The following is a 140,553-nucleotide window of genomic DNA, read 5'->3' as shown; positions in this document are numbered from 1 at the left end:
TCAGTTAAGTGAAATAAACATAGCATCATCCTGTCAAACCCTCATCTATCGCTTGTTGTGTTTTACAAATCAACCCCAGCCTCCAAACAACCAACTTTGGCTTTAAATGTATATCTTTACGCTTTGTTTACACTTATCATTGACATGTTTTTCTCTTTTAATGTTATCGCTGTTTATTGCACCGTTTGGGTTTAGATACCCATGTCCTACGCCATAACGGTTGTCTTTGAGGTTGCTGACATGTTAACGCAAAAAAAAAAAAAAAAAGGGCCAGCTTTTAAAGGGAGAACATAAAACTTGGTCAGACATGGTTTCTTTTCTCTATGTGATTATGCTCCGTATCAGACTGTTTAAGAGGAGCGTTTTAAAGGGAGCTTTAGGGACTTATGTTGTGTGTGTGTGTGTGTGTGTGGGGGGGGGGGGGTCTGAAGTGGTGGTTCTCCATTATTCTCTTTCACTGGGGGCTGCCATTTTCATTGAAATGAAGGCAATCAGGGGCCCGTATAGCTCTTTTCACAGCAGAATAAAGGGTCCGCTTTAGACAGACCTGTCCATGGGCTGCACAGACATGGGACACAACAGATGTGTTAAACACAGTGAACCCTCTGACAAGAGTTCAGAAGGGGGACTTCTGCGTCCTTTAAGAGGGGCAGCTTTATGCTAATTGCTGAATAGAGTTGCTCAAAGCTGGTTCATCTCTGATGCCTTTGGTCAGCACGTCCGAGGACTCCCATGACACAAAGCAAAAAGAGTAGCTGTCTCTTCCCTCCATTTTCAGGTTGTGAGGGTAAGTGAGGTTGTTCGAGAAAAGGCTTAGCATGAGCTTCTTCCACTCAGTGAAATGCAATGATGCCGTAGATTTTTTGGTATACATTTCATTCAGTAAAAGTAGTGCACACCATACTGTCCTGTTTTTCCATCTATTAAATCTATAAACCTAGTATAGAATCTTAAAATCAATAGATTGTTATCCTCATTTTAACACGTAGCATTATATTGAGCTGTTGTAGTCTGGGGACAGACACATTGTGTAGTCAGGATCACATGTTTTACTATGGTGCTACGTACAGCCTGAAGCCATGTTAGTGCTGGAGCCTAGCCTGGCTCCTACTGTGTCAGAGACTCCCGTGGGAATAAAGGTTTAGCACTATCCATGTGAGAATGCTGCCTACTCCACAATGTAAATCCAACCACACAAAGCAACACTCCCTGTGTTGTTTCAATCTTTAACTTTCTTTACATTTCTCATCTTAAAAAGCAAGTCATATCCCTAAACATTCAACGGGGTGTTCGAGAAAAACCAAACTCATACATTTCATCTTCTACATTTAAATGTCCCTTCTTTGGCGCTGAAGTGGGAGGAGTGAAGGTCCCGGCAAGCAGCCGGGACATTAAACCCAGGGGTTAACAATGGGAGCTTGGCGTGGACAGCCCAAGGCAAGCCATCTGCCATGGAAAGAGTGGAGTCTCATTGTCAGTCATTGTGGAATGTGTGGCCAGATTGATGAGGGTGATTCCTTCAGGGTCCTCCGAGGCAGCAGACAGCACAGAGAGAACACCATGCACAGGGCACACCACAGAGCACACCACAGGGCACACCACAGAGCACACCACAGGGCACACCACAGGGTGCAAACCCTGGCTCCCTCCCTCTCCCTGTCCCTCTCCCTGTCCCTGTCCACAGACACATCCACCAATCACAGGAGGATTCAGCAGCAGGGCTTTCTGTGCTCTGTAAATATAGAGGGAATGTATTTAATGTGAAGTTAGCCTACATAAAACCAAGGTTATCAGTGCTCTCAACGGTCATTTTCCACTTCAGTGGAACATTGTGGACATACCACAAGAGATTAAGCAGGTGCTTTGTGGTTTGTAAATGTAGTTCGTAATACCCATTGAAATTGAGCAATTTCTCAAAGTTGATAGATGAAAGTAGTTTAAGAGAATTAATCCTCTTACATGTAGAATGGTTGAACCCATCATAAGTTTCAAAGTGAATTCCTTGTTATAAACCCTGTTAATGCCCGAAAGCAGATCTTTCCAGCAGTGCACGGTCATTCTCTGTGAAACATGTTTTTGATCGGTGTGTTTTTTTTGTTTTGTGAGTGACCTTTCGGGAACCTTAGTCGATAACAAAGAGCCTGGTTCCTCTCTAGGTTTCTTCCTAGGTTCCTGAATTTCTAGGGAGTTTTTCCTAGCCACCGTGCTTCTACATCTGCATTTCTTACTGTTTGGGGTTTTAGGCTGGGTTTCTGTACAGCACTTTGTGATGTCGGCTGATGTAAGAAGGGCTTTATAAATACATTTGATTGATTGATTGAACAATTTGACATATGACTTTATTGGTTGATAATCGTCCAAAATATGTTTTAGTGACTGTAAAAGACACAGTCAGGAACTAGAGAGAGTGTATGACTTTCTCCTGAACATTGGGAGAGAGGGAAACCCCAGGCCCGCCATTGGTTGACAGGAGGCTGGAGTCCTGCTGTGTTGTGGGTAATGTGCGCATGCCTTGGTCGGCGACCCCTGACCCTCTCAGCAGGTGTGTGTGGCCAGGCTTTATTGAGAGAGATGCCCCCTCTGGCCTTTCCTAGAGGGGGCGGGTCAGTGGTGGGGGAGGAGGGGCCTGCACAGGACAGATGTTGTATGTGAAAACCTCCAGGGAAAGTGTGCCGTCACTAAAGAGGGGAGGGCAGAACAATAAGGCAGATCTCTGACACAAGCAGCCACACAACACACAAGCCCCAGGTTTCCATGGCAGCTTGTTGCTCTGGCAGCAGTACTAAGACCCGTGTGTTCACTGTGACATTAATGCCCTGGGATCCGGGATCCCCAAAAACAAAATATGCCTTTATTCCACTACTGCAATCATACAACCATGTCTGTTCTAGTTAGAATCGCACAAAATGTATCTGCTTAGCTTCTCACTCAACGCCCTTGATACGGTCAAAACCCACAATGTTTTTGTAAATTGTGAAGTCAGTATGATGAACCAGATAACACTTCACACAGAGCAATGTTGCAGCCATATGGTTTCATCATCTCTCTCACCATCTGTTTGCATGTGACTTCATGAATAGATCATGCCTGCACTACTCATTTGTATAAAACCAAAATGGAGGTTGCACAATATGGTTAACTGTGCCACAATTGTAGAGTAATTTCCATTATGTGGGATGATGAAAGAAGATCGGTTGCATTTGAACCGTCTCTGACAAACAAACAGTTTTGTGTCCACTGGGCAGTCAGAGAGTCAGTGTTCTGCAGGGTCCTGGGCCCCTGTTCATAAAGCATCTAAGAGTGGAGTGCTGATATAGGATCAGTTTAGCCTTTTAGATAGAGGTCGACCGTTTAATCGGAATGGCCGATTAATTAGGGCCGATTTCAAGTTTTCATAACAATCGGAAATCGGTATTTGGGGATTATTTTTTTTTTACAACTTTATTTAACGAGGCAAGTCAGTTAAGAACACATTCTTATTTTCAATGACGGCCTAGGAACAGTGGGTTAACTGCCTCGTTCAGGGGCAGAACGACAGATTTTTACCTTGTCAGCTTGAGGATTCAATCTTGCAACCTTACTTTTAACTAGTCCAACGCTCTAACCACCTGCTTTACATTGCACTCCACGAGGAGCCTGCCTGTTATGCGAATGCAGTAAGAAGCCAAGGTAAGTTTCTAGCTAGCATTAAACTTATCTTATAAAAAACAATAAATCAATCATAATCACTAGTTAACTACACATGGTTGATATTACTAGTTTATCTAGCGTGTCCTGCGTTGCATATAATCGATGCGGTGCGCATTCGCGAAAAAGGACTGTCGTTGCTCCAACGTGTACTTAACCATAAACATCAATGCCTTTCTTAAAATCAATACACAGGTATATATTTTTAAACCTGCATATTTAGTTAATATTTCCTGCTAACATGAATTTATTTTAACTAGGGAAAATGTGTCACTTCTCTTGCAACAGAGTCAGGGTATATGCAGTAGTTTGGCTCGTTGCGAACTCTGTGAAGACTATTTCTTCCTAACAAAGACAGCAAACTTCGCCAAACGGGGGGGTGATTTAACAAAAGCGAATTTGCGAAAAAAGCACAATCGTTGCACTGTACCTAACTATAAACATCAATGCCTTTCTTAAAATCAATACACAGAAGTATATATTTTTAAACCTGCATATTTAGCTAAAACAAATCCAGGTTAGCAGGCAATATTAACCAGGTGAAATTGTGTCACATCTCTTGCATTCATTGCACGCAGAGTCAGGGTATATGCAACAGTTTGAGCCGCTTGGCTTGTTGCGAACTAATTTGCCAGAATTTTACGTAATTATGAGACATAACATTGAAGGTTGTACAATGTAACAGGAATATTTAGACTTATGGATGCCACCCGTTAGATAAAATACCAAACAGTTCCGTATTTCACTGAAATAATAAACGTTTTGTTTTCGAGATGATAGTTTCCGGATTCGACCATATTAATGACCTAAGGCTCGCAATTTCTGTGTTATTATGTAATAATTAAGTCTATGATTTGATAGAGCAGTCTGACTGAGCGATGGTAGGCACCAGCAGGCTTGTAAGCATTCATTCAAACAGCACTTTAGTGCGTTTTGCCAGCAGCTCTTCGCAATGCTTCAAGCATTGCGCTGTTTATGATTTCAAGCCAATCAACTCCCGAGATTAGGCTGGTGTAACCGATGAGAAATGGCTAGCCAGTTAGCGGGGTGCGCGCTAATAGCATTTCAAACGTCACTCGCTCTGAGACTTGGAGTAGTTGTTCCCCTTGCTCAGCAAGGGCCGCGGCTTTTGTGGTGCGATGGGTAACGCTGCTTCGAGGGTGGCTGTTATCGATGTGTTCCTGGTTCGAGCCCAGGTAGGAGCGAGGAGAGGGACGGAAGCTATACTGTTACACTGGCAATACTAAAGTGCCTATAAGAACATCCAATAGTCAAAGGTATATGAAATACAAATGGTTTAGAGAGAAATAGTCCTATAATTCCTAAAATAACTACAACCTAAAACTTCTTACCTGGGAATATTGAAGTCTCATGTTAAAAGGAACCACCAGCTTTCATATGTTCTCATGTTCTGAGCAAGGAACTTAAACGTTAGCTTTCTTACATGGCACATATTGCACTTTTACTTTCTTCTCCAAAACTTTGTTTTTGCATTATTTAAACCAAATTGAACATGTTTCATTATTTAGTTGAGGCTAAATTGATTTTATTGATGTAATATATTAAGTTAAAATAAGTGTTCATTCAGTATTGTTGTAATTGTCATTATTACAAATTAAAAATAAAAATAAAATCGTCCCATTAATCAATATATTTTTTTTGGTCCTCCAATAATCGGTATCGGTATCGGCGTTGAAAAATCATAATCAGTCGACCTCTACTTTTAGATCATATGCTTATATGGACAAGGGGGGACCTGTTCCTAGATCAGCCAAATTATGAAAACAGGCCCAGGTCCTATAGTTGCAATAGACTCCATCTTGAATCCTGGCCAACGCACATGGACAGAGTGTCTGAGGAATGCACTGTGTCTGGGGACAATTCCAACATGGAATTGCTAAAGCTTCAAAGCGGTGGGGTGTAGCAGACAGCACAGCTTGTTGTCCTGTCTGTTTACTGCGCTTGGGTCGTTTCCTTTGAGGAGATGGCTGCTGCAGAGGAATGTGAGAGTCTGCCACTGTCTTTGATCAATCCACGGCCTAATCAGGTCATAGTACACAACAAATGGGCAGTAAACCAGTCACTTCAATAGCTGACAGCTCTTTTCAATTGAGTAGTAATGCACACAAGCACATTGCATCATTACTGTTGTAAAGCTTCATGGACAGGAGAGAGTCTCTGCAGCCAGTCTAGATCTAGTTTCTCCAGCCTGGCCACCATAAAATGATCTTGGAAGTGACATGTTTTTTTGTACCTATATTTAACTAGGCAAGTCAGTTAAGAACAAATTCTTACAATGACGGCCTACCCCGGACGACACTGGGCCAATTGCGCACCGCCCTATGGAACTCCCAATCATGGCCGGTTGTGATTCAGCCTAGAATCAAACCGGGGTCTGTAGTGACACCTCTAGCACTGAGATGCAGTGCCTTAGACCTCTGCGCCCCTCGGGAGCCCAAGATTGATGAGGGTGATTGGAATGGAAGGTGCGTGGAAGGTTATGAAACCAAAACAATACAATGATGAAAGATATATGAAAGACATGGGGGATAATACATGGAGAAACTGATGCTGTTCAGCACTCCCCAGTGAGTGATACAGGATGACTTTTCACTCAGACAAATCTGTGGGCAGACCTTGCATTGACTTTTCTCCGTGCTGACCTGTTTTTGTTGCGTTGAATTTACATTCAGAGAGCATTTGAACTTAGTTTCTGGGAGTTTTTCACATGAATTGCTCAAGGGGAAATGGAGGGAGAACAGGCAACCTCTAAGAATAAATGGTAATCAGGCAGGAACCGAGGAGAAAAGTCTTAGGAAGCAGTTCTAAAAGGAAGCTGCTGTGAGTAGAAAACATTGCCTCACTGTGCTAGTGTGTTTTTTCCTTTTTCAACATGACCTTGTCTATAAAATATCTTTGTTCATTTTGCCAGGGGTCTCTGCTCCTCTCTGCCTCCAGGACAATGTTCGGAGGGTAAACGCTGGTGCCTTGTATGGGAGATGTCAGTCCAATGACGCATGACATTTGTATAACATTACTGGGTTCACAGCCTGGGGTCAAAGTGACCCAGGGAAAAGAAAGAGCCAAGGCCAGGCCTGAGGATAAATCGTGAACTTCAGCCATCAGAAAGAAAGCACAGGTCAAACAACCCTTAGATACGCATCTTGGCTTTAGCTCGGCGATCAAGTCTTTGAAACGATCTAAAGATTATTGCTTTAAACGTTTTGCCGCAAAAGCCATGGTCATCATCTCCCATGGAGAGAGATCGGGCTGCAGCTGCTGCTAAAGGTCTGCAGAAGGACACCAAAGAAAGCCCCTTCCAAACAGGTGTAGCATATCAAGAAGCTGATTAAACAGCATGATCATTACACAGACGCACCTTGTGCTGGGGACAGTAAAAGGCCATTCTAAAATGTGCAGTTTTGTCGCACAACGCAATGCCACAAAAGTCTCAAGTTGAGGGAGCTTGCAACTGGCATGCCAACTGCAGGAATGTCCATCAGAGCTGTTGCCAGAGAACTGAATGTTAATCTCTCTGCCATAAGCCACCTCCAATGTCGTTTTAGAGAATTTGGCAGTACGTCCAACAGGCCTTACACCCGCAGCGTGTTACCATGCCAGCCCAGGACCTCCACATCCTGCTTCTTCACCTGCAGGATCTTCTGAGACCAGCCACCCCAATAGCTGATGAAACTGTGGGTTTGCACAACCTAATAATTTCTGCACCAACTGTCAGAAACCATCTCAGGGAAGCTCATCTGCGTGCTCGTCGTCCTCACCAGGGTCTTGACCTGACTGCAGTTTTGCGTCGTACCCGTCTTCAGTGGGCAAATGCTCACCTTCGATGGCCACTGGCATGCTGGAGAAGTGTGCTCTTCACGGAAGAATCCCAGTTTCAACTGTACTGAACTGATGGCAGACGGCGTGTAGAGGTGACAAGATACCGTGACGAGGTCCTAAGGCCCATTCATCCCCCGCCATCACCTCATGTTTCAGAATGATAATGCACAGCCCCATGTCGCAAGGATCTGTACACAATTCCTGGAAACTGAACATTTCCCAGTTCCTCCATGGCCTGCGTACTCACCAGACATGTCACACATTTAGCCCGTTTGGGATGCTCTGGATAGACTAGTGTTCCAGTTCCCGCCAATATCCAGCAACTTCGCACAGCCATTGAAGAGGAGTGGGACAATATCCAACAGGCCACAATCAACAGCCTGGTCAACTCTATGCAAAGGAGATGTTTCAGGCTGCATGAGGGAAATGGTGGTCACACCAGATACTGACTGGTTTTCTGATCCACGCCCCTAGCTTTTGTTTAAGATATATGTGACCAGCAGACACATATCTGTATTCCCAGTCATGTAAAATCCATAAATTAGGGCTGAAGGAATTTATTTCAATTCACAGATTTCCTTATATGAACTGTAACTCAGTAAAATCTTTGAAATTATTGCATGTTGCGTTTATATTTTTGTTCAGTGTAATTTCCAGTAGTTCAGAGTGACCAGCACCCTGGCTATGTTGAGGGATTTAAAACAAATTGAATGAGATTACATTGGAATAAATCATTGGTTGAGCACATGAGCTAGGGTGCTCAGTAGCAAGCCAGGAGCATTACGATCAATCCTCGTGTCTGTGTTTTTCAGTTTGAGCCAAGTCAAACATGGAAACCTATTCATAGTGTGAGCAGAAGTTAGGCCCAGGGAGGACCCCTTCCTGTCAGCCAATCTCCTCCTGATTAGTGGGAATAAAGGGTCATCCTCTCCCTGACATCCCTTTGTGTCTGTATCGACGGGGGAAAAAATCCTATCCACTGTTTCCCCTCGGGGATATGATGATCTCTACTGTTGGCGGAACCATCGCTGGTCCAAGCCAAGGAATGTCTGATGTAGACCTGGCTCATCTTGGCAGGCCTGAGACCTGCTGTGAGACCATATGGACACGGTCACATCTGCAGGAAGACTCCTGATTAGGATTAGACCTTTGTGGTCAGCATGGGTTCCTCTCGGGTTCTTCTCCCATTTCCTCCTTACCGTGGGCACAGGCTTGCTTCATGTGTATCTCTGATATGTCTCCACTATGTATGCAGCGTGTGCATTTTACAAAGAGTGACTGAGGCTAGGGCGTTCAAGTTGAGGCGGTGTCGCCTTTGAGAGTCCTTGTCCTTTCATGCGTTCAGTGGTGTTCATGTTTTCAATCTGTTATTTCCCACCATTGTCTGCTGTGAAGGCGTTTTCTGGGAAGCATCAAGATATTTGTTTATCATCTACTTTAACTCTTGCCTCGTCCAAAGAAGCCACTGCTAAATATGTTTGTTTAAAGGGTCAGGCTATCTGTTTAGAAATATATATCTGGAGATATATTTAGCAGCTGGGGGTGACCCTTTGCTATTGTAGACAGGATGAAAATAACTTCCCAGAGTGTCATTATTCAGGAACATGGTTGTGTACATAGCCTACATCTTGAAGATACTGTATGCACAGTGAATATAGAGAAACAGAAACTGAGAAATACACCACTGTCTGTGTAACAGAAATAGTCCAAACACTAACAAATTCAAATCACATGAGGATAAGGGATAGTACACAAAATAGTCCAGAAAACGTTTGTTTACAACTTCAGTAAATCGGAAGTGAGCAAACATGAAATTTGGCTGATCTGGGATTTAATCCATTTAGCCTGTTGGTTTAAAATCTTCAAAGTGTTAAAGGGTTTGCTACTGGCACCGCCATGTTGTCTTCTGGATCTATGGTCTATTGTACACTGTTAATACCAGCTTAGCAGGAGAGCCTTGGCTAATTATCCTGGTTAACCATCTCTATGTAACATTATATGACAAGTAGCTCTGATGACCAGAAAAATCCGTACAGTTATGTGACCAAAAACAATCATGGGTGGACTCAGGCCATGACCCATTACAACCAAACCTTACTCGTATTTTTGCATCCTCATAGAGAGAAATGAAGTGTATTTGTGAACAAAACGTTGTTTTAGATGAGTTTCTCACCATTTAGGACAGTCCTGTCTGTGTGAGCGGGGACGAGGGAGTGGAATAACTAAATTGTGAGTAGGATGTGAGCACCCAACTCTGACCTCCCTCCCCACTGCTTCCTCTCCCAACTCCCTGGGTGGGTCTCCCCCCAGGCTGCTAGAAATCACACATATCTACTGTTCTCATGACCATTGTCTTCAATTATGCTAGCCATGCGTTCTCTCGCTCTCTGCCTGGCTAGTGTTTCTCTAGTTAGTCGTCTTAGGAACTGGGACTGAGAGATAACATTTATTGCCTGGCTGGAGTTGCAGGGAGGGAAATCTGTCAGTTTGTTTCAGTTGGGTTTCTGCCATGGGAGATATTAATCTGCTGTTTTTAAGCAGGAAATGAAAGGTAATCCTTAAAATATGCAAAAAGGGTGAAACAGTTCATGAATCCTCTGCCATAGCAATAACACTGTGGTATGTCCCTGTTTTCTTTTATAACCTTCCCTTATTATGATCAGAGTGACTGCGGATTCGAGAGAGACCAGGCCTTGGTAAGAATGAAATGGTGCATTCGGAAAAATAAAAAAAATCATGAATGAATGTATAATAAATGACAAAAAAAAGTATGTCGGTATAGTCCAAGAACCTTGTGACATTTCCTGCCTCATACGTGTCACTGAATTTGACATAGCTCACGTTGTCATATCACACCGTAACGCGGTCCGCATCGCACACAATGTGTTGACAATAGGTTTGGACGAGTACCCGTTTCCGTGCACAAGAGCGGCATTGAAAAGGACACATGGCTTGAATTTGTATCAGTGAATTGTTTGCCTGTGGAGAGGCCTAAGCTTTAGGAAGAAGAGGAGGCTTCTATCTGACGGAGCTCTATCTCTGTAGTCTCAACCCCCCCAGGAAGCGTGTGCACCAGTTTAACCATGGAGAGTTTACACTGCTGCTGAACAGATCAGTGTTTACGTTGAGGCCACCTCAGTCGGAAGCAGTGTAGCAGTAGTAGAAGCAGTGGTGGTGGGCTTCGACTCCCTGTGTCATCAAATGAGTCACTGTTTCCACTTAACACAAAGTACAAACCAAACAGATTGATTCCGCTGTTATTGGCAGATCACAGGATGTGACTCTGCTCTAGAAGACATCAGAGAGTTGTTGAAATTCCAAAGGAATGTTATAATGGTTAATTGACTGGCTATGATGTGGGTTAGTAGTGTGTATGTATGTGTGTGTGTGTGTGTGTGTGTGTGTGTGTGTGTGTGTGTGTGTGTGTGTGTGTGTGTGTGTGTGTGTGTGTGTGTGTGTGTGTGTGTGTGTGTGTGTGTGTGTGTGTGTGTGTGTGTTTGTGTGTGTGTATGTATGTACGTATGGAAAAGATACGCTGGTTCTGTAAAAGGTGTGTTGGACCTCAGCTGCTAGTTGAGGATACATGAGGCCAGAGTGCTGATAACAGGATGGAGGTTTGGTTTCAAGCAGGTTTCCTCCCACAAAACACACACTCATCACTTTTACTGTTGAGAATAACTGAATGCTGGATCAGGTCCAATATAGATGTTTTTATCTCAATATCATAATCATTTTGGGGTAACAGTTAAGCACCTTACTGGAATTGTTTCCAATTCAAATGGTCAAAAGGAAACAAAATAGCAATTCCTCAAGCAAAAATGTTGCTAGGACTGTCTGGGACTGGTCTGAGTGTAGAGGGGAAAACTGAAAACTAGCTGTTATTGGCAGAGAGGGTTGGAACTCTCTTTCTTATTGGTCTATTAACTAATTTGCCGCCTGGGGATGTCACAGGCAGGTCAAAAATCCATCCCACCAAAACAGGCTGACATTTCAGGCAGTCTTTTCAAACAGCTCTTACACTAAAAGGGCATTATCATAATTTTCACAATTTCACAGTATAATTTCAACATCATAGTGTGGAAATATATATAAAACACAGGCAAATCACATTTTTAACAGCACTGGGACTTTAAAGCTATTCGGGAAACGTTTCCGCATAGTGTGCAATGAATCTCCGTAACTCTATCATGATTGCCTCAAATCAGTTTATTTGGTGCCATACTCTAATATACTCTTCTTTGTATACAAGAAAGAGATGGAAATGTGTTAGCTCCCTGTCCCCTAGGGCATTAAAATACCCAGAAACCCCTCATTATACGTACCTTGAATTGCTGTGGGTCCAGAGATGCTATCTGTCTCCAGATAACAGGAGATACTGTGTGTTTTAACATAGCACAGAATGGGTGACTTGTTTGCACGTTTGAGATTTTCAGTCATCTATTTCAAGCCTGTCACACCACCATGGGCTGATGTGAGAAATGTTCTTCTGGCAACAAATACCGTAATATTTCACAGAGCCACAAGGGCTATTTGTTGCTGTCACTTTACTGCCTCCCCTGAGAATGACTTAACAGACAAACGCTCATGAACCCCCCCCCCCCCCTCCCCTCAGTTAGTGACCGATCACAGCTCTCATTCCCAGCATGCAGGGGATGTCACGGACTGCTGCCTCACTGCCACTGCAAATATCAGAGCTGACATGGTGGTCAGCTGCAAACTCTTACACTTTTTGTACCACGTTACCATGGGAACCGCAAATCAACCACAGTCCCCACTCATTGTGCTAGTATACATATCTGTAGAGTCATGTAAAACCTTGGATGTGTTGTTAAATGCTGAGCTGCAGCAGATTCCTGACCCTACCCCAGTGGAGCCATGATACAGTGTTCTCATTGAGCCTGGTCTGAAACAAGGTTAAGTCGAAAGCCCTTTCCCCCCCCCCTTTTTCTCGGTCACATTATTCTTTTGTCACTATGATGGGATCACAACCTGAAGGTTCTCAGAGAACACTTGGGTGTTGCTGTCAGCATTTGATCTCTATTGTTCACTCTTTCCCTCTACAATTTGCTGAAGGAACAAGACACAGTTTCTCTCTCCTCTCCATAGAAAGTACCTCGTTTGTGGAACTCCATTGAAATGTGACTTTTTGCCTTTTTTGTCCACTTCAATTTCATCAATTGAGTTGGTTGAAAGACTCTCATGGATAGATTCCACTGGGCACACACTGGTTGAATCAACAATGTGGAATAGACTCTGAATCGTGGGATTGCTCATGAAGAACCAAAATGGAATCAGCTATTTTATTTCTGCTCCTAAAGGTGGATGGTTAAAACAGTAACTTCAGTGATTTTATTTGTTGGGGGTCTTGTTTGAAGGATTATAGTTTTTTGTTGTAAACGAGAACAGTGTAATTGATGGACTAATGATCATAGGAGAGCGGTGGGAATGGGGACACTGGGACAGTCACTATCTGATCGAGATATGCTGGGGCATGACGTTGTATCTGGCCTACATATGACCATTTGTTTTGGCATCTTGGGGAAAATGTCCTGGGTACTGGCATATCTTATTGTCATGGTAATGACACTGTATGCATTGTGCGCATTTTATTCAAAAGGCATCAGTCAGCTGTTTCCTTCTAATTTATAGTTTGGTAAGAATACACAGAGATCCTCTTGGGGCTAGCCCGTTTTCTTCTTGGGGAAACACTATTGTTATGTGGTTAGTCTCTGCTACTCTTTCTTTCTCTCCATTGTTTGGCTTGCACTGTATTTACACTATATTTGTCTTGTGTAACACATCAGGAACAAAAGACAGAACAAACTACAATATCCACCTACTCTTATCTAGGATCACATAGACATAGACTAGACTGGGAGACTCAAATTAGTATGATACGTTTGGTATGGTTACATAAGACAGATGGTTACTTAAAGCAAAAACAAAAGTAAGGTGGTTGTGGGTATAACACGAATGTCAACTTTTGCATTTTAGCTAATTACCAACTGTTCAACGACTTACAACTTTTTAGCTACTTTGCAACTACTTAGCATGATAGCTAACCCTTCCCCTAACCCTAGCCTTAACCCTTTAACCACAATCCTAAACTTAACCCTAATATTAACCATAACCCCTAGCCTAGCTAGAATTCATAACGTATCATACACTTAGCAAATTCGAAACACATTGTATGTTTTGCAGATTGGTAAATGTTTACATATGTTTACGTATAATATGAATTGTGGCTCGTAACATATCATACAAAATGGGTGATGGACATCCACAAATGATTACATACCATACGAAATGTAACGTATCATAAGAGCGTTGGGCCAGTAAGCAAAAGGTTGCTGGATTGAATCCCAGAGCTGACAAGGTAAAAATCTGTCATTCTGCCCCTAAGCAAGGCAGTTAACCCACTGTTCCCCAGGCGCCGAAGATGTGGATGTCGATTATGGCAGCCCCCTGCACCTCTCTGATTCAGAGGGGTTGGGTTAAATGTAGAAGACACATTTCAATTGAAGGCATTCAGTTGAACAACTGACTAGGTATCCTCCTTTCCCCTAAATGGAGTGTCTCTGATTTACGTAAAGAATAATACCAAATGCTCTGAGACCAGGTTGAGCCTCAGCAAAAACCTCATTACAAACAATCCCAAGTATCTACACTGACACCCAAAGTTGTAAATCAACAGATTCCACTAAAAGCATAGTCTTTGGTAGCTGACCTCAAATAACAGCAGCAGCAGGAGCAGCAGTATCTAGACTAACCGTGTGCTGTGATAGGAAACGAGATACGCCACAGAGGCAAGATGGAGAGATTGGGCCTGTGTGCTGATTACCCACCAGGTTCCCAGGGTCTTGTCTCTCTCTGGGGAGAGACCTGAGCACAGCTTGGGTCTCCCCACTGTCATTACTGCCAGTGAGTGCCACAATAGGTCAGGGAGATGAGATAACATTGTGGGTGAGGAGCAGCAGGTGAGAAGCTCAACAGGGCATTATTAGGTATCCGGATCCCAGGGTGTAGCATTGCTGCTGACCTCAGGGGTTATGACTCACCATCTGCCACAGAGAATTCCTCCTGCTCAGAGCTCAAGCCCAAGGGCCAATTCAACAGGGAAACTAAATGTTTGTGTTGTTTTGGCTTTGGTTTCTCTAGTTTCTTTGTCTCTTTTTGTAAACAGATGAATGATAACGAACATGCTTTCAAAAGGTTTGATCTATAGTAGTGTCTGTTTATCAAAGCCTTAGTGGCTGTGAAAAAGGAAAAACAGATTTGTAGCATTTCAGATGTATTCTATCTATATAGTCATAGGAGCTGACCTGTAGAACACAGTGCATGAACTGTGGAACCTGTCCTTCTGCCAGTCAGATATGTGGCCCACATTATATGGGTTTTCAGATTCTCAAATTCCAGTCGGTTTACAGGACCATCAGTCACTGAGAGCACACCCCAGGGATGCTCTGATGAAAGCCATGTTGGATGGTTCACACACATGACCCCAGTGTGCTGACGCTGGGTACACCCTGTACCTTGACCTCTGACCCCAGCGCCTGTTTGATCTGAGAACCTGGTGTAAAATCAGAGGTGCCCATCACAGCCACACATGCCAGCCATCCGTCCGGTCTGAGAGGCAGACACGGCAGAACCTGGGAATATTGAATTAGGACGTGCTGCTTTGACCGAAAAGCAGGAGCCAGTTGTTAAGAGGATGAGGCTGGCCCCATGCCCGTCTCTGACCAGCCAGCTTCAAAAGCAGCTGGTAACAGCTATCAGCTTTCACGGACAGGCCAGGTAAAGTAGAGTTGAAGTCGGAAGTTTACATACACCTTAGCCAAATACATTTAAACTCAGTTTTTCACAATTCCTGACATTTAATCAGAGTAAAAATGCCATGTCTTAGGTCAGTTAGGATCACCACTATATTTTAAGAATGTGAAATGTCAGAATAATAGTACAGAGAATGATTTATTTCAGCTTTTATTTTTTTCATCACATTCCCAGTGGGTCAGACGTTTACATACACTCAATTAGTATTTGGTAGCATTGCCTTTAAATTGTTTGACTTGGGTCAAACGTTTTGGGTAGCCTTCCACAAGCTTCCCACAATAAGTTAGGTTTGAATGCCTCCTTGCTCGCACACGCTTTTTCAGTTCTGCCCAAAAATCTTCTATAGGATTGAGGTCAGGGCTGTGTGATGGCCACTCCAATACCTTGACTTTGTTGTCCTTAAGCCATTTTGTCACAACTTTGGAAGTATGCTTGGTGTCATTGTCCATTTGGAAGACCCATTTGCGACCAAGTTTTAACTGATGTCTTGAGATGTTGCTTCAACACATCCACATCATTTTCCTGCCTCATGATGCCATCTATTTTGGGAAGTGAACCAGTCCCTCCTGCAGCAAAGCACCCCCCAAACATGATGCTGCCACCCCTGTACTTCACGGTTGGGATGGTGTTCTTCGGTTTGCAAGCCTCCCCCTTTTTCCTCCAAACATAACGATGGTCATTATGGCCAAACAGTTCTATTTTTGTTTCATCAGACCAGAGGACATTTCTCCAAAAATAATCTTTGTCCCCAAGTGCAGTTGCAAACCATAGTCTGGCTTTTTTTATGGCGGTTTTTGAGCAGTGGCTTCTTCCTTTGAGCGGCTTTTCAGGTTCTGTCGATTTGGGACTCGTTTTTCTGAGGATATAGATACTTTTGTACCTGTTTCCTCCAGCATCTTCACAAGGTCCTTTGCTGTTGTTCTGCGATTGATTTGCACTTTTCGCACCAAAGAACGTTCATCTCTAGGAAACAGAACGCGTCTCCTTCCTGAGCGGTATGACGGCTGTGTGGTCCCATGGTGTTTATACTTGCGTACTATTGTTTGTACAAATGAATGTGGTACCTTCCGGCGTTTGAAATTGCTCCCAAGGATGAACCAGACTTGTGGAGGTCTACAATTTGTTTTCTGAAGTCTTGGCTGATTTCTTTTGATTTTCCCATGATGTCAAGCAAAGAGGCACTTGAGTTTGAAGGTAGACCTTGAAATACATCCACAGGTACACCTCCAATTGACTCAAATTATGTCAATTAGCCTACCAGAAGCTTCTAAAGCCATGGCATCATTTTCTGGAATTTTCCAAGCTGTTTAAAGGCACAGTCAAGTTAGTGTATGTAAACTCCTGACCCACTGGAATTGTGATACAGTGAATTATAAGTGAAAGAATCTGTCTGTAAACAATTGTTGAAAAAAATACTTTGTCATGCACAAAGTAGATGTCCTAACCAACTTGCCAAAACTATAGTTTGTTAACAAGACATTTGTGGAGTGGTTGAAAAACTAGTTTTAATGACTCCAACCTAAGTGTATGTAAACTTCCGACTCCAACTGTATAATTATTGTGCTTTTCTATTAAATATCTCACTGTTCAAAACAAACTTGTAACTTTGTTTTGAGAGTAAATGCACCAAATTTGAAGTACCTGCATTTTCATTTGCATTGATTTATAAATAAATCTTTACCATTGAATACGGAAATGAAAACTTTGATAAGATTATGCTCACTTAATGGATGCAACTCAAGCCATTTCATAACCCAAATTCAGAGATTTATTTATGGGGTGGATATCACGTTTTGATGAAATGAGAGAAGGGTAAGCCCCATCTGCAAAATATTTTTCAAATCAGTTAAAGAGTCGACCTCACACTTCTAAATGCACTGCTGTTGTTGGTACCAGACACCTCAAGTCATGACCAGCACCTCTGACCTTGGCCTCATATATTCTGACATGCTAATGATCAGCACATCAACTACTTTCACTGGCACCAAACAACTTATATCAGCTCACCCTATATCATCTGCTTTTAAGGGGCGGCAGGTTGGTAGATTGAATCCCTGAGATAAAAAGTTGTCGTTCTGCCCCTAATAAGGCAGTTAAGGCACTGTTCCTAGGCCACCATTGTAAATAAGAATTTGTTCTTATTTAAATAAGGGTGTAAGATATGGGTGCCTGATTGTCTGTTATTCTATTGACATCCTTGTCTTTCAACAGGAAGTTGTTAGACACAAATATAGTTGATTTGATCCAGGGACAGTGGATATCTTTGTGCACATCTGAAGGCCTGATGCGTTGTCCAGATGTGGTGTGTGACCCGGCGCTGACCCACAGTGCCCCAGAAGACCGCCCGAGCCCGGAAAATGTACTCCCCTTTGTGAAACAGAAAAGCGTGCAGCTAGACATCAGCAAAGCAAATACTTGCTAATGATTTGTAACATCTCAAGAGAATGACAAACATCAACAAAGATAAGAATAAAAACTGTACAAAAAAGCACAAATGTTCCTGCATGATTACATTCTCATGTTGAGAGTCCTCTACAACAACCCTTAACATTCACATAATCAAACATAAGCCACCAGGGCATCATAGTAAGACAATATCCTCCTCCTACGTGCAACCTCAGAGCTCAGTACTTTGACAGCTCTGTGTTGGTAACCCCAGTAGAGCAGAGGACTCAGCCCCTGCCCCACCCCCGCCTCTGGCTCTATGCTGACTGCTGACAGAGGGCAGGGGGCCATCTGAGGGGCTGCTGATGCCAGGGTCCATGTTCCACTACGTTACAGTATACAACCCTGCTCTGCTCCCATCTGCTCAAGTCATCAGGCCTCCTGCACTGCTGCTGGAAAAGAGTTTGTGTGCTGCTTGCTGACATGTCAAAACAAACCAAGATGAGGGTCCAGTGCAACACTGTGACCCCCCCTGCCACCTGCCCAGACCCCTGCTGGGACACCATAAGGCCCATGTTTTACTTTCAGACATGACCCTTACAGAGGTGACCCTCTGGACTAACATCCCTGCTGCTGAATAGACAAGTAAGAAAACCTGTGTGCATGCTCAGGGACACTAGGTAAACATGTAAACCTGCAAGGCACTGGACTGTTAAGTGGTGGACAGTAAATGTTGTGGAGAGGAAAGGAAGCCTGGCAATGCAGGGCAGTGATCTGCTGTGGGCTGTAGTGCCATCCCACTGGGACCAAACTGGTTGAATCAACAATGTTTCCACATTATTTCAACAACAGAAATAAATGTGATGACTTTGACTCAATGGGGAAAACTGATTGGTTTTGCAAAAAGTCATCAATGTAAAGGAATTTTGGATGTTGTTATGATGTCTGTGCCACTGTTTAGAGCAGCTCTCTATTGCCCCCCTGGCAGTCTAATCTGAACCTGCTACATGCCTGTGATGGATGGTCCATTCACTTCTAACCCTCTCAGTAGTGCTTAGCTGCACCTATTGGGACTTTTTCCAACTGGAAAGTGTTGAGCTCTTTAGCAGAGAAATTCAATGGACAGGGACAGGTGTGCCCTGGGCCCTCTTTCAACAGTATCCTCACCTGGAGAAATAGCTAGATTTTCCATCAGGATGTTACATAGAAATGATCCCCACTCCATCAGTATGTTACATAGAAATTATCTCCTCTCCACCAGGATGTTACATAGAAATGATCTCCACTCCACCAGGATGTTACATAGAAATGATCCCCACTCCATCAGTATGTTACATAGAAATGATCCACACTCCATCAGTATGTTACATAGAAATGATCCCCACTACATCAGTATGTTACATAGAAATGATCTCCACTCCATCAGGATGTTACATAGAAATGATCTCCACTCCATCAGGATGTTACATAGAAATGATCCCCACTCCATCAGTATGTTACATAGAAATGATCTCCACTCCATCAGGATGTTACATAGAAATGATCCCCACTCCACCAGGATGTTACATAGAAATGATCCCCCACTCCACCAGGATGTTACATGGAAATGATCCCCACTCCATCAGGATGTTACATGGAAATGATCCCCACTCCATCAGGATGTTACATAGAAATGATTCCCACTCCATCAGGATGTTACATAGAAATGATCCCCACTCCATCAGGATGTTACATAGAAATGATCCCCACTCCATCAGGATGTTACATAGAAATGATCCCCACTCCACCAGGATGTTACATAGAAATGATCCCCACTCCATCAGTATGTTACTTAGAAATGATCCCCACTCCATCAGTATGTTACATGGAAATGATCTCCACTCCATCAGGATGTTACATAGAAATTATCCCCACTCCATCAGGATGTTACATGGAAATGATCTCCACTCCATCAGGATGTTACATGGAAATTATCTCCACTCCATCAGTATGTTACATGGAAATGATCCCCACTCCACCAGGATGTTACATGGAAATGATCTCCACTCCATCAGGATGTTACATGGAAATTATCTCCACTCCATCAGTATGTTACATGGAAATGATCTCCACTCCATCAGTATGTTACATGGAAATGATCTCCACTCCATCAGTATGTTACATGGAAATGATCTCCACTTCATCAGTGTGTTACATGGAAATGATCCCCACTCCACCAGGATGTTACATGGAAATGATCTCCACTCCATCAGGATGTTACATGGAAATTATCTCCACTCCATCAGGATGTTACATAGAAATGATCCCCCACTCCACCAGGATGTTACATGGAAATGATCCCCACTCCATCAGGATGTTACATGGAAATGATCCCCACTCCATCAGGATGTTACGTAGAAATGATTCCCACTCCATCAGGATGTTACATAGAAATGATCCCCACTCCATCAGGATGTTACATAGAAATGATCCCCACTCCATCAGGATGTTACATAGAAATGATCCCCACTCCACCAGGATGTTACATAGAAATGATCCCCACTCCATCAGTATGTTACTTAGAAATGATCCCCACTCCATCAGTATGTTACATGGAAATGATCTCCACTCCATCAGGATGTTACATAGAAATTATCCCCACTCCATCAGGATGTTACATGGAAATGATCTCCACTCCATCAGGATGTTACATGGAAATTATCTCCACTCCATCAGTATGTTACATGGAAATGATCCCCACTCCACCAGGATGTTACATGGAAATGATCTCCACTCCATCAGGATGTTACATGGAAATTATCTCCACTCCATCAGTATGTTACATGGAAATGATCTCCACTCCATCAGTATGTTACATGGAAATGATCTCCACTCCATCAGTATGTTACATGGAAATGATCTCCACTTCATCAGTGTGTTACATGGAAATGATCCCCACTCCACCAGGATGTTACATGGAAATGATCTCCACTCCATCAGGATGTTACATGGAAATTATCTCCACTCCATCAGTATGTTACATGGAAATGATCTCCACTCCACCAGGATGTTACATGGAAATGATCTCCACTCCATCAGTATGTTACATGGAAATGATTCCCACTCCACCAGGATGTTACATAGAAATGATCCCCACTCCATCAGGATGTTACATAGAAATGATCCCCACTCCACCAGGATGTTACATAGAAATTATCCCCACTCCATCAGTATGTTACTTAGAAATGATCCCCACTCCATCAGTATGTTACATAGAAATGATCCCCACTCCACCAGGATGTTACATGGAAATGATCTCCACTCCATCAGTATGTTACATGGAAATGATCTCCACTCCATCAGTATGTTACATGGAAATGATCTCCACTCCATCAGTATGTTACATGGAAATGATCCCCACTCCATCAGGATGTTACATGGAAATGATCCCCACTCCATCAGGATGTTACATAGAAATTATTCCCACTCCATCAGGATGTTACATAGAAATGATCCCCACTCCATCAGGATGTTACATGGAAATGATCTCCACTCCATCAGTATGTTACATGGAAATTATCTCTACTCCATCAGCATGTTACATGGAAATGATCCCCACTCCACCAGGATGTTACATGGAAATGATCTCCACTCCATCAGGATGTTACATGGAAATTATCTCCACTCCATCAGTATGTTACATGGAAATGATCTCCACTCCATCAGTATGTTACATGGAAATGATCTCCACTCCATCAGTATGTTACATGGAAATGATCTCCACTCCATCAGTATGTTACATGGAAATGATCTCCACTCCATCAGTATGTTACATGGAAATGATCTCCACTCCACCAGGATGTTACATGGAAATGATCTCCACTCCACCAGGATGTTACATGGAAATGATCTCCACTCCATCAGTATGTTACATGGAAATGATCTCCACTCCATCAGTATGTTACATGGAAATGATCTCCACTCCATCAGTATGTTACATGGAAATGATCTCCACTCCACCAGGATGTTACATGGAAATGATCTCCACTCCATCAGGATGTTACATGGAAATTATCTCCACTACATCAGGATGTTACATGGAAATGATCCCCACTGGAATGGGCTGTACTGTACAGTACCAGTTGACATACCAGTTGACAGTTGATGTTTGTTTAGTGGAGACTTACAGCCACATTACTCACAGCTCAAAAAGTAGCAAATCTCATGAGTCAGGTTACCTAACTAATGACACAGTGAAGATTGAGACATGGAAGTAAATACAAATGAGATGATATTGTAGCGAGAGCAAATCATCTAGAGGGTATGGCATCTTAATTGAACCTATACAAAACATTGAAAACTTACAAGAAGAATCATTCAGTCCCATTCTACCCACCGAAAACAGTTTCTGACTGAGAAGGAACCAGAAGATGAGAACGATATAGAATATCTGCATCTTCTTCCTGTCTTTTTGCATTGTTAACATTTATTTTAGAGTTACATTTAAACTGAACTAACAGCTGCGGCAGGTGTGAGCGCAAGATGCACGTATCAACATGGACTAACAATGAGGCGTGCTCCATAACAGACAGCTTTAACTGCCATGTAATAAATGAAACTGATATGCTTTGAACTGCTGCAAGCGGTTGCTTCTCAAGTTGTTACATAAGTTAATATTTCCTTGCCTGATTGCATTGTTGTGTGCACCTTGGATAATGAAATCAGGCACTGGAGTTCCCCCTGTTTGCCAACGGTTTGGTCAGAAAACCTGCAGTACAAAGTTAATGTACACAAAATCAGAAATGGGTAACTTCCAACTGGGCACAAACTGGTTGAATCACCATTGTGTCCACGTCATTTCAATGAAATTACGTTGAACTAACAGGGAATAGACTTTGAATTGACATCTGTGCACAGTGGGTTACTGTACCATGGTTATATGTATTTTTTATCCACTACAGAAACTAAATCAAGCTGGATTTATGAAAGAGATTTTCATTTAAGGCCTTATACAGATGATATCATAAAATGTTCAAATATTCTTTTGCAAAACGCATTGCAAAGGTCAACGGCTATATCTATTTTATGAGGATAGAACAGTGGTGACACTGTCTTCCCCACCTTAAAAACCTCCACATCCTTTGATCTCCTGTAATTTATGGACCTGTCCTCATCAAACTGAGACCTGTGTTTATGATTCATAATAAAACCAATCTCTATAAAGTGTCTTTAGTTCCAGAATCCTCCATCCCCCACGGGAAACTACTTGCAATTGATTGCCTTAGCAAATCACCAACTAACACCAAAACAATGGTGCGTAGTGACCATTTTAAAAATGAGGCTAAAAACTATTTGTCCGTGATATAGTGAGCTCCAATTTGAGGGTATTGTCATCCATATCGGGTGAACCGTTTAGAAATTACAGCAGTTTATGGAGTCCCTTTTCTTAAAAATATTAGAGAATATGTTTCTTAACACTTCTACATTAATGTGGATGCCACCACGACTACAGATAATACTGAAATAAGGTTCACAGTAGCATTAAAGAGAACAAAACCAGATGGACACTATGACTGCTCACTAAACAAACTCACTAAATGATGATTCATCGCTCTTGCCTCCCCTCAGTATGGATTCATGAGCAGCTTGACCATTGAGGGGTCATGGTCAGGTCTCTCCTTCCTCTCAACTGGGGTGTCTGTGCGTGAGAGGAGCTATGGTCCACAGATCACCCCTGGGGCCTGTCCTAACCCCATTACACAGTCCCCTGTCTATGGAGGCCTACGGAGTGGCGACCCCAGCGTTGGAGACAAGCCTTGCTGATGAAGTAATGCAGTTGGCCCTGTAGTTATTTTTTTTATCCCAGTGTTTAGAAGGATTTCCATTGAACTGATGTGTCATAATCTTGGGAGTTGACAAAAACTCTACCCTGTTGTTTCATTTATTTATTTCTGTTCCTACCTTTCTTGAGAAGCTGTATTGTGTGCCAGGATTCTGCAGTGATTAGGAGTCAGACAACAGTCTGGTAGAAGGTTTAGGGCTGGATTCAATCTGTATATCTGAAGTATCGCGGAAGATCCGCGTTTACCGTGAATGCAGTCTCTGCGAACACTGGAACAATTGCCTTTACATTTCTATAATGTGGATCTTCCTCGATACGGATTGAATCCAGCCCTTCGTCCGTGACTAGGTCAAATGGGAGGTGGGCATTAGCAGAGTGGCCCAGGCTCAGGGATTCTATGGGACTGCAAGTTTCCTATGAATGCTGTCTAGCAAGGTCACTTATGGGTCTGGCTTCATCAGTATGTCTACAATGTGAGAACATGCCCCACTCAGCCCCCTACCATGGCTGGACTCACTCACATCAGCAACATGGGCCTTCCACGTCACCACCATATGGTCCACATTCACATAGGCACTGGGAAAGCAGCACCCTCAGCATCATTATGTAAATGTAGACGCCAAGGCCTTGGTAGACCCAGGCAGAAAAGTAGACAGAAGCCCAGCCTGAAGGAGGGGCTGAGGGGCTCTCTCTCTCATTCCCATGCAGAGACACTGAGGGGTAGGCTGTCAAAGCCACATGATAATGCCTCAGCTGATGCACGAGGGCCATTTAGCATGTATTGCATATGTTTGGGTATGTTTTCTTCTGGATCTCAGAAGCCATTGTGCGTGCAGGCCTACAGCAAAACACCTAGGAAACAATGGAACAAGCTGAAAAACAGGACAATACTAGAATGAGTCCAACCAAGGACTTGTGTACGTGATTTTATGTTTGGGTTCAAATGTATATGGTCTCGTGGGAGAAATACTATCTTGTGCATTATTCAGACCAACCGAATTTAGGGCACAATAAAAAAAAGAATAAAATCTCACACTGCCAGTTCGAAAGGGAAAGCCCCACTGGCAGTTGAAACATTTGAAAGTTTGATTTCTAAAAGCATTTCTTTGGTATTCCACATTGCAATGTTTCTTTGTATTCACATTTGGGAGTTTCAGGAGCATGTCTCAACTCACAGCACATCTCTCCCATGAATACTTTGAATCTTTACTGTTACCCTGTACCCTGTCCCAGGGTGTAAATCTCATCAGTACATTTTGTTTGGATTTAAAAATAGGTGTTAGTCGCCCTCTGTTGGTTAACCATAGAACAAGTGTTGTTTTTTGCATCATTGTAAACCTGCCACACACAAACTATACGATACATTTATTAAACATAAGACTGAGTGGGAGTTTTTGTCACAACCCGGCTCGTGGGAAGTGACAAAGAGCTCTTATAGGACCAGGGCACAAATAATAATAATAATAATAATCAATAATTTTGCTCTTTATTTAGTCATCTTACATATAAAACCTTATTTGATCATCGAAAATGGTGAATAACTCACCACAGGTTAATGAGAAGGGTGGCACAACTCTGCAATGTTGGGTTGTATTGGAGAGAGTCTCAGTCTTAAATCATTTTCCACACACAGTCTGTGCCTGAATTTAGTTTTCATGCTAGTGAGGGCCGAGAATCCATTCTCACATAGGTACGTGGTTGCAAAGGGCATCAGTGTCTTAACAGCACAATTTTCCAATACTCTGAGCGCAGCCCAATCCAGAAATCTGTCAGTGGCTTCTGAATAAATTCAGTTTTCACAAAACTGCTTGTTGCAATTTCGATGAGGCTCTCTTGTTCCGATATCGGTAAGTGGACTGGAGGCAGGGCATGAAAGGGATAACGAATCCAGTTGTTTGTGTCATCCGTTTCGGGAAAGTACCTGCGTAATCGATGCTTCACTATATCACATTTGACATTGTCCGTAAGCTTGAGTTCATTTGCACACAAAAAAATCAGACAATGATGGAAAGACCTGTGTGTTGTCCTTGTTAATGCAGACAGAGAAGAGCTCCAACTTCTTAATCATAGCCTCAATTTTATCCCGCACACTGAATACAGTTGTGGAGAGTCCCTGTAATCTTAGATTCAGATCATGCAGGTGAGAAAAAACATCACCCAGATAGGCCAGTCGTGTGAAAAACTTGTCATCAAGCAAGTGAAAATTATGGTCAGTAAAGAAAACTTTAAGCTTGTTACAATTTTTAAAAAATGTGTCAATACATTGCCCCTTGATAACCAACGCACTTCTGTATGTTGTAAAAGCGTTACATGGTCGCTGCCCATATCATTGCATAGTGCAGAAAATACACGAGAGTTCAGGGGCCTTGCTTTAACAAAGTTAACCATTTTCACTGTAGTGTTCAAAACCTCTTTCAAGCTGTCAGACATTCCCTTGGCAGCAATCAAATCTCTTATTATTGGTGTCCTTTAGTAGTGGTTTTTGATCAAGAAATTCAACCATGAAGGCCTGATTCACAGTCTCCTCAGAACAGTTAATGATGAGATGTGTCTGTTACTTGAACTCTGTGAAGCATTTATTTGGTTTGCAATCTGAGGTGCAGTTAACTCTAATGAATTTATCCTCTGCAGCAGAGGTGACTCTGGGTCTTCCATTCTTGTGGCGATCCCCATGAGAGCCAGTGTCATCATAGCACTTGATGGTTTTTGCAACTGTTCTTGAATAAACTTTCAAAGTTCTTGACATTTTCCGGATTGACTGACCTTCATGTCGTAACGTAATGATGTAGTGTTGTTTCTCTTTGCTTATTTGAGATGTTCTTGCCATAATATGGACTTGGTCTTTTACCAAATTGGGCTATCTTCTGTATACCACCCCTACCATGTCACAACACAACTGATTGTCTCAAACTCCTTAAGAAGGAAAGAAATTCCGCAAATCAACTTTTAACAAGGCACACCTGCTAATTGAAATGCATTCCAGGTGTCTACCTCATGAATCTGGATGTTAGAAGGCCAAAAGTGAGCAAAGCTCTCATCAAGGCAAAGGGTGGCTACTTTAAAGAAACTCAAATACAAATATATTTTGATTTGTTTAACACTTTTTTGGTTACTACATGATTCCATACAGTGGCAAGAAAAAGTATGTGAACCCTTTGGAATTACCTGGATTACTGCATAAATTGGTAATAAAATTAGATCTGATCTTCATCTAAGTCACAACAACAGACAAACACAGTCTGCTTAAACTAATAACACAAAGTATTGTATTTTTCTTGTCTATATTGAATACATAATTTAAACATTCACAGTGTAGGTTGGAAAAAGTATGTGAACCCCTAGGCTAATTCCTTATCCAAAAGCTAATTGGAGTCAGGAGTCAGCTAAACTGGAGTACAATCATTGAGACGAGATTAGATATGTTAGTTAGAGCTGCTCTGCCCTATAAAAAACACTCACAACATTTGAGTTTGCTATTCACAAGAAGCATTGCCTGATGTGAACCATGCCTCGAACAAAAGAGATCTCAGAAGACCCAAGATTAAGAATTGTTTACTTGCATTAAACTGGAAAGGATTACAAAAATATATCTCTAAAAGTCTTGATGTTCATCAGTCCACAGTAAGACAAAATGTCTATACATGGAGAAAGTTCAGCACTGTTGCTACTCTCCCTTGGAGTGGCCGTCCTGCAAAGATGACTGCAAGAGCACAGCGCAGAATGCTCAATGAGGTTAAGAAGAATCCTAGAGTGTCAGCTAAAGACATACAGAAATCTCTGGAACATGCTAACATCTCTGTTGACAAGACTATGATACTTAAAACACTAAATAAGATTGGTGTTCATGGGAGGACACCACGGAAGAAGCCACTGCTGTCCAAAAAAAACATTGCTGCAAGTCTGAAGTTTGGAAAAGAGCATCTGGACGTTCCACAATGCAACTGGCAAAACATATTCTGTGGACAGATTAAACTAAAGTTGAGTTGTTTGGAAGGAACACAACACTATGTGTGGAGAAAAAAAGGCACAGCACACCAACATCAAAACCTCATCCCAACTGTAAAGTATGGTGGAGGGAGCATCATGGTTTGGAGCTGCTTTGCTGCCTCAGGGCCTGGAAAGATTGCTATCATCGACGAAAAAATGAATTCCCAAGTTTATCAAGACATTTTGCAGGAGAATGTTAGGCTCTCTGTCTGCCAATTGAAGCTCAACAGAAGTTAGGTGATGCAACAGGACAACGATCCAAAACACAGAAGTAAATCAACAACAGAATGGCTTCAACAGAAGAAGATACGCCTTCTGGGGTGGCCCAGTCAGAGTCCTGACCTCAACCTGATTGAGATGCTGTGGCATGACCTCAAGAGAGCGGTTCACACCAGACGTTCCAAGAATATTTCTGAAATGAAACAGTTTTGTAAAGAGGACTGGTCCAAAATTCCTCCTGGCCGTTGTGCAGGTCTGATCCGCAACTACAGAAAACGTTTGGTTGAGGTTATGGCTGCCAAAGAAGGTTCAACCAGTTATTAAATCCAAGGGTTAACATACTTTTCCCACCCTGCATGTTTACAAGGTGTGTTCAAGAAAGACATGAAAACGTATAATTGTTTGTGTGTTATTAGTTTAAGCAGACTGTGTTTGTCTATTGTTGTGACTTAGATGAAGATCAGATCACATTTTATGACCAATTTATGCAGAAGTCCAAATAATTCCAAAGGGTTCACATACTTTTTCTTGCCACTGTATGTGCTATTTCATAGTTTTGATGTCTTCACTATTATTCTACAATGTAGAAAATAGTAAATATGAAGAAAAGCCCAAGAATGAGTAGGTGTGTCCAAACTTTTGACTGGTGCTGTATATATGTGCGCCATTCGGAGGGTGAATAGGCAAGACAAAAGATTTTAGTGCCTTTGAACGGGGTACGGTAGTAGGTGCCAGACGCACCGGTTTGTGTCAAGAACTGCCACGCTGCTGGGTTTTTCATGCTCAACAGTTTCCCGTGTGTATCAAGAATGGTCCACCGCCTAAAGGTCATCCAGTCAACTTGACACAACTTTGGAAAGCATTGGAGCCAACATGGGTCAGCATCCTTGTGGAACGCTTTTGAAACCTTGTAGGGTCCATGCCCAGGCAAATTGAGACTGTTCTGAGGGTGTAACTCAATATTAGGAAGGTGTTCTTAATGTTTAGTACAGTCAGTGTGGGCTATATAATATATATACCCTGAACAAAAATTTAAATGCAACATGCAACAATTTCAACAATTTTACTGAGTTACAGTTCAAATAAGGAAATCAGTCAATTGAAATGAATTCATTAGGACCTAATCTCTGGATTTCACATGACTGGACAGGGGCACAGCCATGGGTGGGTCCTGGGAGGGCATATGCCCACCCACTTGGGAGCCAGGCCAACCCACTGGGGAGCCAGGCCCAGCCAATCAGAATGAGGGCTTTATTTCAGACAGAAATACTCCTCAGTTTCATCACCTGTCCGGGTGGCTGCTCTCAGATGATCCCTCAGGTGAAGAATTCGGATGTGGATGTCCTGGGTTGGCGTGGTTACAAGTGGTCAGCTCATAAAGCAACACTTGCGTTGCGTTTGTTGCGTTTATATTTTTGTTCAGTATACATGGGTTTAATCTCTACTCAGCGACCATTTGGAGTTGTTTTAATTTTATTTGGAATTTTAGGACCCCTTTAAGTATATATATATAAAAAAATGATAAAATATGTAATTTGTCCTTTAATATAGCCCATAGAAATGCATTGAATAACACATTCATAAATGGCAAAAAAGACAAGTCAGAAAATAAATAATAAGGAATGAAGTGTCTGTGGGGTATCGCCAGTCTCCCATTTCTACAGTGGGTTCATATTAGTTTAGCCCAGAATGGGTCTGAAGCTTGACAGAAGTTGGCACATCAGCTTTACCGACTTCAGACGAGTCCGGTGGGAGTCGTAGAGCAAAACCATTGTGTTCGTGAGAGTCTCGTCTTTCCATAGAGTAGTGATAGTGGTTTGTAGGAGAAAATCAATTGTCGGGATGTCTCGTGGTCTGACAAACACCGCTGTAGCTCGGCCACCTTCCACTGCAGATAAGGAAGGCTGACATCTGCGGATGCAGTGGATTTGAGACGCATCCAATGTAAAAAGAAAAAAAGCATATCTCTCGTCTAAATTGACAGATTTTTTTTATTTGTGTTACTTAGATTGACAAGACTATTAAATTGCTGAGACGTTCACATTATATTATTGGCTGAGCCAAAAACGCAAAATACTCAATGCAGAATACTGTTCCAAAGAAAATAGTAAATATAGAGACATTGTGTATAATGTATTTTTTTTCTTCGCCTAATACAGGCGAATTCAAATCTGGACCTTGAAGCCAGTTCCACTGCTGATGTTCATGCTTCCCATCAAATCAAGGACTGATTTACAAAGATGGTGGATAAATGAAGATCGTTCACCCAGAACATTTATCATTGAGAAAAATGATACGTTCCAGTCTACTTAACTGGGTGTCTCCCTCATAGACACCAACGCAATAGCAGCTGGTTCTGGTCTAGTTAGTTAATTGACTTTAATTGAACCAAACAAAACTATATTCAAATAACAGCGTGTGGGGTGTCTCACTTCCAATTCAGTCTCTGTGATTTAGACCTGGGACACCAGCTGGACACAATGTATCAGGTAATACAGAAAACCAGCAGTACTCTGCACCTATAAACAGATTTGAATACAACCAGCCTAGATTATCAGATCATTGCAGATCCCATTACAATAAAACTAAAGTATGCCTAAGTATAACTTGATCTGCAACAGAGACCGTTTACTCCAAACAGAAAACGTTTTGCAACAAAAGCTAGTTTATTGAACAGATTCAGGTGGGGGACATACCCGAAATAGTCCAATAGAAACTAGTTTGCTGCAAAACGATTGTTGGGCATAAATGTTTCCATTGCAACACTAACAAATATACCGAACTTAAAAAGAAACTCCATCACACTTGTCTTGACGGCCCACAATTTAATGGACCTTTAAAGGAATGAAAAGATTTGGCATGGGTCCTCAGAACCTCAAGGTTCCACAGCTGCACCAGAGAGGATACTGACTGGTTGCATCACCGCCCGGTATGGCAACTGCTCGGCCTCCGACCGCAGGCACTACAGAGGGTAGTGCGTACGGCCCAGTACATCACCGGGGCCGAGCTTCCTGCCATCCAGGACCTCTATACCAGGTGATGTCAAGAGTAAAGCCCTAAAAATGGGCCAGAACTCCAGTCGCCCTAGTTAGACTTCCTTCTGCTACCTTCGACTAGGTCCGAAAGGCTTTTCAACAGTTTCTACCACCAAGACTCCTGAGCAGTTAACCAAATGGTTATTTGGACAATTTGTATTGCACTTCCTTTACACCGATGCTAGTTTCACTTCACCAGCATGTACATATTACCTGAATTACCTCAACCAGTACCCCTTCGGGGTAGCCCCCGTATAGCCTAGTTACTGTGTTGCTGTTATTTCTATTTTCTTTGTTTACTTCAGTCTATTTAGTAAATACATTTCTTAAATCTGCATTGTTGGTTAACGGCTGGTAAGCAAGCATTTCACTGTAAGGTGAAATCTGTTGTATCCAGCGCATGTGACATTAAATTTGATATGGGTTACAATTACATTTATGTAAGAACCTATACATTTGTGGAGCAGCTAGCTCACTGAACTGGAGTATCATTACTTCCAAGAAAAACTCAGGCTTTAAAAAAGACGGACAAATGGCCCTGTGGTTGGAGACACCAACGGAAAGAACTGTCCAGCAGAACGCACAGTAAGTCAGCCTCAGCCACTACAATTATTTTACAAAAGACAGGCTAGAAGACCAAGATACAGAACATTCTTTATTTAAGATACAACAGAACAGGTCAGCCTAGAAAGAAAGCCTTCCTGTCAATTGGTCTCATCTCCTGCACATCCTAGATTAGAACTTCTGGAACTGCTTCTTCGCTCCAGCGGCCTTTGTGACCTTGAGGACGTTGAACCTCACAGTCTTGCTGAGGGGTCGGCACTCTCCGACGGTAACAATGTCTCCGACGGAGACGTCTCTGCAGAGAAAAGGAGGGAATTATTGGAGCATAATCCTGAAGTGACCGAGGCACTGCTTTTGGAGGTATGACAACATCAACCAATGTGCCATCTCATGTGATAGGTAGGCCAAACTGCATCAGTGTTGCCATTAGGCAGTGTCGTCAGAGCCACATGGGCTTGGAAGACCATCGTGAGAAAAACATCATTTGCAGCCAACATCAAATCTGATTTAATAGAACTTCTACCCTTGCAGTAGGAAAGGCACAATGAGCCAATTATTGGATACAGCCTGGTCAGAAAGAACACATGCAAGGAAGAGAGGTTGGAAAGGCTCAACAGTATGACAGAGATCCTCTTACCTGAAGGCAGGTGAGAGATGGACCGACATGTTCTTGTGCCTCTTCTCAAAGCGGTTGTATTTGCGGATGTAATGCAGGTAGTCACGCCTGATGACGATGGTCCTCTGCATCTTCATCTTGGTCACCACGCCTGAAAAGGCAGAATCGGGTCAATGTGAGGTCAATCTTAGAATACATCTAAGCACTGATCTAGGGATAGGAGTAGACCGTTGAATAGGGTGAGCAGGGGGCTTGGGTCGTTGCATCAGTAATGCCATAAGGCATTGTCGTCATAACCAGAAGGCTTGGAAGACCATCGTGAGAAAAACATCATTTGCAGTAAAGTGAGAAAACAAAAGCTGACTGTTTTACATCCAAACCAAAAACAATAAACAGCAAGGAACGTAAAGACTAACCGGAGAGGATACGACCACGGATGGAGACATTTCCAGTGAAGGGGCATTTCTTGTCAATGTAAGTGCCATCAATAGCCTGTAGAAACAAAATATGTTAGGTTCTCTGCAAATCCTTCCAAAACCCAGGTAAATAATACAAAAATAAATCCAACATTCAACAATTAATGATTTTACTGAGGTTGAGTACATAAGTCGATTGAAAAAAAATTAGGCCCCAGTCTTTGGATTTCACATGAATGGGCAGGGGCGGGCACAGCCATGGGTGGGCAAGGACCCACCCACTGGGGAGCCAGACCCAGAAAGTTTCCCCCACAAAAGGGCTTTGGACAGAAATACCCGTTTCAGCTGTCAGGGTGGCTGGTCTCAGACAATGGTTACACGTGGTCTGCAGTTGAGGCTGGTTAGATGTATTGCCAAATTCTCTACAACGACGTTGGAGGCAGTTTATGGTAGAGAAATTAACATTCTATTTTCTCGCAAAAGCTCTGGTGGACATTCCTGCAGTCAGCATGCCAATTGCAAGCTCCCTCAATTTCAGACATCTGTGGCATTGTGTGACAAAACATCCTATTTTAGCGTGGCCTTTAATTGTGCACAGCACAAGGTGCACCTGTGTAATAATGTCATTTAATCGGCTTCTTGATATGCCACGGGTGGATGTATTATCTTGGCAAATGATAAATCCTCACTAACAGGGATGTAAACAAGTTTGCGAACAACATTTTATGGAAATAAGCTTTTTGTGCATATGGAACATCTCTGAGATCTTTTATTTCCACTCATGAAACATGGGACCAACAGGTTACAGCTATATTTTTGTTCAGTATGGATGCCAAAAGCCCTCCTATAACTGCATCAGTGTTGCCATTAGGCAGTGTCGTCAGAGCCTCAGGCTTGGAAGACCATCGTGAGAAAAACATCATTTGCAGCTTGCAAAGAGCAGTTAACCATACAAGCTAATTGACCACTAGATACAAGGCTCTATTCAAAGATTAACCATACTGCCCATAAGGAGCACAACTGTAGATTTAGGATAGTTTAGGTTGTTGGGTAAGTTACCTCTCTTGGAGTTTTAAAGCCTAGCCCAACACTCTTGTGGTAGCGTGGGAGCTTCTCCTTGGCCTCCTTGCCACCTTCACCAACCAGAACACGCTTCTTGTTCTGGAAGATGGTTGGCTGCTTCTGATAAGCCCTCTCCGTCTGTGGGGAAAATACATAACACCAGGTCAAAAACTGATCTACGCAAAGTAACACGTTACTCCATCATGGAGCTGAAAAGACCCTTCTTCAAGTTACACTGCATCAGTGTTGCCATTAGGCAGTGTCGTCAGAACCTCATAGGCTAGGAAGACCATCGTGAGAAAAACATCATGTGCAGGTAAATCGATGTGCATTTTGAAATAGACGGATGCACTAGCAAGACTTACAATCTATGAAGCTGACCATAATGAAAGTTCTGAATAACTAGGTAGCTAGCTAAACAATAGCCATAAAAGTCTATAACATTTGGAATATACAAGTTGAGAAAGAGGACCGCTGAGTTTAGTCAACTAACGGGTGATCTGGCTAGCTAGCCAAATTCGCGTTTAAACTAACTTAACTGCTATAGCTTTTGCAGTACGCTAAGCTCCTCGCGCATACATTTATCTAGCAATGACATGTTTTAGTTATCAACTCTGCCATAAATCAATATACTTCGATTATCAACTACAGATGAAGCATGCTCCCAATGCTGTAAAGGCCTAGTTAGAAAACTTCCTACTGGATCTCCGACAAAGCTCACCACACAGCACAGGGCCTGGAACGTGAAAGTCGAAGTAGATAATACCGTTAAGGGCCCAGTCTACTTCAATCGCATGCTTTTCGCTTAACAAACGTTATTTGTTGTAGGCTACAATGGCATTATGTTTATTTTTCTATCTAAAAAGCACATTAATTTCACCACGCTGTTTTGCTGAACGTACTTGTGCGTCCGCCATCTTTGCCAGCCGAGTCGTAAAGAGAACTAAGCATGCGCGCGACGGACAGAAGTCAGAAAGGACAGGATATGACGTTTAAGAAAGGGCAAAGCAGAAGCGGAACGTTGGATTCCATGTGTCAAAATATTTGTATTTATTGCTAATTAAACTTGCTGTAGTTTAAGTATTTTGTAAATTGACTACTCGTAAATATTATTGGCCTTCTACATAGTGCTCTTGCAAACTGGAATTATGTCAGATGACTGCAGGCGGAAGCAGAATCAAAGTAATCTTAGTACAAGATGGCAGAGCTGTCGAGAGGAGGCGATTCAGGTAAGTGACATGACTATGATAAACACAATCGATATGGAACCGTGGTACTGATATCGTAATTATCGTGAGCCGGAACGAAAAGTATTTGTCACGAAACTATTGTTTGTTGCCGGTTGGACCCAGGCGTGTCGAGCTAACATAACACCCAGCCCTTACACATAACTTGGTAAACTATCTAGGAAAGCTACATTATTGTTTTCTAGCTGTTCAACTGGGGGAAAGTGTTAACTTGTTTCCTTCTCATCAAGCTAGCTTAAAATCCTGTATGTGATAGTCAGTAATAAACAATGTGTGTGTGTGTGTGTAATGTATTTAACCAGGTAGGCTAGTTGAGAACAAGTTATTTACAACTGCGACAGCCCAATCATTTGTTTTATGTTGGATATTCGTTTTTCACTCGTCAATAGCTATTGAACCAAGCATGCCATGACAATGAATATTGTATATTCTGAATCAGGGGATTTGAACCAGGGACTGTAGTCACGCCGCTTGCACTGAGATGCAGTGCCTTTGACCACTGCGCCACTCAGGAGCCCAAATATAAAATGGTAACAGGAGTGGTTTCGTTTTCACTAGATTGAGACAAGATTGTAACTACTAACAATTGGATACCACGAAAAGGGGGTAAATAAAAAATAAAGCCAGTCAGTTGATTATTGACAAGTTTTCCCAACACTTTTGTTAAACAGGGCAAAATAGAAAAAGGCCTATAACATTTAGGATCAGCTTATGAATCGTGGCTGCCTTCCAAGCAATGGGAACCCCCCCAGAAAGGAGAGACAGGCTTGGCGATGATAGGGGCAGCAGCCTTAAAGAAGGGTCTAAACCATCTAACCTAGATGTTTTTTGGGGGGTCAAGTTTCAGTTGCTCCTCTAGCACCTCGGACTCAGTGACTGTCTGCAGGGAGAAACTTTGTAGCAGGGCAGGGGAAAAAGAGGGAGAAGCATCGGGGACAGTCGCATTAGAAGGGGTGGCAGACGAGGAAATATTGGATGGGCAAGAAGGCATGGCTGAGTCAAATAGGAATCCTGACTTAATGAAGTGGTGATTAAAGAGCTCAGCCATGTGCTTCTTGTCAGTAACAACCACATCAACTTTAAGGGACATGGGCAGCTGTGAGGAGGGTTAATTCTCCAGGTCTTTAACAGTTTTCTATAACTTCTTGGGGTTAGACCCAGAGAGAGAGAACTGCTCCTTAAAGTAATTGACTTTGGCCTTCTGGATAGCCTGAGTGCACTTATTTCTCATTTGCCTGAACGAGAGCCAGTCAGCCTTTAAAAACATAATACATTCACAGATTTCGCGACACACTGTGTGCCCTCCGGCCCCTACTCCACCACTACCACATATATACAGTCCAAAATCCATGTGCACGTGTGTGTAGAGTCAAATCAAATTGTATTTGTCACATGCGTCAAATACAACAGGTGAAATGCTTACTTACAAACCCTTAACCAACAATGCAGTTAAGAAATTACCCCCCCCCCTCCCCCAAAAGTAAGAGAAGAATAACAAATAATTAAAAAGCAGCAGTAAATAACAATGTTGAGGTAATATGTAGGTAGAGTTAGTGACTATGCATAGATAAGAGTAACAGCGGCATAGAAGAGAGGGGGGCAAGAAGAGAGAGCGGCAATGCAAGTAGCCGTTTGATTAGCTGTTCAGGAGTCTTATGGCTTGGGGGTAGAAGCCTCTTGGACCTAGACTTGGCGCTCTGGTACTGCTTGCCGTGCGGAAGCAGAGAGATCAGTCTATGACTAGGGTGGCTGGAGTCTTAGGCAATTTTTAGGGCCTTCCTCTGACACCGCCTGGTATAGAGGTCCTGGATGGCAGGAAGCTTGGCCCTGCTGATGTACCGGGCCATATAGGGAGAGGTATGCTGTGTTGTCGGTGATCAGGTTGTCATCAGCAAACTTAATGGTGTTGGAGTCGTGCCTGGCCGTGCAGTCAAGAGTGAACAGGGAGTACAGGAGGGATTCGAGCACGCACCCCTGAGGGGCCCCTGTGTTGAGGATCAGCGGGGCGGATGTGTTGTTTGCTACCCTTAACACCTGGGAGTGGCCCGTCAGGAAGTCCTGGATCCTGTTGCAGAGAGAGGTGTTTAGTCCCAAGGTCCTTAGCTTAGTGATGAGCATTGAGGGCACTATGGTGTTGAACGCTGAGCTGAAGTCAATAAATAGTATTCTCACATAGGTGTTTCTTTTGTCCAGGTGGAAAAGGGCAATGCGGAGTGCAATAGCGATTGCATCATCTGTAGATCTGTTGGTGCAGTATGCAAATTGGAGTGGGTTTAGGGTTTCTGGGATAATGGTGTTGATGTAAGCATTTCATGGCTATAGATGTGAGTGCTACAGGTCAGTAGTCATTTAGGCAGGTTACCTTAAGTGTTCTTGGGCACAGGGACTATGGTGGTCTGCTTGAAACATGTTGGTATTACAGACTCAGACAGGGAGAAGTTGAAAATGTCAGTGAAGACACTTGCCAGTTGGTCAGCGCATGCTCGGAGAACATGTCCTGGTAATCCGTCTGCCCCTGCGGCCTTGTGAATGTTGACCTGTTTAAAGGTCTTACTGACATCGGCTGCGGAGAGCGTGATCACACAGTTGTCCGGAACAGCTGATGCCTGTGTCAGTGTTACTTGCCATATTTCAGTGTTACTTGCCTTGAAGTGAGCATAGAAGTTATTTCGCTCGTCTGGTAGGCTTATGTCACTGAGCAGCTCTCGGCTGTGCTTCCCTTTGTAGTGTGTAATAGTTTGCAAGCCCTGCCACATCCGACGAGTGTCGGAACCGGTGTAGTACAATTCGATCTTAGTCCTGTATTGACGCTTTGCCTGTTTGACGGTTCGTCGGAGGGCATAGCAGGATTTCTTATCTTCCGGGTTAGTCCGAGTAGCTTTAGCTTAGTGCGAATGTTGCCAGTATTCCATGGCTTCTGGTTGGGGTATGTACGTATAGTCACTGTGGGGACGACGTACTGGATGCACTTATTGATAAAGCCAGTGACTGATGTGACCTACTCTTCAATGCCATCAGAAGAATCCCGGAACATATTCCAGTCTGTGCTAGCAAAACAGTCCTGTAGTTTAGCATATGCTTCATCTGACTACTTTTTTATAGACCAAGTCACTGGTGCTTCCTGCTTACATTTTTGCTTGTAAGCAGGAATCAGGAGGATAGTTATGGTCAGATTTGTGAAATGGAGGGAGAGCTTTGTACACGTGTGTGTGTGTGGAATAAAGGTGGTCTAGAATTTTTTTCCCCCTCTGGTTGCACATTTAACATGCTGATAGAAATGAGGTAAAACTGATTTAAGTTTCCCTGCATTAAAGTCCCCGGCTACTAGGAGCACTGCCTCTGGGTGAGTGTTTTCCTGTTTGCTTATGGCGGAATACAGCTCATTGAGTGTGGTTTTAGTGCCAACATCAGTCTGTGGTGGTATGTAGACAGCTACGAAAAATACAGATAACTCTAGGTAGATAGTGTGGTCAACAGCTTATCACGAAATACTCTACCTCAGGCGAGCAAAACCTTGAGACTTCCTTATATATCGTGCACCAGCTATTGTTTACAAATATGCATAGGCCCCCGCACAGTGTCTTACCAGAAGCTGCTGTTCTGTCCCGACGATAGTGTATAACCCACCAGTTGTGTGTTCTTAATGTCGTCCTTCAGCCACGACTCGGTGAAACATAAGATATTAGTTAATGTCCTGTTGGTAGGATATACGTGGTTTCAGTTCATCCCATTTATTTTCCAGCAATTGAACATTAGCCAGCAGGATGGAAGGCAAGGGCAGATTAGCCACTCGTCGCCTGATCCTCGCAAGGCACCCTGATCTTTTGCCTCAAAATCTCAGTTTCCTTCTCCAGCGAATCATGGGGATCGGGGACTGGTTGGGTGTTTGCAGAAAAATCCCTCGCGTCAGACTCATTAAAAAAATAACTACTCGTCCAATTTGAGGTGAGTAATCCCAGTTCTGGTGTCCAGAAGCTCTTTTCAGTCATAAGAGACGGTAGCAGCAACATTATGTACAAGACAAGTTAGAAACACAAAACAAAAATATAGCATGGTTGGGCCGAAAAGCCGATAAAACGGCAGCCCTCCCCTCCAGCGCCATTTTCCTTGGTGCGCATGTTTTCGTGTATGCCTGTGTTGCTTCACAGTCCCCGCTGTTCCATAAGGTGTTTAAATGGAATTTTACTGCTTGCGTCAGTTACTTGAAGAGGAACAGAGTTCCATGCTGTACTGTGCACCTTCCATAATCGTGTATTAGACTGATTCATCAGACTAGTGGGGTTTGGGGTTTGATGTTTTCAGAAGATGGGCAGGGACCGCTGTTTTCAGAGAAGCTGGTTCCACCATTAGGGTGCTAGGACACAAGTGCTTGGACTGGGCTGAGTGGGAGCTGCCCTCCTGTAGGGGTGGGAGGGCCAGATGTGGCAGTCAGTCTTTGTACTTCATACTTGTTGTCATTCTAGAAACATCATAGACAACTAGCCTAACTGCAGTACATCTTGGACCAGTCCAGCTGTTACTAATGTCAGCTGACAAGTCAACTTCTGAAAATGAGCCAGCTGGTGTTTTAACTGTTTTACATGAATTAATGTCACACTGAACTGGTCATGAGACATGCATACTTCAGTAGCTACTTGTTCAAGAATATCTTTGTGTCACATTTCAAACATGTTTAGAACATTACATCATATTTTATGACGGCCCAGTTTCGTTATGACAGACACGCATACATTAGCCTGGCTGACGCTACCCACGTGACTCAGTCAGGAGGACTTCAAGAATTCAGTATTTGCCAGACTACCCACACATAGGCATTGTCTTAAATTGCCTCTACCTGCCCTTGATTTATGTCCTGGTAGTACTGACTCCAGTGCTGCTTTGTGTTCTCAGGTAATGGAACTGATCAGGTACTAGAACTGGGAAGAACATTACTGACAGAGAGTATACCTTCATGTTTACTCTTGAATTAGATCTTTATTCACATTTGTCTGATTTAAATCAGGCTGTAATACAATTTAATCAGTACATACAGCCTGAAACATTGGAGCTGTTAATGTTCCTTAAAATCACATTTTTACTTTACCAGTTGTCTGTGTGGTTTGTCCTTAAGAGCAGGCCATTTTCAATGTCTCCCTAAAATGACATACCCAAATCTATCTGCCTGTAGAAAGGATATGCATATTCTTGATAACATTTGAAAGGAAACACTTCGAGTTTAGAAATGTGAAATGAATGTAGGAGAACACAGATCTGGTATAAGATAAGAAAAAAACTTTATATTTTTAGTTGTTGCATTATCTTTGACATGAAAAGAAAAACCACACATTCAGCTAGGAAGCTGGAGGTAATTTAGATGGTGTCCACAAGAGGGCAACAGTGTATGTGCAAAGTTCCAGACTGATCACTTCAAGAATGAGTAAGCAACCTGACATTTAGTATGAAGTCATCCAGGTGTCCCTCAAGATTTGCCCAAGTGTAAAAACTTAACTACAGTAAACATACAAAAATGCTATACTAATAAAATATACACATTTACACACTCCCAGTAAGGCCATGCATGATGGATCACCCTACATAAAATGTACTAAACAGGAGATGTGACAAGAATGCTGATCCAATATCTCCAAACACTGAAATATTTAAGGGCCAAGTTAGCAGCCAACACAAACAAAGTTAAGAAATAAATTGTACACACTAAGTATTTAGAAACCCTTTCTACACAATGTTGTGCTGCTGGTCCCAAGTCTCTTTCTGCTGTAAAGCACTTACCGTACTCTAATTGTAGGCTGGCTAGGTATTGACATCTCTAGAGGGCCGGGCGGTGGTTTGTTGTGGAGCCAGAGTGAGCAGCAGTCAGGCTGTGGGGAACAGAGAATTTGAATGTTGTCTCTTTGAAGTCAGTCTTTACCACAATTGCATTCGATTTTCAGATATCTTTCTTTGCAAGTTGAACGAGTGGAAATAAAATCGACTGTGCATACTATATGGACATGAAATTATTTTATCAAAACATGTTATCTCTAGGACCCTCAGGATGACAAATCAGAGCAAGATTACATCATGCAAGTACGTTACTTACCTTCAGATAGGAATGTATCAAACCTGTCGCGTGATAAGTGTTTTGTTATGCACTCAAAATAGCATAGGTATTCACTGTAATAGCTACTGTAAATTGGACAATGCATTAACAGGAATAAGCTTTCTGCCCGTATAAGACATGTACCGAAAGAAAGTTGTGTAAAACGACGTAGTCACATTATGCATATTGAGCAACAACTGTCCTTTAGACGGGACACTGATCCATAAGAAGATTTCTACCAGACTTTTTAGAGAGCCGGTAGGTATATGGTTCAATGTAAGTAGTCCATGTGGCCATTTGATGAATTGTTCAGCAGTCTTTTGGCTTGGGGGTACAAGCTGTTAAGGAGCCTTTTGGTCCTAGACTTGGCGCTTCGGTACTGCTTGCCGTGCTGTAGCAGAGAGAACAATCTGACCAGGGTGGCTGGAGTCTTTTGCAATTTTTTGGGGCTTTCCTCTGACACCAAGTGTATATAGGTCCTGGATGGCAGGAAGATTGGCCCCAGTGATGTACTGGATTGCACGCCCTACCCTCTGTAGTGCCTTCCGGTCAGATGCCGAACAGTTGCCATACCATGCAGAGATGGTGCAGGTGTAGAACTTTGAGGATCTGGGGACCCATACCAAATCTTTTCAGTTGCCTGAAGGGGAAAAGGTGTTATCGTGACCTCTTCACGACTGTCTTGGTGTGTTTGAACCATATAGTTAGTTGGTGATGTGGACACCAAGGAACATAATTGTCAACCCACTCCACTCCAGCCCGTCGAGGTTAATGAGGGCCTGTTCGACCCACCTTTCCCTGTAGTCCACGATATGAGCTAGTTATTTACCCGGGACCCTCTTTTCGCAGTTTCATCTACGAGCGGGTTCGTCGCCATGCTGACAGCAGTACTCAGTTGTCAGTGTCACGGACCCAGTTGGGCGGGAGTGAGCTGTGTGACCCCAACCACAAGAAACTGGCCCTGTGCCTGGAGCAGATTAGAGATGAGCTGGATGGCAATACACAACTCCAAAGGTATCTTAAACCAAGGTCTTAGAAAGGGACTCAGCTCTTTGCTTGAATTCACTTTAAATTGACCCCTGGAGTTTGTACAATACTCAGAGCATCTCTTGTTTTCCCCTTCAGTATGTTAAATGATACTGCACTCCAGCCCAGCCATGATGTTTTTATGAGAGTGGCCCGTGAGATCTTCTCTGATGGAAAGTTCAACTGGGGCAGGGTGGTGGCACTTTTCTACTTTGCCTGTCGGCTGGTCATCAAGGTGAGGGTGGAGAGTGGTAGTATTTTATTTAGCTCTCCTTTCTCTCTCAATCATTCTCGCGCTCTCTTGTCCTCTGTTAGACAAAGGAAACAGGGCTCATCTCAGTCGGAATAGAGTCACTTTTGTAAACCGCAGCGCTTGGAATGGAACTGCAATTTACACGTTTTGGGATGAGTTGGCTTCTTCGTTGTGCAATAAGACTGCATCGTCTTTCTCTCCTTAGGCTCTGTTGACCAAGGTCCCCAAATTCATCAGAACCATTATCAGCTGGGCTACAGACTACCTGCGAGATCATGTGATCAACTGGATCAGGGTGGCTGGGTAAGGAATCAGTAGATGTGCTTTCCCCACATTGACATGTTTTTTATAGATGTCTTCGAAATTGTGGTGATGGTTGAAGACAATGGTGTCTCTTCCTAATTCTTAGGAGGGAATTCGTTCCTACTTTGGCACTCCCACCTGGCAGACCGTGGGGGTGTTTCTCGCTGGAGTTCTTACCACTGTGCTGGTCATGCGCAGGATGTGAGGGGGAGGAGAGCCTGAGAGAAGGACATTGAGGGGTGGGACATAAGACTGGGTAGTAGAGTCAGACATGTGAGGGTGAATGGAAGATGCTTCTGGGGAAGGAAAAGGCGAGGAAAAAGAGTTGGATGGAAAAACGGCAACGTTTGGAGCTGATCAACCACTCCTCTTTCCTGCCCTCCATCGCAAAGGATTGAGTCATGGTTCTTATCGCTGTTCCCTACACCGCTGAAAATGTGAGCGGCTCTTGACCGTACATACAGGAGAGAAGGAGGTGTGTAGAGACTCGGCCAGGGCACATCTTTTAATGAATTTTTTTATGTCTTACAAATAAGTCACTGCATGTCATTTTGTTGCTTAAGTCTTATGAACTGATGACAAATCAGCCATGAGAATCTGCTGTGCTTTATTTCTGTTGCACTTTTCTTCCATTGAGTCTCTCCTTTTTCCTATCTGATCATTCTCCCTCCCTCTATGGTATCTCTTTGCTAGAGTATGCATTTTGGGGTGTCAGATCCTTTATGTGTGACCGTAGGATCAGATGTTGGAGGTACGTGTTTGTGCAATTCTACTGCAGACACATGGTCCTCTCAGATGTTTACCTCAGCATAGTGTTCAAAGTACTGTATTCTATGGTGGGCTATTTAAAAGCAGACCATACCATAATCCTTCAATCAAATGCTCTTTTTATACACCTTGTTAATGTGTTAACAAATAAGGTAACTTTCTTATTTTAAGTTGTCAGTGCCTTGGTTATTTTCTACAATAAATTGCTTTGATATTTTTCACATTTCTTTGCTTTCTATCGTTTAACACTCTTGTCCCCCAGAATATTTTTGCAGTGACATTTGTTGGTTTTGTATGTTTTAATATGAACATAAAATAAAAATGAATTATGGATCGCGATCATTATTAAGCTGTGCTTTTCTTGGTATAACAACTGCATCAGTGTTGCCATTAGGCAGTGTCGTCAGAGCCACATGGGCTTGGAAGACCATCGTGAGAAAAACATCATTTGCAGTAAAGTGAGAACAAAAGCTGACTGTTTTACATCCAAACCAAAAACAATAAACAGCAAGGAAATGTAAAGACTAACCGGAGAGGATACGACCACGGATGGAGACATTTCCAGTGAAGGGGCATTTCTTGTCAATGTAAATGCCATCAATAGCCTGTAGAAACAAAATACATGTTAGGTTCTCTGCAAATCTGGCTGGTCTCAGACGATGGTTACACGTGGTCTGCAGTTGAGGATGGTTAGACGTATTGCCAAATTCCCTACAATTGGAGGCAGCTTATGGTAGAGAAATTAACATTCCATTTTCTTGCAAAAGCTCTGATGGACATTCCTGCAGTCAGCATGCCAATTGCAAGCTCCCTCAATTTGAGACATCTGTGGCATTGTGTGACAACTTCATATTTTAGTGTGGCCTTTAATTGTGCACAGCACAAGGTACACCTATGTAATGATCATGCTGTTTAATCAGCTTCTTGATATGCCACGGGTGGATGGATTATCTTGGCAAAGGAGAAATCCTTTGATTTAAACAAGTTTAAACATTTTCTAGAAATAAGCTTTTTGTGCATATGGAACATTTCTGGGATCTTTTATTTCCACTCATGAAACATGGGACCAACAGGTTACATCTATATTTTTGTTCAGTATGGATGCCAAAAGCCCTCCTATAACTGCATCAGTGTTGCCATTAGGCAGTGTCGTCAGAGCCTCAGGCTTGGAAGACCATCGTGAGAAAAACATCATTTGCAGCCAACATCAAATCTGATTTAATAGAACTGCAACTTTAGTGCAACAGTGAGTGACAGCCATCCTTGCAGTAGGAAAGGCACAATCAGCCAATTATTGGATACAGCCTGGCGAGAAAAAACACATGCAAGGAAGAGAGGTTGAAAAGGCTCAACAGTATGACAGAGATCCTCTTACCTGAAGGCAGGTGAGAGATGGACCGACATGTTCTTGTGCCTCTTCTCAAAGCGGGTCTATTTGCGGATGTAATGCAGGTAGTCACGTCTGATGACGATGGTCCTCTGCATCTTCATCTTGGTCACCACGCCTGAAAAGGCAGAATCAGGTCAATGTGTGGTCAATTTTTGAATACATCTAAGCACTGATCTAGGGATAGGAGTAGACCGTTGAATAGGGTGAGCAGGGGGCTTGGGTCGTTGCATCAGTAATGCCATAAGGCATTGTCGTCATAACCAGAAGGCTTGGAAGACCATCGTGAGAAAAACATCATTTGCAGTAAAGTGAGAACAAAAGCTGACTGTTTTACATCCAAACCAAAAACAATAAACAGCAAGGAAATGTAAAGACTAACCGGAGAGGATACGACCACGGATGGAGACATTTCCAGTGAAGGGGCATTTCTTGTCAATGTAAATGCCATCAATAGCCTGTAGAAACAAAATACATGTTAGGTTCTCTGCAAATCTGGCTGGTCTCAGACGATGGTTACACGTGGTCTGCAGTTGAGGATGGTTAGACGTATTGCCAAATTCCCTACAATTGGAGGCAGCTTATGGTAGAGAAATTAACATTCCATTTTCTTGCAAAAGCTCTGATGGACATTCCTGCAGTCAGCATGCCAATTGCAAGCTCCCTCAATTTGAGACATCTGTGGCATTGTGTGACAAAACTTCATATTTTAGTGTGGCCTTTAATTGTGCACAGCACAAGGTACACCTATGTAATGATCATGCTGTTTAATCAGCTTCTTGATATGCCACGGGTGGATGGATTATCTTGGCAAAGGAGAAATCCTTTGATTTAAACAAGTTTAAACATTTTCTAGAAATAAGCTTTTTGTGCATATGGAACATTTCTGGGATCTTTTATTTCCACTCATGAAACATGGGACCAACAGGTTACATCTATATTTTTGTTCAGTATGGATGCCAAAAGCCCTCCTATAACTGCATCAGTGTTGCCATTAGGCAGTGTCGTCAGAGCCTCAGGCTTGGAAGACCATCGTGAGAAAAACATCATTTGCAGCCAACATCAAATCTGATTTAATAGAACTGCAACTTTAGTGCAACAGTGAGTGACAGCCATCCTTGCAGTAGGAAAGGCACAATCAGCCAATTATTGGATACAGCCTGGCGAGAAAAAACACATGCAAGGAAGAGAGGTTGAAAAGGCTCAACAGTATGACAGAGATCCTCTTACCTGAAGGCAGGTGAGAGATGGACCGACATGTTCTTGTGCCTCTTCTCAAAGCGGGTCTATTTGCGGATGTAATGCAGGTAGTCACGTCTGATGACGATGGTCCTCTGCATCTTCATCTTGGTCACCACGCCTGAAAAGGCAGAATCAGGTCAATGTGTGGTCAATTTTTGAATACATCTAAGCACTGATCTAGGGATAGGAGTAGACCGTTGAATAGGGTGAGCAGGGGGCTTGGGTCGTTGCATCAGTAATGCCATAAGGCATTGTCGTCATAACCAGAAGGCTTGGAAGACCATCGTGAGAAAAACATCATTTGCAGTAAAGTGAGAACAAAAGCTGACTGTTTTACATCCAAACCAAAAACAATAAACAGCAAGGAAATGTAAAGACTAACCGGAGAGGATACGACCACGGATGGAGACATTTCCAGTGAAGGGGCATTTCTTGTCAATGTAAATGCCATCAATAGCCTGTAGAAACAAAATACATGTTAGGTTCTCTGCAAATCTGGCTGGTCTCAGACTATGGTTACACGTGGTCTGCAGTTGAGGATGGTTAGACGTATTGCCAAATTCCCTACAATTGGAGGCAGCTTATGGTAGAGAAATTAACATTCCATTTTCTTGCAAAAGCTCTGATGGACATTCCTGCAGTCAGCATGCCAATTGCAAGCTCCCTCAATTTGAGACATCTGTGGCATTGTGTGACAAAACTTCATATTTTAGTGTGGCCTTTAATTGTGCACAGCACAAGGTACACCTATGTAATGATCATGCTGTTTAATCAGCTTCTTGATATGCCACGGGTGGATGGATTATCTTGGCAAAGGAGAAATCCTTTGATTTAAACAAGTTTAAACATTTTCTAGAAATAAGCTTTTTGTGCATATGGAACATTTCTGGGATCTTTTATTTCCACTCATGAAACATGGGACCAACAGGTTACATCTATATTTTTGTTCAGTATGGATGCCAAAAGCCCTCCTATAACTGCATCAGTGTTGCCATTAGGCAGTGTCGTCAGAGCCTCAGGCTTGGAAGACCATCGTGAGAAAAACATCATTTGCAGCCAACATCAAATCTGATTTAATAGAACTGCAACTTTAGTGCAACAGTGAGTGACAGCCATCCTTGCAGTAGGAAAGGCACAATCAGCCAATTATTGGATACAGCCTGGCGAGAAAAAACACATGCAAGGAAGAGAGGTTGAAAAGGCTCAACAGTATGACAGAGATCCTCTTACCTGAAGGCAGGTGAGAGATGGACCGACATGTTCTTGTGCCTCTTCTCAAAGCGGGTCTATTTGCGGATGTAATGCAGGTAGTCACGTCTGATGACGATGGTCCTCTGCATCTTCATCTTGGTCACCACGCCTGAAAAGGCAGAATCAGGTCAATGTGTGGTCAATTTTTGAATACATCTAAGCACTGATCTAGGGATAGGAGTAGACCGTTGAATAGGGTGAGCAGGGGGCTTGGGTCGTTGCATCAGTAATGCCATAAGGCATTGTCGTCATAACCAGAAGGCTTGGAAGACCATCGTGAGAAAAACATCATTTGCAGTAAAGTGAGAACAAAAGCTGACTGTTTTACATCCAAACCAAAAACAATAAACAGCAAGGAAATGTAAAGACTAACCGGAGAGGATACGACCACGGATGGAGACATTTCCAGTGAAGGGGCATTTCTTGTCAATGTAAATGCCATCAATAGCCTGTAGAAACAAAATACATGTTAGGTTCTCTGCAAATCTGGCTGGTCTCAGACGATGGTTACACGTGGTCTGCAGTTGAGGATGGTTAGACGTATTGCCAAATTCCCTACAATTGGAGGCAGCTTATGGTAGAGAAATTAACATTCCATTTTCTTGCAAAAGCTCTGATGGACATTCCTGCAGTCAGCATGCCAATTGCAAGCTCCCTCAATTTGAGACATCTGTGGCATTGTGTGACAAAACTTCATATTTTAGTGTGGCCTTTAATTGTGCACAGCACAAGGTACACCTATGTAATGATCATGCTGTTTAATCAGCTTCTTGATATGCCACGGGTGGATGGATTATCTTGGCAAAGGAGAAATCCTTTGATTTAAACAAGTTTAAACATTTTCTAGAAATAAGCTTTTTGTGCATATGGAACATTTCTGGGATCTTTTATTTCCACTCATGAAACATGGGACCAACAGGTTACATCTATATTTTTGTTCAGTATGGATGCCAAAAGCCCTCCTATAACTGCATCAGTGTTGCCATTAGGCAGTGTCGTCAGAGCCTCAGGCTTGGAAGACCATCGTGAGAAAAACATCATTTGCAGCCAACATCAAATCTGATTTAATAGAACTGCAACTTTAGTGCAACAGTGAGTGACAGCCATCCTTGCAGTAGGAAAGGCACAATCAGCCAATTATTGGATACAGCCTGGCGAGAAAAAACACATGCAAGGAAGAGAGGTTGAAAAGGCTCAACAGTATGACAGAGATCCTCTTACCTGAAGGCAGGTGAGAGATGGACCGACATGTTCTTGTGCCTCTTCTCAAAGCGGGTCTATTTGCGGATGTAATGCAGGTAGTCACGTCTGATGACGATGGTCCTCTGCATCTTCATCTTGGTCACCACGCCTGAAAAGGCAGAATCAGGTCAATGTGTGGTCAATTTTTGAATACATCTAAGCACTGATCTAGGGATAGGAGTAGACCGTTGAATAGGGTGAGCAGGGGGCTTGGGTCGTTGCATCAGTAATGCCATAAGGCATTGTCGTCATAACCAGAAGGCTTGGAAGACCATCGTGAGAAAAACATCATTTGCAGTAAAGTGAGAACAAAAGCTGACTGTTTTACATCCAAACCAAAAACAATAAACAGCAAGGAAATGTAAAGACTAACCGGAGAGGATACGACCACGGATGGAGACATTTCCAGTGAAGGGGCATTTCTTGTCAATGTAAATGCCATCAATAGCCTGTAGAAACAAAATACATGTTAGGTTCTCTGCAAATCTGGCTGGTCTCAGACGATGGTTACACGTGGTCTGCAGTTGAGGATGGTTAGACGTATTGCCAAATTCCCTACAATTGGAGGCAGCTTATGGTAGAGAAATTAACATTCCATTTTCTTGCAAAAGCTCTGATGGACATTCCTGCAGTCAGCATGCCAATTGCAAGCTCCCTCAATTTGAGACATCTGTGGCATTGTGTGACAAAACTTCATATTTTAGTGTGGCCTTTAATTGTGCACAGCACAAGGTACACCTATGTAATGATCATGCTGTTTAATCAGCTTCTTGATATGCCACGGGTGGATGGATTATCTTGGCAAAGGAGAAATCCTTTGATTTAAACAAGTTTAAACATTTTCTAGAAATAAGCTTTTTGTGCATATGGAACATTTCTGGGATCTTTTATTTCCACTCATGAAACATGGGACCAACAGGTTACATCTATATTTTTGTTCAGTATGGATGCCAAAAGCCCTCCTATAACTGCATCAGTGTTGCCATTAGGCAGTGTCGTCAGAGCCTCAGGCTTGGAAGACCATCGTGAGAAAAACATCATTTGCAGCCAACATCAAATCTGATTTAATAGAACTGCAACTTTAGTGCAACAGTGAGTGACAGCCATCCTTGCAGTAGGAAAGGCACAATCAGCCAATTATTGGATACAGCCTGGCGAGAAAAAACACATGCAAGGAAGAGAGGTTGAAAAGGCTCAACAGTATGACAGAGATCCTCTTACCTGAAGGCAGGTGAGAGATGGACCGACATGTTCTTGTGCCTCTTCTCAAAGCGGGTCTATTTGCGGATGTAATGCAGGTAGTCACGTCTGATGACGATGGTCCTCTGCATCTTCATCTTGGTCACCACGCCTGAAAAGGCAGAATCAGGTCAATGTGTGGTCAATTTTTGAATACATCTAAGCACTGATCTAGGGATAGGAGTAGACCGTTGAATAGGGTGAGCAGGGGGCTTGGGTCGTTGCATCAGTAATGCCATAAGGCATTGTCGTCATAACCAGAAGGCTTGGAAGACCATCGTGAGAAAAACATCATTTGCAGTAAAGTGAGAACAAAAGCTGACTGTTTTACATCCAAACCAAAAACAATAAACAGCAAGGAAATGTAAAGACTAACCGGAGAGGATACGACCACGGATGGAGACATTTCCAGTGAAGGGGCATTTCTTGTCAATGTAAATGCCATCAATAGCCTGTAGAAACAAAATACATGTTAGGTTCTCTGCAAATCTGGCTGGTCTCAGACTATGGTTACACGTGGTCTGCAGTTGAGGATGGTTAGACGTATTGCCAAATTCCCTACAATTGGAGGCAGCTTATGGTAGAGAAATTAACATTCCATTTTCTTGCAAAAGCTCTGATGGACATTCCTGCAGTCAGCATGCCAATTGCAAGCTCCCTCAATTTGAGACATCTGTGGCATTGTGTGACAAAACTTCATATTTTAGTGTGGCCTTTAATTGTGCACAGCACAAGGTACACCTATGTAATGATCATGCTGTTTAATCAGCTTCTTGATATGCCACGGGTGGATGGATTATCTTGGCAAAGGAGAAATCCTTTGATTTAAACAAGTTTAAACATTTTCTAGAAATAAGCTTTTTGTGCATATGGAACATTTCTGGGATCTTTTATTTCCACTCATGAAACATGGGACCAACAGGTTACATCTATATTTTTGTTCAGTATGGATGCCAAAAGCCCTCCTATAACTGCATCAGTGTTGCCATTAGGCAGTGTCGTCAGAGCCTCAGGCTTGGAAGACCATCGTGAGAAAAACATCATTTGCAGCCAACATCAAATCTGATTTAATAGAACTGCAACTTTAGTGCAACAGTGAGTGACAGCCATCCTTGCAGTAGGAAAGGCACAATCAGCCAATTATTGGATACAGCCTGGCGAGAAAAAACACATGCAAGGAAGAGAGGTTGAAAAGGCTCAACAGTATGACAGAGATCCTCTTACCTGAAGGCAGGTGAGAGATGGACCGACATGTTCTTGTGCCTCTTCTCAAAGCGGGTCTATTTGCGGATGTAATGCAGGTAGTCACGTCTGATGACGATGGTCCTCTGCATCTTCATCTTGGTCACCACGCCTGAAAAGGCAGAATCAGGTCAATGTGTGGTCAATTTTTGAATACATCTAAGCACTGATCTAGGGATAGGAGTAGACCGTTGAATAGGGTGAGCAGGGGGCTTGGGTCGTTGCATCAGTAATGCCATAAGGCATTGTCGTCATAACCAGAAGGCTTGGAAGACCATCGTGAGAAAAACATCATTTGCAGTAAAGTGAGAACAAAAGCTGACTGTTTTACATCCAAACCAAAAACAATAAACAGCAAGGAAATGTAAAGACTAACCGGAGAGGATACGACCACGGATGGAGACATTTCCAGTGAAGGGGCATTTCTTGTCAATGTAAATGCCATCAATAGCCTGTAGAAACAAAATACATGTTAGGTTCTCTGCAAATCTGGCTGGTCTCAGACTATGGTTACACGTGGTCTGCAGTTGAGGATGGTTAGACGTATTGCCAAATTCCCTACAATTGGAGGCAGCTTATGGTAGAGAAATTAACATTCCATTTTCTTGCAAAAGCTCTGATGGACATTCCTGCAGTCAGCATGCCAATTGCAAGCTCCCTCAATTTGAGACATCTGTGGCATTGTGTGACAAAACTTCATATTTTAGTGTGGCCTTTAATTGTGCACAGCACAAGGTACACCTATGTAATGATCATGCTGTTTAATCAGCTTCTTGATATGCCACGGGTGGATGGATTATCTTGGCAAAGGAGAAATCCTTTGATTTAAACAAGTTTAAACATTTTCTAGAAATAAGCTTTTTGTGCATATGGAACATTTCTGGGATCTTTTATTTCCACTCATGAAACATGGGACCAACAGGTTACATCTATATTTTTGTTCAGTATGGATGCCAAAAGCCCTCCTATAACTGCATCAGTGTTGCCATTAGGCAGTGTCGTCAGAGCCTCAGGCTTGGAAGACCATCGTGAGAAAAACATCATTTGCAGCCAACATCAAATCTGATTTAATAGAACTGCAACTTTAGTGCAACAGTGAGTGACAGCCATCCTTGCAGTAGGAAAGGCACAATCAGCCAATTATTGGATACAGCCTGGCGAGAAAAAACACATGCAAGGAAGAGAGGTTGAAAAGGCTCAACAGTATGACAGAGATCCTCTTACCTGAAGGCAGGTGAGAGATGGACCGACATGTTCTTGTGCCTCTTCTCAAAGCGGGTCTATTTGCGGATGTAATGCAGGTAGTCACGTCTGATGACGATGGTCCTCTGCATCTTCATCTTGGTCACCACGCCTGAAAAGGCAGAATCAGGTCAATGTGTGGTCAATTTTTGAATACATCTAAGCACTGATCTAGGGATAGGAGTAGACCGTTGAATAGGGTGAGCAGGGGGCTTGGGTCGTTGCATCAGTAATGCCATAAGGCATTGTCGTCATAACCAGAAGGCTTGGAAGACCATCGTGAGAAAAACATCATTTGCAGTAAAGTGAGAACAAAAGCTGACTGTTTTACATCCAAACCAAAAACAATAAACAGCAAGGAAATGTAAAGACTAACCGGAGAGGATACGACCACGGATGGAGACATTTCCAGTGAAGGGGCATTTCTTGTCAATGTAAATGCCATCAATAGCCTGTAGAAACAAAATACATGTTAGGTTCTCTGCAAATCTGGCTGGTCTCAGACTATGGTTACACGTGGTCTGCAGTTGAGGATGGTTAGACGTATTGCCAAATTCCCTACAATTGGAGGCAGCTTATGGTAGAGAAATTAACATTCCATTTTCTTGCAAAAGCTCTGATGGACATTCCTGCAGTCAGCATGCCAATTGCAAGCTCCCTCAATTTGAGACATCTGTGGCATTGTGTGACAAAACTTCATATTTTAGTGTGGCCTTTAATTGTGCACAGCACAAGGTACACCTATGTAATGATCATGCTGTTTAATCAGCTTCTTGATATGCCACGGGTGGATGGATTATCTTGGCAAAGGAGAAATCCTTTGATTTAAACAAGTTTAAACATTTTCTAGAAATAAGCTTTTTGTGCATATGGAACATTTCTGGGATCTTTTATTTCCACTCATGAAACATGGGACCAACAGGTTACATCTATATTTTTGTTCAGTATGGATGCCAAAAGCCCTCCTATAACTGCATCAGTGTTGCCATTAGGCAGTGTCGTCAGAGCCTCAGGCTTGGAAGACCATCGTGAGAAAAACATCATTTGCAGCCAACATCAAATCTGATTTAATAGAACTGCAACTTTAGTGCAACAGTGAGTGACAGCCATCCTTGCAGTAGGAAAGGCACAATCAGCCAATTATTGGATACAGCCTGGCGAGAAAAAACACATGCAAGGAAGAGAGGTTGAAAAGGCTCAACAGTATGACAGAGATCCTCTTACCTGAAGGCAGGTGAGAGATGGACCGACATGTTCTTGTGCCTCTTCTCAAAGCGGGTCTATTTGCGGATGTAATGCAGGTAGTCACGTCTGATGACGATGGTCCTCTGCATCTTCATCTTGGTCACCACGCCTGAAAAGGCAGAATCAGGTCAATGTGTGGTCAATTTTTGAATACATCTAAGCACTGATCTAGGGATAGGAGTAGACCGTTGAATAGGGTGAGCAGGGGGCTTGGGTCGTTGCATCAGTAATGCCATAAGGCATTGTCGTCATAACCAGAAGGCTTGGAAGACCATCGTGAGAAAAACATCATTTGCAGTAAAGTGAGAACAAAAGCTGACTGTTTTACATCCAAACCAAAAACAATAAACAGCAAGGAAATGTAAAGACTAACCGGAGAGGATACGACCACGGATGGAGACATTTCCAGTGAAGGGGCATTTCTTGTCAATGTAAATGCCATCAATAGCCTGTAGAAACAAAATACATGTTAGGTTCTCTGCAAATCTGGCTGGTCTCAGACTATGGTTACACGTGGTCTGCAGTTGAGGATGGTTAGACGTATTGCCAAATTCCCTACAATTGGAGGCAGCTTATGGTAGAGAAATTAACATTCCATTTTCTTGCAAAAGCTCTGATGGACATTCCTGCAGTCAGCATGCCAATTGCAAGCTCCCTCAATTTGAGACATCTGTGGCATTGTGTGACAAAACTTCATATTTTAGTGTGGCCTTTAATTGTGCACAGCACAAGGTACACCTATGTAATGATCATGCTGTTTAATCAGCTTCTTGATATGCCACGGGTGGATGGATTATCTTGGCAAAGGAGAAATCCTTTGATTTAAACAAGTTTAAACATTTTCTAGAAATAAGCTTTTTGTGCATATGGAACATTTCTGGGATCTTTTATTTCCACTCATGAAACATGGGACCAACAGGTTACATCTATATTTTTGTTCAGTATGGATGCCAAAAGCCCTCCTATAACTGCATCAGTGTTGCCATTAGGCAGTGTCGTCAGAGCCTCAGGCTTGGAAGACCATCGTGAGAAAAACATCATTTGCAGCCAACATCAAATCTGATTTAATAGAACTGCAACTTTAGTGCAACAGTGAGTGACAGCCATCCTTGCAGTAGGAAAGGCACAATCAGCCAATTATTGGATACAGCCTGGCGAGAAAAAACACATGCAAGGAAGAGAGGTTGAAAAGGCTCAACAGTATGACAGAGATCCTCTTACCTGAAGGCAGGTGAGAGATGGACCGACATGTTCTTGTGCCTCTTCTCAAAGCGGGTCTATTTGCGGATGTAATGCAGGTAGTCACGTCTGATGACGATGGTCCTCTGCATCTTCATCTTGGTCACCACGCCTGAAAAGGCAGAATCAGGTCAATGTGTGGTCAATTTTTGAATACATCTAAGCACTGATCTAGGGATAGGAGTAGACCGTTGAATAGGGTGAGCAGGGGGCTTGGGTCGTTGCATCAGTAATGCCATAAGGCATTGTCGTCATAACCAGAAGGCTTGGAAGACCATCGTGAGAAAAACATCATTTGCAGTAAAGTGAGAACAAAAGCTGACTGTTTTACATCCAAACCAAAAACAATAAACAGCAAGGAAATGTAAAGACTAACCGGAGAGGATACGACCACGGATGGAGACATTTCCAGTGAAGGGGCATTTCTTGTCAATGTAAATGCCATCAATAGCCTGTAGAAACAAAATACATGTTAGGTTCTCTGCAAATCTGGCTGGTCTCAGACTATGGTTACACGTGGTCTGCAGTTGAGGATGGTTAGACGTATTGCCAAATTCCCTACAATTGGAGGCAGCTTATGGTAGAGAAATTAACATTCCATTTTCTTGCAAAAGCTCTGATGGACATTCCTGCAGTCAGCATGCCAATTGCAAGCTCCCTCAATTTGAGACATCTGTGGCATTGTGTGACAAAACTTCATATTTTAGTGTGGCCTTTAATTGTGCACAGCACAAGGTACACCTATGTAATGATCATGCTGTTTAATCAGCTTCTTGATATGCCACGGGTGGATGGATTATCTTGGCAAAGGAGAAATCCTTTGATTTAAACAAGTTTAAACATTTTCTAGAAATAAGCTTTTTGTGCATATGGAACATTTCTGGGATCTTTTATTTCCACTCATGAAACATGGGACCAACAGGTTACATCTATATTTTTGTTCAGTATGGATGCCAAAAGCCCTCCTATAACTGCATCAGTGTTGCCATTAGGCAGTGTCGTCAGAGCCTCAGGCTTGGAAGACCATCGTGAGAAAAACAATTTGCAGCTTGCAAAGAGCAGTTAACCATACAAGTTAATTGACTACGAGACCAGGCTGTATTCCAAAGACAATTCAACAAATTAATCATACTGCCCATAAGGAGCACAATTGTAGTTTTAGGATAGTTTAGGTCGTTGGGTAAGTTACCTCTCTTGGGGTTTTGAAGCCTAGCCCAAAGCGCTTGTGGTAGCTTCTCCTTGCCACCTTCACCAACCAGAACACGCTTCTTGTTCTGGAAGATGGTTGGCTGCTTCTGATAAGCCCTCTCCGTCTGTGGGGAAAATACATAACACCAGGTCAAAAACTGATCTACGCAAAGTAACACGTCACTCCATCATGGAGCTGAAAAGACCCTTCTTCAAGTTACACTGCATCAGTGTTGCCATTAGGCAGTGTCGTCAGAACCTCATAGGCTAGGAAGACCATCGTGAGAAAAACATCATGTGCAGGTAAATCTATGTGCATTTTGAAATAGACGCTACTAGAGAAGCAGTAGATCAGACAGGATGCACTAGCAAGACTTACAATCTATGAAGCTGACCATAATGAAAGTTAAGAAAAGTCAGAGCTAGCTATAATCAAAAGCAGAGCAAAATAACTAGGTAGCCAAAAACAATAGCCGTATAAAGTCCATGACATTTGGAATCCACAAGTTGAGAAAGTAGACAGCTGAGTTTAGCCAGCCAGCCAATCTAGCGTAAAAACTAACCTATGGGCTATAGGCTTGGGCCCGTGGGCCCGTGGCAGTATTTGGTATTTCGGATCACTGTCGTGCCCAAAGTAAACTGCCTGTTACTCAGGCCCAGAAGCTAGGATTATGCATATAATTGGTAGAATTGGATAGAAAACACTGATGTTTCCAAAACTGTTAAAATAATGTCCGAGTATAACACAACTGATATAGCAGGCAAAAACCCAAGGAGAATCCATCTGGGAATATCTTCTTTTTTTTGAGCTCACCACTCATAATGGCTGCCTATGGGAATATCAAAAGAATACCTTCCAGATTGCAGTTCCTAGGGCCTCCAGTAGATGTCAGTCTTTAGAAAGAGTTCCAGGCTTGTTTTTTGAAAAAGTTAGCTAGAATTTGTAGTTTTTCTAAGTGGCTCCCATTTTGGCACGCCCGTCAGTGAGGGTGTGCACATCATTATCTATCTCCGGTAATTAACATAATATTCTGTCTTAAATTGTATCGTTTATTTACATATTAGGGTACCTGAGGATTGATTAGAAACGCTGTTTGGACGAAGTGTATTGGTAACCTTTGGGATTCATTTGTATGCATTTTGAACAAAAGAAACAGGTGGCTTACTGAATCAAGCGCACCAACTAAACTGACTTTATTGGGATATAAAGGACTTTATCAAACATAAGTTCCATTTGTTATGTAGCTAGGACCCTCGGGATTGCAAAAAGAGGAACATCTTCAAAAGGTAAGTGATTTATTTTAAAGCCATTTCTGACTTTAGTGACGCCTCTGCTTGGTTGGAAAATGTTTAATGCTTTTGTAAGCGGGGCGCTGTCCTAAAATAATCACATGGTATGCTTTTGCCGTAAAGCCTTTTTGAAATCTGACAACACGATGGATTAACAAGAAGTCTTTTAAACGATGTAATGCACTTGTATTTTTATGAATGTTTAATGCTAAGATTTTGTATTCGGCGCGCTCCGATTTAACCGGATGTTGTCGAATTTGATCACGGAAACCAGATTTCCGCTTGAAGAGGACTGTGCTTCTCGAGCATACATTTATCTAGCAATGACATGTTTTAGTTATTAACTCTGCCATAAATCAGTATACTTTGATTATAAACTAGATGAAGCATACGCCCAATGCTGTAAAGGCCAAGTTAGCAAACGTCCTAGCTGGATCTCCGACAACGCGCTCCACACAGCACCGGGCCTGGAACCATAAAACAATTAAGGGCCCAGTCTACTTTGAAATTTCAATCGCATGCTTTTCCGTTTAACTGAGGCTATTTATTGTACGCCATGATACTTTTTTCTATCAAAAAAGCACATTCATTTCGCCACGCTGTTTTGCTGAACGTACTTGTGCGTCCGCCCTCTTTGCCAGCCGAGTCGTAAAGAGAATTAAGCATGCGCGTGACGGACAGAAGTCAGAAAGGACAGGATATGACGTTTAAGAAAGGGCAAGGCAGAAGCGGAACGTTGGATTCCATTTGTGTCAAAATATTTGTATTCATTGCTAATTAAACTTGCTGTAATTTTAAGTATTTTGTAAATTGACTACTCATAAATATTATTGGCCTTCTACATAGTGCTCTTGCAAGCTGGAATTCGTGAACGAGCAAAACGAAGCCACTCCTCTGGTACTGTAAACATATGTCACATGACTGCAGGCGGACGCGGACTCAAAGTAATCTTAGTACAAGATGGCAGCGCTGTCGGGAGGAGGCGACTCAGGTAAGTGACATGACTATGATAAACACAATCGACACGGAACCGTGGTACTGATATCGTAATTATCGTGAGCCGGAACGAAAAGTATTTGTCACGATTTAGCTTACTTGTTAAATAATAGATTTTTGTTGTCGGTTGGACCTAGCCGCGTCGAGCTAGCCAGTCAACGAGCTAACATAACACCCATCCCATCTCTGAAACATGCCCGTACACCTGACTGGGTAAGCTAGCTACCTAGGAAAGCTACATTATTGTTTTCTAGCTGTTCAACTGGGGGAAAAGTGTTACAGTTTACTTGTTTCCTTTTCTCATCAAGCTAGCTTGTAAGCCTGTATGTGATAAACAGTTAATTGGTATTTACATATACAGCCCAAACATTTGTTTTGGATATTCGGTTTTCACTCGTCAATAGCTATTGAACCAAGCATGCCATGACATGGAGTATTGTAACGTTATATTCTTAATCAGGGGAGGATGGAGAGCAATCGACAACTTTTGTGTGTGTAAATCTTACATCTTTTTGAAGATTGTAATCTGAACCGAATTTGAAATTCATACAGAAAATGCTCTGGATTATTATCCATCCTAAATCTGATTTAGAACATTTTAATTGTCATGGAATGCTTGGTTCAATAGCTATTGACGAGTAAAGCGAATATCCTATATAAAACCACCTTTACCTTGGTACTGAACCATATACAGTTGAAGTCGGAAGTTTACATACACTTATGTTGAAGTCATTAAAAGTTGTTTTTCAACCACCACAAATTTCTTGTTAACAAACTATAGTTTACAGACAGATTATTTCACTTCTAATTCACTATCACAATTCCAGTGGGTCAGAAGTTTACATACACTAAGTTGACTGTGCCTTTAAACAGCTTGGAAAATTCCAAACAATGATGTCATGGCTTTAGAAGCTTCTGATAGGCTAATTGACAAAATTTGATTCAATTGGCGGTGTACCCGTGGATGTATTTTAAGGTCTTCTTTCAAACTCAGTGCCTCTTTGTTTGGCATTATGGGAAAATCAAAATAAATCAGCCAAGACTTCAGAGAAAACAATTGGAGACCCCCACAAGTCTGGTTCAGCTTTGGGAGCAATTTCCAAACACCTCTGAAGGTACCATGTTTATCTGTACAAACAATAGTACGTAAGCATAAACACCATGGGACCACACCGATGTCATAACGTTCAGGAAGGCGTCTCATTCTGTCTCCTAGAGATTAACGTACTTTGGTGTGAAAAGTGCAAATCAATCTCAGAACAACAGCAAAGGACCTTGTGAAGATGCTGGAGGAAACGGGTACAAAAGTATCTTTTTCCACAGTAAAACCAGTACTATATTGACATAACCTGGAAGTCCGCTCAGCAAGGAAGAAGCCACTGCTCCAAAACCGCCATTAAAAAAAGCCAGACTATGGTTTGCAACCGCACATGGGGACAAAGATTGTAATTTTGTCTTCTGGTTTGATGAAACAAAAATAGAACTGTTTGGCCATAATGAACATCGTTATGTTTGGAGGAAAAAGGGGGAGGCTTGCAAGCTTAAGAACACCATCCCAACCGTGAAGCATGGGGGTGGCAGCATCTTGGTGTGGGGGTGCTTTGCTGCAGGAGGGACTGGTGCACTTCCCAAAATAGATGGCATCATGAGAGAGGAAAAGGATGTGGATATGTTGAAGCAACATCTCAAGCCATCAGTCAGGAAGTTAAAGCTTGGTCGCAAATGGGTCTTCCAAATTGACATTGACCCCAAGCATTTATTTTGTTGTTCACCTTTATTTAACTAGGTAGGCAAGTTGAGAACAAGTTCTAATTTACAAGCCTACTCCCAAAGTTGTGACATAATGGCTTAAGGACAACAAATTCAAGGTATTGGAGTGGCCATCACAAAGCCCTGACCTCAATCCCATAGAAAATGTGTGGGCAGAACTGAAAGTGTGTGTGAGCAAGGAGCCCTACAAACCTGACTCTGTTATACCAGCTCTGTCAGGAGGAATGGGACAAAATTCACTTTACTTATTGTGGGAAGCTTGTGGAAGGCTACCCAAAACATTTGACCCAAGTTAAACAATTTGAAAGCAATGCTACCAAATACTAATTGAGTGTATGTAAACTTGTGACTCACTGGGAATGTGATGAAAGAAAGAAACTGAAATAAACCATTCTCGGTACTATTATTCTGACGTTTCACATTCTTAAAATATAGTGGTGATCCTAACTGACCTAAGAGATTGAATTTTAATCTAGGATTACATGTCAGGAATTGTGAAAAACAGAGTTTAAATGTATTTGGCTAAGGCGTATGCAAACTTCCTACCAGCTCTCTAAAAAGTTTGTTAAACAACACTTTCCTGGAGATATTTTGTCTCAAATCTCAAGCAGGTGAAGGACAAACCACACAGACAATCGGTATAGTAAGTTTAAATTAAAGGTTATTCAACATTCTGGAAAGGAACATTTACATGATTTTGCAGGCATTTGTTTCAGGCTGTATATACCAATTAATTGTGTATTACAGACTGATTAGTCAGATTAGTATGTGAGTGCTAGCTAGCTGTGTTTAATTAGCATTTTAGTAATTTTGCAGACGAGCTCATCCAGAATGATTTACAGTTAGTGTACTTATTTTAAGATGGCAAGGTGGGACAACCACATATCACAATCATAGGAAAGTACATTTTTCCCTCTATAGTGGGGGGGGGGGGGGGGGGGCTGTGCGATTATTTAAGATACTCTTTAAAGGGGTAGGGTTTCACTGGTTTTCAGAAGATGGGCAGGGGGAAGCTGGTTCCACCATTAGGGTGCTAGGACACATAAGTGCTTGGACTGGGCTGAGTGGGAGATGCCCTCCTGTAGGGGTGGGAGGGCCAGATGTGGCAGTCTGAGTCTTTGTACTTCATACTTAATCGTTGTCATTCTAGAAACATCATAGACAGCTAGCCTAACTGCAGTACATCTTGGACCAGTCCAGCTGTTACTAATGTCAGCTGACAAGTCAACTTCTGAAAATGAGCCAGCTGGTGTTTTAACTGTTTTACATGAATTAATGTCACACTGAACTGGTCATGAGACATGCATACTTCAGTAGCTACTTGTTCAAGAATATCTTTGTGTCACATTTCAAACATGTTTAGCCCATTACATAATATATTTGACTGCCCAGTTTCGATATGACAGACACCCATACCTGGCTGACGCTACCCACACCTGGGTGACGCTACCCACGTGACTCAGTCAGGACTTCAAGAATTCAGTATTTGCCAGACTACCCACACATAGGCATTGTCTTAAATTGCCTCTACCTGCCCTTGGTTTATGTCTTGGTAGTACTGACTCCAGTGCTGCTTTGTGTTCTCAGGTAATGGAACTGATCAGGTACTAGAACTGGGAAGAACATTACTGACAGAGTGAGTATACCTTCATGTTTACTCTTGAATTAGATCTTTATTCACATTTGTCTGATTTAATCAGGCTGTAATACACAATTTAATTGGTAGATATAGCCTGAAACATTGGAGTGCCAAATCGTGTAAATGTTACTTACAAGCCAGAATGTTGAATCAATTTTCATTGATACTTGCATTACCGGTTGTCTGTGCGGTTTGACCTTCAGACGCTCGAAATTTGAGACAAAATTTCCACAGGGAAATATTGTTTACCAGACTTTTTAGAGATCTGCAAGGTATATGGTTCTGGTGTGTATTTTCATTCTACTGACATAGGTACACTTCAACTGCGAGAGACGGAATCTAAAACAAAAATCACGTATGATTTTAAGTAATTAATTTGCATTTATTGCATGTCATAAATATTTGATCACCTAACAACCAGTAAGAATTCCGGCTCTCACAGACCTCTTAGTTTTTCTTTAAGAAGCCCTCCTGTTCTCCACTCATTACCTGTATTAACTGCACCTGTTTGAACTCGTTACCTGTATAAAAGACACCTGTCCACACACTCAATCAAACAGACTCCAACCTCTCCACAATGGCCAAGACCAGAGAGCTGTGTAAGGACATCAGGGATAAAATTGGAGACCTGCTCAAGGCTGGGATGGGCTACAGGACAATAGGCAAGCAGCTTGGTGAAAAGGCAACAACTGTTGGTGCAATTATCAGAAAATGGAAGTTCAAGATGATGGTCAATCACCCTCAGTCTGGGGCTCCATGCAAGATCTCACCTCGTGGGGCATCAATGATCATGAGGAAGGTGAGGGATCAGCCCAGAACTACACGGCAGGACCTGGTCAATGACCTGAAGAGAGCTGGGACCACAGTCTCAAAGAAAACCATTAGTAACACACTACGCCGTCATGGATTAAAATCCTGCAGCGCACGCAAGGTCCCCCTGCTCAAGCCAGCGCATGTCCAGGCCCGTCTGAAGTTTGCCAATGACCATCTGGATGATCCAGACGGAATGGGAGAAGGTCATGTGGGCTGATGAGACAAAAATAGAGCTTTTTGGTCTAAACTCCACTCACCCTGTTTGGAGGAAGAAGAAGGATGAGTACAACCCCAAGAACACCATCCCAACCGTGAAGCATGGAGGTGGAAACATCATTCTTTGGGGATGCTTTTCTGCAAAGGGGACATGATGACTGCACCATATTGAGGGGAGGATGGATGGGGCCATGTATCGTGAGATCTTGGCCAACAACCTCCTTCCCTTAGTAAGAGCATTGAAGATGGGTCGTGGCTGGGTCTTCCTGAATAACAACAACCCAAAACACAGAGCCAGGGCAACTAAGTGGCTCCGTAAGAAGCATCTCAAGGTCCTGGAGTGCCCTAGCCAGTCTCCAGACCTGAACCCAATAGATAATCTTTGGAGGAAGCTGAAAGTCCATATTTCCCAGCGACAGCCCCGAAACCTGAAGGATCTGGAGAAGGTCTGTGTGGAGGAGTGGGCCAAAATCCCTGCTGCAGTGTGTGCAAACCTGGTCAAGAACTACAGGAAATGTATGATCTCTGTAATTGCAAATCAAAGGTTTCTGTACCAAATATTAAGTTCTGCTTTTCTGATGTATCAAATACTTATGTCATGCAATAAAATGCAAATTAATTACTTAAAAATCATATAATGTGATTTTCTGGATTTTTGTTTAATAATTCCGTCTCTCACAGTTGAAGTGTACCTATGATAAAAATTGCAGACCTCTACATGCTTTGTAAGTAGGAAACACTGCAGATTTAGCAGGTTATCAAATACTTGTTCTTCCTACTGTACCAGTTAATTGTTTGTTACAGCCTGATTAATCAGACAAGGATCAAAATATACTAGCTAGTTGTTTACCCGGGACCCTCTCTTCGCAGTTTCATCTACGAGCGGGTTCTTCGCCATGCTGATAGCAGTACTCAGTTGTCAGTGTCACGGACCCAGTTGGGCGGGAGTGAGCTGTGTGACCCCAACCACAAGAAACTGGCCCTGTGCCTGCAGCAGATTGGAGATGAGCTGGATGGCAATACACAACTCCAAAGGTATCTTGAATCAAGGACTTAGAAAGGGACTCAGCTCTTTGCTTAAATTGACCCCTGGAGTTTGTACAATACTCAGAGCATCTCTTGTTTTCCCCTTCAGTATGTTAAATGATACTGCACTCCAGCCCAGCCATGATGTTTTTATGAGAGTGGCCCGTGAGATCTTCTCTGATGGAAAGTTCAACTGGGGCAGGGTGGTGGCACTTTTCTACTTTGCCTGTCGGCTGGTCATCAAGGTGAGGGTGGAGAGTGGTAGTATTTTATTTAGCTCTCCTTTCTCTCTCAATCATTCTCGCGCTCTCTTGTCCTCTGTTAGACAAAGGAAACAGGGCTCATCTCAGTCGGAATAGAGTCACTTTTGTAAACCGCAGCGCTTGGAATGGAACTGCAATTTACACGTTTTGGGATGAGTTGGCTTCTTCGTTGTGCAATAAGACTGCATCGTCTTTCTCTCCTTAGGCTCTGTTGACCAAGGTCCCCGACATCATCAGAACCATTATCAGCTGGGCTACAGACTACCTGCGAGATCATGTGATCAACTGGATTAGGGATCAGGGTGGCTGGGTAAGGAATCCGTAGATGTGCTTTCCCCACATTGGCATGTTTTTTTACAGATGTCTTTTTGAAATTGTGGTGATGGTTGAAGACAATGGTGTCTCTTCCTAATTCTTAGGAGGGAATCCGTTCCTACTTTGGCACTCCCACCTGGCAGACCGTGGGGGTGTTCCTCGCTGGAGTTCTTACTACTGTGCTGGTCATCCGCAAGATGTGAGGGGAAGGAGAGCCTAAGAGAAGAAAGGACAAAGAGGGGGGGACATAAGACTGGGGGGGAAACTGGGTAGTAGAGGTAGACATGTGGGGGTAAATGGGAACTTTCGGGGGAAGGAAAAGGTGAGGAAAAATAGTTTGGGATGGAAAAGCAGCAACGTTTGGACCACTCCTCTTTCCCACCCTCCATCCATCAATGGCAAAGGATTGAGTCAGATTCAAGGTTTTTCTTGCCTCTGTTCCCTACGCTGAAATATGTGAGCAGCTCTTGACCGCACACACAGGAGAGAAGGATGGAAAGAGATGTGTAGAGACTCGGCCAGGGCACATCTTTTAATTAATTTATTTTTTTATTTCTTGCAAACAAACAAGTCGCTGCATGACATTTTGTTGCTTAAGTCTAATGGCACCCCCCCCCATGTCAGCCATGAGAAACTCCTATGCTTTCCTCCTGTGCTTTATTTCTGTTGCACTTTTCTTCCATTGAGTCTCTCCATTTTCCTATCTGATCATTCTCCCTCCCTCTCTTCATGGTATCTCTTTGCTGGAGTATGCATTTTGGGGTGTGTGTCTGTGATTATTTACGCGTGATCATAGGATCAACAGATGTTCCAAGTACGTGTGTGTGCATGCGCGCATTTCTACTGCAGACACACAGCACTGTCCTTCTCTCACAGATGTTTACCTCTCTCTCAGCATAGTGTTCAAAGTACTGTATTCTATGGTGGGCTATTTAAAAGCAGACCATACCATAATCCTTCACAATCAAATGCTCTTTTTATACACCTTGTTAATGTGTTCAAATAAGGAAACTTTCTTATTTCTTTTAAGTTGTCAGTGCCTTGGTCCTTTTTTCTTCTTTTCTACAATAAATTGCTTTGATATTCACCTTTTTTCACTTTTTCTATATCTTTTGTAAAACTCTTGTCCCCCAAAACAATCTTTTTGCAGTGACACTTGTTTGTTTTTGTATGTTGTAATATGAACATAAAATAAAATGTTTTATGGATTGCGTGACAAGATTGTGGGGTGTGAATGAGATTAATTTAAAACTACTGCCTTGCTTGTACCCTAATTCCCAACTGGAAGCATATCTAAACAGTCTCCAGTAGTAGTTGGATTGAATCTTTCCTATTGATCAGCAAATGGATATGAAATACTCCAGAGTACAGCTTTTATTTCATGACATGATTCCATGTTACTGTAAGGTTAACATCTCATTGGCTCAGTGCTGTTGTTGGGTGTGCTCTAGCGAAATCTAGAAAAGGGCTGTCGTTTCTGGTGTATAAAATTATGCTAGGTTTACAGTATTGGACTTTCCATACCTTTGAGAAAAGGCAGTTGTAGCTTATTCACATGAACCATTTTCTCTAAAGAGGATACTAACACCACACGTGTGTGTGTGTGTGTGTGTGCTCCTGTAATATACAGGGATATCCATTTATAAGAAATGCATGACATTTATCCTCTACGGGATTGGTGTCCCGCTAACGTAAGTAACATCCAACTATCCAGGACAAACACTTATGTGCAGAAAGCTTAAATTCTTGTTAATCTAACTGCACTGTCCATTTACAGTAGATATTACAGTGAAAAAATACCATTCTATTGTTTAGTGCACAACAAAACACTTATCATGGCAACTGGTTTCATACATTCACCTCTGAAGGTAAATAATGTACTTACATTCAGTAATCTTGCTCTGATTTGTCATGAGGGTCCCAGAGATAAAATTGAGCATAGTTTTGTTTGAAAAAATACATTTTTATACTCCTATGTCAGAACTGGGTTCTAGAGTTTGAACCCCTGCTGTTAATATTCTCCTACATTAATTTCACATTTCCAAAAACTTGAAAGTGTTTAATTTCAATTGGTATCCAGAATATGCATATCCTTGCTTCAGGTCCCGAGCTACAGGCAGTTAGATTTGGGTAAGTAATTTTAGGAGAACATTTAAAAAAGGGTACGATTCTTACAAGGATTAGACATAACACAGTTTGATAAAAAGCAGGATATACTGAGACAGGCGTACAAGAGTGAGTTCACAGTCCTGATGCTTGAGACTGCTACCGATGAGTGGGGGGAGTTAATGGCTCAGTCACGAGTCTCCAGCACCCCCTCCTTGACCCTCCATCGCCAGGCCTGGCAGTAGTCAGGAGCAGGGACACAGCGGAGCAGGAGGCCAGAGTCCTGTACCTCCTCATCATGGGCCACTGGCTCCCGCTCCTGAGTCTCCATGGTGAACACCCTCTCAGAGATCTAGAGGGGAGAGAGAGACACAGGTGGTGTATTGAAGGCCTGTGTGTAGTCGCCTGTGAAAAGGACAAGAGCATCAAAATGAAAATATGGTTGTGCACGACTTGTTGTCAGGGGAGGCATATTGAAAACTCAACCATTAGTCCTCACTCACCTGGTGGCTGATCCCCGTGGCGATGTGGCCCACCTTCACCCTGCGTTTCTCTCGTATCCGGATGCTTTGCCCATTTACGCCCGTGATGCAGACGTTAACTCCTGAGCCAATCACAGTGCAGAGAAACAGCCAACATGAGTGCACTGCACATGCTTTCTCAGCATGAGTGATATCACTATGGGAATGAGGTCCTATCCAGTGGGAAACAATATGACATGATCCTCTTATCTAAACATCCTGAGCTGTAGCACCTTCTAGGGTCAGCTAACGAGAGATGTCGCTCACCCTCAAAGCATTGGGGTGGAGACAGGTGGCTTTGGTGAACCAGCCAGTCCATACTGAGAATCTGTCCATCCGGTTGGCTGTTGTAGGAGAACACACCGGAGCTGAGGTCGTCACCTGGGCTGATGGACCAACGGCCAGAGTCCTGTAGTTAGGGGAGGAGGGAGACAGGGAAAAGAGAGGGAGAACCGTGAATGGGCTGATTAATGTGACCTGAGAGACCCATATATCAACCTACAGAAACACATTACACACTCTACAGCTGTTCATATTATCTAACATGGCAGGCTTATATGGTGGGTTACCTTTCTGTCCCATAAGTCCCTGTTGGAGTAACAGTCACTGCTGCTCAGGCAGGACAGTAGCTGCTCCTGGGTTTCTGCTGAGTGCAGCTGAGACAGACTGGTCAGGTAGAACTCTGCAGACAAGCAGATGAGGAGCGGTAAGAACAGAGGAGTTGATATAGACACATAGATATACAGTGCCTTGCGAAAGTATTCGGCCCTATTGAACTTTGCGACCTTTTGCCACATTTCAGGCTTCAAACATAAAGATATAAAACTGTATTTTTTTGTGAAGAATCAACAACAAGTGGGACACAATCATGAAGTGGAACGACATTTATTGGATATTTCAAACTTTTTTAACAAATCAAAAACTGAAAAATTGGGCGTGCAAAATTATTCAGCCCCTTTACTTTCAGTGCAGCAAACTCTCTCCAGAAGTTCAGTGAGGATCTCTGAATGATCCAATGTTGACCTAAATGACTAATTATGATAAATACAATCCACCTGTGTGTAATCAAGTCTCCGTATAAATGCACCTGCACTGTGATAGTCTCAGAGGTCCGTTAAAAGCGCAGAGAGCATCATGAAGAACAAGGAACACACCAGGCAGGTCCGAGATACTGTTGTGATGAAGTTTAAAGCCGGATTTGGATACAAAAAGATTTCCCAAGCTTTAAACATCCCAAGGAGCACTGTGCAAGCGATAATATTGAAATGGAAGGAGTATCAGACCACTGCAAATCTACCAAGACCTGGCCGTCCCTCTAAACTTTCAGCTCATACAAGGAGAAGACTGATCAGAGATGCAGCCAAGAGGCCCATGATCACTCTGGATGAACTGCAGAGATCTACAGCTGAGGTGGGAGACTCTGTCCATAGGACAACAATCAGTCGTATATTGCACAAATCTGGCCTTTATGGAAGAGTGGCAAGAAGAAAGCCATTTCTTAAAGATATCCATAAAAAGTGTTGTTTAAAGTTTGCCACAAGCCACCTGGGAGACACACCAAACATGTGGAAGAAGGTGCTCTGGTCAGATGAAACCAAAATGTAACTTTTTGGCAACAATGTAAAACGTTATGTTTGGTGTAAAAGCAACACAGCTGAACACACCATCCCCACTGTCAAACATGGTGGTGGCAGCATCATGGTTTGGGCCTGCTTTTCTTCAGCAGGGACAGGGAAGATGGTTAAAATTGATGGGAAGATGGATGGAGCCAAATACAGGACCATTCTGGAAGAAAACCTGATGGAGTCTGCAAAAGACCTGAGACTGGGACGGAGATTTGTCTTCCAACAAGACAATGATCCAAAACATAAAGCAAAATCTACAATGGAATGGTTCAAAAATAAACATATCCAGGTGTTAGAATGGCCAAGTCAAAGTCCAGACCTGAATCCAATCGAGAATCTGTGGAAAGAACTGAAAACTGCTGTTCACAAATGCTCTCCATCCAACCTCACTGAGCTCGAGCTGTTTTGCAAGGAGGAATGGGAAAAAATGTCAGTCTCTCGATGTGCAAAACTGATAGAGACATACCCCAAGCAACTTACAGCTGTAATCACAGCAAAAGGTGGCGCTACAAAGCATTAACTTAAGGGGGCTGAATAATTTTGCACGCCCAATTTTTCAGTTTTTGATTTGTTAAAAAAGTTTGAAATATCCAATAAATGTCGTTCCACTTCATGATTGTGTCCCACTTGTTGTTGATTCTTCACAAAAAAATACAGTTTTATATCTTTATGTTTGAAGCCTGAAATGTGGCAAAAGGTCGCAAAGTTCAAGGGGGCCGAATACTTTCGCAAGGCACTGTACATCAAGTAAAATGAACTTAGATACACAGACTGACAGACAGCAAACACACAGAATGTTTCAACAACCCTTACCTCTCTCCAGCTTGCGCAGTTCAAGCTCAGACACGTTGGAGGTGACGTCGGTCATCTTGGGATTTTGCCATTCATGGAGTTGTGTCAGTAGAGAGCGAGGTGAGGCTGTCTCCTCTGTGTCTGCCTCACTGCCTTCCTCCTCCTCATCATTGTTCAGCTCCTTGCTCCCTGGGTTCATGGATTCCAGCCATAGCTCAGGGCTCTCCTCAGAGCAGGTGTCTCTGCTAAACGGTGGCCAGGGCTGGCTAGACTGGCTGGGGCTGTCATCTATCTGTAGGGGCTCCTTATAGGACCCTCTAATGGGGCTGCTGAGTCCTCCCACTAAAGACACACAGTAGGTTAGTTAGTCAGTTATAAAATCTAAGGACTGATCTAAAAACAGTGGCGGTGCTATACCCTCACCTTCTCTCAGAGCTCTGGCTGCTCTTCCCTTGAGCTCCGAGGCGGAGGCCCTCTTGGTGGGCTCCTTCTGTAGTCCCACCTTTATGACATCAGCAGTGAAGGGACTGCAATCGGGCGGGATCTCCCTCAGAGGCGGTGGTTCATTGGCTATCTGTAACCATAGCCACATGAACAATCAATCCACGACACGAAGATTCAATCCAATCGGAGGCCTAATATTTTTTTTTAAACATCAAAAGCTACATATGTGTCAGACGTCAAGTATGAAGACAGGGTGGTGTTGTGTTGAATGATACCTTGAAGTACAGTGGGCGGGAGTAGTATCGTGTCCAGGGCTGGCAGCCATTGAGCATGTGCAGTAACATGCAGCAGCTGCTCCACACGTCTGCTTTGGCTCCGCGGCAGGTTTCCCCTTTCACAATCTCCGGGGCCATGTGTGTCTCTGTCCCCTTCAGATCTGCTTCCACGCACATACACAGAGTATACATTCAGACATGACAACCAGGTCAAACACTTTATTGTTTTAGGTGTATCCCCCTTTTTCGTCTAGTGGGGGCTTGAGTTCATATTTTGCTACCTCCTTGGGATGCACTTAGGCTCTGTCCACCGATGTCCATTCTCTCCGATTGTCCAAAGTCACACAGAAAAGTGTCCCTCCCATCCTCTGACAGCAACACATTGTCCGCTGCAACACACACACACACACACGCACACATACACACACACACACACACGTTAATCTATGGGTATATACTGGATTTGGTTATTGTTGTTCTATAATTCTGGGATGAGACAGCCATATTTAGCAGCACTGTAGCTATGCAGGCGGGGCAAGGTTCTGGTAACCAGGAGGGGGAAAAAAGAGTCAAATCCAAGTCATGTTGGCTATTAAGAAACAGCTGTTAGGGAAGGAATGAATCTGGGGCTTATAGCATAATAGACAGGCAGCAGGTGACTTGGCAAAACCTCCCTGTTGTATCTGTGCCTGTGGTTTGGCATATCTGACACCAGGTGGCATCTGAGCACTGAGCCATGTGGTTCCAACTGTCTATCCTTTGCTCTGTCGCTCTCTCTCTTCCTCTAGTTCTGTCTCTCCCTCTCTCTGGCTGGCGAGCGCATGCGCCCTCTAAAAAGTAGCGGTGAGTCACGCTGTGGGAAATTCCCGGCTTGGCGCGTTCTCAGCCTGTGGTGCTCTGGTTTCACAACACAGGTGCGGGAGATCAAGACACAATCTGCGACTCTTGTGTTCCACATAACAACTGCAAAAACAGCAGAGAAACAACTTACTCTCACCAAGGCAACATATGAATCCAAATATGAATATCCTGAACATCTGCTTCTTCTATTCCTCTTTACATGTCAACTGCCTGCGGCTATGGAACCCTGACCTGTTCACCGAATGTGCAATCTGTTCCAGACCTGCTGTTTTCAACTCTCTAGAGACAGCAGGAGTGGTAGAGATACTCTTAATGATCGGCTATGAAAAGCCAACTGACATTTACTCCTGAGGTGCTGATTTGCTGCACCCTCGACAACCCCTGTGATTATTATTATTTGACCATGCTGGTCATTTATGAACATTTGAACATCTTGGCCATGTTCTGTTATAATCTCCACCCGGCACAGCCAGAAGAGGACTGGCCACCCCTCATAGACTGGTTCCTCTAGGTTTCTTCCTAGGTTTTGGCCTTTCTAGGGAGTTTTTCCTTGCCACCCTGCTTCAACACCTGCATTGCTTGCTGTTTGGGGTTTTAGGCTGGGTTTCTGTACAGCACTTTGAGATATCAGCTGTCAGCTGATGTAAGAAGGGCTATATAAATCAATTTGATTTGATTAGACAAGTCTTGTAGTTACTGTTTTAATATCTGCCATAATCAAACCTAGTTTGAAAATGCCTAGTAAGAGTCAGTGTACGTGCCCAGGCATTCAGTTACCGTGTGTTTTATGAACCCTCTGCTGTGGTTTTGTTCATAAGTCAGCCATTTTCATTATCTCAGGCCTCGGCCTACCCTTTATGTCCAGATGCAGCACTCGTCTCTTCAGCAGGTGTTCCAGCGCCTCAAGGACCTGACAGTGGTAGTGTAGGGCCAGGTCCTCAGGTAGCCGACCCCTCTCTTTAATAAGCTGACCCACAGAGCCTAGAAGCAGATAATAGAGAAGAGGGCAGGAGGGGTCAGTGGGTGATGGAAAATCACCTCAAAATCATAGCTGTGATTTGAGGCATCCTTTGAGAAACTCTTAACAGAGGTGTCTAGTAGTGATACCCTGGTTGACTCACAACCCGGACGGGTTTAGGGTCATTAAATATTGTGTGGATGAAGGGCGGGTGGGTAGTGGGCGGGCGGGTCGAATAATGAGAAACAATACATGTAAAAAAATCCATACATTTATAATTCCTGTGCAATCTATATCTATAGGCTACATTGAGGTTGTTCTTTAATTATTTTATGCTATCATGCATTAGAGCATAAAGAGGACTTCAAATAGGGAAGTTCAAGGGAACTGTAGCCTACTGTTCCGATGGGTTTAATGGAAACTGAAATCTGGACACTGACTCTAGGTCTATAACCTCACATAGCCTTAATATTAACTCCTGCATAATTAAGGATTTCTTGCAGTAAAATGATACACCAAATGTAGGCAAAATTCTGACTCAGGAACAGGAGTGGAGAAATAGGATTTCTTTCTTTCAGCATCTTGAGAGAATGCAAATGCTCAGTTAGTACCTCTACAGATGGTATCTATCTTTATCAGCATCATAAATGCTGATAGTATTTCAACCATGTAAAATATGCATCCAAGCCAAACTGAAATCTTATCAAAAACATGTTGGGTTGTTTTCACAGCTTTCTATTTCCTTACACCCGGTCAAACTGATGTCATTTGGAAATTTAGCACAGAAAATCGTTCTCCTTTAAATTATTTTTTGGTCTCTAAACATTTTTGCTCCACGAAAGAAGATGACAGAGAAAAACTCTACCGATGTCAACTAGATTAAAGCATTCATTCTATTGATTTATGACAATCTGGTGAGCAGGGGTTAATTTAGTCTTTGAGGGCAACATATAATGACAGAAGAGAAGCTGCATGTATCTAATTATAGTTGACTAACAAATAGTCTACCAAAATGTCGGAAATTATAAGCTGAAACATATCTAAAATCAGGAGAAAATCTGCACCCCTTGTCAAATTTTTTTTTTATATCGTCTTTGGCTGTAGCCTACAGCATTTTTCTATTTTATAGCGGGTTAGGGTCAGGTGCAGGCCTCAGATTGTCACTTTATCACATATAGTCTTGTGGTTGCGGATGGGTTATTAGCTATTGCAGGTGGGTGAGGGTGAACAAACAGCTGGCCAGCACATAACTAGCGTCTAGGTCACTGCCTGAGATCGAGGTACAGTATAGTGTATAGCTCACCAGCTTTGAGGTCCATGAAGAGGACGACGTAGGGCCCCTCTCTGATCACTCCGAAGAGTTCCACCACGCGAGGAGACTTCAGGGCACTCCACGTACCCACTTCCTCACTACTAAAACTCTTCAGGAGAATCTGGGAGGAAGGAGAGGGAGAAGAGAGTTCAATAGTTATCAATAGTGAGAGATAACACACAGATAATGTACACACAGATAATGTACACAGAGAGTGTAAGTGCTGTTGTACCTTTTTGGCACCAAATCTAAAGTGTGTTCTGTTGTCTTGCACACTGTGCACTTCCCCGTATGACCCTGTGTTGATAGACTTGCAGAGGCTGTAGTCCTTCCCCTCCCTGTACTCATAATTCACAGGCTGAATATTCTAATAGGAAATAAGAAGGAACAATTGGCTGAGTTAATAAGGAGGAATCAGAAAAAGCCACAAGTAAACAACCGCATTTATCGACAACTACTGCAGTCTGGAAAGTTACCTTATTGAAGATCAGGCCCTCGTTGGTGTCAGTCTCTGAGACTTCTCCCTCCTTCTCCCTGACATCTCTTTCCACGTCTTTGCAGAAGTCTTTGCAGAAGGGACCTGCGTAGCATCGGTCCTCCTGACTGACACTGCCCCTGAGCCCTGCTAGGGCTAACGAACAGTCTCCCACACTGCTGAGAGGAGAGTCTGAGTCACTCTCCTGCCCATAGGTGGAGAGGTTGGAGGGGTGGCTAAACACCTGGGGACCCCAGTAGAGGTGGGAATGGCTGGGGCCCCTGTTGCAGTCCTGGAGGGAGTAAGGGGGGCGTCTTCTGTCATGCGCCTCTAAACTCAGGATACTGCTACTGTATGAAGTGCTGATGTTACTTTGGTGCTCTGAAGCGTCCTGCTAAAGGGGAAAAAGACAAACCCACCACCAGGTGATTAAAGGTGACTGTCTGCCAGGAAAGAGCTTTCACCTTCAGGTAATGATACTGACACAGACACCTATCTGTGTGGGTGAGGCTTCAAGACTATGGACACCTGAAAGGAAGCTTTGTCTCAGACAGTCAAGAGTTCTCTGAATCACTTCCTCCCGGTTGGAAAGCTAATGTTTGTGCTAGGATGTTTGCTGATAGAAGCTCAAACACTATATGAGACTGTCTACGGTTCATACTACAGACTATGAATCACAGGAAAGGCACTTCAAGTTCAACTAGAGTTCAACGTCATCCATTTTGTGTCTGACGGTAGGATGTTACAGGGAGAGTGCTCATCTTACCTGGATCTGGATCAGTTGAGGAGAACTGCCAGTCTGGGTCTCCTGCTCAGGGACACCAGAAGGTACTCTACGTCTCTGTCTCTGCTTCCCTGTCTCCCTCTGCCCCCCTTTCTTCTTCTGTTTCTTCCTTGGCTTCTTCCTGGGGGAGCAGTGGGCCGGGGAGCCTGGTTTGTCCTGGTTGGAGGCGGCGGTGGAACACGACACATTGTTGTGCTCTGATGAGTCCCTGTGGAAGACATAACAGCAATGCCTGTGTGAATGCAGTACTGTCACGAAAACCCAAACTGTAAGAAGACATTAGTGGTTTAACCAATGCTTTGTAGCTAAAGAAGAAACCCAAAGATTGAGAGAGTTGTAAGAAGAGATAATGATGGAGTGTGTTATGGAGGGATAGGCGAGGTCATACCGGTTGATTAAACAGTTGGGGGACGCGACAAAGGAGCGTTCGGAGCAGGAAGGGCTGAACTGCTGGGAGTCTTGGGTTTCACCTGGGGAAGCACAGACAGCAGGTGTTAGCTTGGTGCCATTCTCTCTCTCTCTCTCTCTGCAATTAACCCTATCAAAACTAGTATTGCCCGTCCTTAGTATACTCACATTCAGCCTGGGCTATGAACGAGTTCTTCTGATAGTTCAGTGGACCTGCTTCACCCACTTGTTCTGCTGTGCCCTTCGTTAGGACTTTAATTATTCTGGGTTTTAAACAAGGCATGAAGTCCCCTTTGCTCTCCTTCCCCTCCTCGTCACTCGTCCTGTCTTCTGGGCTGGGGAGGCTTGGGTAAGACCCCTTCAGCTCTATTTGGGGTGACCCTGAGAACGGTCTGGTCGAGTTAAAGATCCTTCGCCTCACTGCCATCTCACCTGCTGGAGAAGGAAACAGAAAATGATGTAAATTCAGAATAAAACATGGTCTTATCCTGTTTACTAACTTCGCTGTTGGTTGAACTATTCAAAACGGTCCGTCCTTGAACAGCTCAGTGTACAGCACTTCATTTGAAGCACATCTCCTCAACTACCAACTTGCTGATCTAAGCGATCCTCACACCTGTCCATTAGCAGAGAGCAGAGCAGAGCTTGTGATTGCAGGGACATCGAGTGGGTTATCAAAAACTCCAGTATAGCTTATTCACTTCTGGAAAGAGCCTTCCTCATGTCAACTGAACTTTGCACCTGCTAAGAACAGAACAATGTCTGGCTTTGTGTGGCGGTGAAACAAGTCAATCTAGTAATTGTTTATCTCTGCCTTGTATTGCGCCTCGTTCCAAAGTTCGAAAGCAAATATTTTTCTTGTGACCAATACATTTGATTTGATTTGAAACACATCACTTTCTCAACATGGAGGAAGTGTATGCTTGACACAGAAACTTGATCGCAACTCCTTCTCTGCTGAAACGTCATGTTTTGCGGTGAGCGAATGAAACAGGAAACTCGATCACGGGCCTTGTTTTGACAGTTACAACTGTGTAGTTAACACCAGGAAGTAGTTGTGTTGTGAAGACTGCTACATGGCATGTTCAAGGAACAGGCCTGCCTCAGTTCCACAGAATAGAAGGAGTGTGTGTTGGAGGGTGCAATATAGGTCGAGCAGCACAAAACAATGTTGCACAACCCCTGCCAAGATGTACACCTTAAGTTGAAACTCTCTGACAGCCTCTATGCAAAATAAAATACACATGAAAACTGCTGGGATAACATGCAATGAGCTAGACTGGTCAAACATGGCATAATTTATGTTTGTACAACAACAGTATATAGGTGTATGATGTATTCCTGTATTTATTGTCAGTTAACAAGCATCTAGCATGGAGTATGTCTTTCAAATGAAAACCCCTCTGATCTGAGCATTAATTCAGTAGAGAAATGCCAGAGAGGCTTTGGACCTTGGCCTGCTTAGTGAACACTGTAAGCTTAGAGCTGCAGAGCTATAGGGTTGCTGCATGTTGCATCAGTGTGCCAGCACTTCACAGGAGGTTTATCTTTCCCCCTCACTTTTGATCTTCCCTTAGACAGGTGCCATGTTCCCTTTATGACACACCAAGCTCAGGTTGACTGCCAGGGTAAATGCCAAGCAAATACTCAACTACGCTGCTGAACAATTAATAAAATTGCCTCCGGACAATTTACATTGAACCCCCCCCCCCCCCCCCCCCCTTTTGTACACTGCTACTACTTGCTGTTTGTTTGTTTGTGATCTATGCATAGTCACTTCGCCCCCACCTACATGTACAGATTACCTCAACTAACCTGTACCCCCGCACACTGACTCGGTACCGGTGCCCCCTGTATATAGCCTCGTTATTGTTATTCTTACTCTCCACTTTCCTGTCTATCTCTCTGTCCCCTCCTCCACACACTTTGTCTCACCCAGACTCTGACCAGGCACACCAGCTTTCTCATTCACTGATCATCACTTCCTGCTAAAGCGAGACACATGCACACGTACCCCTCCTCCAATACACAGCACCACACCCCAACTGAAATCAAGTGGAGTGGTAGTAAGAACAGGCCCTTTGACAAAGAACTGGACGGAAAAATAGACATTGAGGAAGGAAACATAGACCTACCGACAGAGGCAGGTCTGAATTGCAGGTCTGCAGTCTCTTCTGGTTATCCGTTTTTCACTAAACTAAAGTCAAATATTCTGCTCGCATATACCCCTATCCTTACAAATAATAACTCACTCTCTGTAATATAGGTCTCGTTCAACTCTCTCTCTCTCTCTCTACTTCACTCTGTAATCTTGCTGTGTATCTCGGTTGCTTGGTGTCGCTTCATCCCACTGGCCCACTGCCAACCTGGGTAGGAGCTGTGATTGGTTGATGGTGATTTACGGGAAATCCATCTCACTTCCCCACATCCCCCCTCCCTCTTTTCCCTGCAACAGCAGGGCTGTCTTGCTCTTTCTGCACTTTCTCTCACTCATGCTCAGTGTCTTTCTGTCCCATTTTCACTCTCCTTAAATAATAGGAAAATTAGAGCACATTATTAAAAAGCGCACTCAACACTGTCCAAATCTAACCCGTCTTAACTCTCCAAATGTTCATTTGGAACCCAAAACAACAAACCCTGAAGATCTAATTCCCCAAAGTAAGGGGCCACGTGTTAGTTATTTACTAGACTATGTTATACTCTTTGGCCACACTTTAAGCCTCTCATTGTGCTGTGTTGGGGCTGCAGAAAGGGGTCAAGATTCAGGGTTATGCTCTTAAAACACACTCAGGGTCAAATACCAAGCAAACGATGATGCATGAATAAGCCACTTGGTTCCATCCTGCCAGAGTAGTCGCATCAATCATGTCAACAGGAACACCATGGTTCTGTTCTACATATAACCAAAGTTATGTGCTCCCATAAATCAATGATGCTGCTATCAATCCCCTCTGTCTGTATAATCTATAATATATGATTTTTAGTTATGGTGTGTTGAACTCCCAACCTTTTAGCCCCTGATGTTTCTCCTTATTATTATAATCATTTGAATAAATAAAACATCAGAATGACCCATGAGGATTACATGTGAGAATTGTAAGGTTTTAATTTATAGCAGGGATAAGGTCGGCCTCCTTTTTGAGGTTGGGAAAATCTCAGTTCCTTTTTTGGTTTCCTCTTTTTTTGAGAGAGGAACAACAAACTACTCAGAACAGAGCCACTAAAGGGCAAGGAAACTCAGGGACCACATTTGGACATGTCAAACAGCCAACTCTTGTATCAAATCGCTTAATAAACAGAGTGAATGTTATCATTTTCTATCCTGGGATTAGCCTACATCCTCTGGCCTTGATGGGTCACTCACAAGTAATTTGCCCTCTTAAAAAACTCTTGAAGAGGTTAAACTATGAAAACTACAGGCTAATGATAGGTTGTAGAGCTGCACTCCACAGCCCAGAAAACCACTCTGACCATAGGGACCAGTCATTGTGATACATAAAGTAAGTCCTCCCCTAGCTGTGCTCAGCATTTGGTAAACTGTGTGCAGATTCAGTTAGTTATTTCTCCATGTTGTGTTATTACAGCAATGTAACAATTTTGTTATAACAATGTAGGCCCCGGCCTAACTGTCAACGTGACAATGTAATTGTGCTTAAGGGACCTGTCGACTCCCTATCAAAAACACATGCATGAAAAACATGAGCATGATACTCAGTGAGCAGATGGGTGGGGGACAGTTGGAATCTTGGTGGAGGAGTGAGATAATGTGGGGGCAGAAAGGACAGGAACGGGGGAGGGGTGCAAAGGGGATCCAAAAATGGCAGCTAGATTCTGGGGAGTGAATGTAGACTGTAGAGGATACAACAAAGAAAGGAACAAATAGAGGAACTGCTGAAAAGATTCAGGATGGATACACACAGACACACAATGACCACTGACTCATATACGCCCACTCAGATTAGCAGAATACCAGAGGCTTGAGTAAGGACAGCCGAGGGATCTATCTTTTGCAGGACCTGGATAATTAAACACACCAGTACGCCTTCTGGGCCCCCCAGTCCCTCACAGAGCACTGTTACGAGGCATTCATTCAGTGCCTTGCAAGCAACTCATGGGAATCAAAAAATGAATGTCTCAATGAGTGAATGACACAGGGTATCAGAGGGGGTGAAGGCCTCTGTGCATAGCAACACATCCTTCACCCGCCAGAAAGACAACACCTATTTACTTTGTGATTAAAAATGAATCATAGACATAGAGAAGGACAATGCTTCTCTTAGTCATTTCATCAGGTTCGCGTCTGGTCCCTGAGTGGAAGACTTTAGCCCAGTGGTGTAGTAGGGGAAAAACGCTGTATACCCACTATTCTTTTCAGTTGGCATTGTGTATACTCACTTTTTAATCGCCACTAATGCTGTTCTCTGTTTTGTTCTACAACCCCCACAAGTGTCACAGGACTCTTCTGAAGGTAACCAGGTATCAGTTAACTTCTTTGGGGTAGGGGGCAGTATTTTCACGTCCGGATGAAACGCGTGCCAAGAGTAAACTGCTTGCTACTCAGGCCCAGAGGCTAGGATATGCATATTATTTGTAGATTTGGATAGAAAACACTGTAAAGTTTCTAAAACTGTTTGAATGATGTCTGTCAGTATAACAGAACTCTATTGGCAGGCAAAACCTGAGAAAAATCCAACCAGTAAGTGGGAAATCTGAGGTTGTTGTTTTTCAAGTGATTGCCTATTCAATATACAGTGTAAATGGGGTCAGATTGCACTTCCTAAGGCTTCCACTAGATGTCAACAGTCTTTAGAACGTTGTTTCAGGCTTCTAAAGTGAAAGGGGAGCGAATAAGAGCTGTTTGAACCAGTGGTCTGGCTGAAAGCCTTGAGTTTAGTCATGCGCGTTTAGTCCGGTTGGAATATTATTGAAGATTTATGATAAAAACATCCTAAAGATTGATTCTATACATCGTTTCACATGTTTCTACAAACTGTAATGGAACTTTTTTTACTTTTCGTCTGGACTTAGTGCCCGCGCCTTGTGCATTTGGATTACTGGACTAAACGCGCAAACAAAAAGGTATTTGGACATAAAGATTAACTTTATCAAACAAAACTAACATTTATTGTCTAACATGGAGACCTGGGAGTGCCATCAGATGAAGATCATCAAAGGTTAGTGATTCATTTTAACGCTATTTCTGTCTTTTGTGACACCTCTCCTTGGTTGGAAAATGGCTGTATGGTTTTCTGTGGCTAGGCGCTGACCTAACATAATCGCATGGTGTGCTTTTGCCGTAAAGCCTTTTTGAAATCAGACACTGTGGCTGGATTAACAAGAAGTTTATCTTTAAAATGGTGTATAATACTTGTATGTTTGAGGAATTTTAATTATGAGATTTCTGTTTGCACTTTCACTGGTCCAAATGCACAGGTGGGACGCTACTGTCCCACTGGTGCCAGATAGGTTAAAAAATGAATGGGTTAAATATGTGTTAAAAATAAATTTAAAAAATAAGAAATCTCATAGATATAAGACATTTACTTCAAAATCGTATTCCTCAGGATACATATTTTGACTGTCTGTTTTGCCATTTATGAACGTGTCATTTAATGTGTTTCTATGGGCAAATTCTATATTTTATCAAATAATTTGTAAATATATGTATTTCTTTTATACCTACAGGGTCCTTAAATTCTAAATCAGATAGCTAAATGATACATGGTATGTCCATCTTAAAACAATTCCATATGTTAGGCAAGTATAACCTCCCCCCCATACCGACCTTGTGCCATCATACCGACTTTGTGCCATACCGTAATACCGGCAATAAAAAACAACAGGGGCACTATTTCCAATCAGAAGGTTTTCAATGCTAACAAGTACATGTAAAATCCCATAGCAAATGCTAGCTAAATGCTAACATGAAAACCTTTTACACAAACTATTTGGAGTACAGACATCCGAGCTCATACAGTTATACAAATAACTCAAAAATGCTACTCAAACAAATATTAGACAGCAAGCCTCTTGATCCAGGAGGGGATTCTCTTCTGTTACCAAGAGGAGCTTGATTGCAAAATGCTAACCACTTAAGCTTACTACAAGCTCTACGCAGACATACGATTCGTAGTGTTGCAATGTAATTTTTCGTCACAAAAGGGCCGTATCTTTGTAATAGGCTCCGTTTTTTTACTTACATTTTTACTACCTGAAAATGAAGACACGCTGTATCATTCCTTCCACAGTGGGGGCAGTGTTGTCGCTTGGCTCCTTGATCTGATCTATAGGCTATACAGACGATTCATCAAAGCAGGGATGGGCATGAGTAATCGAGTATCCGAACGTCAAAGCTCGTTCTTTAACCAGAGATCACAGTTCCATTTTGTCCCAATTGTTTTATTTATTTTGTCTTGAAGACCATGTTAATTTGCTTTGCCTCTAGTGTTTCATTTCTACAAGTGCATTTGTGAAGCTGGTTGCACAAATGTGCATTTGTGACTACCTCATGAAGCTGTTTGACAGAACGCCAAGTGTGTGCAAAGCTGTCATTAAGGCAAAGGGTGGCTACTTTGAAGAATCTCAAATATAAAATATATTTTGATTTGTTTAACCTGTTTTTTGGTTACTACATGATTGATTCCATTTGTGTTATTTCATAGCTTTGATGGTTTCACTATTATTCTACAATGTAGAAAATAGTTTAAAAAATAAGAAAAACCCTGGAATGAGTAGGTGAGTCTAAACTTTTGATTGGTACTTTATATGGGGCAATTTAGCAATTAGGATTTGTTATCTGTAATGGTTATGATAAATTAGGCATGTTGACACAGGCCTATAGATAAATATGCACGCATTTCTTTCCAGCGCAGGCCTTGTGTTAAAAAAACTGAGTACCCAAAAATGTAAAATGCCCATCCCCACATTAAAGTAACCTATTTTGCATTGATAACCCAATATAATCTCAGTGACTGTTGAAACAGTAAACCAAACAACAAGAATCCACCCAAAAAGGTATTTAGTTTAAAAGTAATAACTAGTTATTATTATGAAATGGTAGAACCTGCTGTAGCCAACGAGCTAGCCATGTGCTTTTTTTCTCCAGTGACCAAAACATGATGGCATTCTATTTTTAGTTGATATGGGAATTGATGTATTTATTTCACCTTTACTTAACCAGGTAGGCCAGTTGAGAAGAAGTTCTCGTTTACAACTGCGACTAGGGTTGCCAACTTTCTCACTACCAAATAAGGGACAAAAGGTGGCGTGCCAGTGCACGGTGCCACGGTGGCGTGGGTATGGTGTTGTGGGTATGGCGGTGTGGGTATGGTGTTGTGGGTATGGCGGTATGGGTATGGTGTTGTGTGAATGAATGAATATACAGTGTATATTCATATTCATATTCAATTGGAAAGGCAAAACATTTGTATATTCCATTTAGCCTATAGCTTTACTAAAACTGTATCATTATGTAAACTTATGTGAATAAACCTCAAAATATATTATCAAAGAAATCACAATTTGGACCTTTACAGCAAAAAAATAATGAAAAACTTCTCAGATGCAAAAGAGGGGCATGAGTCACTCACCAAGGCTACATACTTGACTGATTCAAGCAGTCCTCTTGCAGAGCCAGAGAGAAGTCATTACATGACAAGTCACAGTTCCCAGATATGTGAAGTTCATTTTTGATCAGCTCTGTGCTACATCGGTTTCTTGAGTCTGACCATTTAATGGTCATCAGACAGAAAATCCTCTCTACAAAGGCATTTGAGTCTGGCACACTGAGGACAAATGAGACAATCCTGAACATGTTGATCAAGTTGGCTTTCCCTAGGTTTTGGTAAATTGCCACCTGCTTCTCACTGGTGGATTTTGTGGCATCCTGTCTGGCTTTCTGTATTTCCTCCCGGCTAGTACAACACTCTTTATAGAGTTGGTCCATACTGACTGTCTCTGTCATTTCGAGGGCAACCACCACCTGCTCCAGGTCAGTGAAGGAGAGCTCTTCATAGAAGCCGATCGGTTTCACCATTACATTTTCTGGTGAGAAATCAAGCCACTTGTCAATGTATGTAATGACAGTGTCATAGAACGTCAAAGTCCTGTTTCTGCTTGTACCTTCATGCTGACAATTGTTTGTCCCATCAGCTGCTTGATCTGGTATCAGAAAAAAAACTGTCCTGTTTCAGCTGAAGCATCTTAAATGTTGAACTTTTGGACTTCCTCGCAAAACATCTGTGATGCAGAGCGTTGTTTCCTCCAGCTTTTTTACGAGTAGGTCAAAAACACACCCACTTTGTGGAAAAAGCACAGATAAATCTCAGCAGCTTCTGTTTTTTCTTCATTCTCAAAAATACTCTTCAGTTCCACAGGACAGGTCTCCCTAAGGGACCTGAAGTATGATGTAAGAGCTGGCCAGCTTTGCTGGAGACGATGGACAGCTGGATGAAGAGAGAGCCATCGTGTGCAAACATGTCGCAGGATTTCAAGCCACTCAATGTCAACAAAGGCGAAAAAAATGTGCGTAGTTCCTCTCTTCGGGAAGCAGATACTGATAAGTGCCTGTAGATCTGTAAAACAATTGTCTCAATATCCACTGACAGCTGATCGCAGGCGTGCTTGCAGGCATTATGAGCTATGTGAGCTGGGCAATTAGCTTACAAGAATGTGATTGTTGGCACTGCTCAATAACTGGTAAACGGAGAGGTGTTTTCCAATTATGTCAGTTTCCTCAGTAGACGTCACGAAGAATGCACCAACATTGCTAGCACCTTTAGCTAGCGTGGCCTTGTGCATTTCTGTGGATGCATGCTGAGTTAGGTCATTCTCCCCTTCATGGCCAATTGAGAATTCCCGACGCATAAAGTACAGAAAGCTTTCGTCGAGTCACCACGGACGGGCTTAACCCATGTCTTTTTTGCTTCACATTGTTTGTTGTATCTGCATGTTTATCCATTTTTCCTTGATATGCCAAACCGACCAAACAAGAACAGAAATTACTTTGCAGGAATTGGCGCGTTTACACTATACTGTGATTGGATGAATATACGGAACAAGGGAGGTCCCGTATGGGACAAACCAATTTAGCCCAATGTGATGTATGTGAAAATGTGTAGATATATGTGAATGCACTCCTTAGCACCCCGACCCCTCTCCCCATGCACAGCTGTGGGTTATATTTTTAATGACGTTCTTTTATCCCTCTTTTTCTTTTTTCTTTTCTTTTTTACCTCTATTTTTAAAACAAAACACCACGAACTCATGTCGGGAAAAGCAAAAAGGCTAAACTAATCTACAACCGTTCTGATAAAAACCTTTGGGCATTCAGCCTCGGGGGATGCCCTGCTGACCACACCCTTCTTCCTTGTTCCTAGCCTGCCCTGCCTCTTCCACCAATCCAATTGTTCCTTATGGACAGAAAAAAGCAGAGGCTCTGAGCTGTCCGATCAGGTCCATTGTCTACTTGTCTACGGGACAGTTGGCAACCCTAACTGCGACCTGGCCAAGATAAAGCAAAGCAGTGCGACAAAAACAACACAGAGTTACACACAAACAAACGTACAGTCAATAACACAATAGAAACATCTATGTACAGTGTATGCAAATGTAAAAGAGTAGGGAGGTAAGGCAATAAATAGGCCATAGAGGCGAAATAATTACAATTACAATTTAGCATTAACACTGGAGTGATAGATGTGCAGATGCTGCCCCTGAACAAGACAGTTAACCCAGTGTTCCCAGGCCGTCATTGTAAATAAGAATTTGTTCTTAACTGACTTGCCAAGTTAAATAAAGGTTTAAAAAAAAACTAGCAAGGAAAGCCGATTCTTCCTTGTTTTCACAAAATGAAAAGACAAAATGAAAAAACATTGCTATCGCCCCCTTGTGATTGGGAATGAGCCCGGCAAGGACATCTTATTACAAAAAGGTTTTCGCTCCTCCAAAAATCCCACTCCACCCACGTGCACGCACGCACGGAGATCAATGGAGTGAAACTTGATAGATACCTAGCTACTATGTCAGCAATCCAAAGAGCATTTAACACATTTTAGACAGTTAACTTAATAGTTATATCTAGCAGCAAACATTTAGTTGTGAATTCCATACTGTAACTATAATATGGTGTATGCTGCACAACAATGAGTGAATCAAAAGGCTTCGGTCTCTTGTCTTTGTGTGCTTGTGATAACAACATGTGACTGAGGACTACCAGTAAGCTTCATAATGTAAAATAATGCGCAGGTACTGTGTGTGCTTGTACAGACAACTGGTAGAGGGTTGATAAACCAATTTGGTTTATCAAATTCAGCAGCTTGTCCAAAAATAGCCTACTAGACAATTAAACTGCTAGCATGAAAAAAACATGTTTTGAGGGAGCGTGCAATTCTGACTGCAGCACTGAAAATCAGAGCTGTTGCCAGAGAATTGAATGTTCATTTCTCTACCATAAGCGGTCTCCAACATAATTTTAGAGAATTTGGCAGTACGTCCAACCGGCACACCACGTGTATGGCGTTGTGTGGGTGAGCAGTTTGCTGATGTCAACTTTGTGAACAGATTGGCAAATGGTGGCGGTGGGGTTATGCTATGGGCAGGCATAAGCTACGGACAATGAATACAATTGCATTTTATCTATGGCAATTTGAATGCACAGAGATACTGTGACGAGGTCCTGAGGCCCATTGTCGTGCCATTCATTCACCGCCATCACCTTATGTTTCAGCATGATAATGCACGGCCCAATGTCACAAGGATCTGTACACAACTCCTGGAAGCGGAAAATGTCCCAGTTCTTCCATGGCCTGCATACTCACCAGACATGTCACCCATTGAGCATGTGCGGGATGCTCTGAATCGATGTGTAAGACAGCATGTTCCAGTTTCCGCCAATATTCAGCAACTTCGCACAGCCATTAAAGAGGAGTGGGACAACATTCCACAGCCCACAATCATCAGCCTGATCAACTCTATGTGAATGAGATGTGTCTTGCTGCATGAGGCAAATGGTGGTCACATCAGACACTGACTGGTTTTCTGTTCCAAACCCCAACTTGTGACCAACAGATGCATATCTGTATTCCCAGTCATGTGAAATCCATAGATTAGTGCCTAAGGAATTTATTTCAATGGACTATTTCCTTATATAAACTGTAACTCAGTAAAATCTTTGAAATTGTTGCGTTTATATTTTTGCTCAGTATACAATTGCGATGCTGTGTTTTAAAGTTGAAAAAAGTCAACAATCATGACTTTCCAACCGGTTTTCGAAACACATGTTCATATGCCCCTTGTCTTTCATATCAGCGAGAAAGAATCATTCAAATAAAAAAATATACACTTACTGTAGAGTTTTGCACAGATCCACAAGCTGTGCAAAGCCCCCAGTTGAGGAACTACACTTCCTCCCCAATTACACTTACACACAGGTGTTCGGAGCGCTATTTAGCACAGGTGGCCACCTATGTCTTCAATAAACAAGTATATTGACAATGTATATTGGAGATATATTTGGACGTGTGGGAACACTAAGCCTATAAAGGTGTGTAGTAATTTAACATTGTGTTTTATCAAATTTATTTCTCTCTGATATGGAAGATCCTTATGTTTCCAAAAAACGTTCCGCAAGCGTCCGAGGCTCTTAACAAAACAACCGGGTCAGGAGATACTATCGTCAACAGGCGGTGTACTGTACTGTAATATCTATCAATATCTACTGTAATAGCCTATATGGCAACTTCGTGCATAACATCTACCTGGGTCATTTTTTTAAAATCTTAAATGTAACAACTAAGAAGTTCTTAAGTAATGAACGTTTTGTCGTTGCATTAAAACAATGTCATTATGCTATGGTCGAGAAAATGTTGACGCGACTTCACTTCACCTCCTTTTCCTCCGCCATTTCAAATGTACTTCAACCCATTTTTTAAGAAAGTTATTAATCTTGTGGGCATATTCAATTCTGATATCTTTATAGTTGATATGGGCTTACCTTTTGTTCAAGTATGTTGTTTTTGCAATGATAAAAGGCGTCGGCTGTTTTCAGGATCTAGACAGTTCGCTAAAAATGTCCAACGTTGAAAATTACGATTGCGTCACCGGAGGGGTGTGGATATGAAAATCGAAAGTACATTATCGTTTTCGAAGTTAGGATTGAATGGAGGAAGTGTGTGGTTATTGTGTACAATTACTTTCGTAAACATCAAGGCTGCGTTTAAACAGGCAGTCAATTTCAGATATTTTTTTCCACTCGTTTGTATTTTCTCACCAATCACATCTTTTCACATCAGAATTTTTCAGGTGCGATCTGATTGAGAAATCTGAATTGGGCTGCCTGTCTAAACGCAGTCTAAATGTTTTCACAATGTCGGAAGAACTTTTCTAAACTAAATTATATCGAATTTGGAAGCTATGGATAGTGAGGATCCATAGCGACCACTAGCGGCTGCCCAGGCTAATCCAAGCGCTAGCGGAGGTTTCTCTGACAAGGCATGCTCGTTGGCACCCAAGTATGGGAAAGTGTGCATAAAGCGAAGGGCAAGCAGCAGTGCGTGGGTAAAATCACTGGGGAAGCTAAGTCAGGAAAAAAATAGCCATTTTACAACCTATGTGCTGTGATAACTGCGTTTGCTCTATAATTCCCCCCCCCCCACCCTGTGCCGTGATGACAGCTTTGCACACTCTTGGCATTCTCTAAACCAGCTTCATGAGGTAGTCACCTGGAATGCATTTCAATTAACAGGTGTGCCTTGTTAAAAGTAAAAGATGTGGGGAATTTCTTTCCTTAATGCATTTGAGCCAATCAGTTGGGTTGTGACAAGGTAGGGGTGATATACAGAAGATAGCCCTATTTGGTAAAATACCAAGTCCATATTATGGCAAGAACAGCTCAAATAATCAAAGAGAAATGACAGTCCATCATTACATGAAGACATGGAGGTCAGTCAATGCAGAACATTTCAAGAACTTTGAAAGTTTCTTCAAGTGCAGTCGCAAAAACCATCAAGCACTATGATGACACTGGCTCTCATGAGAACCGCCAAAGGAAAGGAAGACCCAGAGTTACCTCTGCTGCAGAGGATAATTTCTGAATAATTCGATAATTTCGAATTTCTGCAAAGAAACCACTACTAAAGGACACCAATAATAAGAATAGACTTGATTGGGCCAAGAAACACAAGCAATGGACATTAGACCTTTGGTGTGATGAGTCCAAATTTGAGATTTTGGGTTCCAAGCACCGTGTCTTTGTGAGACGCAGAGTAGGTGAAAGGATGATCTCTGCATCTGTGGTTCCCACCGTGAAGCATGGAGGAGGAAGTGTGATGGTGTGAGTGTGCTTTGCTGGTGACACTGTCTGTGATTTATATAGAATTTAAGGCACACCAGCACACTTAACCAGCATGGCTACCACAGCATTCTACAGTTATACGCCATCCCATCCAGTTTGCGCTTAGTCCCACTATCATTTGTTTTTTAACAGGACAATGACCCAACACACCTCCAGGCTGTGTAAGGGCTATTTGACCAAGAAGGAGTGCTGCATCAGTTGACCTGGCCTCCACAATCACCCAACCCAATTGAGATGGTTTGGGATAAGTTGGACCGCAGAGTGAAGGAAAAGCAGGTAACAAATGCTCAGCATGTGTGGGAATTCTTTCAAGAATGTTGGAAATGCATTCCAGGTAAAACTGGTTGAGAGAATGCTAAGCGTGTGCAAAGCTGTCATCAAGGCAAAGGGTGGCTACTTTGAAGAATCTCAAATATGAAATATATATTTTGATTTGTTTAACACTTTTTTGGTTACTACATGATAACATATGTGTTATTTCATAGTTTTGATGTCTTCACTATTATTCTACAATGTAGAAATAGTAAAAATAAATAAAAACCCTTGAATGTGTAGGTGTGTCCAAACTTTTGGCTTGTGCTGTATGTATTTATAAATTTTTTGGTGTGTGGAATTTTCATTGTTGGACATAAAATGCTAAAAAAAACACCAGGAAATTAGCTCTAAGTGCTTTTCATTTATAAAATCTGTTCAAAAGTATTTCCACACAAAATAGAGAGACATGACGTGATCATATACAAATGTAACCAATGTTTGAAATTATTCTGTTTAGTCAAACATATTTTTGGGGGGCTTCTTGCGTTCAATTTGCAGTCTACAAATGATGTGTAGTTATGTTACGATCCCCGACCATCCGCTCAAGAAGAAATCATCCCCAGGCTGAATGTAGTAGATGATCCCTGTCATATGCCTTGCCACCATGATATATAGGCCTAACTCCTTGATCACACCTACAGGTTCATTACGCAAAATGGTACGCAGCATCTGGATATGTGTCCAATAAAAGTTCAACATTCACCTGCTACCATTTCTGTCAAGCCCACTACCATACAGTTTCATGCATACATTCGATAAATCCAACGACACAGAACGTACTGCAACGGCCTCTGCAAGGCAAACGCAGCGTTCTATTGGAAATGAATGTATTTCTGGTGTACCAAAATGCAATGATGCTAACGCACCGATCACAACGACAGCATCATTGCATTTTGGTACACCAGAAGTACATTCATTTCTAATGGAATGCTTAATTTTCCTTGCAGCATTGTGTTGGAGAGGCAGTTGCATTGGATGTATCAAACGTATGCGTCAAACTGTATGTGTATAATGCTTTGAACACACCGACAACATCGTTGAGCAAAATAGTAAGCAGCATCATCTGGATATTTATGCAACAAAAGTTCAACATTCACCTTCTGCTACCATTTCTGTCAAGCCGTCGATTGCATACAGTTTGACACATAGATTCCAACTTAAGCACCACACCAAACGCACGACAACTGCCAATGCAACGCAATGCGGTAAGGCAAACACAGCATTTCATTGGAAATTCATGTAATTCTGGTGTACCAAAATGCGATGCTGTCAGTGTGATCGAAGTGTAACTTAACAGAAATGGTAGGAGAAGGTTAATGTTGAACTTTTGTTGCACACATATCCAGATGATGATGGTACCATTTAGCACAATGACACTGTAGGTGTGATCAAGGGGTAAAATGGCACAGTGGCAGAATAAATTCAACACATGTGTGTTTCATCACAAAACCAGAGTGCAACATCTTTCGGGTGAAGTCCACAAAGCATATTGCATGTAACAAACAGTTACATTACCTACAACATGGTCAGGCAAGTTAAAGTTTCTGACATTTTTCTGATTACTAAACAACTATTGATTTAGAGCCATGGAGAGTTAGGCTACCACAATTAAGTCGCAAAGAAAACAGGAGCTGCCTCCACTATTCCAGCACCATTTCAACTTCAACATTTCAACATAATAAAATGATCTATGCGCAAAATGGCTGTGAAAACTAAAAGATACCAAAAACAATACACTCCAATCAATGTAAGCTAAATATGATGTGGCTGTCCATGGTACAGCAGATAAGTGTTGAGATTAGTAATTGTCATGCTGTGTTTAAAGTAAAAACATATTTTCTCAGCTTTTTTCTCAGTCTATGTTGAGGAGGTCAGAGACCTGGCAGAGTGGTGCCAGGACAACAACCTCTCCCTCAACATGGGCAAGACAAAGGAGTTTATCGTGGACTACAGGAAATGGAGGGCAGAACACACCTCATTCACATTGATGGGGCTGTAGTGGAACTGGCTGAGAGATTCAAGTTCCTCAGTGTCCACATCACTAAGGACCTATCATGGTCCAAACAGATTTGACATGGGCCCTCAGATCCTAAAAATGTTCTACAGCTGCACCACTGAGAGCATCTTGACAGTCTGCATCACCGCTCACTCACTCACACATAACATGTACACACAACTATATGTACATATCTACCTCAATTTCCTAGTACCCCTGCACATCGGCTCGGTACTGGTACCCTATGTATATATCCAAGCTTCTGTATCATTGTGTATTTATTCATTGTGTTACTATTTTTTATTTTTGTTGTTGTTGTTGTTGTAAGCATTTCACTGTTAGGTTACACCTGTTGTTTTTGAAGTGTGTGACAATTAAATGCTGTTTGTTGTGTGGCCTTGTCGCTATTCAATGTATTGGCCACGAGATGGCATGGGAACCTAGCTTAATTATTATCCAGGTAGAGTTTGTGGAAATGTGTAGTCTCCCATTGAGTTGTAATAACAAAGTAATAATGTAATGTATAGCTAGCTAGCTTACTGCTCTCTTTCGACAGCAGAAAGTAAAATAATAGATTATAAATACTAACAAAGTGTACATGAGTGGTATATGTGTGGGATATAAATGTAGACTAAACCAAATGATATAGATTGTCATATGAGGGCGGCGGTTGCTGGTTTATGAACCAGCTAATATGTTTGGGCACGCTTAATAACAATAAGTTACACTGTTTTACAAATTTGCAACGTTGTTTCAAAGTTTACGTCAATCAACGCATTTGCGAGTTACAATTGGACAGTTGCTTTGTTGGTAACTCAGTAGGCGTTTCCATGTCCAGCACTAAGAGAGACGAAAGAAGCTGCTGCGTACAGAAAATGGCTGACAGATTTTCTAGGTTCAACGAAGAACGTGATTTCCAGGTAATGTTAATAAAATATTTAGCAACTAAATACAATGTAGTATAAATAATATCACGATAATAACTGTGCACCTTAATAACACATTTTAAAATGAGTCAGGAATCTGTAGTTAGGTTCATAGCCTCGCACTATTCGAGAAGTCTGCAGGTATGCTAGCTAGGCTAGTTAGCAGCAACTTGATAGTCCAGTGTTCGACGAGTTGCATTGCTGTCGAGCTCGTCTTGGCCAGCGAGCAATGGATTGAACCCACAACTACCAATGCTAAGCACGTGCTTAGTGGATACAAATAATGTGTAATTTTGACAAAGTGAACCGAGTGACCTTGGGGAAATTAGCTAACTACATCGAGCTAGCTAAGGTTAGTTGGCTGGCTAGCTGTCACATTGTTGGTATGACAATGACGACAATGTACATGTAACATTTTAGTCAATTAGCAGACGGTCTTATTCAGAGCGATTTACAGTTCCTGCATTCATCTTAATAGGTGGGGCAAACACATCACAGTAACATTTTCCTCACGGTAACGTTAGCTATCAGCAAAGTCCGAGTTAGTAAGAGGGCAACATGGGTTCTACTGTCCCGTAGCCACCATCCATGGAACTACATACCTGGCTGTGCAACATTCGGGCGAGTTGAGAATATTATGTGTAATATTAGCGCTAACTACATGTATCGTTTGCAGCTAGTTAGCTACTGTAGCTAGCTACGCCGCTTGTTGGAGAATCCTGCACCCACAATGTATTCGCTTTTGTTATTTAGTGGTAGGGTACACAAGCTTAGCGTATTCCCGTCTCAGTTGCTCGGCAATGCTGGGTGTGTTTCGCTTCTGTTCTGTTGATATCGGATTTACCAGTTATGCCAACTAGATCACGCATTTCTTGGCATGTTACATCTAATGGGCTACAATTTTAACTGTATTGCTGGCAGAACCACAACACCAACTATTAACCTCAACATATGCAAGTAATGTATTCAGATTAGTTGGTTTATTGCTTAGCCTGTCTGAAACCCAAGACAGGATGGGGTTGAGTTGGTGTCCTGTTCAGTTTCTGCCTGCGATTGACGTCACCCTTATAATCTGTTGGTCTTCCAGTGTGTAATTTCGGCCTCTGTTACAAGTGAATACATACAGTATTATGAATTTTAAAACATGTCAGTGATTATGTTGTGGTCTTCAGCAATGTTACCTAAAATGTTTTTAGGCTCTGAGCAAATTTCAGGTCTGCTGAGCACCAACTTGAACTTTGTGAAAATTCTGTGGAATTTCCCGTACGTGTTTACTGTGAACACTGAGGATGTACCTGATTTAAGTTACAATTTTAACAGTGGTAATGTAGGCTACTATGGCTATTTGATCATAATGTAGTCCTACCAGAGTGGCCTACCATAAAAAAAACAATGGAGAACGTGTATCCCATAACATTTTTAACATGGAAATAGCTGTTCTGTCATTCAGCCTGCAGTAGCAGCCACTGTCTGGTGTTCAATGTAGGCCTTCATTCCATGAGACTTTTGAAAATAAATATACAAGGCTTGACATTAACCTGTTTATCCACTTGTGCTTCAGACAAGGAGGTGACTAAATATGTTGTTTGATCTAAGAAACCACTTTACAAAATGCATTATTATTCTCATACCATTATTACAGATCATCAGACAAGTAATGCTACCCTCTGCCTATTGGCTACTTAGCTTATTCAAGCCTGTCTCAAAATACAACAGTGCCCCTTTAAGGCGTAAATAAAGCTCTTTACCTGACTCGGGTTTCAAAGATGTCTAGAAATGTACACGTTTTATTCTCTTGTGGAAGCAGTCACTCCACTATTGCTGACTACAAATGACTGGGCTAATAACTCACTAACTAGCAAAGGATATGAACAAAATGTGCACACGTGGCTACATGCAGCTCTAGCTTTGATCTCAAAACAAGCACATCTACTCTCGACCCCTCATGCTGCAAACACAGTCCAGTTCAAAGTAAATGGCACCGATCCATATGTCAATGGTCTAATTGCATATAGGCCTACTGCAGCTCTGATTGTTTATGCCGTACGGGCAGAGTAGTGTGTGTCAATGCAATAGAATCCTACTCCGATGCATTCTGCCTACAACAAAATCTCTTGCATAGTTTGTTTTGTTTCGGTATGTTGCATTGAAAGTGGCTATTGCATTGATTCGATCACATTTGCCACAGTAAAGGGAAATGTTGATAGTGTTAACAGGGAAAACTCTAGAACAGTGGTCACCAACCTATTCTGAGTCAAGATCAATTTCAGTTCAAATACAACCTGTTATCTAACATGACTTAAAAAACGTAAACCCATGCAAAATTAACCGATTAAAAACAGTACTGTAGCAATGAGGTTTGTGCTGTAAGCTATAGGCCCAATACATTATCACAATACATTGCATTAAACGCTATTATTACCCCGCTAACTAGCTAGCCATTTCACATCGGTTACACCAGCCTAATCTCAGGAGTTGATAGGCTTGAAGTCATAAACAGCAGAGCTGCTGGCAAAACGCATAAAAGTGCTGTTTGAATGAATGCTTACGAGCCTGCTGGTGCCTACCATCGCTCAGTCAGACTGCTCTATCAAATCATAGACTTAGTTATAACATGATAACACACAGAAATACGAGCCTTAGGTCATTCATATGGTTGAATCCGAAAACGATCATCTCAAACAAGATGTTTATTCTTTCAGTGAAATACGGAACCTTTCCGTATTTTATTTAACGGATGGCATCCATAAGTCTAAATATTCCTGTTACATTGCACAACCTTCAATGTTATGTCATAATTACGTAAAATTCTGGCAAATTACGCGGCCCAAACTGTTGCATATACACTGACTGCGTGCAATGAACGCAAGAGAAGTAACACAATTTCACCTCTTTAATATTGCCTGGTAACCTGGATTTCTTTTAGCTAAATATGCAGGTTTAAAAATATGTACTTCAGTGTATTGATTTTAAGAAAGGCATTGATGGTTAGGTACACCGCATCGATTATATGCAACATAAGGCAGGACACGCTAGATAAACTAGTAATATCATCAACCATGTGTAGTTAACTCATGATTATGATTGATTGATTGTTATTTATGAGATAGGTTTAATGCTAGCTAGCAACTTACCTTGGCTTCTACTGCATTCGCGTAACAGGCAGGTGCCTCGTGGAGTGCAATGTAATCAGGTGGTTAGAGCGTTGGACTTGTTAACTGTAAGGTTGCAAGATTGAATCCCCCGAGCTGACAATGTAAAAATCTGTCGTTCTGCCCCTGAACTAGGCCGTCATTGAAAATAAGAATGTGTTCTTAACTGACTTGCCTAGTTAAATAAAGATTAAATAAAGGTGTAAAAAAAAAACTTGTCCAAATTGGTGTCCAAAACTACCAATTTCCGATTGTTATGAAAACTTGAAATCGGCCCTAATTAATCGGCCATTCTGATTAATCGGTCGACCTCTAGAAAGGACAGTCATTATTTTCATATGGTGCCTATAAATTGTGCAGAGGCCAAAGTGTTGCTCTGTCACTACCCTATAGTAAAGTCCACTACTACGCTATATAAAGCAGGGCCATGGATGTGTACTACCAGTTTATCGTACACTGCATAGTGTTTTCTGTTCATTGAGTTCTCATTGTCAGAGAGAGATTGTTTCCAAAGAGTCATGCCACAGTCTGTAATGCTCGCTAGTTGCTAGGTCACAAGGTAATATAACTCTGCAAATACAAAGTGTTCGTGATACAGAAAATGATTAAATGATGTGCTTTGATATAGACTACGTTTACTTTCTTTATGGGCTGTGTCTGTGATGAATTATGTCTTGCCCTTCAGTCCTCCAATGACTGTCTGTGGCATACTTCCATCTCAAATACCTGCGGCCTATTTGGTGAATGAATGAATGAATGAATTTAGCTCAAGATGTCTCTTAAATATTCATGCCAACACGTCTCTTTTGCAGGGTGTGAGAGAAGGTAGAGTTTGGGGGGTTGTCGCTGCAGGTTACACTGCGCAATTGAATGTTGAACGTTTCCCATTAACTCGCCTAAATCTCCCTGCTCTGCTCTCACATGCCCTTGCAAGCAAATCTAACCGTCTGCAAAAATGACACATCAGTCATGCCCCTGTCTCATGCTTGTTATGAAAAGCTGTTGTTTGTGTTTCATACTGGTTATTTTCTAATGTTCCTGAACCCAGCATAATTCTGCTTTCCTAGTGAGGCTTAGAAGACGTTGTGCTAACTGCCCTGTTTCATCACTGTTTGTTTGTGTTTTTCTTTTCCCTGTCACTGACCTAAATTATGGCGACGGGCCAGGCAGCATAGAGGACAGGACAAGACAGGGAAATGGACAGAGAACTCTTTTGACCAGGGCCCTCCAATATTTTGTAGCATGAGAGCTACTTTTAACAAAATGAAATGTCACAGGCAACTCATTTTTTCTAACTTTCAAATAGGCATCTTCTTCTTCTTTTCTCCCCCCTTCTAGAATTCTTGCTACATCTTTGGTGTGTTTTGATATTTATAAGTCTGTGATCAATTTAGTTTTTTTGTTTAAGCCATGTCTAACTTGACACATCCCTTGAGTGTTTTTAGCAGCCCATAAGTGAGATATTTTGACAGATGACACTAGGGGCTTATTTTTCTAAGTGATGCAGCACCTATTTTTGGATGGAAAGTTTTTCTGTTTTTTTTATTCGCTTTTGGGTGCCCTAATCCAAGACCTGATTGAATGATCCAAGATATAATACCAGATAAAGAATGTAGAACAGGGGAACAAGGAAATTACACAAGATTCTGTTTCCAAACGGTTAGTTACCTAGTGTTCAGCATGGTCGTCAGCTTCTCTGGACCAGAAACAGCACTTCAACATTATTATCTTTGTTTTAGTGTGGACAACCACTGGCCACTCTCATGGTTTCCACAGATCTGTCTCTGGCGGGGCATCCTGTGCAGCTGCCGTGGAGGGGGTGGGTTAGGACTAGGAGTGGCAGTACCAGCACACACAGTCTGTTGTGTGGCCTCAGGGCCCAGTGAAGACTGCTCCAGTCCAGATGTCCCCAGCATGCAGTCTGCCAGCCAGAGGCCCAATGAGGCCTCCTCACACCACGTTACCTCCTGTGAGGAGCGGAAGACAGAGGCGTGAGGTCGGCCCAGCCTCACGCACCCAGAGCCCGGCCAAGCCAGTCTGCTGCCGTGATTACTGCTCAGTCTCAAACTGTCGCAGTCAGTGTTCACACTCTGCTGCCTTCATTCCCTCTGAAGCATTCTGAATTTCCATGATCTATTGTCTCTCCAAACACTCTGGGTTTCCAAGAATTTATGAACTATCTGCTGTCCTGGGTTCCATCATAGTGGTTTCTCCGAGCTGTGCCCATACACCCAGTCTTATTTTCTCCCATTAGAACAACACTACCTCAACACTATCTCCCTTGATGCAGTTGTTGGCTTGATTTCCCAGAGATAATGAGTGGTTTGAATTGTTCTTTTATGAATGTAGACCACAGAACAAGCGGTCTATCGTACCTCTAATACTCCCCTAACTGATCAGCTCTGTGGTGGTTGGATGGTATGGGATATTGGGATTATGGGGTTGAATGGTTCTGGTGAATACAGACCCCGGGGGAAAGTGAGGCTCTTATCATCTGCCTTCTCTCCAGTTGGAGCTCATTCCTCACATGCTGCTGAGGCCAGCTTTTTCCCCTTTCAATGTTTTTTTAATAGGGATGCACGGCATATTGGCGAACGTATCGAAATCAGCCAATATTAGCTAAAAATGCCAACATCGGTATCGGCCGATGTCTAGTTTAACACCCGATGTGCAAAACCGATGTCAAAGCTGACGTGCGCACCCATATAATGACGTAATGACGCCGCTTAAAATTTTGCGCTATACACAGCATACCCAAACTAGCAGTCATTTGAAAGAGTAAAACAATTTCAGCGAGACAACTCAAAGGTGAAATTCATTGAAGCCAAGATAATGGAATTCATTGCCCTTGACAATCAACCGTTCTGTCGTGGGGGATGTTGGCTTTCGCCGACTGGTCTAGCACCGGTTAACACTACCAAGTGCACTATTTTTCAGTAATGGCGTCACTGTTATTAGCTTCACGACATGCATACATGGAACACCGTTTGGGTCTTTGCGTGTCAAAAAACATACAGTAGTACTGTCAAAGCTGTGCAAACACCGGCCACAAACGATCTGTTTACAATACCACATTGGTAATAAAGCATCATTTGTTCTACCGCAACTTCTGGGGTAGCTAGCTTTAGCTTGGTTCCTAGCAAGCACCAATACAACCAGCATGCAAACAATGAGCAGTAGAAACTGCAGTCCTTTAAATTATTCTTAGCAATGATTTAGGAATCCTTGTGAATTAGTATTAGCTAAGTTGCCACTTGTTGTTCGCCCATTGAAATTGTACTTCAGTTCATGAAAATAAATAGCTAGCCAGCTACTTAACCCTGTTGCCCAAAGCTAACGTTATAAGCAGCCAGCTAGCTTATGTGTTGTGATGCTAGCCACAATAAGGATTAGGCACAATAGTGGAATTAGCGGTTTGCCTTCAAATTAAAAGTATGTAATTGACAGTGATGCAAATGAATACAAATAGTAGAATTATGCAGTACTTTTATTTTGAAGGCTAACTGCAAAGTCCGCACTTGTGGCTAATCCTTATTGTGGCTAGCTTCACATAGATGGGTCCGACCACTATTAATCAAATAAGAACTGTCTTATAAAAAGGTTATTTCAGATGACACCTATCCTATATAGTTAGCTAGCTATAGCAACTGAAACAGATTGTCGTTTTTGCTATGTTTTTGGGAAGAACATTGTTTGCATCCATGAGTTAACTAGCTTTTTTTTCTTTTTTAATGACCAGCACTGCAGGTGCACGAGACAACTTTACCAGCATCATAGCATACGTATAGATGAATCGTTGTGACATATGAAATGCGAGTGATAGTGTAATCAATGTGTAATAACTACGTAAAAAATTAATGAACGCGTTAAATTATGTGACATGCAGGCATATTCAGGTCCTGATTGGTCAACAAGCTTATTTGACACGTTAAGTAGTATGTTTGGACTCGCGAAGACCCAAATGGCGTTCCATAGAAATCCTGGTTGAGAATGAAACGACTGTACAAATGAACAACGAAACAGCACAGCAAGTAAGTGAAAGAAATAGGTTTTGATTATGTTTGCAGCTAACCGGTGGGCTATTTACAGATGGACTATCTACCTCATCCCCATACTGTTTTTATTTTATTTACTTTTCTGCTCTTTTGCACACCAGTATCTCTACTTGCACATCATTATCTGCTCATTTATCACTCCAGTGTTAATCTACTAAATTGTAACTGTTCGCTCCTATGGCCTATTTATTGCCTACCTCCTCATGCCTTTTGCACACACTGTATATAGACTTTCTTTTCTCTACTGTGTCATTGACTTGTTTATTGTGTTATTGGCTTGTTTATTGTTTACTCCATGTGTAACTCTGTGTTGTTGTCTGTCGCACTGCTTTGCTTTATCTTGGCCAGGTCGCAGTTGCAAATGAGAACTTGTTCTCAACTAGCCTACCTGGTTAAATAAAGGTTGAATAAAAAATAATGGGGACATACGTAAATGGCAACAAAATAACTTTTTGGTGTGTGTGTAACCTTTATTTAACTAGGCAAGTCAGTTAAGAACAAGTTGTTATTTACAATGACAGCCTACCCCGGCCAAACCCGGACAACACTGGGCCAATTGTGCGCCGCCCTATGGGACTCCCAGTCACGGCCGGATGTGATACAGCATGGATTCGAACCAGGGACTCTAGTGACACCTCTTGCACTGAGATGCAGTGCCTTGGACCGCTGCGTCCGTGTGTGTGTGTGTGTGTTAACTATTTAACTGTACTAGAATGCTTAAAAGGCTGCAAAAATGTTAAAAATTGGTCATCGGTATCGGGTCTTTTGGCAAGGAAATGATCAGGTATTGGCTAAAAATGTCATCGGTGCCTCACTACTTTTTTAAAACTCTTGTTAGATGATGATTTTAGAAAGTAATGTTGTGTGTGCATGAGCTTGTATGTTACGCTACTTAGTAGGTCTGGGAATTGCCAGGGACCTTCCAATACGATATTATCATGATATTTAGCCTAGGTGCAGTTAGAATATGTATTGTTATTCTCATGATTCTATATGTATTGCGTTTTGATACTGTGTTTATTATTGTTTTACTGGAGTTTTGGTATCTACAATTGTAAATACGATGTATTGTCAAAAGTAATATCAAAATATGTAACTATGGAGTTACAACTATCATCAGTCCAGGATACCCAGGCTCTCAGTATTCTCCAGGTGTATCTCTCCTGGTCTACACGAGAGCCCGCTGCCAAGCAACATGAACACCCAGAGAGAAACTAACTTCAGCCTGTGTACACAGACATAGTCTCATCCCACCCATCTCATAGAAAGCCCATTGATTTAGACTAAATTGTCTTTGGGGTTCAGGCATGTTGCATGTTATAACACTATGCAGAGCATACTGCTCAGTATTCAGAGCAGCCACCTAGTCTCTCTTCTTTCTAGTCTCTTCCATCAGACTCGGTCTGAGCAGCAGACTTCCCCTAATGTGGGGTCATTCGAGGTAAGCATTCATTATCCATTTCAGTGTAGGCAGTGGTAGCGGGGAACCCTCAGTTACAAGTTTAGATGGATGTTTATTTATGCCAAAATATTTATTTAGCTTTTGTGAGTGGTGAAATTAGACCGGAGGAGAGATGAGAGAGGACCAGCAGGCAGCAGTGGGAAGATGAGATTGTGGCAGTAGCTGCAGCTGGTTACACATTAGGCATTCTGATCACTTCAGAAATTCAAGAGTCGTGTGTGTGTGTCCCAAATGTAACCCTATTCCCTAAAGAGTGCCCAACTTTTAATAAGGGAAATGGAGGGGAGAGGAGGCAGCCATTGATTTGCTGGTAAATAACCCCCCCCTTCGCTCTGTTATAAGGAACTGCCTCTCCCCAATGGATAACTCCAAAACAAACACGCTGATGCATCTTTTCCCTTGCAACTGAAATAATGAGGGTTGTTTGTACCTGTTTTTAAATCGGTCAGGCTAGTGTCATCCAGGGATGTCATGTAAAGCTTTACTGTGGTACTAATCATGTTGTCTGGGTAGAAATAAGGGAACAGGTGATCCGTTTTGAATTTAATCCTGGTTTTGTCTTGAAGGTTTGAGCTAGGATAACGTGATCTGTTGTAGTTAGGCTAGTATCTGTGTTCTTCAGTGGATCCCCCAGTTGGAAAGATGAAGCGGTAGTAGAATCAGTAGGTGAGTAGACAGTCACTGCTGCTGGCTGCCGCCTCTACAGACTTCAGAGCACATCAGTGTCATCAGAAGACGTCCCGCAGGTTCTAACCCACTTCGGCTTGATGTTCTGCAATAAAAAGGGATTAGAAATGGCTCCTCCTCTGAGGTTGTGTGTTAAACTCAATAAGCCCCACAGGGCTCTACAGTGAAGCGATTTGACTCAAATATTTGTCATCGTGTTCCTAAATTTCTCAGTGTGTGCCAACATTTTTCAACTTAGGCGCACACGTGCTCCTCGTAACAAAAGGTCAGCGTATAACCCTACCTCGGTCGTCTAAACCCATTTGATGAAGTCAGTACCGCAGCTCGAAGTCTCAAATAGTCTCGAAGTCTTGAACACACTTGAACAGTGGCTTTCAGTCAGTCTAATTGAACACATTGAAGGAACATTGCCTTGTGTCTTTCAGTCATTCAGTCTCAGCAGGTTGAAGGTCAAAGAGGAATCTCATCTGCTTTCCAAGGTGACCTTGACATGCCATTCTGCTGCCTCTGCTTTGAGGGGTAATGTGTCTCGTCTGGGAACGGAGACTGTATACAACACCCACCTTCTGGAAGGAGTGACACGCTCATCACTCGTCTCGTGATGACGTCCTCAGGTCAAGGACCCTGTCTCGTACAAATAGGATGCCTCGTTTTTGCATCCTGCTGCCCTGAAAAATACAAATGACTCAATTAATTCTAGCCCCCCCAATCTGTTCCCCCTCATTGCAGACAGGGAAGTGAAATGGGTTAGATCTCTGCACTGACCTCATGGCATTTGAAATGTTGTGGTAATATAGCTACACACACACACACACTCTAGCCTATTATTTTGTACCACCGTAACCGGTTTAACCACACAGGGTGAAAATGAGGTTTCCATCTGTCTTGTAAGATATGGTTCTCTTCAGCTGTCAAGCTTAGGCAGTAGAGAACCTTATCTCAACAGTGCGTGCATTAAGCTATGTCTTTGGCAGGAATCTATATGTGTTTTAACATGTCCATTTCATCCCCTTTTGATTGTGTGTGTGTGGTTTCTGTGTAATTGTGAAATGTGTTTTAGCCTCTTGGGAGCTGAAATGGTTTCACTTCCATCAAGGGAACACAGAAACAGTAGGAGCGCGCTCTCTCTCTCCATCTCGCTCGCGCTCTCTCTCGCTGTCTCTCTCTCTCCATCTCGCTCGCTCTCTCTCTCTCGCGCCATCTCTCCTTGCGTTCTCATGCTGTCTCTCTCACTGTCTCTCTCACTGTCTCTCTCTCTCTCTCTCTCTCTCTCTCTCTCTCTCTCGCTGTCTCTCTATCTCTTGTGTGTGTTAGCTGTCTGGTGTCTAACCCCCTGTCCCCATGTCTTCTCTCCTAGGGGGGAAATCACTTTGACCAGTATGAAGAGGGCCAGTTGGAGCTGGAGCAGGCGTCCCTGGACAAGCCCATAGAATCGGTAAGGCCTCATCCTTCAACCCTACACCTTTTTGGACAAGCCCAACTTGAAACTGTGTGAGTGTGAGAGAATTAATGATTGGTCCAGAGAGAGAGCAATAGAGCCTCACCCCCTTCATTCACCCTGTACTGCCTGTGTGATAGACACATCCAGTGTTCCCTTGACAACCCATTCTCCCTACTCAATCAGTAGAATCACTGTAGACCCCCTCCCTTCCCAAGCCCTCTGCTTCCTGTGCCATTTCCTGTGTGATAGCTCTTAGCTGGATGAATAGGATTATATTTTCACTATTATTCATTATTATATTTGACTTTAATCGTAGCTCTTTACTCTGAATTTGCGTGTGTCTTTTTTAAGCCCGTTTTCAGTGATCCAGGCACTAGTTCACCAGATTGTTAGAGTGGAGTGGATAAGGCACTGTTACCTGTCTATAGTTGAAATAACTTTCAATCACTCTGTTAAAAGGGCAGTGTACAGTAAAATGTCATTTGTGTATGTCCTCTTGGGAAGCGTGAGGTCCCTGAGTTTAGTAGTGGAAGTTTGCTTATCCCTGTTTGTCTCCTTTGCCCTCGGTGCTAAATTACACCGTGGCTATTTAGCAATAAAGGCCATTTGTACAAACCTCTCTAGCCCCCTCTACAACACATCTTTCAGACACACAGACACACACACACACACACACACACACACACACACACACACACAAACTCTTCTTATATATTTAAACACACACACAGTTAATTATAGCTTGCTAGCACCCTAGCCACTGAAGCACTATCACGAGATGGACATATTCACGAGGGGTCCTGTCGATAAATAACATCTAATCTAATACTCTCTGGGCTAACAAGATTAGAAGCGTAGCACACAATCGCATACTCACACACATGTTCACAACACACACACACTGGGGGGGGACAGGCGAATCAGATGTGGTCTGATTGTTCTGCTCTGACCTGATTTGGGAAAGGAAAGGGACTCGGTGCCTTATCCACTCCACAGCAAGAGAAGAGAAAAGGTGTAGGCTTGGAGATGGAAGTGTGTGTTTAGTATTTGTGTGTGTGTGGCGTTTGTGTGTTTGTGTGTATATAGGACAGTTATCTCAGAACATTACAGTATTGTACACAACTTGGGGTGTTCGACATTTCTCTCCTGCAGCGAATTGGCCCCTATTAGCTAAGCAGCAATGACCCGGTTTGTATTTGCACGCTCTGCTTTCCTACTCCCATCTTTTTAGGGTTTCCTTGTAACGCTTCTCTTACTGTCTCTCTGTCTTCACATCGCTCTACCTCTTTCTGCTCTCTCTCAATCCATCTCCCCTCTGTTCTTTTTCATGCACCTATGTTCAAACAATGATTTCTCTCTCTCTACTACACAGTGATTCGGTGTTCAGTACCCACTGTCATTCTGTGCTGGCATGGTGCTTGTGCAACTGGGACTGCATTTTTCGCTGACGAGGCACATGGATAATATCGCAGGCAGCTCTTTTCTCTCGCTCCCCCTTCCATCTCTCTCTCTCCCTCTGTCTCTCCGTGTCTCTCTCTCTCTCTGAAGCACTGCGGAGAGCAGGCCTGAACTCCACTCTTGTCTCCACAACGTCTATCCCCTCTCCTCCTCAGGGCATAGTGGATGTCCTCTGACTGCAACTATTGATCTGATTCTGAGCATCTCAAGGCACAGCAGAACAGTATCTTAGCCCAGCTGCATTGAGAGTTCATGGCGAGAGTTCCAGCTGCATTGATAAATAAATCTTTAATTACAAGAAGGTACGAGGAGGGTTTTTAGGATTTTGTTTTAAACTATATACCGCCAGTCTGCATCGAAACGGCACACACCCACACAGCTATACCGCTAGACCATGAAAGCTTGCCTTAAGCATGTAGCTGTAACAAAGCCAAATTATTCAGCCAGGCACTCTGGTGTAAATAATCCTGTGTCTGTTCTGTTGTGAGGCACATAGACGGCAGCAGTAACAACAGCGGTAACAGAAAGGTCAGTCTGTCCTTCTCCTAGCTTTGCTGTTGTCCTGCTGCTCTGAAAGCTTTACTAAGCCATGGTACAAATGCTTCCTTGATGAAATGTGAGGGCGAAAATCCTGATATATATATATATATATATATACACACACACACACACACACACACACACACACACACCCTGACGGGTTGTCATGGTGGGCGGATTGATCAAACCAAGCTTAGCCACGTAGCACCAACCCACTCACTGGCTCAGGAGCCCACTGTGGGTGGGCAGTGGAGAGGAGAGCAGGAGAGGTGGCCTGCCTGCCTGGGTAAAGTGGCTCTGTTGCTCCTGCGCTATTGTCTATGGAGGGGCGCTGAGAGCCGGGCTGCAGCACGACAGCTCCTGACACACGTGGAGAGAGAGAGAGGACTGTCACTTCCACCACAGACGCATGCGCTCACATAATGCGTATTTCACACACACACACACACACACCAACCTTTAATTCCAGTGAAATTGCAGTTGATCAGCTTCGAAATTTCACAGCTCCACTTAAGTTTGTCAGACCCCCCCTCTTACTCCAGCAGCAGTGTCATGGCTCTGGGGTGACGGGGGCAGGGACAGTCGTCAGCATGTCTCACGTCAAGGTGCTGGCTGTGTTTGCAGCGCCTCTCTGCGCCCCTCCCCTGCCACTCGTGTGTGTGTTCTGATCTGTAGGCAGCAAGAGGTCTGTGGTACTTTACTGGGATCTGTTTTCTCTCTCTGTCTTTCCCCTCTGTTCTCTCGCTCTTTCTCTAACATTGTTTTTTGCATTGCATGTTTTAACTGGCTATCATTCGGTGCTAGCTCTCTTGCTGTCCTAATCATACCTTTTCCCCTCCCCCATTTCTCCAATGTCCTCTACCCCTGTCCCCCCCCCCCCCCCTTCCAAATCCCTGGCCCTGAGAGAGAGATGCAGTGGGCAGCCTCAGACACACATACACACACACACACAAGAGCAAACTCTATTTTAAAAAAGCACCTGTGCACAAGCTGTTCTGGCCTCAAACTTGAGTTGGAAGATTGATTTCACACCGTGCCATTTCACGTGATGCCTTCCGGCCTTTACCTTTGACTACTGAGACACTGCACCAAGTCAGGGTCAGCTACATCACAGCATTACTGGCAACAATATTCAGAGTCAAACCTCAGTCAGATTAGAAGGAAACGTACATGCCCAGGGATTTATGACAGGTCAAAGGTCGTACATCACCCTTTCATGGTGCGGTATGACTGCAGTAACACACTGACCCCTGCCCACCCTCCGTATGTCATCACGGGTGCTAACAGCCATTTGGTGTCTCTCTGTTCTGGGTCCAGGTGCTGACATCATCAACATGAGGTGGGTCTGACAGACTGTGACAGTGTACCAACTGCTTAAAGGCTATGTTGTTGTTCACATCCATGTATCAACAGAGCTGTAGGTGTCTTTGAAATGATCAACCTTGTCTAGGTGTTTTTTTTTCACTGCCACCCACACACACCACAACAACACACACACACACACACACACACACACACACAGAGGGAGCCTGGAGGAACACACACAATTATACGCCACAGACTACTGTGCTGTTGCTCAGGCACCAGCTGTATCTTTCCTCTGCTCCGTGCCGTGTTAGTGTTACACTCCCGCCGCCTCCCCACCTTCATTTGGGAAAATGAACCCCTGGAAGATTACCACGGGAAAGGTCATCTGCTGTCAGTCACTCGTCCCCTTTACAACCCTGAACCCGCCTAGGGCTCCATCTCTATTCAGCACCAGCTCCAACACTGCAGGAGGCAGACTGACGAGGTCAGTTAGATGTTTTTAAGGTCATTGATGGTAATGGTCCTGACCAAGTCTGTCCACCGGTTAAGTCACAACTCCTCAAGGTCAACTGAGCAGACCCAAGGTTAGGTAACAACTGCTCTCCAATATGGTGGTGCTAAGAGGGCAGGTCCTTGTTTGGAAGATGTTCTATTTGGCCTGAGTCCCTTGAGGCCCATGCAGGGGCTGTTGTTTCCATTTAGTCACACCTATCTGAGCCTCAGCAGGGAGGAATGTGAGCGTGCAAGGCAGACAGACAGAGCGCCAAGGACAGCAGAGCTGGAAAAAGAGCTTTACAAGGAAGAGGAGAGCTGCCCCCCTGCTCTGTCCAACAGACCCGGCTCCACAAGACTCCTGTAAAAAAACACATTCTACAGGGGGACAAGAGCGGGTGACGCCTGACTGCGACCCTCTGTTTTGTACTGTCACAGTTACTAGTCTCTCACTCTCACTCACTGAAACCTCACAGAGATAATCATATAAAATATGACCCAAGTTTTGGTTGATATTTTTTCTGACATTTTCTGGTTAAGTGGATTAGCGTGCTGTCTGTTCTGTGGGTTAAGGCCTCAGACAGTGATGGTGCAGTAATCCCTATTTAAAAACCTCCCATATAATGCAAGGAGCTTCTGAACCCCTCCGTATGAGGCTCACACACAGTCAGCGTCTACTGCACACACACACACACACGTACACGCACACACACCATCAGCATCACAAGGTTTGAAGACCCACACACTCTGAGGTTCCTGGTATGGTGCCCCCTGTATACCTCTTCCTGCCTTTACCCCCCCCCCCCCCTCCCCCCTCCCATGCACTGTGTCAATGACAGCACAATGCACATTACCCTCCCTACCAACACTCTCAGTGTGGATTTCTCTTGTTTGGATAACATTTTATTTTTATTTCTCCTATATTAACAGTAATCATTAAATCAGTGAGTTTATTGACATGCCTAGTTACCACATTTCTGTTTTGTGTACAGTGTTTTATACATTTTTTAGGGCAAAATAAAGATTTTAGCTCTTTTTTTTTTTTTTTATATAAGAAAAAGCTCTAAAACAAATTGCAGTTGAAAGCGTTAGTGACTGGCCGGTTTCTTACATTGTGTCACGTGTGACTGTTCTTTTGACAGCCCAGTATTTTAAAGCCAGGTTCGTATGGAAATGCCTTCACTCCACTTGCATTGCTGTTGGAACTCGCCGTCGTTGCTTTTCATCGTCCGTCTGTCTGTGTTCTTCTTCATTTAGTGCATTCATTCATCTGTTGTTCAGCACACAGCCTGCGCCTCATCTCCGCCCTCTCACTCTGCTCAGTCCATTCTGATTGGCTCATTGATCAGTCTCAGCCGTTTTGGACTGAAGTTTCTCCCCCACACCAGCCCCACCTGGTTTTCCTCATTCTGATTTACAGACACTGCTAGAGTTATTTTGGGGGAGGGTTACAGACTATTGGCTTACATTTGATTCCCCCCATCAACTTACATAACCCCTGAAAGGTGCTATTAGATCAACTACTCTCCTCAGCCAGTGCTTGTTTTTCTGTGTGGGTTATTGCAGGCAGATACAGCACCATCCTGCTGCGGTGAGAACTAAAAGCATCCCCAGTATCTCTTTGTCAATGGGAGCAGGGAAGAGCCCACTGCAGCACCATCTGCAGTGCAGAGAGACGAGGCTGCAGAGGATCATGGGAGTTGTAGTCCTCCAGCCCCTCTTTTATTTATATCTTCTCTGACTTGATGTGTCTAGCAACCAGCATGAACATGTTTATATGGTGACACCATGCTAGGTGATGTATAGCCCCAGTTATTATAAGTACACATGCGAGCCCTCTCCCCAGAATATGAGGCCCAGTATGAATTCCTCTCTTATCTGTGCTTGGAGCGGAAGATCTGACCGGCACACAGACACAGCTCATATATCCCTCATTCCCAGGCTCTGTTCTACTGGGTCTTCCTGTCTGGAAATAGACATGGAGAAAAACACAACCAAACAGAGCTAGGAAGTGGTGCAGTTCAACTTTTCCCTGGGGTAAGGTAGGAAAACGCATATTTGTGTATTTTATCAGCAAGGCCCTAAAACAAGTGCTGTATATGAGGGAGATTATCAGTGTCTATGGAGGGGAGTTGCCATTTCAACAATATTTTGTGGCCCACTTAAAACAAACCAATTAGGTAATGACATTTTAGTTAACGATAAGCAAGCGGGGAGCGTTGACTTAGTTATACAGGTTGGGGGGGGCACTAGTTTGGGTAGAAATACCACAGGGACTCGATAAAATGGACTAAAATCCATGACTTGGACAAAGGCAGACGGGCAGAGATGCAGCATGTTCTGTGTGTGACAACCACTACCCCTTCCACATGCACTAACCCATACTGCCCCACACCACCACCCGTACATCTCCATCCACTTCCACTGCTTTCTCTCTGTCAAGACGATCTACAATGACCCAATCCAACCATCACCTCTGTGCTTGAGCCCATCTCAGACTAACACCATTGGTCCGTTGGCCCTCTGATGACCCTGCCCTTCTGTATATGCATCATCATATACAGTCCAGTACTAACATCGTCTCCTTTTTGTTCAACTCTAACAAAAAGCTGCATGCTGTTTTACTGTTTGGTTTCAATCCCTCCCACTTGGTTTTCTGTTTGTGAAATTTGACATCTACTCTCTTTGTGATTATAAATATCCTTTTTTTGGGGTTGGTTTGTATGTTTTTGGTAGAGTGCAGCACCCTGGTGAATGGTAGTAGAAAAGCTTGGAATAGTTATAATCACAACTGAAACGCAACCTTTTAAATGTTTTATTTTTTTATTTTTTACAAATCTCATTGTTTCTGTTTTCTTTGTGCTTGATGATGTGCTGTAGCTTGTGGTGGTGCGACAGTCTTGCATTTCACTTTTGTTTTACTGCCGTCCCATAGCGTTATAACAGTCTCAGTCACGCACCTGATGTCTTCCTCTCTCCTACACAGTCATACACACTCTCAACCCTGGGCCTTGTAATGGTAACCCAAGGCCCTCTTAGCACTTTCTCTCTCTTTTTTCCCCCCTCTCTCGCTGTATTTCTCTCGTGACAGCTGCATATCTTTCGTGGCGCTCCCCTCTGTCTTGGTTATGGAATCACAACAAGCTTGGGAGTTTCTGGTCCTCCTTTCTGTTAACGCAAAATTTCCATTCCTCGTTTTTGTTCCATTTGTCTGTGTACGATAGATCTCGCTATATAGCGGTTCATATATGTATACGCGTGTGATACATATATTACCGTCTCCTCTTCCTCCCTCCCCTTCGTACCTCCCAGACATCTGATATTCTCTGTGTTACAACAACGAGTAGAACATGGGACGCTTCATCCCCAGTTTGTAAGCTTTCAAGGTTTTAATCACTTCCTGTTAGGGTAGGCTCCTTCTCTAAACCCTCAGTGTGGCCATAAGGATGTTAGTACAGAGACTACGCACTCCTTCCCTCCCTCCTCACCTCCCCCCTGTGCTGGAAGACACTGATGTCACATGGTGGTGGAGGTGGTGATGATTTGGTAGTAGTCCTGTATGTGTTTGTGACCCGTGCCCACGGGAAAAGCTTTTCTTATTATTGGAATGTTTTTGGTCTTTTTCTCCTCTGTTCTGTCTGCCAGGATAACATTGGGCACCGGCTGCTTCAGAAACATGGCTGGAAGCTGGGGCAAGGACTGGGCAAAACCATGCAGGGTAAGAAGACATTCTCGCCCCCTCTCTCTCTCGCTCTCTCTCTCTCCATACTCCTTTCTCAAATGTGTGCTAATACCTCTCAGTACTCCTCCTCTTTGCCTCCCCTTTCTCCAGGTTTTATTTTGTGCTTGTTTTGTTTCTTTTCGACTGTTTCCTTTCTGTTTTCTGTACTTCTTCTGATCTCTGTCTTCCTCTTCTGGTAGGTAGAAAGGTATCAGAGGATTTGGTGCATGACCCCGGTACAGTTGTCCCTGTCGGTCTTGCCCTGGTCTTTGCCAGAACTAGGTGTAGAAAGGATAGTGTAATGCACCCTGGGGGGGGGGGGGGGGGGGTGTTCCTTGTGCCACTGCTGTTCCCTACGCATAATGTATTTAGCCTAGAGCAGATTTGACTAAAGTGGGCTCGAGTTTAAACATTTTTTTTTAAGGGGATGTAGAATGCATGCCCACCCCACACACACTCCCACTGATGCTCATTGCTCCCTTGAGATACACTGCCCTCAGCCAATGGGAGCTGCTGTTAATTCTCCTCCAAAAAATACATTATTTCTCATGGTGGAATGCCTGTGTGTACCCAGCTTGGTTCCACTGTGACGTGTGTCGCAGACAGAGTCCAGGTCTGCTTCTCAGATGTTCCGCTGATCAAGAGTCGAGTTAGTTTGCCTTGGAACACCTGTGTCATGTTTGGAATTTCACCTCCGTTTCTAGAATGTCTGGGCTTCATAGCTGTGGTGATTAGGACAGTGATACTAGGCACAGTAGGGTTGTGTGCTCGTAGACGATTGCGGAGTTATTGTAACTGATGAGGTCTGTATCTAGCTAGGTATAGTCTAATATAATCACCCATGTCATGCCTCCGTGTTCTACCCTCCCCAGTACTTAGTCAAAATAATTCAGTCAATATGTTGGTTAGATTTAAACTGTTAATCTCACTCCCTCCCATTTCCGTTATGGATCTCTCCCTGTTATTAACTGGCACTTTATTTAAATGAATTTGAAGCTAATCTGGTTCTGTTATTTCAGGATTTCCATGGTAATGAACTATTAACTTTTGATTGGAATTAATTGTATTGATGCATTTTGTGTGCACTGATTGACCACAGCTCATGTCAGATGGTGTTTTTAGTTGGCTGACAAGGGTTTGAGCATAAAAGCCTCTGCGTTTAGCAGTGACAGACAAGACAGTACAGCCAATGCTCTGTGTCTGTCTCTGCAGTTCCTCCTCCCTTTAGGTCTGTAATGTCCTGGTGAACTTTCATTAGACAGCCCAAACACGTGTTTGCATGTTATCTGCCTGCACTACTGTGCTAGTACAAGCTTTCACGTCTGTGTCTGTGTGTAGGACTGTCTTGGTCTGAAAACGGCTTTCAGAACCTCACGCAGCAGCAACACTCGGTGCAGGATGCAGAGCTGTTGGCTGTGGTTCATGCTGTTTTTCCTCTATAGGCAGGGATTGGCTGGCCCAGCATTGACTGGTGCTGTGCAGGATGGTGGGGGGGTGCTTAGGCCACCTCAGCCTCTAGTTCAGCACAAGGCCTCATTTACTTGGTCCTGGTGGTGCAGCGCCCCGGCTTCTCTCCACTCAACTCCTGCCTGCTACACTAGATTATCTTCCCTCGCTCGCTCACTCTCTGCCCCTCCGGTCTCTCTCGTACTCATACCCTCGTCCTCTTTCTCTCCCTCTCTCCGTCTCACTTCTCCCCGGCTCTCCCTCTCCTTCCCCCTGCTCTCTCTATAGAGGGTGATGAATAGCAAGTCTCTACGCTGGCCTTTAAAAAATAAAAATTGTACATGTAAAATTGTAGGCGCACGCGAATACATTTTGGAGCACAGTGCAAAATATTTTAGGTTAGAAAGCTAGAATCCTACATTTGTCTAGGCGCACTGGTGCTAGGCAAAGGTCGCACAACAAAATATTTTGGTGCCTATGTGAGTAAAATGGTTGCACTGTAGAGCCCTGTGTCGTGTTGTTTCCCTTCAGCTTTGAATGATGTCATAGTTGGCAGGCTGGTTGGTCCATGTAGTCTATTGAGAATTGGTTTAGAGTGAGTGTGTCTACTTCACGAGGAGCCTTAACCTCTTCACCCAACCCCTTTCACACTCATTTGTTTCCGCCCAGAGCTAGCTACACAACCCGGACCCGTCTTTCACCCAGCCTTTTCTCATCCCTCCATCGTTCCTCTCTCTCGCCCCGTTCCCTTAGTCACACCAGCCTTTCCCTGCCCACCCAGCAGGAAGCATCTGGATTACAACACGCTAATGGGAAACGTCCCAGTCTGCTCATTCTCTGTCTCCTAACACACAAGTCTTGTTTTCAACCGGGACACAGTGCCTGGATGCCTTCTCCCTCTCAAAACCGTACACTACTGGAGACTTGTCCTCTTGTTCAGTCTGACACCCTGAGCAGGTGATTGTAACAATGTGTCGAATGCTACATTTGCATCTTAATGTCTTACTAAGTGGATAAATAGGCCCGTGTTAGAGAACCTTGTTTTTATACTTGCTTTTAGAGGAGGATGCCGTTACAATGCTGCTTATGCAACTGTAGACTGCCAGCCTCCCTGCAGTAGTAGCCTCTGGTGCAACATGAGGATCTACACTGAGTTAAGACCTGCGTCAGTCAGGTCAGCTGGCTATTTGTTTTAAAGGAGGCGAGTAGTGTACGTAGCGCAGGGCACACTGCATTCTGTTAGTGTCTGCTTTTCTGTCTGTAGTGTTTAGCCATGGCTCATCTAGCTGGGGATCTGTCCCACCCTCCCATTTGGCAGCACTGTGCTAAACACAACAGTCACACAGAGGAATGCCACACACACACACACACACGGCAAATGTAATACCAACAACGCTCTCGTATGCTAAGGAGATTTGAGGACGTTGCTACACTTGTGTCAACGACTCGTCATCTCTGGCCTTGAAGAGAACACAGCCGTGGCGTCTTGCTTGCTGAGGGTCTCGACGCTGTCCCATGAGGAATGGTGGATTGAGGCTAATGCCAGGGACTGGTTGTAAGGGGGTTGGCAGGGGTTCCTGGTATTTCTCCGCTCTCACCTCTCCTCTGCTCATGGACATGTAGGGCTTTCAGTGCACTTCTCTGTCACCAGTTACCAGCCAGAGGCCCTACAGTCCAGGACACTGCCTCCTACAGTCCAGGACACTGCCTTCTACAGGGCACAACACTGCCTCCTACAGGGCACATTGGGAACTACCTGTCTGAGTGTGAAAGCACTGCGGTGACCCATGACTCTGATGCGTTGATAACGGGATTTAGGCAGACAGTACAGGGTGTTTTGTTTTTAAATATGCATTTTAAAACCGGACCTGCTGTCTGGTTGTCAGTAGTCTAGTGAATAAAGGGGGTTGTGTTTGTATGTTTGATGTGATAATCTGTACATGTTTACGGCTTATGTACTAAGCGGCATGTAGCCTTCTGGTTAACAGAAACCGAAAGGTTTCGAATCCCTGAGCCGACAATCTGTGCCCTTGAGCAAGGCAGTTGACACTAATTGCTCCTGTAAGTCGCTCTGGATAAGAGCGTCTGCTAAATGACTCCAATGTAAAATGTTTAAGTTGGAGTGTAGCTCTTGTGTTGTTGCTGTTTGCATGGTGTCAGTACAGTGTGGTTATGTAAGCAGTGGCCTCTGCTCTGTGGGTAGACGAGTCTGTCTGTCTGGCGCTAGCCTGCCTGCATGTCCAATTGTTGTGGATATTAATGGTCCTGTGTCTGAACCCAACAACTGTGGACAAATATGGTCATCTACTGTACTCCAGAGTGGACTTATAACACAATCACAGTATCACGCCATCACATCACTATAGAATGAAGCTGTGGGATCATATTCTAATGATAATAATAATAATACTACAGGATTATACTCGTTCTCTCCCCTCCTGTCAGAACAGAAGCTTGTTTGACTTGATAGCAATGTTTCCCCTGTGCTTTGAGTTTTCACTGTATTGACTCTGTTCTTATTTCTTCTTTTGTTCTTTTTGCCCCTTTTTTAGGTAAGGTTTGTTGGATTCCCTCTGTATGTATGTATGTATGTATGTATGTATGTATGTATGTATGTGTGTGTGTGTGTGTGTGTGTGTGGGTTTCTCCCACTCTACAATTGACCTCAATGTAACACCGCCCTTTACAACGTAGGCTAATACTGGCCTCTCTCAGCTTCTCCTCTTGGCATTATAAACCACTAAACTATTATTTCACTTTTCACAATCTGCTCACAAGTACCTACAGTGCTTTGATTCCAAGTACGAAAAACCCAACCAAAATCCAATAAAAATCAAGGTAGATCCTAGTAACAAAAGATTGCATCACATCCTGTAGAATCACCAGCTCCAAGTCTCTTTAGATTTGTGTTTTTCCCTTTGAGTGTCTGTGGCTGCCATGGTTGGAGGTTCTGATTGGCTGTGACCACGGCTCAGTCTTTTGAATGGCTTTCAGAGTAGCCCCCCCCCCCCCCCATCTGCCTGTATTTACCTTCAAACCTGTGGAGTGAGTGTGTACTGTATGTATGCGTGCGGTTGTCATATGGGACTGAGACGTGTGTATTTGGGTGTGTCAGTCACTGACGCGGGGGCCCTAGGGAAAACTTACAGGGAAAACCTCACTCCCCCCTCCTTCACCCAAAATGTGTCTGCCCCTCCCTCCCATGTCCACCAATGTCACACACACCCATCATCCCTCTCCTTTTGGCCTTCCTCCCCCTGCACAGCATGCCTGTCCCAGAGGTTCAACCCTGCCTGCCTGGACTGTCAGTCATCTGGGGATTTAAGCAGTGCTCTGTATAGGCTACCGTGCTACACTCAAAGAACCCTTCATATGCTCCATGGAGTACTTCAAATTCAGCTCTAAATAATAATTTGACTGTTGTTTTCCTGTTGTTGCACACTTACAGTGCTAGACCAAGTCTCCTAAGCACTGCTCAAAGCCCTGTGGCCCCCTTTTTCAGGTACATTTCCTGTCTATGTTCACCATCCTGGGGGTAAGCATGTCCCAAACTGAGCTTGCTGACCGTGGGACAGTGAGGCGATTTGGGGGAATCTAGGCTAACCAGGCTGACAAGACAAACATCTGTCTGTGAGGCTGACAGAGGGGAGAATGGTGGCTGTGTGTCGAGTGGTGTTCTGTTGTCAGGGGCAGCTGATTGGTTGCATGCTCGTATCAAATGAGGCATGGTCATTCCTCTTTACTGTACCAGATGCGATAGATAGATATTTTAACACGCTACATTTAAAGCATGATCTGTAGGACAGCCGGACAGGGAACCTCGCCCTGTTCTCCTGTTCCAAGTGGATCTGTCCTCAGATTCAGCTGTTTAAACAATCATCCCCTACCCTGAAGAACAGAGTCCAACTCAACTCCCCCAGAGCTCTTATCTGATGGGGATGTTATTGAAGCCAACTGCTGGCTCTAGCTGTCATTCTTTGGGGTAGGGTGAAGGAAGAGTGAGGGGTGTTGGGAGTTACTTACCACAGATATGGGGCATACAGGAGAGAGAGGAACAAGGGGTCCAGGCACTCATGGAATATTGGGGTAGTAAGAGCCAGGATTGGGGACTGGGATGGTGGGGGAGAGAGTGTGGTGGTGAGAGGAGATCCCTGTAAGCACCCAGAGGGCCAAGGGTGAAGAGAGGAGAGGAGGGCTTTAATCCCCCCCCCCAAGTCCCATCCCCACCACATTCGCCCTTCTCTATGTGCCTCGAATCTTCCTGCTTAACCAATTGGTGTTTCTTTTTTACAGCGATTTGATCCTGCCCATGTTGTGCTGATGGTAAACTTAGTGGTAAATGTTATTTTTCCCCCCCGATTGAATTGTTTTTATTTTGTTTCATTTCTTTCCTCCCATTTCTTTCATTTGTTGTTTTCCCGTCATCAGAGCACCAATGCTACATAGGCTTTCAATTCTCTCTCAGTATTAGTACTCATTCTGCTGTTTGTATATTATCATGTATATACATCTACATTACTCTTAGAAACATTCTCATTTTGTTTGTTTTCAGTTTTTTTTTTTTTTTTTACCTTGTGATTCACACTGTGATTTAGATGCACACCTTTTTGTCCGGTCCCTTTGTTGTCCACTGGAATGGGTAATGCTGAAGGTATTGTCACTGTGTTTCTAAAAATGGTTATAGTTGGGGACATCTTCTGTAATTGTAAAAAAAAAAAAAAAAAAATTAAAAAATGGTATTTCATGAAGATTAGGTGCCTGGATTGTGACTCCTCCCCCGTGTTCTCAGGGTACTGGTCCATTGGTGGAGAGCTTTACTGCAGTGGCCTGTCTGTCTGTCCGTGGGCTGGTCTCAAGCAGTCCCCCTTGTGGTTGGACTGCTCAATATCCACTCTAATAGTCTAGGTCCATCAAACTCAACTCTGGACCTCGAAGCTATATTTCCACTGTTTTTTTTTAATTGTTCCCCTCTAATTGGGGACTGATTTAGACCTGGGTGTCATTAATTATCAGGTAGAATAGGCGCTGCATTGTCATTTGGACGTCTGCATTGACTGTGCAGCATTTATGGTGATACGGCCTCTGCGCAGGTCAGGACATTCGTACTTCTTGCGCTTCGGGGAGCAGAGCTGTTGTTGAGGAAGTGAGTTTGTTTTTATACAGGACCTCCCACCTACTGTCAATCAATCATGTCAATGCGGAGCTATTCGGAGCCTTCAACATTATTCCAAAATTATGAGGGGCACACGGCGATGCGGTACGGAGCTCAATTTGGCAATTGCGTCACACCCTCCACCCTGCCTTAAAGTGTCCAACCGGCAGACAGACACTGTAGTGGGGTTTGGAGTCCAGACAGGCCCTTATTTGATACACATGTGGCTATAATTTAAGAATTAGGATTATACCATTGGGCTGTGACCATAACAATGATACAAGAACAATTCAGAGAACAGACAGATGTTAACAGAGAGGATTCAAATCAAATAAAAATTGCCCCATGGGCTAGGAATGAATTTGTCTCACATCTGTATTCTGGCACTAATGAATACATTAGGTATGTAAGCCTATGCTGCTGCCCTGTTATGCTGATTATCACGCTGGCTTCCATTGCAATAGAAGACTGTAGTCACTGTTATCACGAGCCCCTTTTAATATGTCTGGTTTTATGCGATCAGACCGCTAATGTCGTTATGGCCCTAACATTATTAGTTATCACATGATTTAAGATGTAAACCAAATCTGCTCTTTTAGTTTCCGAATGAGAGACTACAGTCTCTCCTCCTCGCTAGTGAGGCATGTGGATTAGAAATAAGCAATAAGGTACAAGGGGGTGTGGGATATGACCAATATCCCACGGCTAAGGGCTGTTCTTAGTTACGACGCAACACAGCGTTCCTAGATTCAGCTGTTGGCTGTGGTATATTGGCCATATATCACAAACCCCTGAGGTGCCTCATTGCTATTGTAAACTGGTTACCAATGTAATTAGAGCAGTTAAAATAATTTGTTTGTCACACCCATGGTATAAGGTCTGATAACCACGGCTTTCAGCCAATCAGCATTCAGGGCTCAAACCACCCAGTTTAATATGGCTAATAGGTTGTGCTATGTGGTAATAATAGTTAGTCGTCATTTGTTTCTGATTGTGGATTTGTTCATTCCTAGCCCTGTTAACTATAGACAAGCATCTTTTTAAAATGTTCATAATCACTCTTGCCCAAGGGTATAAACTGAGTCTAAAATTGATCATGAGGATAATAACGTAATCTTGAAGTAAGAAGAGAGAAAAAAAACTGAAACCAAACTGAAGTTCTGATTGGACTCTTATCTGATTTACTGTGAACCTGGCTGCCAACCAACAGCCACTGCTGCAGCAGACTAGTCCAAATTCTGTTTTGTGCCTTTTTTGTTTTGAGAACCCCTGTCTGTCCAACCCCACCCCATACCCTATTTTCTCAGGTAAGTATCCCCTCCCCTGCAAAGTCACCATGGCGATTCCTGGCCTGTGACGTCACTCCGCTGTAGTTCAGTGCTTGTCCTTTATTTACTCTCTCTCTCTCTCTCTCTGCTTCGTTTGGCTGATTATGAGTGGATTAAGCAAAATTACGTGTCAAATCTCCAACATAGTTTTGATCTTTTTCTGTTTCATTCTGTTTTCTGGTTGTTTTTGGTTGGTTCATTTATTTTTCTGAAGTTAATTTCCTTCTGATCTAGCTCTTTTCACAGCTTACGTAACATGGCTTAAGTAGACTGAGGGAAGGGGGGGGGGGGGCAGAGAATGGGTCTCCTATGGGACAGTACAGGGAGTTGTGGGGTCAGTCACTGGGCAGTTCAAAGCCGGGTGATGGGGAGGCTGTACTATGTTGTCGCAGTGGTGTTCTGCTCAGTAATCTGTAGCAGCTGCGTCAGCCAGCCCCTCCGGCAGTATTGTCCTTGGTAAACTTGGCATTCTTGTTGAAACGGACTGCGGTACTGGAGGAGGGAGGGGGGAGAGAGGCTACGCTCAGCAGTTTGAGACTGGAGGGAGACACGGAGATACTGCGACAGATACAGGCTTAAACCCTGTCCTTGCCACTCCGTTTTTCTCCAGTATACTTTATCCCTCCGTTTCCTTGTCCTCTCCCCCTCCCTTATCCAAATGGACGTCTCTGAACTGCTCATATGGCCTCTGCTGGTTACGTCCCACAACTAGGATCAGTGCAGCAATTTGGATGCGTCTTTCTAGAAAAGAGAACCCAGCTGAGAAGTAGTCAGGGTACTTAAGCTGTGCTGTGCCTGGTGGCTATGGTAAGCTGTGAGAATGGCTGGTTTTTGGTTCACTGTAGCTTTTCTGGTCTCTTTGCACTTCAAGGCAATATTCTCTAACCCCAGCACCCTGTGCTCTTTAGGCAGGCTGTCCCCGAGCTGTCCCCCCGTCCCAGTGTCAGAGCCTCACCTCCCCCTCTCTCTGTCTCTCTCCCCCCAGGACGCACCGACCCTGTGCCCATCATCCTCAAATATGATGTCATGGGGATGGGACGCATGGAGATGGAGGTAGGACACTGTCAGTGGCTCGCAAAATATCCATATTCTACATTTTGTATCCTACGACATGCACTGTGTAAAATGGGTCTGTATTTGTGAGTGCTGTTTTAGTTTGTTCATAGCGAGTTTGTTAACTTACATATACCCTGTGTGTGTGTGTGTGTAGTTGGACGTTGCCGAAGATGCTACAGAGAAGAGGAAAGTGCTGGAGGTGGAGAAGGAAGTCACAGAGGAATTACAGCAGAAATACAAGGTGAGACTCCTTACTAGCTAACTCAGTCCAGCCATACATACGCCTCTCTTCTCAAGGTCCTCGTTTCAACAATCTCTCACTAGCATTCGTTCACTCGCTTCAAGGTGACCCTGTTTCCTGCATTTACATACCTTCTTGCTTTTCTCCTGTGCCAGTGACTCATAGCCTTGTCTTGTTAAGATTCTGCTGCCGTTCTGTGTCTCAATGCAGTAAAATCGGCCTTGGAGAATCAGAGCTTCTCCTGTTCCTCATCTCCCACTCACTTGCGCTTCTTTCTAGTGGAGAAAATTGGATGACTTCATATGAGGAGTTGCTGTTTGTGCTGGTGTGAGATTCAGAATATATGAGATAAACAGACATACGCTCAGTCAATGGAACACTTATACTGTCATGCATGTGCCAAATCATTTATTTTAGCGGGTTACCGGTATATCTGCGGAAATGGCATATGCCAGTGCATTTGGAAAGTATTCAGACCCCTTGGCTTTTCCCTCTTTTTTAAATATATTTTTTAATGTCCCACATCAATCTAGACACAATACCAACTAACGACAAGCAGAAACAGGTTTTTAGAAATGTTAGCAAATTCATGAAAAATGTCAAACTGATATCACATTTATTTCAGACCCTTTACTCAGTACTTTGTTGAAGCAGCAATTACAGCCTCAAGTCTTCTTGGGTATGATGCTACAAGCTTTGCACACCTGTATTTATGGAGTTTCTCCCGTTCTTCTCTGCCTATCCTCTCAAGCTGTTTCTTCAGACCAGAGAATCTTGTACAACTGAACGCATTTGACCCTCTGAAACATCGAGGTGCGGGGGGGGCTGCCATAATCGAGATCCACGTCATCGGGTAACAGTGGGTTAAACTGCCTCGCACGGGCAGAACAACAGATTTTGACCTCGTCAGCTCAGGGATTTGATCCAGCAACATTTCAGTTACTGTCCCAACGCTCTATCCAATAGGCTACCTGCTGCCCCTTCAATTGATTGACTCTAGGAAGAGTCTTGGTGGTTTCAAACTTCTTCCATTTAAGAATGATGGAGATAACTGTTTCTCTAAGGGACCTGTCAGCTGTGGGACCTTATATAGACAGGTGTGTGCCTTTCCAAATCATGTACAATCAATTGAATTTACCACAGGTGGACTCCAAGTTGTAGAAACCTCAAGGATATTTTTGTAAATAAGGTATTTCTGTTTTTAATTCATGTGCAATTTGTTTTTAATTAAATAAAACATTATGGGGTATTGTTTGTAGTTTGTGAGGGGAAAACAATTATTTAATTTTAGAATAAGGCTATAATGTAACAAAATGTTGAAAAAAAGGGAAGGGGTCTGAATACTTTACGAATGCACTGTATAAAAACAACCTGCAAGCACAATCCTTGTACGCTTTGTTACCTTATGTGATTGATTTCTTTCGGTTATTGGACTTTTAACCTCAATGATAAACAACCATAGAGTTTCCTGTGGATTACTCAACCACTACCGAGCCCTATGATAGGAGAATAAAGACCAGATTATACTGGCTCTAATCTCAGGATGTTATTTCATCTTTCCATCTCTAATCTGTATCAATGTCACTCACATCTCCTGTCTCCGCCCCCTGCCCTCCTTGACCCCAACAACAGGACCAGGTGGAAAAGGAGAAGGCCATCGCCAAAGCCCTGGAAGACCTGCGGGCCAACTTTTACTGTGAGCTGTGTGAGAAACAGTACCAGAAGCACCAAGAGTTTGACAACCACATCAACTCGTACGACCACGCTCATAAGCAGGTGAGGAGGACCTCCGCTTACCCCCACGCTGCTACAGCCCTCCACACACTGGGTATACTGTCACCGTGTACACGAGCTCAGAGAAACCCCAAGCCTTAAATCCCAGACACTCTCAGTGGAGAGGGCTTTGCAGATATAAAATGGTCTTGTTGAATGATGTTGCTGCACCATTGACCTTAACTGCTCTCTTTCTCTCCCTCTTCTTCATCTGACCCAATCTGTCTTTCTGCCCCTCTCTTCCCTTCCACTCTCCCGCCATCCTGCCCTTGGTGTGCTGCTGCAGAGGCTTAAGGAGCTGAAGCAGAGGGAGTTTGCGAGAAATGTGTCATCACGCTCCCGGAAGGGTGGGAAGAAGCAGGAGAAGCTGCTACGCAGGCTGCATGTGCTGGCTGAGCAGAGGAAACAGCAGAACCGGTGAGCACATGCTACAGTATATACTGCACACTCAACCGCCCTCTCCTGGCTGAAGTGGAGGCTGTAACCCAATAAATAATATCACATTTTTATTTTATTGGTCACATATACGTGATTGGGTTAGCAGATGTTATTGCGTTTGTAGCGAAATGCTTGTGCTTCTAGCTCCGACAGTGCAGTAATATCTAACAAATGACTTAACATATACCCAATACACACACATCTATGTAGGACTGAATTAAGACTATATACATATGGATTAGCGATGTCAGTGCGGAACGGACTAAGATAACGTAGAATAGTATAGAATACAGTATATACATATGAGATGAGTAATACAAGATATGTAAACATTATTCATTGACTAAGATACCGTAGAATATAGAATGCAGTACAGTGAGGGGGGAAAGTATTTGATCCCCTGCTGATTTTGTACGTTTGCCCACTGACAAAGAAATGATCCGTCTATAATTTTAATGGTAGGTTTATTTGAACAGTGAGACAGTCAAAAATGTTATAAATTGATTTGCATTTTAATGAGGGGAAATAAGTATTTGACCCCCTCTCAACCAGAAAGATTTCTGGCTCCCAGGTGTCTTTTATACAGGTAACGAGCTGAGATTAGGAGCTCCTAATCTCAGTTTGTTACCTGTATAAAAGACACCTGTCCACAGAAGCAATCAATCAATCAGATTCCAAACTCTCCACCATGGCCAAGACCAAAGAGCTCTCCAAGGATGTCAGGGACAAGATTGTAGACCTACACAAGGCTGGAATGGGCTACAAGACCATCGCCAAGCAGCTTGGTGAGAAAGTGACAACAGTTGGTGCGATTATTCGCAAATGGAAGAAACGCAGAAGAACTGTCAATCTCCCTCGGCCTGGGGCTCCATGCAAGATCTCACCTCGTGGAGTTGCAATGATCATGAGAACGGTGAGGAATCAGCCCAGAACTACACGGGAGGATCTTGTCAATGATCTCAAGGCAGCATAGTCACCAAGAAAACAATTGGTAACACACTACGCCGTGTTGGACTGAAATCCTGTAGCGCCCGCAAGGTCCCCTTGCTCAAGAAAGAACATATACATGCCCGTCTCAAGTTTGCCAATGAACAGCTGAATGATTCAGAGGACAACTGGGTGAAAGTGTTGGAGCTCTTTGGCATCAACTCAACTAGCCGTGTTTGGAGGAGGGGGAATGCTGCCTATGACCCCAAGAACACCATACCTACCGTCAAACATGGAGGTGGAAACATGCTTTGGGGGTGTTTTTCTGCTAAGGGGACAGGACAACTTCACCGCATCAAAGAGACGATGGACGGGGCCATGTACCGTCAAATCTTGGGTGAGAACCTACTTCCCTCAGCCAGGGCATTGAAAATGGGTCGTGGATGGGTATTCCAGCATGACAATGACCCAAAACACACGGCCAAGGCAACTAAGGAGTGGCTCAAGAAGAAGCACATTAAGGTCCTGGAGTGGCCTAGCCAGTCTCCCGACCTTAATCCCATAGAAAATCTGTGGAGGGAGCTGAAGGTTCGAGTTGCCAAGATCTGCAAAGAGGAGTGGGACAAAATCCCTCCTGAGATATGTGCAAACCTGGTGGCCAACTACAAGAAATGTCTGACCTCTGTGATTGCCAACAAGGGTTTTGCCACCAAGTACTAAGTCATGTTTTGCAGCGGGGTCAAATACTTATTTCCCTCATTAAAATGCAAATCAATTTATACAATTTTTGACATGCGTTTTTCTGGATTATTTTTTTGTTATTCTGTCTCACTGTTCAAATAAACCTACCATTTAAAATTATAGACTGATCATTTCTTTGTCAGTGGGCAAATGTGCAAAATCAGCAAGGGATCAAATACTTCTTTCCCTCACTGTATATACATATGAGATGAGTAATGCCAGATAGGTAAAATTATTAAAGTGACTAGTGTTCCATTCCTTAAAGTGGCCAGTGATTCCTAGTCTATGCCTAAAGGCAGCAGCCTCTAATGTGCTAGTGATGGCTGTTTAACAGTCTAATAGCTGCAGCTTCCTATCAGTGCAGTGTTTGCAGATGTATGTGCAAAGGTGAAACGCATAACACATGAAACACGTCACTTTAATATGTTCTTTATCGTTGTTTCAGTACCCCGGGAAGTGGTCCCATGTTCAAACCCACCACCGTGGCAGTAGATGGGGAGAAGGGTGAAGAGGGGAGTGCTGTAACCCCCGAGTATGTTCCCCCTACAGACACTGCCATGGAGGGCTTGTCAGGGGAGGAGAAGAGCAGTGGGGGTCAGGCCTCCCCCAAACCAGCCCCCACCGTCAGCTTCTCCCTGGGGAAGAGCAGCTCATCCCCGGCCGGGGCCTCCAAGGTCAGCGTGTCCTTCTCCTTCGCCAAGAAACCCCCAGTGAAGCTGGAGACTGTCGCAGCAGTGTTCGCTAAACTCCATCAGGATGACGAGGAGGAGGGGGGACAGGAGGAGGGAGGGGAGAAGGCCGCGGGACAGGAGGAGACCTCCGGCTGCAGCACCGAGAGCCCCAAGGGAGGAGGAGGAGGGGGGAATGGAACTGCAGGGCCGGAGGAGGAGGAGGAGGAGCAGCAGGAGGAGCAACTATATCAAGAACAACCAGAGCAGCAGGAGGAAGAAGATGATGGCGCCTCCCTAGCCTCCACTCTCAACAAGCTGAAGATGATGATGAAGAAGGAGGAAGGCTGGGCCGGCCAGGAGCCTGAATACTACCACTACATCCCACCAACCCACTGCAGAGTCAAACCCCGCTTCCAGTTCCTGGTGTTCATGAAGGCCACAGACCAGTGTGAGATCAGGGAGCAAGAAGAAGATGAAGAGGTGGAAGAGAAGGAAGTGAAGAAGACCGAGAAGGTGGTAGTCGAGGTTTCTGAGCAGACACAGCCAAAAGCTACTGAGTGCAAATCAGAGGAGCCAGAGAAGACTCCTGCAGCTCCAGTCACAGAGCCCACTCCCACATCACCTAAACTGAAGACTGAAGAGGCCTCTGCCAGCTTAACAGACCCCCCACCCACAATGGCCCCCACCCCAGTACCAGGCAGCAAGCAGGAGACCCCAGTCCCAGAGCCCAACTCGGGCCCCAAAATCCCCACCGGCCCCTTCTTCCTGGTCCTGAGCAAAGACGAGAGCACCACTCTGCAGTGGCCCTCGGAGCTGCTGGACTTTACCAAGGCTCAGCCCGCCCTCTCTTACAGCTGCAACCCCCTGTACTTCGACTTCAAACTGTCCCGCAACAAAGGGGGACGAGCAGCCAAGTCCTCCAAGCCCGCTGGTGAAGGAGCTGAGAAAAAAACCAATCCTGAGGCAGCTGCTGCAGTCAATGAGGGGAATGCTGCTGCTGCCACCACCACCACCACCCCTGGGCCCAGCACTGACAAGGAGCAGCCCTCCTTAAAAATAGAGGGTTCCCAAGGGGAGACTAAGGAACAAAAGCTACAGAGTAGCACAAGCGGAGCCAAGAAGAAGAAAAAGAAGAAGAAGAAGCATAAGAAATCTGGGAAAGGCTCCAAGCGCAAAGAAAAAGAGAAGGGAGCCATAGTGGACGGGGACGCGGAAACTGAGATCCTAGGAGAGAAAACCAAAAAGAAGAAAAAACACAAACGAAAGAAGAGCAAAAACAAAGGTGAGGAGGGGGAAGAAGGAGGTGGTGGTGATAAGGAAAAGCCTAAAGAGGATAAAGCAGTAGCCGCAACGGTTTCTAGTGCTCCCCCAGCACCAGCAGGAACAGGATCTGCTACAGGAGTGGAACCTGGGAAGAGGAAACGACCAGCCAAAGAAGCACTTCAGAAGTCCGGGGCAGAGGAAGGTGGGGCAGGGAAAGGTTCTGACGAGGCCAAGCCCTCTGAGGAGCACAACGGCACCAAGCGTCTGAAGACAGACCCCAGCGCCCCACCCAGCGCTTCCTGCTCCTCCTCGGCCCAGAAAAGCCCCGGGCCAGGCAGACCACCCAGCAGTGAGAGTGAGGAGGAGGAAGGAGGTGGAGGCTCAGCTTCCCGATCCAGCCGCCGCAGGTCCACGCCCCGGGAGGGGCACCGGCACCAGAGCGAGGACTCCGGCCGCTCCCGAAGCCGCTCGTCGCGTCGGGGAGACGGGCGAGGGAGCAGCCGGCGGCGGCACCGCGGCCAGGCCTCCCGTAGCCAGTCAGACTCCAGCAGCTCGGAGCGCTCCTCGAGCGCCTACAGCCGGCGCAGCCGCAGCTACTCAGACAGTTACAGTGACGACAGTGACGGAGGCCGCCACCGGAGACACTCTAAACGCTCCTCTGACTCCGAGTACGATCGACGGGGAAGCGGCGGGCGGCGGCGCTCCAGAAGACGTCACTATTCTTCCTCGTCCTCGGAGGACTCTCGCTCCCGCTCACGCAGCCACAGCCGCAGGAAGAGGCACCAGCGGCGGCACCGGAGCAGCTCTCGGAGCTCTAGCAGCAGGAGCCGCAGCAGCAGCGCCAGGTCGTGGAGACGCAGCTACAGCCGCAGCCACAGCTCAGCCAGCCGCTCCTCCAGCTCTACTAAGGGCTCCCCTCACCGGGGTCGGGGAGGCCAGGGGGGCCACAGGGGCCGGGCAGACAGCGCTACACGGCGCCGAGACTTCAACCGCTCCTGCATCTACCGTTCCCAGTCCCCCCGCTCTGCCTCGTCACGAGCCCCAAACCGCAACAGCAGCTCCCAGAGCCAGAGGGCAGGGGGGTCCCGGGGAGAAGGAGGAGGAGACCAGAGGAACTCATCCTCACACTTCACCGCCCGCCAGCTTCTGGATAAGATCCAGTCCAGGAAGGGATCTGATGTCCCAACCACAGGGACCAAGACTGGCGCCAAGATCAAGGACCCACCATCGGGCTACTTTGGGCCCAAACTGCCTCCAGCTCTGGGCAATAAGTCCATGCTGCCCCTGTTCGGTAAGCTGCAGGCAGGGAAGAAATTCCCTGCGATCCCCCTGACCCGGCCCGATGGTGGAGAGAAGTCATCAGCAGGGAAAGGTTCAGATGCCGTGGCAGAGGTCATCCTGATGGAGCCCATCCGGGAGTTCCCCCCACCGCCTCCCCCTCCACCAGCTCATAAGAAGGTGGAGGAGACGGTAGTAGTTGTTCAGGAAGCCCGCCACCTCACCCTGGACGCACGGGTTCTTCATGAGCCCCGTCCACTGTTCCATCAGGAACCCTCCATGCTGATGCCCCCATACCAGGGCGACCCGGGACAGGACCCCTCCCAGAACCCCATGATGGAGTCCCTCATCCCCGACATGCATCAGCAGCCACCCCCCATGCACGCCTACCCCAACTACCCCCCGCCCAGCCTGGAGGATGAGGACATGGGCGTGGAGGCAGAGGAGGACGATCTGGCCCCGCTGGAGAGCCAGCCCATCACCTTCACCCCAGAGGAGATGGAGAAGTACGGCAAGCTGCAGCAGGCCGCCCAGCAGCACATCCAGCAGCAGCTCCTGGCCAAGCACATCAAGACCTTCCCCTCAGCCGCAGCAGCACAGGCTGCAGCGAACATGGCTGCAGCAGCGAACCATCTGCAGCCGGCACCCCCCCCTCCCCAGCAGCAGATGATCCAGATCCACCAGCCTGCTGTGTCTGCAGCCTCGGCTACCTCCATCACCACAGTACAACACCTCATCCAGCAGCACCATGCTGCTCAGGCTGCAGCCATGGGCATCCACCCACACGGACCCCACCCGCACCCCCAGTTAGCCCAGGTCCACCACATCCCCCAGCACCACCTCACCCCCATCTCCCTGTCTCACCTGGGACACTCTCTAGGCCACACTCTGGGCCACCAGTTGGGAGTGGGACACGCTGGACTGATCCCTGCCCACCACACGGCCTTCCTCTCTGGCCAGCCCATACACATTATCCCAGCCTCAGCACTTCATCACCACAGCCCCTTAGCCCTCCACCACATACCACACTCATCCCTCTACCCAACGCTGTTCGCCCCCCGGCACTCTAACGCAGCTGCGGCAGCCGCACTACAGCTCCACCCCTTCCTGCACCCCATCTTCTCAGGGCAGGACCTCCAGCACCCCCCTAACCACGGCTCCTGAGGAAGACCTTCACTAGAGCCATGTGTCCACATCAGAGGAGGGTGTTTTGGCCAGAGCAGGCCTGGTTAAACATGGAGAGAGGGAGATGTAGTGGCACCATTGTGCAGCAGATGATGATGAGAATATCATCAGACTGGCCACCATTAGACCACTGGCCAGACAGAGGTGCTGTGATATGCTGCCTGTGCAGAGGTAAACAGCAGACATTTACTGTGGGCACTTTGATGGACCGCTCCTAACAGTTGACTGAGATTCACCCTGAGGTTTCTGGACAGGGTAGAGGAGGGTTTGAGGCAACCTCAAATCTAAGATGTTTTGAATGGGAACCCAGTTTTATTTTTTTATTTTTAAAGCAGAAACCTCTGGAGTAATTTTTTTTTTTTTGTCCCACATTTTATAACTGATTGTCACTGTCAATGTTCTTCTTTGTTTTTACAGCCAAAGAGACACAGTGGCTGAAGCCATAAGCAGGATGGTGTTGTGGGAAAGGAAAGGGGAGGTGAGGACAAGAGGGGGTTTAGGGTGACATCCATGACTGGAAACAGCCTTGACTTTGTAATGTAATCTGGTGGCTCTAGTCTACTGCCTGAATTCTGTTGTCATTAATATCTCATTTTCTCACGACTACTTGCTCTCTTCATGACCCGTAATATTCACCAACAATTTGTAATACAGTATAGTGTACATAGATCACTGAGCAATGTGAAGTATCCCTCTAATATGATGGGCATTTAAGGGATGTTCTTTATTACTGACTAATGAAATGTTGCCCATAAGGAAATTAAAATGGTCACTGGTGGGGGAACACCGATAAGAGGTTGGGTGAAGCTCAAGTTTTATTGGAGGTACTGTGGGGGGGGTCATAGCCTCTTAGTGCTGTAGGGTTAAAGGTCATGTTGTTCCAAGTGGTAGTGGTTGTATATCGAAATGACTTGCACTGAAATCTGTACATCAAGATGCTGCTTTCGCATCATGTAACAAATGTATGATTGTAGTATACTGCAATAATTATTATTTTTGTTTTATTTCTAAATTATTTTCCAAAATGCTCCTCAAAAAGGAGATGTTTTTCCTCTTGTGTAATTTTTGCTCAATGTAAATAAAATTGTTTGTAGTTAACCCCAATAACATTCTAGGGGTTTGTTGCTACTGTAAAAAAAAATAAAAGAACTGAAGGAATGAAGATGGACAAGAATACTTTAGAGGCATTTTCTGAACTATTATCCTGTATGGGGAGGATTGGGTAATGGCACTGCCTTGTAAGTGGCAGCAATGGTATGTCTTTTTTAAATATAATGCGTCAGCAAATAAAGAGTTTTGAGTTGCTACATGTCTGTCTTAACTTTGTTTGTCTGGTGAAGAGTGAGTAGTCTGCAGTGGTATGAGTAAGGGTTGCGAGCAACACAAAGATAAATGTCCAGTGGCAGGGATCAGTCCAGCGTGTCCCACTCCCACATTATAGGCAGATTACATATAGTAACATACCAGCACAGACATGCGTTCTTTACTTACTGTGGCAAACGGCTTCTGAAACTGCAATGGGAAGGGAATTTCTCATTCTCAGCATATTGCATGCAGCCCTTTTTAGAATGGAGGACAAGTCTGCTAGGCTAATGAGGCTAGAGGATTTTTACATTGCTTTGCCTCTCCTCTGGTTATGGAATGCTGAGCTGTCACTAGATGGCGCCAGAGCTCCGTTTTATGTAGTCTCACAGCTAGCTGAACAAGACCAGGAGTCAAACTTTCTAATTTCAGCGTAAAACTTTATCCATAGTTTCTCATCTACCTGCTGGAACATTCCATGCTTATTGGTCTCCCAGGATTGTATTTGAACTAAATGTATGCACTCAGTACTGTCAGTGGCTCTGAATAAGCGTGTCTGCTAAATCACTAACATGTCAGATGTGATGGTAGGGGTTCCTATGCACAGTCCGGATAGGTCCCTAGACTAGGGACCCTCAAGTACTAGTCTTGAAAATAATTGTGTTTCAAACAATCGTTTTACTGTTGTAAATGTAAACTCCATATTATATGACAGTTTGACATCAGTGAGAGATTTATTTAAACTATGCTTTATGTCCATTGTTAGATTTGACCCATACCTAATTCAATTGCTAGATTCCATGGACAATGATGTACACTTCAGAGACAGATTAAGACAATTTTTAAAAACTTATCTCCAGAGAATTACAATTTGAACCTTGGTTGCACTAACATAGTGAGACTAGGGCCAAGAAAATGTCCAGATAATTTACATTTTGAAAGTGTGACAACAATACACTTTGTTCAGATAGTTTGACAAAACACGTTTTGTTCTCATTATCGGTCTGTATCTTGGGCACAGGTCCCTGTTAACTGCCCTCTTCCTCCCTGGACTAAATACATGTATTGATTCATCTGACATAAGTATTCTCCAGGCAGTGTGATGAGGTAAGGTAAAACAACAGCTTTATATCCATTTCCAGAATCATCCTCATTTGGAAACAATGAAGCATCATTTTACTGTTTGCTGCCAAATAGATGGTTTAGATGAGACCACAATTGGATGCCATCCACAAGGTAACGGAGAACTCATTATAGGGGAGACTAAGGCAAGCAAGTGGAGAATTGGTTTGAAAAAAAGGTGACCAGTCACATTGAAATGTGCTTCACACAGAGGCTGGCAGGTGGATGACCGGCAGGTGTCAGTGAGCTGGAATTGTGGTTGCAAGGTTCCACGTTCAGTTTGAAGTCAAATTAACGTTTTGCACTCAGTGTCTATACTTTAAGGACACCTGCTCTTTCCATAACAGACCGACCAGGTGAAAGCTATGATCCCTTATTGATGTCACTTGCTAAATTCACTTCAAGCACTATACATGGAGGATATGGGTTTTAAAAAAAAAATGTAAGCCTTGAGACATGGATTGTGTATGTGTGTCATTCATAGGGTGAATGGGCAAGACAGAAAAGTTCCTTTGAACGGGGTATGGTAGTAGGTGCCAGGCGCACCGGTTTGTGTCGAACTGCAATGCTGCTGGGCTTTTCACACAACAGTTTCCCATGTGTATCACTATTGGTCCACCGCCTAAAGGACATCTAGCCAGCTTGACAACTGTGGGAAGCATTGGAATCAACATGGGCCAGCATCCCTGTGGAATGCTTTCAATACCTTGTAGTGTCCATGCCCAGATGAATTGAGGCTGTTCTGAAGGCAAAAGGTGCAACTCAACATTAGGAAGGCGTCCTTAATGTTTTGTATACTCTGAGTTTAGGTCTTGCTTAGCACCCATTTTACTGGTGCAAACAAAGAGTGGTTGAAATAGAAGTGGGTGACAAAACCCATGGAAATTAAAAGACGGATAATTCCTCGCCTTCCGATCGGAACCAAAACTTTCAAGGAGCTCTCCGATTTGAAGACGATCCTATTTTATCTCCGTTCACGTATCTTATGGGCTTACTGTGCAAAAATGTCCAAGACCAACGCAAAACTGTGGTTGCAGACGCGGTCATGGTCAGCCCAGGTACTTGACCACCAGGAACATGACCACACAGGTGAGCAGCATCCCTCCAATCATGATGAACTTATCCTGGGTGGCCCTCTTCTCGATCAGCCTCATCACCGTGTTGGACAGACCCAGCATGTTGGCCACATCCAGCATCTTCTTGTGGGTCCCCTGGATTTAGGGAAGACATCAAACGTTAGCTGCTGAAGTTCCATTGATTGTGCTGTTGTTTCCTGAAGAACAAGCTGAAGTTAGTTATTAATGGGTATTCTGCTTCATTGCTGTTTGTGGGAATACTGTATACACAGTCGTATCATAACCTGCATTTAGCCTGGTCATGACAAAGCTCTATTCAACTGATTAGGGAGAGGCTGTCTGAGGAACCGCACCCAGCCATTCTGTCCTCCCGGTCTGTCCCTCGGCCGTTTCTCACGGCCAGCCCATCTGATCACCAGACGCCCTGATAACAGGAGGCCCACAGCAGCCTCCACCAGGAACACCATCTCTTCTCCTCCCTGGAAATATGTACTTAGCCTGCTGCTGACAACCAGCACCACACACACACACACACACTTCTACTACACATAGTGATCATTACAGAGACAGAAACCGGGTCAGCCAGGGTTTGTCTTGGGAATACTGATTCCTCTCTCTGGGATACCGTCGACAGGGACCTGCCCTGCCGTGTCACGGTCAGTGTACCTTGGCAAAGTGTCAACAACAAAAAAACAGATCCTCAAAACGTTCTACAGCTGCACCATTGAGAGCATCTTGACTTGCTGCATCACCACTTGGTATGGCAACTGCTTGGCATCCACTACAAAGAGTAGTGCGTACGGCCCAGTACATCACTGGGGCTGAGCTCCCTGCCATCCAGGACCTCTATACCAGGCGGTGTCAGAGGAAGACCCTGATAATTTTCAAAGACTCCAGTCCCCCAAGTGGTAGACATTTCTGCTACCTCACGGAAAGCGGTACCGATGCACCAAGTTTGGAACCAACAGGACCCTGAACAGCTTCTACCAACAAGCCATAAGAATGCTAAATAGTTAACCAAATAGCTACCAGGACTATCAGCATTTTGCACTCTTTTGAATCATCACATACGCTGCTGCTAGTGCTTATCTATCCCGTTGCCTCATCACTTTACCCCTCCCTACATGTACATATCTACCTCAATTGCATCGTACCCCTGCACATCAACTCGGTACTGGTACCCCATGTACAGTGCCTTGCGAAAGTATTCGGCCCCCTTGAACTTTGCGACCTTTTGCCACATTTCAGGCTTCAAACATAAAGATTTAAAACTGTATTTTTTTGTGAAGAATCAACAACAAGTGGGACACAATCATGAAGTGGAACGACATTTATTGGATATTTCTAACTTTTTGAACAAATCAAAAACTGAAAAATTGGGCGTGCAAAATTATTCAGCCCCTCAGCCCCACTGTGATAGTCTCAGAGGTCCGTTAAAAGCACAGAGAGCATCATGAAGAACAAGGAACACACTAGGCAGGTCCGAGATACTGTTGTGAAGAAGTTTAAAGCCGGATTTGGATACAAAAAGATTTCCCAAGCTTTAAACATCCCAAGGAGCACTGTGCAAGCGATAATATTGAAATGGAAGGAGTATCAGACCACTGCAAATCTACCAAGACCTGGCCGTCCCTCTAAACTTTCAGCTCATACAAGGAGAAGACTGATCAGAGATGCAGCCAAGAGGCCCATGATCACTCTGGATGAACTGCAGAGATCTACAGCTGAGGTGGGAGACTCTGTCCATAGGACAACAATCAGTCGTATATTGCACAAATCTGGCCTTTATGGAAGAGTGGCAAGAAGAAAGCCATTTCTTAAAGATATCCATAAAAAGTGTCGTTTAACGTTTGCCACAAGCCACCTGGGAGACACACCAAACATGTGGAAGAAGGTGCTCTGGTCAGATGAAACCAAAATTGAAATTTTTGGCAACAATGCAAAACGTTATGTTTGGCGTAAAAGCAACACAGCTGAACACATCATCCCCACTGTCAAACATGGTGGTGGCAGCATCATGGTTTGGGCCTGCTTTTCTTCAGCAGGGACAGGGAAGATGGTTAAAATTGATGGGAAGATGGATGGAGCCAAATACAGGACCATTCTGGAAGAAAACCTGATGGAGTCTGCAAAAGACCTGAGACTGGGACGGAGATTTGTCTTCCAACAAGACAATGATCCAAAACATAAAGCAAAATCTACAATGGAATGGTTCAAAAATAAACATATCTAGGTAGGTGTTAGGTGTTATAGGTGTTAGAATGGCCAAGTCAAAGTCCAGACCTGAATCCAATCGAGAATCTGTGGAAAGAACTGAAAACTGCTGTTCACAAATGCTCTCCATCCAACCTCACTGAGCTCGAGCTGTTTAGCAAGGAGGAATGGGAAAAAATGTCAGTCTCTCGATGTGCAAAACTGATAGAGACATACCCCAAGCGACTTACAGCTGTAATCACAGCAAAAGGTGGCGCTACAAAGTATTAACTTAAGGGGGCTGAATAATTTTGCACGCCCAATTTTTCAGTTTTTGATTTGTTAAAAAAGTTTGAAATATCCAATAAATGTCGTTCCACCTCATGATTGTGTCCCACTTGTTGTTGATTCTTCACAAAAAAATACAGTTTTATATCTTTATGTTTGAAGCCTGAAATGTGGCAAAAGGTCGCAAAGTTCAAGGGGGCCGAATACTTTCGCAAGGCACTGTATATAGCCAAGTTATGGTTACTCATTGTGTATTCATTCTCTCTCCATTTTGTCTCTCTGCATTGTTGGGAAAGGCCCGTATGTGAGCAAACACACACACCTTGAGCGTGTCCCTCTGGTCCCGGAGTCCTGTGAGGATGCTGCTGCCGCTGCCCAGGAGGTCGTCCATGCCTCTGTGTGCGTTGTTCAGGTTGGAGTTTAACTGCAACGTCTCGTCTATGGGGATGGAGGTGTCTGCATCCTGTAGGGGACAATACCGGTAACATCTCAACACAATGTTCCCCTAATAAATGTATTTCGGTTTTATTGCCCATGTTACACCAGTTGTGGTGTGTCAAGCAATAGCTTGCATGCGTGTTTTAGGTTATCATTACATGAGTGCAGACATTACTGTAGTGCTACATGGGAGACGAGTGTGTTCTGGTGGTTACATGTGGTTTTGGAGTGTGCCACTACTACTGACGTTGGTGGTGAAGGTACGACTCATGAGCTCCTCCCTCTCTCGGTCCTGGGTCTCTCGTGAGTAGCGACGGTACTGGAAGTTCCTCAGCGCCGTCTGGAGGTGCTGAACATCATACTTCAGCTGGTCTACCCGCCTGCGGAGGGGACACAGACAGAGACCACATTCTTCTTACCCCCCCAGCCGAATAATGGCAGGAAATCTCAGAGGGTAAAAATGTCAGCCTCCAGCCCCATCCAGCATTTCAGGACTGTGGTTCAGTCACTCCTTCTTCACTAACTCATGACATCTGTGTATGGATGTCTTCTAGTTCTCAATAAAAGCTTTCTATCGTCACTAAGATAAGTCAACATGCCTCCCTTCTTCCCAATCTGACTTACTTCTCCACCTGGCTGAAACACCCGAGGGCCTGTCTCCCTCCACCCTTCTCTCCCGCTCCTCCTGAGCATCACCTGCTCGTGGCTCAGCCCTGCGGCCTCAGCGTACTGTAGCTGTCCTGAGATCAGAGGAGAGCTGTGGGACGGGGCGCAGCAGTTTGTCCCCTGGGGCCTGTTTACCCGGCTCTGAAGTGACGCCTTGCCCAACGCGGCAGGAATGCCGGTGAATGACGGGGCTGCCGAGGGAATGTTTTCACAGAGCCGCGTTGCCACAGGGGATGAGAAACACACTGCCCGTTTCATCTAGCTGCGATCTCGTCCCGGTCCCACCCATCTTTATGAAACATTCATCGCCACGCCACCTCTGGTGTATTTGGGTCACCGATGCAGTTTATGAGTACTCACAGTTTGACGTTCTGACGGCGGTTTGGCGGTTCTTTGCCAGCCAGGATTTCCAGACGTTCGAAATGGTTGAAGATCTGGTCGATTCTGGCCTGCAGATCGTTCTCCAACACTGGAGAGAGAGCGCGCACACAGACACAGACACACACACACACACACACATAAACTATTAAACACACCCTGAACAGTTGTTTCACTCCCCAAATAGGCCCATCTTATACAAAATAAAATGTTAAAGTTATGTTCATTCTAATAAATCAGACAAGATTTCCTTATGCCATGTTGCCATGGAATATAGCCCCGTGGTTTCAGGTGAATCCAAGAGAGAGAGATGAAAGCAAATATGTTATTTCCTCAAACTTCACAGAGGAAGTTAATCCACATTGAAACAAAGGGCCTTGTACATCATCTCTTCATGAAGACAAATCAGCCACTGATTCTTATTTGAAGTCAGATATCTATCGTTACACCCGTTTCATTCTCAGACTGCTGAGATTCTAGATAGCGTTTGATTCCAAGGTGACAGCAGCACTAGGCTTGTGGGAAGCTTTTATCTGCCCTTTAAAAGGACTTGCACCATCTTGTCCCCCACCCTCTCCCTCTACTGAGTGACTCCTCGCTCGGACGCCTGCTGCATCCTTCCACCCTCTAACATGCGAGATGATGTCATTGTCACAACTGGGCGGCCGACTGGCTGCCACCATTATCTTTAGAGAAGACTTCCCGGTCGTCCCTCTGCTGCCACCCCTATGCTTCCTGCCCTGGCACCAGCCTGGCTCACAGAACATTGCCCGCCCTGCTCACCTCCCAAAACAATCAGTAGGGAGGGCAGGGTACAGCTTGGCTCAAAGGGCTGCGCAACACTGGAGAAGGGGAAAAGATGTAAATACTGCCTAGTTGTAAATTCCAAATGTATAATTAACAAAAATATAAAAACGCAACAATTTAAAATATTTTACTGAGTTACAGTTCATGTAAGGTAATCAGTCAATTGAAATAAATTAATTAGGCCCTCATCTATGGATTTCGCATGACTGGGAACACAAATATGCATCTGTTGGTCACAGATACCTTTAAAAAAGGTATCATAAAACCAGTCAGTATCTGGCCAGCATTTTCTTCATGCAGAGCGAAGACAGAGTTGATCAGGCTGCTGATTGTGGCCTGTGGAATGTTGTCCCACCCCTCTTCAATGGCTGTGTGAAGTTGCTGGATATTGGCGGGAACTGGAATGCGCTGTCGTACACGCCGGTCCAGAGCATCCCACACATGCTCAATAGGTGACGTGTCTGGTGAGTATGCAGGCCATGGAAGAACTGGGACATTTTCAGCTTCCAGGAAATGTGAACAGATCCTTGCGGCATGGGGTTGTGCATTATCATGCTGAAACATGAGGTGATGGCGGGGTTGAATGGCACGACAATGAGTCTCAGGAACTCGTCACAGTGTGCATTCAAATTGCCATCAATAAAATTAAATTAAGCTACGGACAATGAGCACATGCCTTCCCTTACTCTAGCCCTACCATGGGGCACTCTGTTCACAACGTTGACATCAGCAAACCGCTCGCCAACACACCTTCTGCAATCTGCCCAGTACAGCTGAAACCGGGATTAATCTGTGAAGAGCAGACTTCTCCAGCATGCCAGTGGCCATAGAAGGTGAGCATTTGCCCACTGAAGTCGGTTACCACGTTGAACTGCAGTCAGGTCAAGACCCTGGTGAGGACGACGAGCACACAGATGAGCTTCCCTGATACGGTTTCTGACAGCTTGTGCAGAAATTCTGCGGTTGTGCAAACCCATAGTTTCATCAGCTGTCTGGGTGGCAGGGCTCAGACAATCCTGCAGGTGAAGAAGCCAGATGTGAAGGTCCTTGGCTGGCCTGGTTACATGTGGTCTGCGGTTGTGAGGCCAGTTGGACGTACTGCCAAATTCTGTAAACGACGTTGGAGGCGGCTTATTGTAGAGAAATAAACATTAAATTCTCTGGCAACAGCTCTGTTGGACAGTCCTGCAGCCAGCATGCCAATTGCACACTCCCTCAAAACTTGAGACTTCTGTGGCATTGTGATGTGTGACAAAACTGCACATTTAGAGTGACCTTTTATTGTCCCCAGCACAAGTTGCACCTGTGTAATGACCATGCTGTTTAATCAGCTTTTTGATATGCCACATCTGTCAGGTGGATCGATTATCTTGACAACGGAGAAATGCTCACTAACAGCGATGTAAACACATTTGAGAAATAATTTTTTTGTGCATATGGAACATTTCTGTGAGGTTGACACTTGCAACATTCATTGAATGCAGAAGATACATTATTTAGAAAGAGTGAACTCACAGTGGACAGACTGACGATCTGTGTTCTCCAGGCGTCCCATGAGCGACTGCACCTCCTGGATTTGCCTGATCAAAGAGGAGAGAGAGCAAAGATATATAATTATTCCTAGGCTACCGTAAAAATTAAACAGAGGTCTATATGGAAGCGTAATATTAGATAAGGGTCTATTGAATAGATAAGGAACTAGACAATGGTATGTGGCAATTTAATACACACGCTAGATACGTAAACTACAGACAGTGAATTAATGGTGCTTTCAAGACTACTGGGAACTCGGGTTTGGGGGGCAAAACAAGGTAAGATCATGACGTCAGTGATCTTTAGGTCAGAAAATCGGAACTCTAAAAAGATGCTCGAGTTTCCGACTTGGAACTCAGAGTTGGATGACCGTTCAAAACGATGTTTCCCAGTCAGAGCTAGTTTTTTTTCCCCCGAGTTCCTAATATTCTTGAATGCACTGAAGCCAAAGATTTCCCAGTTGATCTGAACGCGGCGTACCGTTACAGTAGTGATAGTTAAATATTGTTGGTCATGGATCTATGGCTATCTATTAGCTGGTTGGCTAGCTAGTTTCCTGTTGACATCATGACCACTAATGGAAGGGGTTAGTTAAAACTATATTTTGTTGTGAAATGTTGTTAGCTAGCCAGCTAGTTACAGTAACGCGGTATATCATAAGGCAAGTGAGCTACGTTAGATGTCTTCTTTTTTTGAAAGAGAACAGAAACACTCACTTATTTGTTTGATGGTACAATGTCTCCATTTTCCTTTTATGTTTCAAGACACAATCCACAAAAAATACCCTCGGTCTATAGAAGAATACCTTTAGCCGGTTTTATTTTGAAACTGAAAACAAGTGGATTTTTGTGCAACGCACACGTCATCAGTTGAGAAAATGTGTGTACGGAAATGGAATAGCGGAAGCTCCACCGAGTGATAAAAGCCAAAGAACTGCTGCAGCGACACTACGAGGCAGGTACAGGTAGCTCGACAGCTCCAATCAAACAATGAAGAAGAAATGTAGGAAAATGCAAAATAAAATGATTTAAAGTTAGTGCAATTTAAACGATGTTCGTGTTTCCTGTCTTACATTTCAACACCAAAATATGGCATGATAATAGTTTATGAAGTGGAAGTGAGCTTTCTAGATTTGAGTGATTCTTTTAAATCATGTTTCTATGTTGGTTCATTTGATGCTTAGACTACCGTAACAAAAGTCATATTTATTGATCTATTTTCAGCTTTTTACATGTCATATATCATACCCTTAATCTGAATCACAGACAGTGTGCTTTCTGTTCCCACAACAACAACAAAAAGCATCCTCTCCCCCTCAATCCAACCAGGGCTCATCTGTTGACGGGGAGACTAATGTAACTGGAAAGACTTAATGAGAAGACGTCTCCAGGCAAAGTTTTGTCAGCTCACCCTGGGTTTTTCTAATTATCCCCTTTTTCCACAGATTGGTGTCAGAATACACCTGTCTGTCCATCCTGGATTCCCTCCTCTGCCCGCGGATACAGACAGACCAACAATAATGATATCAAACTTTCCACGGGCAGATGAGATTGGGAGAAGTCACAAATGTCTGCACCCAGGATAAATGAGGATGAGGTAAGGTGTCAGATTGTTTGTTAAGCTGCCAATCAAATTCTCTCTCCCCTTCAATGAGTGTGTGAAAACAGACGTGGTTTGAATACTCAGAATTATGCTGCCCCCTGAGATGTTAACAATGGATCCTTAGTGATGCAGAAGAGAGAATCATCCTGGGGCTATCCCTGGCACCCCTACAAAACCACACCTCACATCAGCTCTCGCTCTCTCCCACGCTCCGTCAGCCTACCACTGGAGATGCATGAGGGTATGAGCAGAGCAGCCAAACAATTGCAGGTGTCCCATTGACAGATACTATATGTTCAGGGGAATTGGCTCTAAAGTCTCTATAATGTGTTATTGTTTACCCCACACAGCACAACCGACCTATCATGAGAGAGATGGTTTGCTGAGCCTGTTGGTTGATGGTTGACACTTGTCTCTCCAGGCTACTTGCTTCTCAACAGAGGCCTGTTTTAACCCACCCCCACATGTCAAAAAAACATGATTCATGTTCAAGCCACTTCTTGCTCTTGCTGCTCACCATTTTCGGTTGTCATAACACCTCCTCAGGGCAGTGGTGGGATATGTTTAGATTTAACATGTAGCTCAGACAAGTAGAGAAGGAGAGGAAGGGCCCCTACGAGCCCTTTGGCAGATTATGTTGGCTGCACTGTCTGTGCTCTAACCCTAACCCTGGAGAAAGGAGGAGCAGAGTTTACCGGTCTTCCCCCCACACCTGAGCACTACAGGCAGATACTGACACCTAGACTCCAGATGTGGAGCATGCTCACTTCACTCTGATTGACCAAGTCATCATCATGTGTCCGTTTCAACCCCGCTCCTGCTAAACTCCCCTGTTCTGTTACATTCAGGTACATCAGTCACTGAACACACCTATGGGGAAAGAGACAAAGAAGGAATGTGTAGGTAGGGTTGAGTTAGGGTTTGTTGTTGTGGTTTTCAGGAAAGGTCTAGTGTGAAGATGGATGTGTGAGATGTTTAGCCCTGTATATGTGTGTGTGTGTGTGTGTGTGTGTGGCCCCTTTTCTGAACCACCAGTAAGACACCCTATTTCCTGATGCCAGCGCTGGATCCCTGGGGCCGTCAAAAGCAGTTTCCTGGAACTAGAGGATTTTGAGCCGGATCAGTCTCCCTCTCCTGGCTAGACACCATGGCAGCAGCACTGTTGTTAGGTAGAGGAACTCACCCGTCCCACTGAATGAATCCCCTATGCCTTTGTTTTAAACATAAAGGGAAAATTATATGTTATTAAATCACTTATATTTAATGCACTGAACGATCCTTCTCAGGCAAAATAATACATTATAACTCTACAATCATAAACCCGGAGAGACAAAATGAAGAGCCCAATTATGACGAGCTAAATTGCTTCAGGGCAACGATGTTTGGATTCCAGTAATTTTTTGGAAGGCAACTGATCTTCTCATTCTCCTGAGGGAAATTATCAGTTTGCCTTTGAAGCCGTGATGAAAGGTTGAATGAAAGCAGATGAGTACCTGTCAAAAAAGAGAGGGAGAATTCATAATGTCTCTGTCTATGGGGACCAGGGAGAGGGGTTCGACTGGCATTTGTTTCTGCTCTTTGGCTGTAATGGAGGTGTGGAGGTGAGAGGGGCGTGCCCACCCAGAGAGAGGAGGAGGTGAAATGACTGCCCTGAAGATACTGGTGAGTCTCTCTCTCTCCTCTCTCATTCTCTCTCTCCCCTTCTCTCTCCTTCCCCCCCCCTCTACCTGCTGCCTTTCTGGCCTGAGAGAGCACAGGGAGCATGGATCATGCAGCCGTCAGCCTCACACACACACACACACACACACACACACACACACAGCCCTGTGGCCATACCACCTAGGAGTGGTGACACCTAGACCCCGGAGCATCCGCTCTGCTGTCTCGGTGAGGATGAGAGATCATGTCCACCCCCATGACTGGATGACATGCCGTCTCCCTGCACTCTGCTCTCCCAGGGAGAGAAGGTAAACAGCAACATGGCACAGAGAGGAGCACAACATAGCACCTCACCGGGCTTCCCCTGCCTGCCAGTAGCATTACACAGAGTGACAGCTTCCTACCCACAGTCATGCACCAGGGTTTAATCACACTCTCATCATCAAGTCATATGTGTCAATGAGTCTTAAAATGTGGTTTTGAGGAAGTCAAAAGAAAAGATAGATGATAGATTGATGAATACTTTAATTGTGATACTGAAA

The 140,553-nt window shown here is 43.8% G+C and overlaps 7 protein-coding genes, 25 non-coding genes and 1 pseudogene across 87 annotated transcripts; 3 read left to right on the top strand and 30 right to left on the bottom strand.

Annotated features, from left to right (window-relative positions):
• Positions 1–31,447: 31,447 nt before the first annotated feature.
• rs11 (40S ribosomal protein S11) lies at positions 31,448–34,397 on the bottom strand. The gene is given in 5 exon segments (NM_001246324.2): positions 31,448–31,663; positions 32,006–32,135; positions 32,401–32,476; positions 33,460–33,600; positions 34,365–34,397. Coding segments are annotated over 5 exon segments (486 nt in total). The 5' UTR covers positions 34,380–34,397; the 3' UTR covers positions 31,448–31,539.
• Positions 31,774–31,857, bottom strand: LOC118938588 (small nucleolar RNA SNORD35). Its single transcript, XR_005035796.1, has one exon. It is a non-coding gene; the product is annotated as a small nucleolar RNA SNORD35 (small nucleolar RNA).
• Positions 32,241–32,323, bottom strand: LOC118938584 (small nucleolar RNA SNORD35). The gene has a single exon (XR_005035792.1). It is a non-coding gene; the product is annotated as a small nucleolar RNA SNORD35 (small nucleolar RNA).
• On the bottom strand, positions 33,247–33,328 carry LOC118938599 (small nucleolar RNA SNORD35). The gene has a single exon (XR_005035807.1). It is a non-coding gene; the product is annotated as a small nucleolar RNA SNORD35 (small nucleolar RNA).
• Positions 33,694–33,777, bottom strand: LOC118938586 (small nucleolar RNA SNORD35). Its single transcript, XR_005035794.1, has one exon. It is a non-coding gene; the product is annotated as a small nucleolar RNA SNORD35 (small nucleolar RNA).
• A 32-nt stretch (positions 34,398–34,429) lies between the features above and the next one.
• On the top strand, positions 34,430–43,477 carry LOC110486295 (apoptosis regulator BAX-like; annotated as a pseudogene). Its single transcript, XR_016485944.1, has 6 exons — positions 34,430–34,691; positions 39,600–39,648; positions 41,638–41,802; positions 41,914–42,049; positions 42,273–42,370; positions 42,477–43,477. The product of XR_016485944.1 is annotated as an apoptosis regulator BAX-like (transcript).
• LOC118938071 (small ribosomal subunit protein uS17-like) lies at positions 39,961–57,597 on the bottom strand (the record flags this gene model as incomplete). Its single annotated transcript, XM_090194350.1, has 22 exons — positions 39,961–40,567; positions 43,668–43,743; positions 44,514–44,643; positions 44,908–44,983; positions 45,756–45,885; positions 46,150–46,225; positions 46,998–47,127; positions 47,392–47,467; positions 48,240–48,369; positions 48,634–48,709; positions 49,482–49,611; positions 49,876–49,951; positions 50,724–50,853; positions 51,118–51,193; positions 51,966–52,095; positions 52,360–52,435; positions 53,208–53,337; positions 53,602–53,677; positions 54,450–54,579; positions 54,844–54,919; positions 55,657–55,780; positions 57,563–57,597. Coding segments are annotated over 4 exons (309 nt in total), but the record flags the coding sequence as incomplete, so codon positions are not given.
• On the bottom strand, positions 43,508–43,591 carry LOC118938589 (small nucleolar RNA SNORD35). Its single transcript, XR_005035797.1, has one exon. It is a non-coding gene; the product is annotated as a small nucleolar RNA SNORD35 (small nucleolar RNA).
• LOC118938597 (small nucleolar RNA SNORD35) lies at positions 44,257–44,338 on the bottom strand. The gene has a single exon (XR_005035805.1). It is a non-coding gene; the product is annotated as a small nucleolar RNA SNORD35 (small nucleolar RNA).
• Positions 44,749–44,831, bottom strand: LOC118938583 (small nucleolar RNA SNORD35). The gene has a single exon (XR_005035791.1). It is a non-coding gene; the product is annotated as a small nucleolar RNA SNORD35 (small nucleolar RNA).
• Positions 45,499–45,580, bottom strand: LOC118938596 (small nucleolar RNA SNORD35). The gene has a single exon (XR_005035804.1). It is a non-coding gene; the product is annotated as a small nucleolar RNA SNORD35 (small nucleolar RNA).
• LOC149978909 (uncharacterized) lies at positions 45,812–48,268 on the bottom strand. The gene is made up of 4 exons (XM_090194351.1): positions 48,240–48,268; positions 47,392–47,573; positions 47,083–47,127; positions 45,812–45,885 (listed from the first exon to the last, which is right to left on the bottom strand). Exons 1-4 carry the CDS (start codon positions 48,266–48,268, stop codon positions 45,812–45,814), a joined length of 330 nt encoding a protein of 109 aa, XP_090050477.1.
• Positions 45,991–46,073, bottom strand: LOC118938582 (small nucleolar RNA SNORD35). Its single transcript, XR_005035790.1, has one exon. It is a non-coding gene; the product is annotated as a small nucleolar RNA SNORD35 (small nucleolar RNA).
• LOC118938595 (small nucleolar RNA SNORD35) lies at positions 46,741–46,822 on the bottom strand. Its single transcript, XR_005035803.1, has one exon. It is a non-coding gene; the product is annotated as a small nucleolar RNA SNORD35 (small nucleolar RNA).
• LOC118938581 (small nucleolar RNA SNORD35) lies at positions 47,233–47,315 on the bottom strand. Its single transcript, XR_005035789.1, has one exon. It is a non-coding gene; the product is annotated as a small nucleolar RNA SNORD35 (small nucleolar RNA).
• Positions 47,983–48,064, bottom strand: LOC118938594 (small nucleolar RNA SNORD35). The gene has a single exon (XR_005035802.1). It is a non-coding gene; the product is annotated as a small nucleolar RNA SNORD35 (small nucleolar RNA).
• Positions 48,475–48,557, bottom strand: LOC118938580 (small nucleolar RNA SNORD35). Its single transcript, XR_005035788.1, has one exon. It is a non-coding gene; the product is annotated as a small nucleolar RNA SNORD35 (small nucleolar RNA).
• LOC118938593 (small nucleolar RNA SNORD35) lies at positions 49,225–49,306 on the bottom strand. The gene has a single exon (XR_005035801.1). It is a non-coding gene; the product is annotated as a small nucleolar RNA SNORD35 (small nucleolar RNA).
• On the bottom strand, positions 49,717–49,799 carry LOC118938579 (small nucleolar RNA SNORD35). The gene has a single exon (XR_005035787.1). It is a non-coding gene; the product is annotated as a small nucleolar RNA SNORD35 (small nucleolar RNA).
• On the bottom strand, positions 50,467–50,548 carry LOC118938592 (small nucleolar RNA SNORD35). The gene has a single exon (XR_005035800.1). It is a non-coding gene; the product is annotated as a small nucleolar RNA SNORD35 (small nucleolar RNA).
• On the bottom strand, positions 50,959–51,041 carry LOC118938578 (small nucleolar RNA SNORD35). The gene has a single exon (XR_005035786.1). It is a non-coding gene; the product is annotated as a small nucleolar RNA SNORD35 (small nucleolar RNA).
• Positions 51,709–51,790, bottom strand: LOC118938591 (small nucleolar RNA SNORD35). The gene has a single exon (XR_005035799.1). It is a non-coding gene; the product is annotated as a small nucleolar RNA SNORD35 (small nucleolar RNA).
• LOC118938577 (small nucleolar RNA SNORD35) lies at positions 52,201–52,283 on the bottom strand. The gene has a single exon (XR_005035785.1). It is a non-coding gene; the product is annotated as a small nucleolar RNA SNORD35 (small nucleolar RNA).
• LOC118938590 (small nucleolar RNA SNORD35) lies at positions 52,951–53,032 on the bottom strand. Its single transcript, XR_005035798.1, has one exon. It is a non-coding gene; the product is annotated as a small nucleolar RNA SNORD35 (small nucleolar RNA).
• On the bottom strand, positions 53,443–53,525 carry LOC149978908 (small nucleolar RNA SNORD35). The gene has a single exon (XR_016486157.1). It is a non-coding gene; the product is annotated as a small nucleolar RNA SNORD35 (small nucleolar RNA).
• Positions 54,193–54,274, bottom strand: LOC149978907 (small nucleolar RNA SNORD35). Its single transcript, XR_016486158.1, has one exon. It is a non-coding gene; the product is annotated as a small nucleolar RNA SNORD35 (small nucleolar RNA).
• LOC118938575 (small nucleolar RNA SNORD35) lies at positions 54,685–54,767 on the bottom strand. The gene has a single exon (XR_005035783.1). It is a non-coding gene; the product is annotated as a small nucleolar RNA SNORD35 (small nucleolar RNA).
• On the bottom strand, positions 55,435–55,514 carry LOC118938600 (small nucleolar RNA SNORD35). Its single transcript, XR_005035808.1, has one exon. It is a non-coding gene; the product is annotated as a small nucleolar RNA SNORD35 (small nucleolar RNA).
• On the bottom strand, positions 55,874–55,957 carry LOC118938585 (small nucleolar RNA SNORD35). Its single transcript, XR_005035793.1, has one exon. It is a non-coding gene; the product is annotated as a small nucleolar RNA SNORD35 (small nucleolar RNA).
• Positions 56,614–65,199, top strand: LOC110486294 (apoptosis regulator BAX). Its single transcript, XM_090196382.1, has 7 exons — positions 56,614–56,942; positions 57,792–57,936; positions 61,299–61,347; positions 63,250–63,414; positions 63,515–63,650; positions 63,874–63,978; positions 64,088–65,199. The coding sequence occupies exons 2-7, from the start codon at positions 57,906–57,908 to the stop codon at positions 64,184–64,186; spliced, it is 585 nt and encodes a 194-aa protein (XP_090052508.1). The 5' UTR covers positions 56,614–56,942; positions 57,792–57,905; the 3' UTR covers positions 64,187–65,199.
• Positions 60,356–86,660, bottom strand: LOC110486292 (mitogen-activated protein kinase kinase kinase 14). 33 transcript variants are annotated; one of them, XR_016485928.1, is made up of 17 exons: positions 86,537–86,660; positions 74,713–74,979; positions 74,525–74,606; positions 74,119–74,344; positions 73,354–73,746; positions 73,110–73,244; positions 72,869–72,998; positions 71,460–71,588; positions 70,028–70,135; positions 69,747–69,907; positions 69,451–69,601; positions 69,049–69,369; positions 67,180–67,292; positions 66,878–67,019; positions 66,593–66,693; positions 66,215–66,441; positions 60,356–64,199 (listed from the first exon to the last, which is right to left on the bottom strand). XR_016485928.1 is itself a non-coding variant. In XM_090196369.1 (17 exons), exons 2-16 carry the CDS (start codon positions 74,969–74,971, stop codon positions 66,249–66,251), a joined length of 2,697 nt encoding a protein of 898 aa, XP_090052495.1. In that variant the 5' UTR covers positions 74,972–74,979; positions 86,537–86,660; the 3' UTR covers positions 60,356–64,199; positions 66,215–66,248. The 33 variants fall into 33 exon arrangements, 16 of the variants coding, with proteins under 16 accessions (XP_090052495.1, XP_021413445.3, XP_021413448.3 ...); XR_016485932.1 differs by having other exon boundaries at positions 73,354–73,743; positions 86,537–86,654; XR_016485930.1 differs by having other exon boundaries at positions 74,713–74,976; positions 86,537–86,652.
• A 4,345-nt stretch (positions 86,661–91,005) lies between these two features.
• LOC110486290 (G patch domain-containing protein 8) lies at positions 91,006–128,256 on the top strand. 23 transcript variants are annotated; one of them, XM_090196364.1, is made up of 11 exons: positions 91,024–91,126; positions 101,846–101,923; positions 105,245–105,266; positions 106,870–106,888; positions 109,373–109,445; positions 115,188–115,229; positions 118,360–118,427; positions 118,585–118,671; positions 120,304–120,447; positions 120,731–120,861; positions 122,996–128,256. In XM_090196364.1, exons 7-11 carry the CDS (start codon positions 118,401–118,403, stop codon positions 126,924–126,926), a joined length of 4,320 nt encoding a protein of 1,439 aa, XP_090052490.1. In that variant the 5' UTR covers positions 91,024–91,126; positions 101,846–101,923; positions 105,245–105,266; positions 106,870–106,888; positions 109,373–109,445; positions 115,188–115,229; positions 118,360–118,400; the 3' UTR covers positions 126,927–128,256. The 23 variants fall into 23 exon arrangements, with proteins under 23 accessions (XP_036796887.2, XP_090052490.1, XP_090052489.1 ...); XM_090196363.1 differs by lacking the exon at positions 105,245–105,266 and adding an exon at positions 103,543–103,689; XM_090196361.1 differs by lacking the exon at positions 105,245–105,266 and adding an exon at positions 103,302–103,689.
• A 708-nt stretch (positions 128,257–128,964) lies between these two features.
• On the bottom strand, positions 128,965–137,670 carry LOC110486291 (Golgi SNAP receptor complex member 2). Its single transcript, XM_021557766.3, has 6 exons — positions 137,467–137,670; positions 136,733–136,797; positions 134,393–134,501; positions 133,614–133,746; positions 133,251–133,391; positions 128,965–130,582 (listed from the first exon to the last, which is right to left on the bottom strand). Exons 1-6 carry the CDS (start codon positions 137,493–137,495, stop codon positions 130,421–130,423), a joined length of 639 nt encoding a protein of 212 aa, XP_021413441.3. The 5' UTR covers positions 137,496–137,670; the 3' UTR covers positions 128,965–130,420.
• Positions 137,671–140,553: the final 2,883 nt, after the last annotated feature.

This window comes from Oncorhynchus mykiss, chromosome 13 (genome assembly GCF_057628025.1).
Source record: "Oncorhynchus mykiss isolate SJ-2025 chromosome 13, ASM5762802v1, whole genome shotgun sequence".
NCBI lineage: Eukaryota > Metazoa > Chordata > Actinopteri > Salmoniformes > Salmonidae > Oncorhynchus > Oncorhynchus mykiss.
Note: the sequence above shows the minus strand (reverse complement) of the source record. Positions and strands in the feature narration are given on the sequence as shown.

What these genes read in the sequence shown, in the direction of transcription:
- LOC110486292 (XM_090196369.1), bottom strand. Translation starts at nt 74,971, where the DNA reads ATGGCAGTGAGGCGAAGGATCTTTAACTCGACCAGACCGTTCTCAGGG. An exon ending in CTCAACTGATCCAGATCCAG is followed by an intron (nt 73,747 to 74,118) that starts GTAAGATGAGCA and finishes TTTCCCCTTTAG; the next exon opens with CAGGACGCTTCAGAGCACCA. An exon ending in CCACGGGGATCAGCCACCAG is followed by an intron (nt 66,495 to 66,592) that starts GTGAGTGAGGAC and finishes TCCTTTTCACAG; the next exon opens with GCGACTACACACAGGCCTTC.
- LOC110486291 (XM_021557766.3), bottom strand. Translation starts at nt 137,495, where the DNA reads ATGGAGACATTGTACCATCAAACAAATAA. An exon ending in TTGTACCATCAAACAAATAA is followed by an intron (nt 136,798 to 137,466) that starts GTGAGTGTTTCT and finishes CTCTTTGATCAG; the next exon opens with GCAAATCCAGGAGGTGCAGT. An exon ending in AGATCGTCAGTCTGTCCACT is followed by an intron (nt 134,502 to 136,732) that starts GTGAGTTCACTC and finishes CTCTCTCTCCAG; the next exon opens with TGTTGGAGAACGATCTGCAG.
- LOC110486294 (XM_090196382.1), top strand. Translation starts at nt 57,906, where the DNA reads ATGGCAGCGCTGTCGGGAGGAGGCGACTCAG. An exon ending in CCTGTCGGCTGGTCATCAAG is followed by an intron (nt 63,651 to 63,873) that starts GTGAGGGTGGAG and finishes TTCTCTCCTTAG; the next exon opens with GCTCTGTTGACCAAGGTCCC. An exon ending in TTAGGGATCAGGGTGGCTGG is followed by an intron (nt 63,979 to 64,087) that starts GTAAGGAATCCG and finishes CCTAATTCTTAG; the next exon opens with GAGGGAATCCGTTCCTACTT.
- LOC110486290 (XM_036940992.2), top strand. Translation starts at nt 91,037, where the DNA reads ATGTCCAGCACTAAGAGAGACGAAAGAAGCTGCTGCGTACAGAAAATG. An exon ending in ACGAAGAACGTGATTTCCAG is followed by an intron (nt 91,127 to 101,845) that starts GTAATGTTAATA and finishes CTTCTCTCCTAG; the next exon opens with GGGGGAAATCACTTTGACCA. An exon ending in TGGACAAGCCCATAGAATCG is followed by an intron (nt 101,924 to 109,372) that starts GTAAGGCCTCAT and finishes TCTGTCTGCCAG; the next exon opens with GATAACATTGGGCACCGGCT.
- LOC149978909 (XM_090194351.1), bottom strand. Translation starts at nt 48,268, where the DNA reads ATGTCGGTCCATCTCTCACCTGCCTTCAG. An exon ending in CCGTGGTCGTATCCTCTCCG is followed by an intron (nt 47,128 to 47,391) that starts GTTAGTCTTTAC and finishes CTGCCTTTTCAG; the next exon opens with GCGTGGTGACCAAGATGAAG. An exon ending in GAGGACCATCGTCATCAGAC is followed by an intron (nt 45,886 to 47,082) that starts GTGACTACCTGC and finishes CTGCCTTTTCAG; the next exon opens with GCGTGGTGACCAAGATGAAG.